Raw genomic sequence first — 102626 nt, 5'->3', positions numbered from 1 at the left:
TCTGTGGGTCCATTAAGCATCTCTTTGCCGATGGCTTCATGATCTACCTCTTCGCAGACACCTCCACCCAGCTTCAGATACACACCTGTAACACCTGCCGGCTTAGCCCCAGGAGCTGTCCTACAGGCACTAGAACTCAGTACATCCAAACTATCACTCACCTGTTTCCTTTATTCTATCAAAAAAAAAAAATTAATAAAAACTATCAGAACACTTAAAAACAACAAGTTTATTAAATTGCTGGACAAGGAGTACATCAGTGAAAAAAATCACTGAGAAGTTTGCAGATGGGGAAAAGTTAGAACATTTCTAACTGGTTATATGTTAATTAAGGGTTAACTAAGCCCATATGTCTGTTCCATTCTCACTGTCAGGAAAGGTCTTCCAATAGGTGTTAGGGTCTGTCTTCCCAGGATCTCTTAAGTTGGAATGAAATATGCTATTCAGTGTGATCATCCCTGGGGCATGTGTAAGATATTTGATTCTTATATTAATTTACATTTTCCTATGAGTGAGACTGAGCTTCTTTTTGTAGGTTTATTGGTAATTTGCATTTCTTCCTATGTCAATTGCATGTTCACATCTTTCCCCATTTTTTATTAGTCTGTTTTTTAAATAAATTTGTGGGCTCTCTTTATATAGTAGATATACTACTCTGTCACATGTGTTAAAAGTATTTTGTCGACTATATTGGTTTTGTTTTGATTTAATTTTTTTATGATAATTTTTATCATACATGTTTAAAAAATAGTAGTCCAATGCAGCAGGTCCTCTAATAACATTGGTTTGTTCAATGTCGTTTGGTTGTAATGTTGATGAGATGCTGTAGGAACTTAATTCTTGTTTATATCAATTGTCCTGCGGTAAAATTGGCTTTGTTCTATATCATTTCACTTAGAGTCACAGAGCTTAATGAAGATGTTAAGTGAGGACTTAGAGTACAGTAATCTTTCCCTTCATGGTTCCTGGAGTTTGAGCCTTCTTAAGAACTTCTCACCCCCAAAGTTTCAAGTAGCCTTTAATATCTACGTAAAATACACTCATCCTATGTGATTTTCATCTTTTTTTGTGATACTCTTTTTCTCTCCCTTGGTAGGGTGCCCAGAGAAATGGGTTATTTCCCTCCTGCAGCCCAGCAGCCCTTTCAGTTCTCAGAGACTCTGCAGTTGACTGGAGCCCTCTGCTTGGCTGGAGCAGTGGTTTGGTGACATCATATGCCAAACAGGAGCCACTGCTATGATGCCCAGGCTCTGGTGATTGGAGATATGGGTGGACAAGCAGAGCAGGGAGGCAGGAAGGTGTGGCTGAAGCCAGCTAGCTTGGAATTTAACACCCTAGAGTGGAACTGGAGTCTGAATAAAGTGGATGCTGAGGGCCCACTTTTAAAGAGACCTCAGATGCCCACTTTATGGTGGGTCAGAGTGGCCATTGCCTCTGTTTCTCGGAATGATAAACCTCACGGAGGGTAAGGAAGGGTTGAAGATTTCCACCGCCAGAGCTGGAAGACAATGAACCTTTCCTTGTCGGTGCCTACAGTGTGGGTTCTGAGTCTTTTCTTACACTTGTAAGCACATGTGATACAAGAGCTGAATTTCCCCTGGTCCTGCTCCCTCCTGGATACCAGCAACACCTGCTCTTTTCCCAGATGTGGGGCTTGGCCCTGCACTCTGCCCCTGTCCACGGTGCTGGAGGTCCTTGCCCCTCAATGAAAACCTTGTTAGACACTGAGCCATTAGGTGGCCTGTGGATCAAACCATGGTTGAGCAGGCCAAACTCTGCTTGTCCTAGACTGGCCATGTGTGAGATGGGCACTGCCGATGAGCAGCTTGATTGGAGGACCCACAGGTACCCATATGAAGGTAAGCACGGGAGAGGAACCCACAGGCTGCTGTGTGTGGCTGGTCACCTACTCCTGGTGCTTCCCCTTGATCCTTGCCTTTACAGCCTGGAGATCCACCACCCTCTCTATCTAAAAGATTCCAATCTTCCACTGTGCTAGGGGGAATATAATTCTGCCACAGAGTATTTGGCTCTATCTTTTTGTCTCATTCCTAAAATCCCGCCCAAGAGTCTTGTGTGGGATGTTCCCAAAACAGACCTCAGGAGAGCCGGCTTTGCTCACTTCACACAAGACGGCCTTGCCCTCCCTTCCTGCGTTGTCTTTGTTGCTCGCCTCGTTTAGGACACGCTTCGCTTCCTGGGCCTGAGAAGCCCCCTGGAACGTGTGCTCTTCTAGTCCTCCTTCAGCGGCATTTGCCTGCCGAAGCTTGGGCAAGGGTTGCTCATGCAGCCTGATCGTTAGAATAAACTCACCATGCCTGCTTCCTGCCTGGTTCAGGGAAGGCGAGGGACAGTTTTGGCAGAAGACAAAGGAAGTGTAAGAAGAGGCAGTGGGGAAAACCAGGAGACAGTGGTGGCATCGAAGTCAAGGGCAGAAAGGAGGTCAGGAGGAGGAAGTTCCCTGGGCTTGGGAAAAGGAGCTCCCTGGCAGAGATGATGGGAGAGTGGACCCCTCATGGTGCCTGCCTGGTTTGGGTTCCTAAAGGGAGCAGTGTTTACCAAGGTGGGGCAGGGTGGGGCGGACAAGGGTAACAGTGGAGCATGCCCAGTGGGGAGGAGTGTTTTTTTATTGTTGACACTATTACGTATGTCCCCCCCTTTCCCCACTTCCACCCAGCTGCTGCCCCCCCCTTCCCTCTGGCCATCGCCAGGCTGTTGTCTGTGTCTGTGAGCTGTGTCTCTATTCTTTGGCTTCTCAATTCACCTTCTTTTATCCAGTTCCCCCTTCCCCTCCCCTCAGGAGGAGTATTTTATTACTGACATCATTTAGAGTTGCTGGTGCATGGTGATACTAGAAACCAGACCAACTTTTAGTTGGTTTTATTATTGCTTTTAAATTCGTTACCAACAAGGCCCTCCCTGATTGCTTGTGCCCACTCCCACCCTCCATCATTCCCGTAGTCACCCCTGAAATGGAAGAACCTATTATGAACATTGCATTTTTCCAATATGGATGGGTTTGGGACAGGCAGAGGGAGCCCCAGAGCTAAAAGAAGGGGAACTGTAAAATTATCTGCATAATAAAACAAGTTATTGATTCTGAAGGCATGCCTGAAGAGAGTCATGTCTGACCTAAAAAAATGAAAATGAGGTAGTATTTAGGAAGAGAACACCTAGAAATATGGCAATGTAAACTTTCCCCATCACCCCAAACCTTTGGAAGACTGGGTTGGCTTGAGGTTGGGGTAGATGGCAAATCATGGAAATGGAGCAGAGAAAAAAAAACAAAACAGTCCATTATGGGAGATAAACATAGTGATATCAAGAATCCTTGGAGATTTGGGGCTCAGAGCCAGAGACCATGAGGAATCTGCAGGAATCTTGCAGAGGGCATCTGACTTCACAACAGCATCACATGAGGGGCAGAGCCTTGTAGGTATCAGTGAAAAGAGGTAGAGACCCATATGTTCCCTCTTGGCTTCAGGGTAGTAAGAGGGGAGGCAGTGGACCCAGTATGGGCCTAAGGAAAGGAAGCGTGGAGCAGGCCTAAGGATCATGGTATTGGGGTCGTTGAGGCTGGAAATAGTAGACCAGACAAAGGGATCCAAGTTGGAAGACTAATAGTGATACAGTGTGGGTTTGGCTTGTGGGCCCCATCAGATGAATTTCTTAAGAACTAACTCTGGCAGATAGAGCAGTAAAAACCAATTTGAGATTTTGATTTCAAACATTACTCACAGTATGCCTTTAATAAAAGTTAATTGCATGAATTAAAAAGAAAAGGACCCTGAGAAGTGGTGAAAAGAAAAGAAAAAAAGGAACATAGAAGCTCAAATTTACATAATCTAGCAGTGGATCAGGTTGGGCCCAAGTAGGCCCTGGGGTTGGGAACTCATACCCAACACTCAGTGGGCACCTACTGGTGTCAAACATGCTGGGAACTGGAAATGAAGGACTGAGTAAGACCAGTCCTCGGCCTCGTGGGGGTTCTGCTATAGAGCATGCATTTCTGAAATGGAATGAATCTACCTTTCTCTTCTCTACCAACAATTTCCTGACCATCCTTCAAGACTCGGTTCAAATCTTACTTGTTCTATGAAACCCTATCCAACAAGTCCGTGAAAAAAAATTAGCCCTGGCAGGGTAGCTCAGTTGTTTGGAGCATAGTGTTTACACACCAAGGTTTTGGGTTCCATTCCAGGTCAGGGCACATACAAGAATCAACAAATGAATGTATAAATAAGTAGAACAACAAACCGATGTCTGTCTCTCTCTCTCTCTCCCTCTCTTTCTCTTTCCCTTTCTGTCTCTGTAAAAAAATAATAATAAACAGATAAAAATTCAGCTCTTTTTCCTGTTTCCCCCTGAGTATTGTTTTCTATCTGTATTCTGTTGTTTGTGTTTTACTGCTGCTATCTATTTCTGTTTGTTTTCATCAGTAGACTGTGCAGAAGAGAAACATTTTGTGTTGTTTGGACTTAAATCTTTGGATGATGATGTCTATTAAAATGGGCACATTGAGTCATGAGTGGGTAGTGTAAACAGTAGATTATAAGCAGCATATTCTAAAAATGGAGAAGAGGAAACCACTAAAGTGATCCACACATTATAAGGATGAGTAATGTTTCATTACATTTGTTTCCCTTATCAATGTGAGTGTTCTGAGTCACAGTGTAAAAAGTTCCTAACAGAGGATATTTTTTTAAAAAATCAGACACTGGACACTCAGTGATGGGTAGACCCCAGGAAGAAAGGCAAATCCAGTGATTCTGAAGCTTTCAGGCCACAGCAGATCCAAACCCTACACAGAGAACAGTAGGTGAATTTACACACATTTATAGCTTAAATGAGCAAATAAAAGAACCACTATGTTATATAGGTTACAGCAGAGGTCAAAAACTATAGGGATATTTTGGGTTTGGTTCCAGACCACCGTAATAAAGTGAGTATTGCAATAAAGCAAGTCATAATCTTTTTGCTGGTGGAGGGTCTTGTCTTCAATTTGTAAAGCACAACATCTGTGAAGTGCGATAAGACGAGGAATTGGCTAACCCTGGGTGGGGTCATCAAGGCCCCAGATGCCAAAGCATCAGAATACAGGAAAAAAAGGCACAGTTGATACACATGGGCATATAAAAACGGGGGCAGGCCTAATTTGGCCCTTGGGCTGGATTGCTAACCAATGGGCTAAGAAAATAAAGGCAATGTCAAATATCAAAGATGTAACTTGTGGAAAATAAGGACTTTGTAGTGAACGTAGTTCATCATGAAGCTTCTCTGTCCTTGCGAGTAAACACAGAGGAAAGAAATAGTAATTTATGATAATAAGAAGCAACCTATATCCATTTAAATCTGAGAAAGACCTTTCCCTACTGTATTCTGTTCATTCAGTTCCTGTAATGCCCAGAACATAAAGGTTCCCTCACCAGCTCGTTCTCATCTTTACTTAGAAGGGTGATAGCCAGAGCAGAACTTGGAATTCTAAAGTAGTTATCAGCTTGATTATAGCCTCACAAGCCCTCAAGTAAAATATTAGTGTGATCTTTTCATCTCATCATTTTAACCAAGGCTAAATTAAAGTTGTGAAGCTCATAATCTAATCATAGCCTTGAGGGCAAGGGTGGAGTTTTCCTTCTCATTCTACTTCCTTGCTCATGTCCTTTCACTGGCTGCTCTTTGCAGTGGGAGAAAACCCCAAGTCCTGTCTGAGGCCCTACCCCGTCCCCAAGCTGGCGCCTGCCCCTGCCTGTTATTCTAGATGCATCTCTTGACAAGTTTCCCTTCTCAGTAGCCGCAACAATGGTCTCTAGATCCACACATGTGTCAGGCTCTTTTATTTGATGTTTCTCTGCCTGCAGTAATTTCCATCTTTTCCTCATCTCATTCCTCATTAAAAATAAAATAAAATAAAATCTTTACTGATTTCAGAGAGAGGAAGGGAAAGGGAAAGAGAGCAAATAGAAACATCAATGATGAGAGTGAGTCATTGATCCACTGCCTCCTGCACGGCCCCCACAGGGGACTGAGCCTACAACCTGGGCATGTGCCCTGACTGGGAATCGAACCTCGGTCTCCTGGATCCTAAGTCCATGCTCAACCGCTGAGCCCCCCCTGACCAGGCACATTCCTCATTCCTGAGGTCTTAGCCATCTCATCTAAATCTTACCCATCTCCCCTGCAAGTCTTTCCCGTAGCTGCCTCTTCTCTCCCTGCACACCTTGCTTCTGTACAATCGTCATTGTAATACCCTTTCAATGTTTCCCTCTGCCTTTCGGCCTCGGGTCCCTGAGGCCTAAGCGTCTGATACATGGCAGTTGCTCAATAAACATTCACTGAGTGAATGAGCGAGTGCGTGAATGAATGAGTGCCGAGCAAAAGCAAATGCACAGCAGCTGAGGACCACTGAGAAGTCTTGAGCGCAGGGTAGGAGTGATCACCGTGCCCTGACTATGCCTGGTGGCTCTGTAAACCCTCATTCACGTTTGAGAGAGATTATGAAGCAGCAGTGGCTCAGGAGAAAAGTGCATCATGTGGACTCCAGGGGAGAATTCTTGGGGAGAGAGGGAATTAGAGAGAACTCCAGAGCTCTTAAAGGATGACTGTGAGTGTATGTGTGGGGGCAGGCCCTCCCTGATGCTGTGATTGTATGAGGGTGGGCCCTCCCTGATGCTGTGATTGCATGGGGGTGGGCCCTCCCTGAGGCTATGATTGCATGGGGGTGGGCCCTCCCTGAGGCTGTGATTGTATGGGGGTGGGCCCTCCCTGAGGCTGTGATTGTATGGGGGTGGGCTCTCCCTGATGCTGTGATTGTATGGGGTGGACCCTCCCTGAGGCTGTGATTGCATGAGGGTGGGCCCTCCCTGAGGCTGTGATTGTATGAGGCACACAATCCTTATTCGGTGTAGTCTGGCTTCAATTGTAATACACCCTTTAGACGCTTTCCTCGGCAGTGACCTCTCGTCACATTGCTTCGCTGTCACCCAACATCAGTGATGGCTTTACTATTATGCATCTTAGCTCCTTTATTCTCCTGGATATTATGAGCACACAGGAGTGTTCACACTGGTTGGTAGATGTAGGATCCTTCCTTTTTTCATTTTATTTTCAGCATGTTCTATAATATGTGTGTGTTCACTGGATAGTGGAGTAAGAAGTGAATGCATATTTCATACCCAGCTCTTCTTTCACCACATACTCTTCTTTGTGTAGCGTTGCCATTGCCCGGACAGCTGCAGGGTGGTGTCCAGCACGTGGGCTCCAGAGCAATAGCACTAAGGTTTATATGTTGTGCTTTGTGACCTTGGGCACCTCACCTAACTTCTCTGGGCCTCAGTGTCCTCATATAAAAATGGAGCTAATAAGAGCACCTATCTCCTATAATTGTTATGAAGAATTAATAAGCAAATATATGTACAATATTCAGAATGGTGTCTACAACATGGTAACAAAAGTAAATGCTAGTCTAGCTATCATTGCTATTTGTATCTGAAGTTAAGACAGAGAAAGAAAACGAAGTGAGCCTAATTTGACACAAAATGGTTATAAAACTGCTTGCAGTATTGTGGTTATTTATAATACAGTTTAGAAGGATTTCTGTTCAAAATAATAAGAATAGCCCTGGCCGGGTGGCTCAGGTGGTTGGAGCATCGTCCTGTACACCAGAAGGTTGCGAGTTCGATTCCCAGTCAGAGCACATACCTAGACCGCGGGTTCAATCCCTGGTCTCGGTGGGTATGGGAGGCAGCCGATCGATGTTTCTCTCTCTCGTCCTTCCTCTCTCTCTAAAAATAAGTAGAAACATATCTACTGATGAGAAAAAAATAAAACAGTTGTGTTGCTCAAAAATGTAGCCTATGCAGAGAACCCAGTTCTCCCAACCATGTCCACTGGGCTTTGGGAGACCGAGGTTTGGATCTGTTTAGACGGCCCCCTGGTGAGGACCTCATAGCACAGCTGGTGGCCGGAGGACCTCCACATTCTCACTTAACCCAACAAAACCAAACTACATGCTGTACACACAGCTCCTCTTTACTGCTTGGGCAGAGTGATCTTTGAATGAAACTTCCTGTCTCATTAGCGAACAGCCAGAGAATGGGCTGGAGGAAGAAGTGCTGTGGCGCGGCCCCTGGGTTCTGGTTGTGAGATGTGCCTCGTGGCGTGGACCGCTGATCTCCATCACGCTCTACGGTGCACGGAGCATTCGTTTAACCCTTAGAGCCACTCTCGATGGGCACATTGAGCCCCGTCTTAATGATGAGGACACTGGAGGGCACGGACATGCTCAGCTCCAGTGGGCTGGGGGAATGCTCAGAAATGGCATTTTATACAGATTTGGCAAAAAAAAAAAAAAAAAAAAAAAGTCCCCAGAAGTAGGGCAATTGAGCTACGTCTTTTTTTTTTTTTTTTTTTTTTTTAATTTTAGAGAGGACGGGAGGGATGCAGGGAGAGAAAGAAAGAGAGAGAAACATCGATTGGTTGCTTCCCACACCTGCCCTGACAAGGGGGATCGAACCCAAAACCTGGTTATGTGCCCTGACCGGGAATTGAACCCACCACCTTTTGGAGTACAGGATGATGCCCCACCCAACTGAGCCACCCCAGCCAAGATGAGCTAAATCTTGAAATAGGCATGGCACATTGCCAGGTGACAAAAGCTGGAGAATCTAGGTCTCCTGACCGTGTAAAATCTTGTCTTATATTATAATACCTTGTAATATATGTGTGACCTGAAAAAAATGAGACATCTGTACTACTTTCAACAATAAAGATAAATTTTAAAAAATATGTGTGACCCAAGAAAAACGAACTATATTACTATATATTTAATCTTTTTGTTTTGATCAAGTTTAACTTTTTAAAATTTCTTTTTTGCAATTTGAGTGCATTATTAAAAATATTGAAAATTACAGAAAAAAGAAAAAGATCAAATATTTTCGTTTACATATTTCAGATCCTTTTTTCTGCATAGAGAACCATGTGCGTTTCAACCTAGATGTCAGGAGCATTCTCCCATATCAATAAGCATGGACCTTTGGCATAATTTTTACTGTTTGCAGACTGTTAAATTCCGTGCTTACACCACAATGCACTGGGCTGATACCCTGTTGATGGACATTAGGGCCACTTGCTGAACAGCTCTGAAGCTATGCCAAGCAGAGCTGGAAAATGTGGCCGAGACAGAGGGAGCTGGGCACAAATCAGGTAATAATAATTCAGTGACTGCCCTTGCCTTTCTTATAAGTTATTTGCCTTAGGTTTAGCTGCAATTTTGAAAGCTAATCTGGGTGTTTTGCAAGAAAAACAAATAAGCAGCAGTGCCCTCTGGAGCCTTAGAAGTAGACAAGGTTTGTGCGCAGTGAAATCTCAGAGCCTGGTGGAGGCAGGTGAACAGGGGAGAACCCCAGGCTCTTCATCTCTCTGAGGATGAGTTCATTGTGAGGGTAGATTCTGAAATGCAATACAATCTTGAACAGAACAAAACAAAACAAACAAACAAAAACCACATAGGACATTTCCCATGTCACCAAATCTTGCTTTGAAAATGAAGTTTATATCCACAAAAACATGATGTGTTTATATGCTAATGAAACCTTTAAATATTCCCTGATTTCCAATGTAGACGAGTACTGTGAAGAGTCCCAGTGATGTGACCTTGAAATCAACATACTCTGCCCAGAAATTGGCTGCTTCCTCCTTTCCTTCCTCTTTTTCCACCTTCTCACAATTTTTTTTCTGAGTGCCAACTTTGTGCCAGGTGCTTTGCAGGCACTGGGGATACATGATGGAAACAGACAGACCTAACTACGGAGGACCTTGTTCACAGTTCCTCAACGCAGTGGGCCACAGAAACAAATCCAGGAGTGTGTGTGTGTGTGTGTGTGTGTGTGTGTGTGTGTGTGTGTGTGAATGCACCGCACGTAGATCTGAAGGGAGCATAACTTTGACTAGGGAAGTCAGAGACGTTCACAGAGCAGCTGATGCTCGAGCTGAATCTCACCAGGAAACAAGGGGGAAAGGCTTGTACAAAGGCACTGAGGGTGAAATCATGAGCCATATATGTGCAGAGAGGAGTAGAAGGCACCTGAAGTGTTGGGGAACCTGCTGGAACTGCGGCTGAGGCTGGGGAGTGAGCTTTGTATCTTGTGGAGAGGGAGCCATCTAAGGATTCTTCATGGGGAAATTACATGAGTGGTCATGACCTTGTTTGGTTCCTTGCCTTTAAGCCATACTCTGCCCTGAAATTGCCTTCCCTACCCCACCTTCCTTTTCACCTGCTTAACTTGCATTCATCCTTCAAGTTTCAGCTCAAATGTCACCTCCTCCAAGAATCTTTACAACCCCCCCCAACCCCGCTCAGCAGGCTAACGGGATGCCAACCGCATGCCGTCCCCAGCACTCTGCGAAACCGCATCTCCCCTGATCACTCACCACACTCGCTGTAAATACTTGTACAGCTACGGAGGACTGGTGGGCTGTGATTGTCCGATTTGATTTTTACACCTCAGTTCCTAGCACATAGCCTGTGCTGAAAATAGGCATGTTTGCTCTTGGATCCCTGCAGCGCCCTGCTCTGCATCACACTCTCCAAGTCTTGCACACGGCATGTCCCAGGATCACTCGTCAATGGGCTTCCTGCTAGGTTTGGCCAATGGGAGGCACAGGTGGGAGAGGAACAGCCAGCGTGTTTCTCTGCCTCCCTCTGCTTGGAGCAGCACCACTGGCAATGGCTATATCTCCTCCCAGCCTCCAGCTCCTGCAGGACAACCTGCCAAGGGGCCCCTTCTTCAGGGCTCTGATGACACATCTCTTTCTTTGGTACCTCCAACTTTGGGGACCTCCTGCTGCTGTTGCTAATTCTGAGTGGCTTTCAGCTCATCCTATACCACTGTGACCGGCTCTCTGTACTAAGTCCCTCTGTAAGCTCCCTGGCATGGACCTTGCATTCCGACCGGATGCTGATGCACATAGTGCCTGCCAGGGGTGCTCGATCAACGCGCACAGCACAATGCTCAGGGAGAACACTCTCCTGTGAGCAGGGAGCCAGGCTGCTGGGAGGGGACTGGGCTGATGCAACGAGGTCATTTGGAGGCCGTTGCAATTGTCTAAGCTGGAAGGCTGAGCTGAAGGAGACGCAGCAGGAATAAGGGGGAAGGGAGAGAGCCCCGAGACACTGATGAGAGTTTACAGATGCTCTTCTGTTCTCTAGGATTGATGTGGAAGGAAAAGGGGATGGAGGCAGCAGCTACAATGGCTCCCAAGTTTCTCGTTGGGACCCCATGTCACTGGGACATGGAACAGGGAACAGGGAAGCCTCTGTGGGCCTGGGACTCCTGGGAAAGACACTTCATTATCTCCTTCTCTGTGGCCTCATCTCTAAAATGGGGTAATGCTGCACACCGCAGGCCCCCTGTCCACTGGGCTGAGACCCTTCAGAGTGCTGTGGGCTGGAGTGGAAGGAATGCCAACAGCTGAGAAGTACAATAGTTGATGGAGAAAGTTAGGCCTGGAGATTTAAAGAATGAAACGTTCTCCATCTCTTTAAGGTGGTACAGCGTTTCCTGTACCCGCAATGGAGGGAACACAAAGCAAGATCTCCTACTGCAACCGTGGAAGGCCCCTCATCACTCTGGAGGGCAGCAGGCCGCCCCTCCACACCCCACAAAGGTGAATGGGGACTTGGCAACAAGCATCTCCCCAAGAAATCTTTTCCCTACGCCTCCCCCTTCTATCTTCTCTAGATCCTTTAGAGCCTTCTACATTCTCAAGTCGGGGTTGTGCGCAAGGATCGTACAAACAGATTAGGATATTATCCTTTTGAATTCTGCACATGGTGTGCTGGCTCACACTCAAGCCTGCTCAGTGGCAGGTGAGCTCCAGGCAGGATAAGTTCCACCTAGAAGACCTGTTTCAGGGTGAGTGGAAACCCTAGTGGGCTGGGTCAAGTCAGAGATTCTCCATTTACTCTGGCTCCCCTGTCACTCCATTGCATCTGTCCTTCATCAGGAAGCTGGACATTCTTCAGGGGCTGACAACCCTCACATTTAAGCAGTCCTTACTCCATTCAATTTGGATGGTCTTTAAGTTATCAATGAATTCTTAGGTAAGGCTACTGGCTGGGACTCCATTCAGCCACAAGTATGGAAGGGGTGAAGATTACTCCGCAAACTTGGTGTGCAATGTACGCAGGTTTTCTAGTTTCATGGCACATAATTTCCACGTACGTAGCAGAAAGTCAGCTTCTTGAGGTTGCTCCTGACACCTATCCTGTAAGACCCAAGGTCAGGTGTGTGCGGGAGAGCCGGCTAGAATCGCTGTGTCCGCCAATGCCACACGGTGGAGCCATTGAACAGTCCCTCCGCTTTCCACAAAGCGGCTTTTGTCCATGTCCCTGAGCAGCCTCTCAGGTTCTCCGTGGGAGGATGACCCCATTCCCTCCGCCGTAACCTCAGCCAGGGGTGACCCCTCTAGAGCTCACGAGGTTGCAGCTCAGCTGAGTTCTGCCGCCAGTTTTCTTTCACAGCCGCCGTCCGGGTGCCAGCTGGTCCCAGGAGCCCCAGGGCAGACCAGGCTCCCAGAATCCCAGAAAGCCTTTGTTTTTGACTCAAAACACAGGGCGTCCTCTTATCACCTCCCCTTCCTGGATAACAGGGCTAATGCCATCTATCTAGACCTCTGAGAAGTGTACCCTCAGTGACTCCCTGGGGACTCCAGGTGCCCTACCTCTTCCCTTCCTGCCCCTTGCCTCAGGGTAACAGCCCAGGGAGGCCTGTTGGTTTTCTGTTGGAGTTGACAGACTAAAGAAGTTGGCACATTTCTCACTAAAGAAAGGGACTGCAAACGCAATCTTTTAATCTCTCACAGGCACCCTTCTTGTAAGTCATCATGTCTCAGAGTAAAAGTGTGTCTAACAAGCTTTCAGATCTAGAACAATCTGTGGCCCTGACCTTCACGGCAGACCTCTGGGAGCAGACATGAAAACCGTACAGCAGTCTGACCCCTCTGACTTAACGAAGCAACCTCAGATTCCTAGGGCTTGTTCATGCATGGCAATTCCTTTTTAAAAGCTTCCAAGAGCATGCCTGGCTGGAGTGGCTCAGTGGTTGAGTGTGGACCCAGGAACCAAGAGGTTACGGTTTGATTCCCCATCAGGGCACATGGCCAGGTTTCGGGCTTGATCCCCAGTAGGGGGTATGCAGGAGGCAGCCGATGGATAATGCCTCTCTCTCATAGAAGTTTCTATCTCTCTATTCCTCTCCCTCCTCTCTCTCTAAAATCAATAATATAAAAAGAAACATTAACACTTACAAGAGCGAAGGATAGGCTCCATAGAGGTGCAGAGTGGGAACTCAGTTTTTGTTTCATTGACGGCAGTCACGGAGTGCTGGATGTCATGTCTGTGACTAAGCCGCCTCTCACCTTCACTGAGTTCCTACTGAGGAGCCAGGCACTGAGGGGAGCAGAGGGCTCCCAGGGTATTGTCTCAACAATACATCCCACATTTTGGGATAATAACAGCTGCCATCTTTGAACATGGGCTATATGCAAAGCATTTGGGGAGCACTTTGCATGTGTTATTTCTAATCCTCAAGACCTCAATTTGTAGATATTTATTATCCTCATTTTACAGATGAGGAAGTGTGGCTCAGAGAAGTTAAAAAGTAACCAGTCCAGTGTCACACAGCTAGTTATTAGTGAAGTTGGGATTTAAACCCATTCACTCCCCTTAATCCTACGTTATCTCTAGAGAGATGGTGTCCAGCCTGGTTAATCTAGTGTCTTCTTTTACATCTCTGCGCCTTTGCCCTGCTGCTCCCTTGCCTGGAGTTGCCATCACCTCCATCCTGCTCTATTTGGGGAAAGTCTGCCTGTCACCTCTGCAGGAGAAGGCTTTCTTTCCCTGACGCTCCCCCAGCACCCAGTGGAGTTGGGTGCTCCCTCCTCTGTGTTCCATTGTTCTTGCCCAGACGCCGAGCATTATTGGAGGCATAGTCATTGTTTGTTTAGGCCTGGGGCTGCCTGGGTGAGAGGCGAGTTCTCTTTTATCCAAGACAAAGTGCATGCCAGGAATGATCAGAGCTCAAATCATTGAAGAACAGAGATATGAAGGGAGTCTGCAGAACCCCCAAACCAAAGGGGGCCAGAGAGGTGAAGCCGGGGCCGGGAGCCAGGAGCCTGGAGAGGCTAATGGGAACAAGAGCTAGCAGGCCAGGCCCGAAGGCGCAGCATCCGGCAGGGCCGCACACAGATGGTAGGTTCTCCATAAGCGGGTGATGAATGGGGGAGGAATGGATGAGATATGATAAACAGCTTTTATTAAGCCAAACCTGAGGCTGATTTTGTCACAGGCAGTTACCGCAGTCTGGGTCGAAGTCATAATTCCCCCAAGAATTCGTCATGCTTCTGGAACTCCCCATGTGTTTCCCAACTGGCTTCCCCACCAGTTTGACCGCAGACCTGGACCCTGTGAATTGGTAACCACATCGACCCCTCTGGCCAAGCGCACTCTGAGCAGAGCCTTCCCTTCCAGGCACTGCATGCAGAGCTGGAAATAGCTGAGCCCTGCATGGTGGGACAGAATGACTCAACCCCCTCATTTGGGGGCCAGCCCCTACTCCAGGCCAGGAATCTAATTGTGCCCAACACCCCCTTGTTTTTCTAACTGGGTGTTGGGAATTTCCTTGGTTAAGCCTCCAGGTCTTCCCTCTTTCCGGATTTAATGAGCTCATTTATTTTTCTTTTTCACTTAACAGGTTTTAGGGCTGGTTAATGAGTGGTGGGTTCTCTTTAAGAGCCAAGTTGGGCCGAGCTCAGGGCACTTTTCTTGCCATTTCCAGCTCTGGAGCCCCCAGTGTCTCTTGGAGTCCTTCCCATCTGTGGAAGTTTCTGGAATACAATAACACGTAGGCCTCAGGGTTTTGTTTTGCTTCACGCATCTTCCCTGGCACAGCTGTTCCAAGTTGCTTGTGCTTTCTAGAGAATAGAAGCTGTTGAGGCATCGGAGAAGAAATCATTCATTTTTTAAAAAAATTTGTGGCTTGATTGATTTTAGAGAGAGAAGAAAGGAGACAGAGAGACATCAATTTGTTGTTCCATTTACTTATGCATTCACTGGCTGATTCTTGTATCGCCCTGACCTGGGATCAAACCCACAACCTTGGTGTATTGGGACGATGCTCTAACCAACTGAGCTACCCAGCCAGGGCAAGAGATCATCCATTTTTAAATACAGAGTTTTCTCTTAGAGTTTTGTCTGAAGCTTTGGTGGGTTTTGGGGCAGGGGTGCTGGTTGTGAATTCCAGGGAGACTTGCCAGGAGCTATTTAAACCTCCTTTGTGTGAGGCTGTTGTAAAGAGCTGCCAGGAGGGAGCACTAATGGAAGGGAACTTGGAAGCCTTGCTGTGGTGACTGGCACTTGGGAAACTTTCAACCCAGAGAGAAAGAGGAAGAATGCAGGGTCCTCATGACCAGAGCAGGAATCTACAGGGACTGAGATGGACTCCGTTCCTAGGAGCTCCTCGAGGTAATGACTTCACAGCTGCTTTATTGAATCATGTATCACAGAAAGTTTATCCCAGAGTGTCCTTTTGTGTTTATCCATCTATTCATCCATCTGTCCATGTGTCCATCCATCCATCCATCCAATATACAGAGACTGAGCACTTACATAAGGCAGGCCCTGGACTAGGTACTGGTGCCTAGTACCTAGCTTAGTGCCCTGAGCTCAGCCCTAACAAATGCTCACAGGTCATCTCTGTATGATTCCTCGAGTGAGGATTCCTGTGTGGTGGAGGCCAACAGACAGTTGGCAGGCCCTAGATAGGATACCTCAGCGTGCCATGCTTAGGTAGTTTGCAGAGCGATTATTAACTCCTTGTTTCATGTTGAACCCCTGAAGTTTGGGCACAACGCTCCCCCTTCTGAGCTACACTCCCCCCTGTGAAGCCACAGCCCTCAGCCTGCTTCTGCCCTGGTTCAGCCTGCTTCTTCAGGCTGCGGGTGGCAATTGGGAGCCTGAGGTTTTTCCATCCCAGGTGAGAGCCACAGCTCTTGGGGCCAGTGCCTTTGCGGCCAAAAACACTGGTGTGGTCTGATGCCTTACCCAACCCCAGCAAAGATCAGAGTGAGGGGCTCAGGCGGGGAGGCAGCCTGCCTTCAGCTGTCTTGGGTGGCCGGAGGTATTAGTTTGCTTGGGCTGCTGTAACAAAGTACCATAGACTGAGTGACTTAAACAGAAATTTACTGTCTCACAGTTCTGGAAGCTAGAAATCCAAGATCAAGGCGACCGTAGAGTTGGTTCCTTCTGAGGGCTGTGAGAAAGGATCTATCCCAGGCCTGTCCCCTAGCTTCCGGTGGTTTTCGGGTAACATTTGGTGTTTCTTGGCTCGTAGGAGCACCACCCCAATCTCTGCCTTCATCTTCGCGTGGCACTCTCCCTGTGTGTGTCCCTATGTCTAAATTTTCCCTTTTTATAAGGACACCAGTCATATTGGATGAGCTCCCACTCCAGTGACTTAACTAATTACATCTGCAACAACTCTATTTCCAAATAAGGCCACGCTCTGCTGGTTGGACTTCCATGTGTGGGTTCTAGGGGGCGAGGGCGCAGCCCACGAACCACCACGTTTCTGACTGTACCTCCTCCTGCTGGCAGCAGCAGCGCCCGTGGGGGGAGGCCAGAGTGAATCCACCCCTGGGAGGGTCAGGAGTGCTCCCTCGGGGGAGCAGCAGTCAGCTGGTACAGGGCTCTGGTCCTCTTGGCCTTTGTGCTCAGAGCTGGCAGGAGCCTGAAGGGGAGGAAAGGCCCACGTGGCTGCCCTCCAGCCTGGGACAGAGTTGCCTGAGGAGAACAGAGGGCAGGGGACCTCTAGGATCTGGGTGAGGGAACCCTGGCACTTTGAGGGAATGAGGAGAACAGGGGTCAGATTCCAGAGCTCTAGGGGACTTTCGGATAGTGTGCTGAGCAGGGAACCAGAGCGTGAGACTGCGTGTGGGGGCGCCTGGGGGACTTGGCTTTCATTCCTGCAGCCATCCAGGATTCTCTAAGACTCTCTTAACCACATCCTCTTTGAAAGACATGTGAATATAATTAAAAAGCATAATTATAGTGGGGCATGGTAGTGGAGCACTTGTAGACTTGGACAGATAATTCTGAAAAAAGAAAATAAGGAACGTTTGCCTTACCAAATATTAAAGTTTAAAGTGCATATTCAAAAGAATATGTTTGAGCACATGAATAAATAGCTCAATGGGATAGTCCAGATTTCAGGAATGGACACAGTATGTTTGCATACTTGAAATTTGATAAAAATGACATTTCAATACAGTGGGAAAATTATGATCGACTCAAGAAATGGTGCTGACCTAATTGGCTCTCCATCTGGGGGGAAAAAGTGAGATAGACACCATTTCATACCATATTCAACAAGGAACCCCAGATGGTTTGGGTTTAAGATCTACTTGTAAGTAAACAAATAAATATATACATAAAGCATTTAACGAAAATTTAGCGAAAAAGTCATTTTCCCAATTTGTATAACTGTGGAGTCTAAGGGGTATTTCTAATAAGGGTGGAAATCCCATGAAGGGAAAACGAAACAACACATGTTCAGACAAATTCTTTTTTCAAACTTGAAGGAAAAACCCACCAAACTATAGACTTGGATAAACATTTGCAGCACATATGAAAGATTTTATCCTTAATTTGCCCAAAGCTCATATAAATTGATAATAAAATGGCAAAAGGCAATGAGAATATAGGGGAAAATATGAACAGGCAATTCACAGAAGAGGAAATGAAGATTTAATGGAGTAAAGAAGGATTAGTCAGAGAAAGTCAAATTTAATTATTTATTCATTAGATTGGCAACAATTAAAAAGGCCAGGAACATCCTGTGCTGGAGAGAAGGCAGGGGAACAAGCACTTTTATACGCTGAAGTAGGAGTGTGAACCGCTGAAGCCTCCCGGGAAAAACACTGGCAATGTTGATTCAAGTTCAAACTGTGCGCGGTGGCCACAGCAGCCCCGTTCTGGGCTGTCATTCCAGCTGACACAAAAGCACCAGTTCGGGCCGTGGCCAGTGTCGCTCTGTGGCTGGAGCGCCGGCCCACACACCGAAGGGTCGTGGGTTCCATCAGGGTCAAGGGCATGTACCTGGGTTGCAGGTTGGCTCCCTGCCCCCGCGGCTGGGGCACATGCAGGAAGAGAACAGTGGATGCGTCTCTCTCACATCGATGCTTCTCTCCCCCCCCCTTCCACTCTCTCTGAAAAAGCAATGGAAAAGAGATCCTCTGTTGAGGATTAAAAAAAAAACACCAGCGCCTAAGAATATGCAGACAAGGAAAAGGGTGTTTACAGAAGTGCTGTTTGCTGCGGCCTGACATTGGGCACCTTGCGATCGTCCATCAATAACAACAGGGCAGAACGAACAGAGCGCCTCCTAGGCCGTGCGGTGTAAAATAGCTGCCACAAAGCAGAAAAAATAGGTTAGATCTATCAACACGGTCACGTGCAGAGGTGCTAATATATTAAGCGCAAAAGCGAGTTGTAGAAAAATGCGTTTACTGCTATCCCATTTTTGTAAAAAAGTCGAGTAAGCAAATAAACCCCAAAGCATATGTCTGTCTACGTTTGCGTGCATTTATCCGGCCTGCTCAACAGCACAGGTTACCTCAGGGCTCAGGAATGAGAGGGGGTGATTTTTAACTTCTTGTTGCTATATCTTTGGCTCTTTTGGTTATTATAAGAATCATGGTTTTGCTTTTTTTAATTAAAAGCAATTGGATAAAGATAATTTTAAAAGGGAATCAAAATGATAAAGTGCCTGAAACATGTCTGTGACTCATTGGGCCCCCAGGATAAAGTCCACTCTCTTTAATGGACTTATAAGGTCCCTGGGGTCTGGGGGTTCAAATACAGCAACAGACTCTCTTCCCTTTGTTCTACCCTTTCCCCTTTGTTCCCCAGCTGTGACCAGGACCATTCTTGATAACTCTCTGCCTTCACCACATACCTGGACCTTTCTTCCCATGGGAATCCCCGAGACTGCGCAAAATACCTGCCCACCAATTCCTATAGCATCTTGTGCCTGTGCCCCCGGTGGCATTGCTGGCCTTCCCTGTAACTGCCTGTTTACTTAGTTTTATTCCCCTCTGGACAGTAAATACTACCAGAGCAGGAGCTGTGTTCCTCATGGGGGCCCCACTGCCTTGCCCAGCTCATTGTAGATGCTAAACACAAGACGTGCTTGTTGAAAGAACAGAGAAAAGAGGGCTGGGATGAATGGATGCCAAGCGTTGGAGATACAGAGCAGAAAACAGCCCATGCCCTCAACATTGTGTGGTGGACAGACAGGCCTGTAAACAGTCCAGTTATAACCCAAGAAGATAAGTACCCTTGTAGGACAGAGGAAACATAAGCTGCCCGAAATTGCCTGGGGAAACACTGGAAGTTTTCACAACTGAGAAAACATTGAATCAGAGATTTGAAGAATGAATCGCCGTTTACCAGGAAAACAAGAGGATGGATGTTTCTGGCACAGGGCCCAGCCCCTGCCAGGGCGCTGAGGCATGAAAGAGCATGGCATTATTCTGGAAACCTCAACAAACCTTGCGAGAGCAAGGGTAGGGAAAGGAGCAAAGGAAGGATGGTAAACGGAGGCTGTTTAACAGAGCCAAATCACTCGTGAAGTTCCCTGCGGGCTATGCTCATGTGTTTAGAGTTTACAGGTGGTTTTAAGTGGGGGTGTGACATGAGGGGTTTTAGCTCACGGGGGCAGAATGTGAAGGCTGGGGGTAGGCTGGAGGTAGGAGATGATATCAGATGGAGAGAGATTGGCCAAGGTGGTTACTACAGTCTCCTACTGAAAAAGTTATCTGGGCTGAAAGGTAGAAAATGACAAACTCGATTTGGGCCACGTTGAGTGTCTTTATTTCCTGGGGCTGCTAAATTCCACAAAATGAACGGCTCGAACAACAGAAATGTATTCTCTCACAGTTCTCGAGGCTGGAAGTCCAAAATCAAGGCGTCAGGAGGGCCCTGCTCCCTCTGACACCTGTAGGGGAGAGTCTCTCTTTCCTTGCGTTTTCCTACCTTCAGCGGTGGCTGTCAGTCCTTCGTCTTCCTTGGCTTAAAGCTGTATCACTCTAATCATTCCCTCTGTCATCACATGACCTTCTCCCTGGGTGTCTCTGTCTTCAGATGGCATTTTTCTCTTTTAGTAAGAACACAGACAACAGTGTGCTGAAGGCCTAGGGTGGGGAAAGTGGGGAGAAAAAAAGGGTGGGTGCAGGGTAGAAGGGGTCATTGGGAAAAAGAGGACCCCTGTAATACTTTCAACAATAAAGATAATTAAAAAAATAATAATAATAACACCAGTCATAATGGATTAGGACTCATCCCAAAGACCTCATCTTAACTTGATTATATCTGCAAATTTCCAAATAAGGTCACATTCACAGGTACTGGGGATAGGACTTCAACACATCTTTTGAGGAGGGCACAATTTAACCCATTACATCGAGTTTGAAGAGCCATGAGACCTTGAGTGGAGATGTCCAGAAGCCTCTGGATAGATGTGATGAGGGCTCAAGGGTAAGGCCTCAGTTGCATCTTTAACTAGAATCTGCCAGCAATATCTAGAATCTCCAACAGCATGGAGTGATCACAGCAAGCAGGTGAGCAGACTAAGAAGAGGAACCTTGGGGAAGGTCCTGGTTAAGATGCTGCAAAGGGTAGAGGACCCCATGCAGGAGGTGGCTGAGAAGGAAAGGCCAGGGGGTGTGTGTCTGGGAGGGACTACAAGGGCAAGGCCATGACCGAGCTGGCCAGCATCCATCCTTTGCTAAGAGCCGACTGGTGCCCGCAGGAGCGCCAGACCGTGTTTCCTGTTGCCTGGCTCTTTCATGTCTGAATGTCTCCCCCATATGCTACATGGCTTTTCTTCCCTGCTCAGGAAGCACTGGAGCCCTGCAGCCATGTCCTGAAGGAGTCAGCAGGGATATTACAAGATGTTGTTGGGGCAGCCGCCTCCCTAAACCCAGCAGCACAGTACAGCATTGACGCGGCGAACAAGGCCAGCTTGTTTGTGTTTTGCATCTCTTCAGAAATGAGCTGGCAGTTCTGCAATAACATTGAGGAATTACACTTTACTGCTTCACCAAAATATTCCCGCATGGTCATAAAAGTGTTGTCCAGACTGTGTACAGTCTTTCCCCTTCAGTCAGCCCCCTACCCTCACCCCTAACAGAGGCTGCCAGGCAAGCTTTCAGGCATCAGAAAAAGTTGCAGATTCTAGAATGTGGGACTGAAGGTCAGGGCAGACCAGAATGGCTCAGCCATGGGACTCTGCAAGCAGTGCCTTTCAGATATGGTAGAACCAGAGAAAGTGCTCTCCACGAGGGCAGGGGCCTGGGCTGCTTTGTTCATTGCTGTGGCCCCAGCATCTGGCAGGTTCATGGGGGACACTCGACAAAGGCTCTGGGTGGCTGAGGAGGTGAGACCTTTGTCCACACTGGGATCAATCAATGACTGGCCAGTGATGCTCGGCTAATGCGGGACTCCCACTCTGGTGCTGGCTGAGTAGGCGTGAGATGCTTGCAGCAGCCACGTTTCCTCCGCCCCTGTGGGGAGGCCAGTGGTCAGTGACCACGCCTACTGTAGTATGTCCTGGGTCTCACACTGCTTACTCCAGCAAGATCCATCTTCACCGGGTCTGGAATATACACAACAAACAATGCCTAGAGTGACTATTGCATTATGACAATAAAAACACTGGCTAAGATTTATCAAGTGCCTGCTGTGGATCAAGTTCTGTGCGAAGTGCTTTATACGCTGTATCATAACTGACTCTTGCAACAACTCAATGAGGTAGGTGCTATTTATATCACCATTTAAAAACAGAAAAATGAAATTTAAAATGATGAAGTCATTTTACCCAAGTTCTCACAGCTAGAATGTAGTGTTGAGAGTGTTTCAACCCGGACTGTCTGGAAATAGAGCCCATTCACTGAAGCCCTTCATTGTACTCCTGAGCTTTGCCAATCTTGTGTTGAAATTTCTTGTCCATTCATTGCATGTATTGTTTATGAATTATTGCCCAAGAGATCGGGTAAGAATGATGTGGACGGTTAGGACAGCTGCTGTCAGGTTCTGGGAATTGGGATATGACTTTGGCTTTGGAGAGAAAAATAGTGAGTTTAGTGGGAAATGCAGAGGAGCCTGGGTGCCCAGGGTCATCCCTAGCCCATGAGCTATGCATGTCTGTCGGGTTGAGTTTAGCTGTCACCACATGCAGGCCTACAAAGAGCAAGGACTCACAGACTGGGCTTCTTTGTCAATCAGCAAATTATGCATCAGAGCCTGTGATTCATTCATAGCCTGAGGGGACTGGCAGGGCCTTCAGAGATAATCCAATTTCACTCTTTGATTTCACAGGTGAGAAGCCCGAGGCCCAAAGGGCAGAGCAAGGACTATGGCTGATTAAAAATGGCTGCAAATTCTTTGATACACCTCCCATTGAGAGTGAGAGCTCTCTTTTCTTGAATATGGGCAGGCTCTATAGCTACCTAGCTAATAGAGAGCTGCCTGAGTGGCACTGTGCCCATTTCTGGACTCATGTCTTAAGAGACTGGCAGCTTCCACTTTCTGCTCTGTGAACATGGACTCTTGGAACCCAGACGCCATGCCATGAGGAAGCCCAAGTAGCCCCATAAAGACACACAGGAGAGGAATTGGGGTTCCTGGTCAATGCCCCTGCTGACAGTATTTTGTGGCCATCCTGGATATGGTACCTCCAGGTCCAGTCAAGTGTCCCTTGCTGGAGACACTTGGGACAAGAATAGCCATCTACAGGCCCTGCCCCAAATGTAAATTTATGAGTGAATGAAATGCTTGTTGTTATTTTAAGCCACTAACTTTTGGCATGGTTTGCTATGCAGCAACAGATAATCAGAACAAGGCCCAAGTAGCAGGTGTTACGGCCCTCAGCCACTGTTTCTTTCTCTCTAGTGCCCTGGTGCTCAGTGGCCCCCATTGTCACCCAGGTCATTCACCAGTCTCAATGTCTGTGAAATTGGAAAGGCTGGTGCATTGCCTTGCACGAAGACTGCTGAACTGAATGTCTTGGGTAAAAGTCACCAATCCTAATAATTATGAGAATCCCTGGAGCCCCAGGGTGAAGTATATAGATTCTTGAAGCTCATTTCAGCCTTATATTGAATTAGATTCCTTAGGACCGAGACCCAGACATTTCTAGTTTTTAAAGCTTCCCAGATGGTCTTAATAATCAGCCAGCTTGGAAACCATTCCCATAAATTGTTTGTGAGCAATTGGGAGAAATATCCCAGCATCACCTACATAAATAAATTAACTATCCTAATCTGGACATTACTAAAAATTTTTCTATTTATGTTAAGATTCCTAGGCAGGATGAATTATTTCTACTCCCTGATTAAGCCAACCTGAAGCTCCAAGTTCTTAGCATACTTGCCCTTCATTTAACTTGCTGTTGGCCTGAGATCCTCAGTGTAGATGTCTTTGATACCCCCGCACCAGCTAATGTGATAGTCATTATTTTTGTTTGCTAAATATTTATGTTTCTCTTCTTGGCACATAATTGAATTATATTTCCTGGCCCCTGTGATTGAGTGTGACCATATAAATAACTCTGATCAATGAGAAGAAGTGATGTGTGTCACATCTGGGCCAGAGCATTTTAGTACAAATGCAAGACTCTCCTAACCTTATCGTCTCTCTTTCCATCTGCCTTGCGAGTAGAGATGTTCCAGATGGTGGCTGTTCTATGAGCATGGGCTCTTGAATGACAATGATGTATAGGTCCTCCTTGCTGACCTACAACAGACATGCGATATTAACAAGAAGGAAATTTTTATTGTTTGAAGCCACTGAAATTTGGGGGAATGTTTGTTATTGTATCATAATCTAGCCGAATCTAACTGATATAGCCAGCGAGGGCAAGCTTATCACTATGAAGCCTCTCCTCTCTCTTCTGTGTCTACTGGGAAGGAGTAAACCTCCCAACTAATTTGAATTTTTATGTTTTTCCACTTTGAAGGCTTATTAATCACAAAGTTCTATTCCTGTTCTTGCATGAAAGAACACTTTGCTCCCCGTTAGACTGGTCAGGGACCTATCAGTATTCTCAGAACAGCCAGTAAGTGTTGAGAATGTGGTATTATCGGTTGAAAGGCAATGGCTTTTGTTTGCCTATCCCATAGGACTCTGATAATTATGAATAGTGGGGCATAAAGTAAGTTGAAGAAAATTCAACTGAAATGTACAAAACACTTTGTGAAATATTATCTTTCTAAAGGCTGTCTCACAAGGCATGTTTCTGGTTTTTCTGAAAAGCCAGTGGTGAAGTGAGTGTGCGTTGTCTGCACTCAGCAAAGGTGAACTCTATGCGAAAACGTTGTTTTCAGAGGCCGTTTCCCCTTCATTTTGCAGTAGAGAGGTTAAGAGTCCTGGTATTCAAAGACAGGCAGTGCCGTGTTGTCTCCTGAGCCGGCATGTGATGCTCTGTCTCTGCAGCTGTGCCTTATCATTGGTTATTATTCTTTTTCTTAAGACGAGAACATAAATTGAGTGGTTGCTTTCTTTTATCTTGTTTGCAAAAATAGTCACCAATGCTTTTTGGAATCCTGGGTGGTGGGTTTTCTTTATCATCTAACAAATCATTAAGTGTCTCTCTCTACTTGATCTATATTTGAATTTGGTTTCTGAATTTAGAAGCTTTAACCTTTTATTCAAGTAACATGTGTATATATTCTGTTAATAATAATTGAAATATTGCAAATAATGTTGAAATCGCTCCTTGCCACCTCCCATTTCCCATTCTCCTCCCCAGGGGAAAGTATTGTTATCAATCATATGTGTATCCCTTCAAATTTTTATGCACATATTTACATGTATATATGTACCTGTAAAATCATACAATATTTTTGTTTTAACTTTTTTACATACATGGAATTTATTGTATGTACTGCCCACAAATCGCTTTCCTCACTTGATAACATATCTTATGGAGTTTTCCATATAAGTGTAAATACAGAAATTTCACTGTTTTCTATAATATGGATGTGTCATAGCATGTTTAATCATTTCCCTATTTGAAAACAGTAAGGTTATTTCCAAGATTTATTATTACAAACAGTACAGCCACAAATATTGTTATATATGTAACTTTGTGCACATGTCAATGTTTCTCTTGAGCTGACACAGAAAAATGGAATGGCTTTGTCAGAAGAAGATCTGGAACTTTCATTTAATAGATATACCTCAATCTCCTTCCAAGTGGCTGGATCATGACATAAGAGCAGCCACTTCCCCTTATTTTTGCCATCATTTTATATTAAGAAATTTTTACCTCAAAGGTGAAATCAATGTTTCATTTTTATTTGCATTTCTCCAATTAATAGTGAGATTAGACAGTTTTTATATTTTTATTTGTACAGATTACTTCTTTAGGCTCTTTTCTCATTTCCTATTGGATTGTTTCTTTTTTCTTACTGATTTATTTGATCTCTTTATATATTCTGCAACTCATCCTTTATCTGTCATAGTCATTGCAGTTACTTTCTAAGCATGTCTCTTTTAACTTGCTTTGTGGTTGTTTTTTCTGATTGCCTCATTACCTCTGTTTTCCATTGGTCAAGTTCTTCTATTCCCTGAGTTTGGTGCCTCTTTTTAATAGTGCTAACTTTCCTCAAATCTTTAATGATTTGTGATTGTAATTTCTTGTATTTGTTTTCCCACGTTAGCTGCTCTGCATGCATTACCTGCCTGCTGGCCTGTGTAGCGTAGGGTGAGAGATGGGAGAGGGCCATTGCATGCTGCTGTGTGCTGGTGTGCTGGTGTGCACAATGAGCCTCGGGAGGAGCAGATTGCCACTAGGTGTGTCACTGTGATAATCAGGCTCTCAGGCAGGGGAGCCCCCTCATACTTGCAGGGGGCGATAGGTTGCCCAAGGCGAGTGTGCTTCTCTCTCCAAGCACACATGCTCATGGCTCATCTCTAAGCACAGCTTTGTTGTTTGCTGCCAGATCCAAGTGGATCAATCCAGGTAAAAGATGAGAAGGTGGGGGACAGGAAGGGTTCCACGCACCTGGTGGTTCTCACTGCGGAACCTCAGGTAATAACCCTGTTAGCGAGTCCAGGGCCCCTCTTTCTCTACCCCCCCTGTGGGCTGTACCCTGTCTTTGTTTCACCTTTTGTAGCTGCTCTCTCCTGTGTGCATCTGGTTGTGGTTTCCTTCTTTACTCCATTCCTATCTGTGTTCCATGTTTTAGTGATTTCCCATCCCCACCCCCAATTTCGGGTCCACTGAGGGTACATCTTCTTGTTTTCCAGAGAAGATTCTCTTTTCTAAGAATTCGGAGTGAAGGAGAGGTTGTTGTGAGATCTATCAGCCGTCTTGAGCCCAAAGATCGGAAGTCATCCCTCCTGGTCTCTGTGACACTACTCAGCTGGTGCTTCTGGAGAATTAAATGCTTCTCTTGAGCAATAGAGAAGGAAGGAAAGTTAGAGGGTTTGTTTCACTAATGTAAATATGCTCATCTAGCCATGGTTGTGCTAACTATTTATACATGCTAAGGAGGGTAAATAGGAGGAAGGAACCCAGACAGCATAAAAAAATCTATCTTCAAATTGATCTCTGCCAGTTTTGTCTGTGGGAATCTCCCCAAAGGCCCTATCCTGACTTCTGAGCTGCAGGTCTCAGTTGTGTTTGAATATAATTTACATATTCATATCCCAGTCAAATTTCAAGTTGCAACACATCTATAGCCCTTACTCGCTAATAGGTCCCCTGGGAACAAAAGTGTCCCCTAACAAACCTGGCTGCATGAGGTGAAAACAAACTGGCTGTAAATCTCACAGAACAGCCTTGGCTTGTGGCTTGTGGCTTGTGGTTCAGGGGCAATATTTTTGTGAGTTGCTCATGCCCATGACAAATGTGTGCCCTTGAAACTTGTCCTTGAATAGGCCTTGCCGCAGGTGGGTAGGGAAAAGCCTGCTGGTGGACCTTGGCAAGCAGTCCTAAATTTCTCTCTATGACTGCCCCCCCTCCCCCCACCTACGAGAATGAGAAAGGATAGAGAAGACAGACTCTGAATCTCAGTGAATTTCTGTTTTATTTGATCCTGGGGTGACTCCTCCTGGGTTTGGCCCCTCCCCACTAATACACACAATACCTTGGATAAATTTAGTTCACATGTCACAGATGGGCCCCTAGAGTTAAAAGCGGAACTGGCATCTACATTTATGTCAACAGAGAAGGTGAGTGACCCCAGCCAGCTTCTTTTAATCTTCTATCAGGAAATTTTCTCTATGAAGATTTTCTTACCTGATGAGAAAGAGTGAGGTTGAATTTTCTTCAGGACTATCCCTTGAGAGATACTTGAATTAGTTGAAGCAGAGATTAAAATTTATTTTATTTAACGTCATCAGAAGAGCTTCACTGAATTTTGTTCTCAGATCAAGACTTTTGGGATATAAATATATCCCGAGAGATCCATTTATCAGGCCTTCAGTGGCTCAGAGAATTTTACATCCTTGGTGAAATGACAGGAAGTTTGAACACATTAACTTTGAAACTGCAGGAGGAAAAAGTCTGAACCTCCAATTTATGGAAGGAAGTGAAGTTATTCAGATGAAAACTGGACATATTTTCCTTTATCAAACTGCCCTGAGTTCAGAGGGAATACAAATTTGTGGAAATTGTAAATATTCATGGAAATGAATTCAAAATATTATAAAAGAGTACCAGGTTTTTTAGTGCATTAGAATCATTCCTTAAGTTTCTGTAGCTGCTCTAGGAATGGAAAGTTTAGGATATTCAGAACTACAAAATATCAGCTCTTACAGTGTGACTTTTGGGGTTAAAAGTGTTCTGTATCCACCGGGAAGAAGTCATAATTCTGAAGTTTTGGAGACAGGGATATGCCTAGTAGACTAAACTATGACTATATCCCATAAGTTTGATAACAACTAAGCCTGTTGATAACGGTTCTACAATTAACAGGGAAAAGAATTGAACTGAGACCAGTAACAGGCATAGAAATGTTTTAGAGAAGCAACATTTATTAAAATGTGTTTTTAAAATTTTATTTGTTATTAGAGCTAAAAAGCCCATATTTCTGACTTGCAAACAGACTATCAGTAGAACTTACACAGAGTCCACACACACACACACACACACACACACACACACACACGGTTCAGCACAGGAAAAATGAAATGCCTCGCTGGATGGGGTGCCTTTGGAGGGTTACTGACTCCTGGCTGGTGTCCGCCACAGTGAGTCTTCCTAAATACCTGAGGATGACCAAGATGGGCACAGGCGCTGGCATCGTTTGTCAGACTACTTTTCCTCATGTCGATGAGACGATGCTCTTTTTCATCTTTGCGCGGGAGATTCTGTTTTCATCAGTGTCCTGTAGGGGACCCTCATGGAAAGATGACTGGCTCATCCAGCCACGTCTCTCTGTGATACATGCAACCCCTGTATACTTTGTGTTTGGTGTTTTGCCTGCGGAATCTCAGCTCCCTGAGCTGGATTTTCTCTGCTCTGTCTGTGACGGTTGCATGAAGCATTTCTGGTAATGAGACTGAAACCTTTGTTCTGGATAAATGCCATCCTTAAGTATACGTTTTGCAGCTTGGATTATTGCCACACTTATTTTATGAACATTTGTCTGCACTAAGATGTAATTTGGGTTTTTTGTCCAAGGTCTGTGACAGATTCTAATCCCTCCCCCTCTGGCTTTGTTTTTTGTCTTTATGTATGGGACACTCCCCAGCAGTTGAAATATCTTTGGCACACTCTTCAATCTTGATGCCTTTCTTGCCTCTAAGCCCTTCGCGACTGCTTAGAAGCATGGAGACAGTTTTTTCCCTGCCAGCTCTAATGGATTAAGCCATAGTTCATGTTCTTTGAAAAAAAATCCTTATGAGTTACTTTATGCTGTGCAATCTTCAGACTTTTATTCTCAGCCCTTTAACATTCTATAGTCAGGCAAAGCCTGGGGGAGAGAAGAGAGAGATAGACCTCTAAAATGTTTACATAATGAAACTAGCTCACATCTTTTTATGGGTTTCTTTGATTATGAAAGTAATATACACATACCCACCAGATAAAGCAAGAAAATAGAGACAAAGACAAAGAACCCAACAGCCAGAGAAAACATGTATTAGTCTTGAGTGTCTTTTTTTTCCTTAATCTTTTTTTCTATTTGCTTAAATTGCATAATCGCTTAATAGCAGCTAGGGTTACAACTCAGATTTGTATCCAGCTTTTAAATTTCATATTCCATCATAAACACTTCCTCATGTTAATATCAACTTCATAAACATTTGTAATTGCTTCAAGACATTAAATCATAGAGCTGTGGCATAATTTAACAACTCTTATATTGTGGAACACTTTGTTTCTAAAATTTCATGAGTGTGCCCAATGATGTAATGATTTTCTTTGTGCATATGGCCTTTAAAAATTATTTTCCTAGGCTGCTAGTTTACTGCCTAGAATGACCCAAAACTTCAGACGAAGTCTTACCAACACAAACGCCAAGGAGTTAAACAAGGAAAGGAGAAAAACAAGGAAATCTGAATAAACATTTACATAGCCCTGGTATATTTAACAAAACAAAGATAATGGATGCAGGTGCCCTGACTGACTCAAGTAGAGACTTTTTCCCCAGGGCCCCCAGGGTTTTCTGATGCTTCCCTTCTGTTCCAGGATGCAATGAGGGATGCTCTATTGCCTTTGAGGGTAGACTTTTAGAACACGGTGACAGTCGTGTGCTCAGAAAGGAAGCTGAGCGGTGTGTTTTCTGGGTGGTTGCATAGCGAAGGGCGCCTTCCCCTTCCCCTGACTCATACCTGACAGCCTGGCTCTGTGGGTGGGACTCTTGAGTCACAGCTTCCCTCCTGTTTTCCTCCTTGACATGTTTGACTCTAAGGATCATGTTCCTTAGACATTTCTTTTCTTCGGCCTAATCGTTCTGAGTGCCCTGGGTTCTCCTTCTACGATCCTGCTCCTTGTGTGATCCGACCTCTCGCACGATGACACCTGGCCAGGCTGCCCGGGAGCGTCGCTGGCGGTCGGCCGCCTGGACCTGGGTCACCGCTCGGGAGTCTCGCCGCCCCCAAGGGCGCTGGGATTTCCACGGCCACCTCCGGCACGTGGCCCTCCCGCACTGCCCGCCGCTGCCCTGCCTCCTTCAGGGCTGCGTCTCTTCGTTGGCGCCCGCTGCATGCCTGTTCAAGTAACACGTGAACGCCAAATGAAAGTCGATAGTAACACGAGGAGCTGCTTAGGGTGGACTGTGACTCTGAATATTCTTTATTCAAAGAAGCAAAGTGTGTGGGTTGTTTATCCCATCTGAACCCATGCATTCTCAAGGGGGTGGTTAGTGAAAAAAATCTCTACCTTACAATGGTCCGTGGCTCTGCAAAGCTTGGCCTTACTGAACAAAATCTTATTTCTTAGTCTTTAACTTCTCTCAAGGAGAAATTAAATCGGATTAAAGTGTTTCCCTAAGGGGAGGTGATAATAAAAGATACACAGTTATCATCAACAAAACACAGGTTGTCCAAATCTTAAAAAGATAATTTTAATTCTTTGGAAGCTTAAATGTGTAAATATTTTACTATGAATTGATCCAAACCATCGGTAAACAATAAATATATTAAACAAGGCAGCACCTCGGTTATAAACACCTTGGCTGTCCTCAAGATTGACGGACTTAGTGGCTTAGAACAATTATTCACAGATCAAAGATTCTTCTTCATACATGATATTGTTTTGAGTTTAAAAACATGATATAATGAAAGACTCTGCTAAATGTTTTAATAAAATAAAGACAGATTAGCGTTAATAGTATTTCCTTGGTTAATCAATTTAATAACCAAAATGAAGTGAAATCAATCTGAAACAACAGTTAACAAATCTTGCCCAGTCCCTAATTCTCATTGCATTATCTCTAAAGCTTATAAACCGTCATCATTATCATCACCATCATCATCATCACTTTTTTTTTTTATTCTCACCTGAGGATAGGTTTATTGATTTAGAGAGAGAGAAAAGGAGAGAGAGAAATATGGATGTGAGAGAGGAACATCTCTTGGTTGCCTCCCCCAATATCTGACCCTGGATATAACCCGCAGCCTAGGTCTGCGCCCTGACCGGGAACTGAATCTGCAACCTTTTGGTGTACAGGACCATGCTCCAACCAACTGAGCCACATGTCCTGGGCCATCGTCACAACTTTTTATTGAGTAACTGGTATGTACAGTTTCATTGTAAATACCTTACATTCATCACCACTTTTAATCGTCACAAAAAATCTTGTGAGGTAGGTATTAATATCCTCATTTTACAGACTAGAAAAATGGGGCTCAGGAATGTTAAGTAAATTTTCAAGGTCGTATTTCTCTTAAAAGGTGGAGCTGGCCTTCAAGACTTGCCTTATTCCAAAAGTCGTGTGAACATTGCCTCTCATTCATACTTTTTCTTTTTTTTTTAAGTCACTAATATGCTCTAGACTCTATATGATTGGTATAATCCCTAGGATCCACTTTATTCCCTGTTTGAAAATGTGTATATTGTTTTATTAGCCTCTACTCTGATTTCTTGAGAACTAGTGACTACTTCCTTGGTCATACTCTGCACGTTCCTTCAGCAAACTGGCAGGGTATGGATTTGGGCCTGGACAATTAACTTCACTTAACTGGAGCCAGCTTACCACTGACAGTACAATTAGGGTTAGAATTTAGTAGAGAGTTTGGAACCATGCATACTAGGTAATGAATTCCCTTTGGGGCTCAGCATTTACTGAACTGAACAAATGAACTTACAAACAAACAAACAAACAGAAAACCTCCCTCCTCTCCTTATTGATCTCGACTCTGAGAGAATTCTGCCAGGTGAACGCGTGCTCTAGTTTCAGAGTTAGTATTGCTACAAATTTGGCTCTCTCCTACAAGCAACCCTGGTCAGGTTTTCCTAAGTTTTGCCCATGGGTTCACCTGGCCGTTATCAGCATGTGAGGTAGGTAGGCTCTGGGAACAAGAAGACTCCTTTAAGGCAGCTCAAACTGACAGCTTGGTGGCATTCAGCATGGCTTTTCAGGATATGGCCCCCCCGCTGAGCAATCTGGGCCACCAACTCCATCTTGGCTGTTTTCTCTTAGAACTGGGGTTTCTAGGTGAGCCCAGCCTCAGTGTTTACTTTCTATTCTGTTTTACTCTCAGTGAATCTTAAAACAGAAAATCATTAAAACATTTTTCTGGATTCATATGCTCTGATAGAAAGGTCAGCCTCTCTTTGATTTTTTTTTTAATTGGTGAAAAAATACAAGAGAAGTATAGAAAAGAAACACCAATGTACCCAACTTTAAAAATAAATAAATGCCAACATTTTTTCATATTTGCTTTAGTTCCTTTTAAAAAAAAAATAAAACATCACAAAAAGTTTAACTCTACTTTGCTCACTTCTCCAATTCCATTTACACTCCTTACCTTCTCAGAAGCAAGAACTATCACGAATCTGTCATGTAAAAGCATAAATACATATATATTCACAAAGAATACATAGTTGATACTGTAGAATCTACATAAATGGTATCATATGGTACATAATGTTATGGGACTTTTTCCACTCAATATTATGTTGTTAAAATTTATTTGTGTTGATATATAAAATATACAGTTCCGTCATTTATATTGTGCTATAGTATATCATATGTATATGCCAATACTAGTTTTCCTTATAGTGGACATTTGGGATATTTCCAATATTTTGTGATTACAGACAGAGCTTCCTTCTAGAGCACAGGTTCAGAATTTCATCTGAGGTATGAACCTAGAGTTGGAATTGCTTTCCCCCCCCCAATTGTTATGAAACAGGTCTCCAAAGTAGTTGAACTAAATTATGCTTGTATTTGCAGTGTTTGACAGTTCCTATTTTCCTTTATCCTAGTCAACAGGAATATGTCAGAGTTTCAGCTTTTGTCCTATTGAGAAATGTTAAATGGAAGTCCAGTGTTGCTTTGTTTTATTTTCCTGTTACTAGCATTTTCATATACTAATTATCCATTTATGTTCTTCTTCTGTGAATATAAAAAAGGAACACTTGTCCTCTCAATAAAATGCCTTTATTGTACTGAAGCTTTACTTTAAATTTAGTCATATTAATCAAGCCTTTATGATTTCTGCTCTTTGTATCTTGTTTAGGAGTTCCTTTTCCCTTTCCAAGGTCATATAGATACTGTTTTTTTCCCCCAATCAATTTGGAATTTATTTTTTGAGTGGTGTGAGATGGAGATCCAATGACATTTATGGTATTTTTCAGCTATGGACATTTCCATATGGAAATTACATTGCCTCAGTTCTACTTATTGAATAGTCTGTCTTTCCCCCAGTGATTTACAATGTTTCATCTACTTTGTACCAAGGACTCATATTTGGGTCTATTTCTGGGCTTTTTACCCTATACCATTGATCTATTTATCCATATCTGGGCTGTTATTATCTTACTATCTTACTTATTATATTACTTTATATTGTCTATTTTCCTCTCTTGTAAGAACATTAATCCCATTATGGGGACTTCACCCTCACGGTCTCATCTAAATCTTGTTACCTCCTAATGGTTCTACCTCCTAATAATATCATATAGGGATTAGGGATCCGACACATGAATTTTGTGGGGACACAAGCATTCAGTCCATAACGTCCCTAAAGAAGCAGAATTCTAACCCTGTCTGCCCATTTCTTGATCTATATGTTCATGGCTTCAGCCCCTGTTCATTACTATCTCATCACAGAAATGTTTATCTTGTTTGTGAGCATGTTTTACCTTACTTAAAAACTTTTTAGCCCTAGTCAGTGTGGCTCAGTTGGTTGAGCATTGTACCATGCACCTAGGGGTTGCTGGTTCGATTCCCAGTCAAGGCACCTGCCCAGGGTTAGGGGCTTGATCCCTGGGGGGGGGGGGGGGTGAACAGGAGGCAGCTGATAGATGTTCCACTCTCACATTGATGTTTCTCTCTCTCCCTCTCCCCTCCTCTCTCTCCAAAAATCAATTTAAAAAATCTTAAAAAAAATTTTTTAAGCTGTTTATTACAATCTTTGGAGCATAAGAGTGAATTGCTAGCCAAAATACATAGTATTATGCGTGTTTCATTGACTGAAAACTCCCCAAAGCCTGGGAGGGATTATCTATTGTCAGCTCAGTGTTACCACCACAGACTCCCTACAGCATTAAAAAGAGAAGCCAAGAGTAACATTTCCCAGAATCCCCCTCTCTATGATCCAAGGGTAGTGTCAGTCAGTAAGAGGTATTTGCATCAGATTAGAAGGCAGATGTATAGGAGGAACCACACTCTCTGTAAACAGATTTGAGGTCCTCAGCAGCTCCAGGGTACCCTAGTGAATGACCCTCTTTGGTACCGTAGGCAGCTGAGGTAGCTAGGGGCAGCCTTTAGAGAATCTCTCACTTCAGCATTGCTAGCTGAGATGGATGGTTGAAATTTCTCAAAGTTTTCTGATATTTGAAGCAGCTTTCAAGTAAGCTCTTCAGAACCCCTTATGATGGCTGTATAAGCTGAGATCATCCCAAATGGCCTTCTTGACCTTTGCTCCTAGTCCTGCAAACAGATGCGAATGCCTCAAATATCCTTTTTTTAAAGCCTTTAAAACTTGGAGTTGATTGAGGAATGAGGTAGCCAGCCCTCACTATGCCCCCTGCCCTGCCCTGCCATGCCCTGCCCCCACCAATGAGTACTTTCTCCTGGTATTCATGACTTTTTGGGGTCCCTTCCCAGACTTAGTCAGGATGGCCCTGTGTAATCCATAGAATAAGGTGGAAGGGTGCTGTGTGACTCCCTAAGCTAGCTCATAAAAGGCATTGTGGCTTCTGCCTTGACCTTTTGAAAGAAATGCTCTGTCTTGATCTTTTGAAAGAAATGCTCTGGGGGAATCCAGTTTTCAAGACATGAGGACATTTAAACAGCCCTCTGGAGAGGCCTACCTAATGAGGAACTGAGGCCTCCCACCAACAACTAGCACCAACTTGCCAGTGGCATGGGTGAACTGCCTTAGAGATGACCCTCCAGTTCCAGGAAATTCTTCAGATGACTTAAACTCTAGTCAACCCCCTGAGATACTCTAAGCTAGAATTTCCCAGTTGAGCCACTTCTAAATTCCTGGCCATAGAAACCATAACAGATAATAAATGATTATTGCTATACACTACTACATTTTTTTGAAGGGGCGGGTTATTATGCAGAAATAGATAATACAATAGCTTCTATTCTCCCACCAAACCCCCATTAAAAACTTTTTGGTCTTGCCTTAGCTGGTGTGGCACAGTGGTTGGAGCATTGGCCCACTCACTGAAGGGTCTTGGGTTTGATTCCGGTCCAGGGCATGTACCTTGGTTTCAGGTTGGTTCCCCGCTCCCAGTTGAGGTGCGTGCAGGGAAGTGACCAGTCGATGTGCCTCTCTCACATCGATGTTTCTCTCTCTCTCTTTCTCTCTCTTCTTTTTTTTAATTTTTTTTTTTTATATCTTTATTGATTTCAGAGAGAGGAAAGGAGAGGGAGAGACAGAAACATCAATGATGAGAGAGTCATTGATTGACCCCACAACCCAGGCATGTGCCCTGACTGGGAATCGAACCCCGATAGCCTGGATCCTAGGTAGAGGCTCAACGGTTGAGCCACGCCTGGCCGGGCTCTCTCTCTCTTTCTCTCTCTTTCCCCCTCCCTCCTTCCCTTCTCTGAAAAGTAATGGAAAAAATATCTTCAGGTGAGGATTAACAAAAGAAACAAAACAAAACAAAACAAAAACCATTTTCATTCTTAGACTTTTCAAATTGTGTTATGTACCTACTACACAGTCACTGAACAAAGGGAGTTAGACCCATTGCCATTTTCTTGCCTGGAATTATTTGACAAGCCCAGGCAGCTTGTGTTTTTCAAACTGGTTGCCAATTTCCAGCTGGAAGAGTTGCTTCTATCTCCCAAGATTATCAGCATGCTTATTCTGATAATAAGCATTGCTTATCCTCTTTGAAGAAAGAAGATGACAAGTTTGAGAGTGGCCAGAAAGTAATAAGTTGAATCCCATCTCTACTATTTTCTGGCTGTATTATCTTGAGCAAATTTCTAAAACTTTCTAAATTTTAGTTTTCTTGACTATTAAATATGAATAATAAATAGTACCTACCACACAGGTTTATAAGCAAGTTAAATTTTTAAAATATATATATATCTTTATTGATTTCAGAGAGAGGAAAGGAGGAGAGAGAGAGAGAGGAAAAGAGGAGAGAGAGAGAGAGAAACATCAATGATGAGAGCCATTGATTAGCTGCCTTCTGCATGCCCCCTACTAGGGATCAAGCTCCCCAAAATGGGCATGTGCCCTGACCGGGAATCGAACCGAGATCTCCGGGATCCTAGGTCAAAGCTTAACCGCTGAGCCACATTCATCCTGGCAGGCAGATTAAAATTTTAAAATATGTTAAAAACTTATAATGCAGCCCTGGCCAGTGTTGCTGAAAGGTCACAGGTTCAATTCCTGGCTAGGGCACATACCTGGGTTGTGGGTTTGGTGACAGGTTGGGGTGCATATGAGTGAGACATAGATGTCTCTCTCTCTCTTTCTCTCTCTCTCTAATCAATAAACATACCCTCGGGTTAGGATTAAAAACAACAACTTACAACACAGCGTTTAGCATACAGTTATCACTTATTAATGGTTTCTGTCACGGTGATAATGATGATGATGACAATCATGATGATGGCAATGATGGCAAAATGTAGACTTTGGTGTTTGGCATTCAAGGCGGCCCACAAGTTCCTTTCTGCCTCAATTATCTATTGTTGTATAACTTATCACTCCCAAAATTTGTATCTAAGAGCAGGACCACTTAATTATCTCTTATGATTCTGTGGGTTGACTGGGATCAGTGGGTTGAACTTCTGCTCCATATGGTATCAACTGCAGTTATCTGGGGGCTTGACTGGGTTGGACTATGCAAGATGACTCGTTCACATGGCTGCTCTTAATACTGCCTGTTGGCTGGAGCTCAGCTGGGGCTTGATCAAAGGGCCTACACATGGCTTCTACATATGGCTTGGGCTTCTCACAGCATGGTAGCTGGATTCAAAGAGGCAAAGTCTCAAGAGCAAAATTTCCAAGAAGCAAGAAGTGAAAGTTACTGATTCTCTTAAAAGCTAGGTCTAAAACTGGCACAGTATTATTTTTGCTATGTTCTATTTGTTAATGAGTCATGGAACCAGCCCAGATTCAAGGATGGGGGAAGTAAAGTCTGCCTCTTGATAGGGATAGTGACAAAGAATTTGCCATTGTCTTTAAATCTACCACATTCCCCAATTTCCTTTCCAAATATTTCCCAAATGATCACTAAGGGGATCCTATGAAACAAAGTGAGTCTATTAGCTTTTTTAAAACATGTCTGGTTGTCCCAACTCCCTCCATAAAGCTTTCCCTTCCAACCCCTGGGACTGACTGTCAACACTGGCCATTGATCAGTGCCTCCTGTGCAGTTTTATTTATGACAACACATGTACCTGATACTTGACACTTTCCAGACTTGATTCCTTATTTTGTATGTAGTTTCCCACTGAGTGGGTTTTATATGTCTTGGCTTTCCCCATAAGCCTGGTACAGGCCTTACCGTTAATCAGTGCTTAGTGTTTTCTGCCTTGAATAACATACTGTGGGAGGCAGTGGTGGAAGGGAACTGGCATTAACTGAACGCAGAGTCAGGCAAAATGCTGTTTACATGCATCATTTCATATTTTCATGACCATCCTATAAGTGTTCTCATTCCCACCTGGTAGATAAGGAAACCGAGTACTTAACTTGCCTGACTTCACAACTACTAAGTGGAGGAACCAAACCTATATGCAGGTCTGTTTGGTGCCAAGGCCCTTAGCTTTCATTGGTATTGCCCCCCTGAAACTCCTGTGAAACAAAGCTGTCTGGGAAAGGAAGGGAAACCTGTCTCACTGTGGACTGTGGTTTCTGGAGCATTTGAACCATAAACTCCCCATGGAGAGGGCATGCTCACCTCAACCTCGCTGCCTGCAGGCATTTACCACGCCTGCGACCAGAGCTAAACATTAACCCACTCGAGTTCTGCTTTGCCTTAACTTTCCAACTCCCAAGGCTCCCAGTGGCTTTGGTCACAGACCCTCTCCATTATTATTCCATTTTAAACAGCTTCTGGGCATCACGATGACATGTTTGGAAACAGTGTGGCATATTTGTGGTGATTAAACTTTACTAAAACAGGCGTGGTGGCTCCAGCACTGCCCGGGAGCCCTGCTTATGCCTCCATTCGAGGAATCTCAAGAGAGTACTTGCGGCTCCTTCTTCCCAGCCTCCGAGGGGAGCAAAACTGCTGGCCAGGCATTTCCAGGGGGTTTCAAGGGGATCAAAGAGAGAAAAGCAAACACTGAGGAAAAATGTGCTATTTATTCTTGGAACAAAGTTACATTGGCAGCTTTCTCCTCTGCAGTAATACTTGTTTTCCTGAAAGGATTACACACGCGTTTGCTTCCTCCCATAGGATTTACCCGCCGCTCAACTCATGACCTGCAACTTCTATCCCCTGCCCCCTGCCAACCAGGCTTTCAGTTTTCTCACAGGCTGGGCAAAAATTAAAGAGATTAAAATCATTCATGAGAGAAAGTGGGTTAGTGCAGCTGCTGCAAATGCCCACGTCAGCAACCCAAGTCAGCAGCTCAAATAAACCGGGCCACGTGAGTGCTGTTCTTCGGCCACAGACAGGAGGATCCCTGAGCTTTTAGGCCTCTCTCCTCCGGGAAGGAGCGAGAAGGCCAAGGCTGAGTGGAGTGCTGCCAGGAGGAGGTGTCTCTCTTTGGGAGAGCAATTTCATTCATATTTTTTTCACGGACATTTCAGCTTTTATTAAATCATGGAACAAATTCATTGAAGGTTATGGGGCAGAATAGTTTCCTGAGATTTTCTTTTGTGTCCTGCTCTCTTTGCTGTCTTCTCCCTTCTGCCTCAAGAAGGTAGTAAGACGCTGGTGTGCCCTTGTCTTTGGTTTTTCGTTGTTGTTGCAGGGCTGAAAGCACACTTTCTAGTGGGAGAAGACCTCCTCACTCCTGTTTTTGGTTTAGCTGCCTATATTCATTGAGGGGAACGGTGCTGTACTGTGCTGGGGCGGGGAGGGGGCTTTGGGTCTCTGAGGGTGTGCAGCCTGGCTGAAGACTGAGTCCCTGAAAAGGAAAGAAAGAGCAGGAACGTGGGGGTGTTCACGAGGTATGAACATCTGGACCTGCAACACCCACAACTGAGGCAGGAATGTGTGTGGCAGGGGGAGTAGAAATGAAGAACATTAAGAGCTGTGTCCTTGAAAACCCTGTGAAAAAAATATCCCAAGGCTCATGCGTCAGAAGAACCTGCCTCCTAGTTCCATGCCGGCTTGGACAATAAGCCTGGAGGAGGTGCCAGTGTAGACAGTCCGGAGGGCCCTCTCTGCATGCTCTGTATGGTACAAGTACCCAGGGACCTCCCCGTGACCCGGGGGAGGAGGCATGTCCCGATAATGACTCAGATTAAATTTCCAGGGAGAGAGTAGAGAACTCAGGGCAAATGAAATTCAATTTAGAGAAATAAATGTGAGGTTTCCTGCACCCTAATCAGATAGCAGCAACTACTAGGTGCTAGGCACAGTACCAAACTCGAAACAGAAGAACAAGCACCTATTACCCTCACAGGACTCAGGTCCAGGTGGTGACACAGTGCAGAACTTAAGACTTCCCAGAGCTGCTCACCTGCGCTCGGAGCCTTAAAGGGTGACCTGGGATTCTTCAGGGGAGAATGGGGGTGGAGTCGAGAACATTCTGTACAGAGGAACAGAAGTGCAAAATAGCAGGGCAAAGTTTTGGGAGACTGAAAGGAGATGGATACCGGAGGCGTAAGACAGGTAGTTGCTGGGCGGGTGGAGAGGCAGGCAGGGCTGACGGGAAGGGCCGAGCGGCCCATGCAAGGGAGTCTAGACTTTATCCTGTGAGAGAGTGGCTGACCCCTGAAAAATGTTAGTGATGTGAGCAGATGCCTTTGTTATGAAGCAAAGCCAGTTAAGGGAGGTCACAGAGGAGGAGTGATCACATGGGTGGGAGGGGATCTAGGAAATGGGGAAGTGCACAGAGAAGAGAGGAGAGCCTGGGAAGAGGGAAGAGGCCAGCAATGAAAAACATTGCCAAAGGTCACCAACACAGGCCAACAACGAAAAACACTGCCAGAGGTCACGATCACCAGCTCAGGGGCAGCGCTGGATGTCAGAATTTAGAAGCTATTTGTGGCTTTAACAAGGGCAGTTTCCCTGCAGTGCTGGGAACAGAAACCAGACTAGAGTAAGTTGAGGACTGAACGGACATTAAGAAAGTGATGATCATGGATACACTTGTTTGTTTGAGGTTTGGTTATGAAGAGAAAGAGAGATGGAGAAAATATCTATAAATGGGTGCAGAATGTGGAAGATCTATTTAGTAGTAATTTATTAATGTGTTTTAAATGATGGGACAGGTTTTGGCATGTTCAAGGTTGGGAAAGAGGCAGTGGAAAGATCAAAGACAAGGTACTAGGAAGTTAATGGAGGTAGAAAGGTCCAGCAAGCAAGGGCCTGAGGCACAGAGAAGGCCCCCTGACCTGACTGAACTTCCCATGTGCCCCGGGGCTGGGAAGTTTGAAGTCATACATCTGTATGGAAGCCCTGTCACCCTGTACATCTCGTATAGTCGTCCCCCCTTATCTCTGGGGGATACGCTCCAAGACCCCCAGTGGATATCTGAAACACTATATATGTTGTGTGTGTTTTTTCCTATACATGCATACCTATGATAAAGTTTAATTTATAAATTAGGCACAGTACAAGATTAACAACAATAACTAATAGTAACATGGAACAATTACAGCAATATGCTGTAAAATAGTTATGTGAATGTGGCCTCTCTCTCTCAAAAGATCTTCCTGCACTGTACTCACCTTTTCACTTAAAGGAAGCCCTCTACGGATTCTCTTTGGCATATCTGAATTGCCAGCATCACTACTCTTGCACTTTGGGGCTATTATTAAGTAAAATAAGGATTACTTAAACACAAGCACTGTGATGTTGAGACAATCTGGAAATTTAGATGGCTGCTAAGTGTTAATGGTCAGGAGAGCACATATAGCCTGGATACGCTGGGCAGGTCACATCCTGGCTGGGAAGCGGTGAGACTGGGTGAGATTTCATCATGCTATTCAGTACAGCAGACAATTTACAGCTTATAAATTGTTTATTTCTGGAAATTTCTCTTTTTTTTTAATTTTTTTTTTAAATATATCTTTATTGACTTCAGACAGAGGAGAAGAGAGGGAGAGAGAGAGAGAAACATCAATGATGAGTCATTGATCGGCTGCCTCCTGCACACCCCGGATTGGAGATCCACCCAGCAACCCGGGCATGTGCCCTGACCGGGAATCGAACCCCGATTGCCTGGATCCTAGGTTGACGCTCAACCGCTGAGCCACGCCTTGCCGGGCTATTTCTGGAATTTTCTGTTTAATATATTGGACCATGGTTGGCCACAGGTAACTGAAACTGTTATGTGAAATTACAGATAAGGGAAGACTGCTGTACAAGTAAACCCTATACTTCTGAGAAGTATAGTAAACCATCAAAAACAAATTGTAAGAATCATATTATACATACATTAATCATACTAGCCAATTTAAAGGGTTCCTAGTGTGGATCTTCTGGTGAAACAAACCAATCAGACTTTCATTTATGACCTCTTCTCCAGTTAGGACCATAATCTTAGACTTTTTGTTCACATCCAAAGCAGATCTCCAGCCTCTCTCCCCCGAAAAAAGTAGTCTGGCCTGGTGGCTGTGTTGGTTGGAGTGTCATCCCTTAAACCAAAAGTTTGTGGGTTTGATTCCTGGTCAGGGCACATATTTAGGTTGTGGGTTCAATCCTCGGTCAGGTGCGTGTGGGAGGCAACTGATCGACAGAGGTTTCCCTCTCACATCAATGTTTCTCCCTCTTCTCTCCCTTCCTTTCTCTCTAAAAATCAATAAAAACATATCCTCAGGTGAGGATTCAAACAAACAAACAAAACAAAAAAAACAAAATAGATCCCAAACTCTATCAGCTGTGTCCAGGCCAGACAGACACAGGAGGCTGACTGGTTGCTGGTAGCAGATACCAGTTCAGGAATGGAAATCACTCCAATTTGGGCACTGGGGTAGCGAGCGGATTGCCATTCATTTGGTGCGCATACATCTAACACACCGGAGCATAAGGACACCGTGCTCCAGAACTTGCTGCCATGAAATTTATGAATCAGAGAAGTGAATGCTCTGGGGTTTTCAGAAGTGTCACCCCCTGCCACAGCCACCTGTTCTGATGAGTGCACACCCGTCAAGGAAATGAATAGTTGGGTATGTTTTGTCTTGTTCTGTGTTTGCCCATTTATCTTTCAGAACAAATCATTCTATTAATTTCTCAAGCTCATGCCTTTCAAAGTTATAGGAAATAACTCTCTGAGGAATTTGGAAGGGTTGCAGGCAGCCTTGAAACAGGGCTCAGTTATGCTGTTAGGTGGAGCTGCCTTAATTCAAAGTTTATACTTTATGGTGAACTCTAGTGTTTCTTATTCCTCTAAAAAATGTGACTTTTAATAGTTTGCTACATATGAAATATGATTTTTTAACAGGTCATGAGCGTCTCAATTTTATGAGAATCAGTGGTATTTTCAATATAAAAATAGACACATTTATCTAACAGACAGCTAGACGTACGTCATATATGTTGGGGTAGGGATCTAACTTACATTTTCTTAAAGATCAACTATTAGCAATTTCAGTGGGCATGTTTTATAGTTCCATTGCGTCACTTTTTTATGATTGAAACCTCTCGGTTTTTACAGTGGCTTCTGTTGGATATAACAGAGTATTTTGTGTGGATAATTTATTAAAGTGCTGTCCATGCTTATTTAACCTTGCTGGTCAAGATGAAAAAGTAGGAGAGGTGTCAGCCTGGGCATGAAAATCTCCCTATGGAAAATGAAGGGGGAAAAAGGAACAAAATTTACACTCAGCTATGTTTATAGTTTAACTGGGGAATATGTTTTGATTTAAAACTTGTCATTAATCAGAGGTAACGTTGTATTGGGCAGCAGCAACTGGCTAGAGAAATATTTTGGTTTCTACTCTATTACCCCGAGCAAGATAAAGTGTTTTAGCTAAGAGCAGTATTTAGATCTTCAGTCTACAGACTGGGGCTGCAAGGAAATAATTCAATGAAAGATAAACCTCCACTTCAATAGATTGAAGACATGCTTAATTGGTGCTTCTTCTTCATTATCTCATCCCTTCTGGGCACAAAACATTTTCAGAAAGGTGGGGGAGGTGATTAGAACACGGGGGAGACTCAGCTGTGCACTTATAGTCCCTGGGCTTTTTACATCTATTAAAATTTCATTGGAACAACTGAACAGTGCTCCCAGCATCCCCTCATACTCCTCCATACAGGTAAAGCGTCACTCTCTGAAAAGGAACAGAAGGCCTAGTGAACATGGCTTTTATAACTTAGTTGTCTACATCTGGAAACTAGAACTTCAGAGGGGGCATAACCGTCAACATTGATTTATTTGGTGATTAAAGGCATCCATTAGACCTTGTTAAAAGTTGGTGAAAGGTTGGACTGTACATGTATTCTTCGACCTTTGGTGTCTAGGAGGTGTTGGTAGCTAATACTATGCAGTGACTGGTTGCATTTCAGCAGGCTGTTATGGAATGAACGAATTTAAATGCCACCCGGTTAATGGCTATCCCTCGGCCTTAGCAGAAATCCCATTACTTGGCCAGGGAATGTAATGGCAAAAGTGAGACAGCGGGTTAAAGAAAAAAAAAAAAGAAGAAAAAATAAGAAAGAAAAGAAATTGTCCTGCTTCCCCAAACTAATATTTTAAACAAGTACCCATTTTCTTTTCAAGCTTAACTTGTGCTAAGGTGAACGAATAGGAAATGACCGTAGGGCAAATCAGTTTTTAAAAGTCTCAGCCTCCTGATTTTCCTAAAGTGACAACGTTAATGGTGACACATGGTGTCTCTGTCTGCACATCCTGATATCAGCCTCTCGTTGGGCCGTGAGGCAGTTCCCTTTGTGTTTTATTATTCGATTTACAGGACAGCCTTGCTCCGCAGTTCCCTGAGATCCTGTACTGCTTCTGGAATTCATAAGCGCTGGATGTTTGAAGGCTTCTTGTAAATAGCAGTGCCACAGGAGAAAGGGCAAGGATTCTGGTTTCAATCATTTGTACTTTCTGGAGATGGAACAAGATTTCCTACCCTTGACCATGTGGGGATGACCTCACTCACTCAAGGTTGAGATAAGTCCAAGAATTTTTGTCAGCCTGGCATTGTCTTAACATGCTTTGGCGGAGGGAGCGATTTCGATAGTTTTCTGTCGCTGTTATCTTTTGGAGATCACTACTAGACTGAGCTCCTCACTGTTTTATAAACTTAGGACCTAGGATTTGTCTCTGCATTTCCTATAGAAGCGGTTCTCATTCCTCACTGAGTGTTTTAATTACCTGCTGAAGTTAAAAAAAATTTTTTTAAAAGCCCCACCCTTAGAGATTCTGATCCAATGGGTCTGGTCTGGGGCCCAACCTATTTCAAAACACTCCCCAGGAGAGGGTTAAGTGTAACATGCAGGTTGCCTATGGTGTCTAGGACACTTATGAAACTTGGGTTGCAGGCACAAACAGATCTTCACTTCATGATGTCTCAGTTTATTTATAAAATAAGAAAACAAGAGTGCTTAATCTGTCAGGATGCTGTGAGGATTAAAAGAAATATAGGGCGTCCCAAAAAATGTATACACACACTTTGAATAATTATAAAGGCAGTGTTTATTAAAATACATTTCATTCTCAAAATTGAGCTATCAGCTGTTAAAGTATTGTACACATTTTGGGGGGACACCCTGTATATCTGTAAAAGACTGGGGTTTGGCACCTAAGAGGCTCTGGTTAAAAGGCAGTATGTGCACACACACATACATCCATGAAGCAGGTAGCTTTGAGGAATTCCTTTCCAAGGCTTAGCCATAGCGCATGGGTTCCCCAAGATAGCTTCTGGGAGCATCTTTTTCTGTAGGACCTTGGGACAGTCACTCCACAACCCATCCTTCAAGCTTGATCTCTATGCAAGGATGCATGCTCTAGAGAATAACCTGTAAGACCCCCAAATGGGCCTCTTGGGCCACCTGTGTCCAGCTGCACAAGAGGCAGAGGCTGCTCTAGATGGCAGCTCATGTCCCTCCATATCTGTGATTCCTCAAACCAGCTGGAGTGCAGGGGTTCAACAATATCTTCATCATTATAATGAAATGAGGCGATGCTAAGCACAGCATTTACCACAATGCCAGGTGTGTACTAAGCATTCAACACATGTTAGCAGTTCTTAATAGCAGTAGTTTTAAATCCAAAGCTAGGTTCATGGATCAGAGTGCTTCCAAATGTCCTTCTTCTGGCTTAGGAGGCAAATGCATAGGTTCTGGATAAGGGTCAGGTCACAGAAAGTCAATGCCACTTACTGGTATCTGAGCCCTATTTATTTATTCATTCACTTATACACATTTAGTGAGCACCAATTATGTGTGTAGCCCTGTGCTCGGCACACAATCCTTTGATCTCTGGTGTTCATGCATGGCTGTGTACATGGCTGGCACACACAATACTGCACCAGGAAACCCTCTCTTAGCACCACCTCTTCCTCTGCCTGCTGGGGAGTTAGGGAAGCTCTGATAGTGGCACCTTGCATCCCAGGGGGTAGAGTGTAAAGTTAGTCAGCATATTTTACAGATAAGGAAATTGAGGCCTGGCAGGGGAAATACTGGTCCAGCTTCAGACAGTAATTTAGTGGCCATCTGAGGCTAGAATCTGGTTAACAGAGGCCCTTTCCAGCTGCCAGTTGCCTCTGTTTTAGGGCTACAACTTGTCATTACAGTTTCATCCACACTCAGGTGTCTTTTCCTTTCTGAAGAGCTGCCTTTCAAGGTGAAACGAAGTAGCTTTTGAATAAGTCTAGAACAGTGGTTCTCCACTCTCACTATATTAGGTCATCTGGAAAGCATTTAAAAAATACAGATGTTGCAGCCCCGCCTCAGACCAATTAAATAAGCATTTGTGGGGGTGGAGTAGAGCCCTCATATTGGTTATTAAAACTCTCCAGGTGTTTCTAATATACAGTCTAATATACAGTCACTCTAATATACAGTCACTCTAATATAGTCAGTGGTATAAAGAACAGTGCTTCCAAAATGCTAATGAACATTTGAATCATCTGGGGATTTGTTAAAATGCAGATTTTGACTCAGTAAAACAAGTGGAGATGGACTGTCCCCGTATCTAACAAGCTCCCAGTTGGTGTGGTCCAGCCCCAGGACCACACCTGGAGTAGCAGCTCCAGAGATGCTCTGGGATTCTGGTCATACACTGTCACTATGAGCCTCTGGGCTCTTGATCACAAGGTCTTATCAATTCTATGCCACTGCTCCCTGCTGCTGCTATCCTGTCTTGATAGATGGTTCATTTTCTTCCCTTTGCCCACCATCGCTTCCCACCCTGGCTGTGTTCTCTGCTAGGCTGCCTTCTGATGGGGCTTTCGCATTCCCTCTCGCCTCCGCCTAAGCTGCTTTTACTCTGCAGAAAGTTTTTCCAGTTCTCAACCTGTCTCGTAAGAGACCACAGCATCCCTGGACCTTCCTCTCTGCCTGCACTACTCCCCTATGGCGATTTTAGGGAACAATATTTCTTTCTGGTTCATTTCTGCCCAGCTCAGCGCCTATTAGGCTTTCAATAGTCATTGAATTAAAAAACAAAACCCCAACTCTGAATGAGCAGGGCCAAACAAAGACCTCAGCCGCTCTCCTTCCAATCAAAAGGTACACTCCTCCGAGATTATGCATCAGGCTTTAAACTCCCCACTGGGGGGGGGGGGGGGGGGGAGTTGATCAAATTAAACAAAGTTAAGTATTTATTTCCTGTCCGGGTTGAGTGGCTCAGAGCAGGCAGCGGGACAGGACCGAGAGGATGGATGCTGGCAGGAGCCTGGAGGTCTGCGTTTAAATCTGAGCTCGCCCCAGCACGGGAAAGACCAGAGCACCGGGACAGGGCGCACCGCCGGTGGGGACCCTTCCGGGGCCCCGGGGACTGCGGGAGGCGCGGGGAGGCGGGCGGGAGGTGGGAGCGCGGACTCGCTCGGCGCGGAGGGAGGCGCCGCGCGCCGGGGCCGTTCAGGTTTCGCGTCTTCCCAGCGCCCACACGGGCCGCGGGCTCGGGGAAGGGGGCGGGGGAGAGGGAGGGCAGGTCCGGAGCCGAGGGGGCGGAGGAGTGGGGAGACCGAAGGAAATGAGACAACCTTTTCCTCCCACAGACTCGGGCTCCTCCAGCGTCTGCGGGACGCGGCGCGATCGCCCCTGAGCGCCGAGGCCGGGACCCCGCTCCCCGCGCGCAGCCCCCGCGGCGCGTCCAGCCGGGATTCCTTCCGGAGGCGCCCGCGCCCGCCCACGTCCCACGCACCGATTCGTCGCGCCCTACCGTCGGGGACCCGCTCCGGGTCCCCCGGCTCGGCCCCGCGCCCCCCGCGCGCAGCCCCCGGAAGTGCGTGCGGGCGGCCCCGGCAAAGGTAAGCGGCGCCCGAGAGCGCGCGCGGGGCGCGGGGGCGCCCGGCATCCCCAGCCCGCCCGGCTCCCCGGAGCGCGCCCCCTGCGGAAACACCCGGAGCGCCTCTGACCTGAAGCCGCAGCTTTGTTCCCGACCCCTGCCCAGGTGCTGCAGGCTGGGTCCCCCAGAGAACTCCGCTTCCCAGCGCGGTCTTTTTGCCCCCCCCCCTTCTCTTCCTCGTACTTTCCTGTTGCTTCCCCCGCCCTCCGCTACTTTTATTTATTTATTTATTTATTTATTTATTTATTTATTTATTTATTTATTTATTTATTTATTTATTTAATTTTCCTTTCTGATCCAGCGACTCTCAGCTCCCGCCTTCGCAGGCTGGCCTTGGGGGCGGGTGCTTCCCCGATCTGGGCGCCTCTCTGCCCTCGGTCTCCGCGAGCCGCTGAGCTGGGCGGCCGGGGCCGCGACTGGCTTTGACCCCCGGCCTGCCCCGTGGGGACCTGCCTGAAATTTCCGTGGCTCACGTTGAACTCCTTTACCTGGGTCCTTTCGGAGGCGCCCAGCTCGCCGCGCGCTTTTGGCGACTTCCCGAACCCCCGAAATCAGAGCGGATTTGGGAGTGAATGGGCTGCTGGCGCCGCCTAAAGCCCCAGGGGCGCGCTCTGCTGGTGCGGGGAGGTGCGGTTGGCTCCCTGCCGCTCCCAGGTTCCCTATGACTGGGTGGGGGCGGCCAGGGGGGCGGGGGGCTGAGGGGGGCGGGGTGGGGTGCAGAGGAGTCCTGGGTAGGAGAAGCACGCGGGACGTGGGGGTAATAAGGATGGTTCCTAAGGCAGGGCAGCCAACCACATCGTGCCAGTTTGCCAGTTTGCTTTTAGCTTCCTGAGTTCTCACGTCAAGTCTATGAGTAGGAACTTTTATTCCTATTTTGCAAACGGGCAAAGGGAGGTGCAGAGACATTAGCTAAGGAGCCCAGGGCCACACAGCTGGGAAGGGGCCCAGCCAGGAACTGGGTACCAGCTGGTTTGTAGGACATAGTCCATGCCCCGACCTACAGAGGAGAGGGTTTTTCTGTCCAGTCTGGGCTGGAACCCACCACCTCCCCATGGCTTATACCACTGGGGGGCCAAGTTTTTCCTTTTTGAGCCAATACATCTTGATTCTATTCAAATCCAAAAAACCTATTTAGTACCTACTCTTCTCCCAGTCCAGTGGCAAACGCTGAGATTTCACCTTTGACCCTCACGCTTCCATACTCTTCCTGTCATCCAGCCTGTCACCAAATCTATAATTCTGCTTCAGAAGGCTGAACGGAAAGGGAGTCAAACTAGACGGCTGAGAGTGGGGGCCCTGGAGCCAGACCACCGGCGTTTGAACCCAGGCTGAGGCCTTTATGTGGCTGAATTTCCTCATCTGTAATTTAGGAATGGGGGGATTTAAAGCAGTGGTTCTCCACTAGGGTTTTGATTTTTGCATCCCAAGTGACATCTGGCACTGTCTGGAGACATTTTTGGCTGTCTACATGTAAGTGGGAGAGGACACTATTCATCTGGTGGGCAGAGGCCAGGGATGCTGCTAAATTTCCTGTGATGCACAAGACAGCCTCTCCTCCCTCCAACAAAGAATTACCAGTTCCAAATGTTAGCAGTGCTGAGGTTGAGAAACCCTGATATCACGTATCAGTTCATGAAGAGTGCTATTATCCCCAGCCCTCATCCTCTTATCTGCTCCACTTTGGACAATTATACTAGCTTCTGTCCCCAAATCTCCCTTCATTCCAGTGCCAGAATTCTGTTGTTAAACCCAGCAGGCCGTGCTACCCAAGTCCCTTAAGACCCTTGTTGGCCCCCAGAGCTAACAGCAGGAATGGGAATCTACACCTGTTTACAAGCACCGAAGGTAGATCCAGTGCATATTAAAGTTTGAGAATCACTGTCTTACAGAATAAAATCTCACCTCTGATGTTGGCACAAATGGCTGTCCATGACTAGCCTCAACTTACCCTCCCAGCCTAACCTTATGCTGTGTGGCCTTCTGTACCACACCAACCGACTTACTGTTCTTTTGGTATTCTAGGTCCTCACTTTTTGGAATGCCCTTCCTCCTTGGCTGGCAAATTCTTCATCGTTCTTGGGGGCTAGAACTCAAGTCCCCTTCTGGGTGGATTTATCAGGTCCTGCAGACTGTTGCTCCCTGCTACCGCAGCCCCAGCCCTCCTCCCCTGCCCTTTTCTTTAATATATCTCTCTTATAGTGTGTACTGCACTGTATAGGGATCCCTAGTTCATCTCCCACGGCTCTTGATGTATCTAGAACCTAGTACAGTGCCATGCTTATGACGGTGCTTAAGCTTGTGGGCTTTGGAGTCAGGCTGACTGAGTTTAGATCCCAGCTCTGCCACTTATTAACTCTGTGACCTTGAGCAAGTTGACTCAGTGTCTCAGAGCCTTATTGGTAAAATAGGAAGAAATAGTCTGCCTTCTCTGCAGAGTAATGTGACTAACTAAAGGGATAAAAATTGTTCATTTTAGTGCTGGGTACCTACTCTATGGCAGGACATGATTCAGGTTTAGCATTTTAAGCTTTTAGTCATTTAATCCTCATAACAACGCTTTAAAGTTAGTACTGTTATTGCCCTATTTTTCAGACAAAGAAACAGAGGCATAGAGAGGCTAAGCAGTTTGGCCAAAGTCACACAGTTAATGAGGTAGGGCCAGGATTCACCCAGATGTCTGGACTGCAGAACACACACTCTTCACACTATGCCAGTAAAGGGCGTAGCCTAATGCTCTGCATATAGTAAGTGCACAGTAAACATGAGCTGCAGTTAGTTATGTATATTAATAAAAGCTGAAATCCACTGGGTTTTCCACCTACACCATACTTTTGATCTAACACCATGCTATTATTTTTACAATCCCTGTTCCTTTCCTCCTTACGCTGCCCTCAGCCACAGAGGGACAGGATATTGGGGTCAGTCCCCTGTCACAGTTCCAGGTCAGCACCAATGAACTGGATGCTAAATGGAGCCTTAGGTTTGTCTGGTCAGGGTCAGAACAGCATTAACCCTTTGGGGCTGGGGTATAGAGTCAACACAGCTGCCTAGAGGAGAGAGGTGCAAACTTGGGGTCAGGAACTACCTGACTCCAGCTTTGTCCTTACCAAGCACATGCCCCCTGCAGTGTGCACTTAGCACATAAATACTGGTTAAATCAATCAGTGAATGTGGGGTGGATGGATGAATGCCACCAGCCAGTTCTTCTACCTTACACTCAATCAGGTGCAGAGCACGCCTTCTCTCCAAGTGTTATGTGGAACATTTATATATAAAAGGTAAACCTTGTTAAGAGAATTTAATGACCCGTATGGGGTTTTGGAGAACCAGCTTTGAACCAGTCACTGACCCCCTGTGTGAGTTGTATGTGACACTGGATACTAGGTTATGGCTGATCACTTCACCAATTTGGAATTTTTTTATTTTCCTGAATGCAGCCCTGGGCTTTGAAAGCTGAGCCCCCTCCTTGTTGGTCCCTCAGCCACTTGCTCGGTAGGCCAGATGGCCTTGCACAAGTACCTGCACCTTTGTGTACTCTGGCTTCCTCCACAGCTGCTCTGCACAGCTGTGATCCCCTGAATTTGCTTATTTTGGCAGATTGTCCCCCAAACTTCAGTGGGATGAGGTTACCTGGTACATGCAAGGCCTTGGAGTTTTGTTCGGGGCTGCAGAAATACTCTACAGAAACACTCTAGTAAGACTGCTTTTGAGGGTGAACAGGATGAGACTCCCCTGACCATCAGCACATCGGAGACCCTTCAGACCCCCTCATTACCTTTTCCCCTCAGACTCGGACTCTTACTGCGCTGGCACTATCCTGGTCTCCTGAGTTACCCGCTGCCTGGTTTGAGAAACAGATTGTCTGGGTGCTAATGCCTGCAGCAAAAGTCAGACCCAAGATCTTTGGGCATCACTTGCATTTTCACTGAGGCTTGTGTAGCCTGATCCCGAAGATAAACTAGCCCAGTGGGACATGTCAGGCCTGATGCCGGGTTCCAGACATTTTGTTGGCTGCCATCTTGGGAAGCACCTCTTTTTTTTATTTTTTATTTTTAAAAAATATATCTTTATTGATTTCAGAGAGAGGAAAGGGGAAGGGGAGAGAGACAGATAGAAGCATCAATGATGAGAGAGTCATTGGGGATCGAGCCCGCAACCCGGGCATGTGCCCTGACCGGGAATCGAACCCCGATCGCCTGGATCCTAGGTCGATGCTCAACCGCTGAGCCATGTCTGGCCGGGCAGGAAGCACCTAACTGACCAGATTCTTAATGAAGCTGGTTTCTGCCTGTGTGTCTGGTTCTAGGAGAGACGCCTCACCTTGTTAGGTCTTGGGCTGTGTTCCCTGTGACATGTACCTTCTTGGTTTGACTCTATGTGAAATCCTGTTCCTTGCTGTTAGGGGTGTTTGGTCTAGACCAGACTAGACCAGAGTGGTGACGGGATCTTGGGGTGTCAGGGTGTGCTAGGAATACCTATGGGATGAGTAGCTCTGTGCTGGATGCCAGAGACACAAACATGAAGAAGACACGGTCCTTATCACTAGGGTCACAGTCCATGGCATGTGATGGACACGCGAACAGGTGATCAGAGTGTGTTAAGTGGAATAGGAGAGAACTGGGAGCTCAAAAGAGCCAGCCACAGTCACTGCTAGAGGAGTCAGGAAAGGGTCCAGAGAGAAAAGGATGTTTGAGCTGGGTCCTAATGTAGGAGCTTGCTGGGTTTGGGGGGACTGACTGGTGATCATGGCTGTTACAGATAGGACACTGCATGTACACGGCACAGAGCCAAGCAGGGGCCAGGCAGACATGGATTTGACGGTGGGTGGGATATGGGTGTTGGAGATGGGCCTGGGGAAGTGGCTTTGACTTTCTAGCAGTCCAGGAGTGGGTTCCTGCTGTTGGGAGGCAATGAGGTGGCGTTTAAAGCTCAGGTGTGCTGGGCTCTTTAATGGTGGCCCATTTCCTCCTGGGGCAGTGGAAGCAGAGCCCAGGGACCAAGGGAGGGACACTGTCTCCAGTAAGCAAAGAAACCAGAGTCACAAACAAAGCTGTGCTCCATGGTTGGGGACTGTTGTTTTGTTATCTTCCCAAAGCCCTAGCTGATGAACTGTGATGGCCCCTTCCAAGTTTGGAGTTTTGAACATTACCTTTAGAGCATCCAAAAGTCTGGATGAATTGCTAAGTAATTTATAAGTTTTTCAGGATTTAGAGGGAAGGAAGAAGAGAGGGAGTAATGGAAGGAGGAAAGGAAGAGAGAAAAAGAGACAGATGAGATAGAGAGAGAGAGGCAGAGACAGAGACGTACACACTAGCAGAGACAGACAGATACTGACCAGATCTGTCTGAAATAAACTCAGCACGTGACCCAGCAGATCAACTCTCAGGTTGGACACATTTCCTGGAAATCGAGTTCACCTTTGCAGGTCTTCTCTTTGAACCCAAAGCCTTTGCATAGGTTTTACCACAGGTGATGGGTACATATGCTTGTCGACTGGGTGAGCTATGTAGGTGTCTCTACAGGTTGTCCCCAGATTTCATTCATTTATTCACCACGTAACGACCTTTTGTTACATAGGAGGCACTTAGTGAGTGACAGACGAGTGAATGAATGTTCTAGCATGAAAGTCACATTCCGACCCTCAAGGTGCTCATGGGCCAGACGGGGAGATAGACAAGAAAATAGACCAACGCAGCACTGGCCAGGGCCATGCCAGAGAAGCTGCGGGTACAGAGGAAGACCCAGTCCAGCCAGGAGTCAAGAACAGACGCAGAGGGGCGGGAAGGGTGGCCTCTTCTGAACACCCTCCTCCCTCCGGGAATGTGGTCCCATGGGTGGTTCCTAGTGGTCCATTACAGTTGTGACACCTGGGGTGGGTGCCAGGCCCCTTGTTTTGAGGGCTTTATAAACCTGTTTTGCATCGATCCCCACAGCCACCCTCCGAGGTCGGTATTAGAGGAGGGAAAAGGGTCCCACCCGTAGGCAAAAGGTGGACCTGCGATCAGATTCAGGTCACTGGACTCCGAGCCCTTCACCATTGCCCCAGACAGTTTCTGGATGGTCATGTTATCATCCAAGATGCTTTTAGAAAATCTAGTTTTCACAGAGGGACGTCCAGGTGTGTGGGCAGCTGTGGCCAGGGAGGAAATAGCCATTTCCTCCCAGTCCCCCCCCCCCTCGACCCTGCCTGATGACTGAGGCCTCTCGCTGGGCAGTTAGAAGCTGTCTGCTCTGGGGCTCAGCACCTCTCCCTTCCTCCTCTCGCCCCTCTTTGATCACCTGGGCAGCTTGTACTTTGTCCTGTCCCATGAGAGGAGGCGGGAAGAAATGCTGCTCAGCAGAGAAGCCACCGTAAACCTGGGAGGAAAGAAGGCTTTCACAGAACACCTGCTGTAATTCAAGCCTCTCCGCTTTGCCCTGTGCCCTCCTGCCTGTGTCACTCAGACGGCAGCCGCTAGCAGGGAACGGATTTCAGGGGATCTTGTTTCTGCACAGGGACCCCGATCAAAAGGGCTGCCTGAAGCAGTCTTGCCCCGGGCGCGGACACAAACACGGCTGGCTTGTCCTTTCACTCGCTCATCTTGTTAGGACAAGACAGGCCACAGCTGCCTGTGGGAGGGGCGGGAAGGGCGCTCACTGGAAGACACATGCATTACCCCCCTGAAGGTGCCTTGCTGTGTGCTGCGTGGCTGAGCAACCTCCGGCAGCAGCTCCCTCCTTTGCTGCAGGAGGGCGGGTAGGATGAGCGCGGGAAGGAGTGTCAGCAATGCCACTTCCCTGCTGTGAGGACTTGGCGCCTTCCTCTCTCAGCAGGTCAGTTACAGGGGCAGGGATGGTTGGCCTGGAAATTCTCTGCAGGGTGCACTGTGAGGACCTCGTGAAAATGCAGAAAACGATGACTTGGACATTTAGAGTCCGGAAAAGACACCCATGAAAGTGGAGTGTCCCTGTGGGTAGGCTTGTGTGCTCACAGACATAGCTTGGTGGCCTTGTGTGTCTGTTCAGCTCAAGCTGCCAGTGTTTGCTGACACCCTTGTGTGCCCAGCACCGTACTAGGCCCTGGGGACACACAGATGGATAAGATGCTCTTCCTACCCAAGAACCTTAGCGATCCAGCATGGAGACGGAATCAGAGAGAGTACCATAGCATTTTGCTGTCCATCATTCTCATTAAAGCGAGTTCTCTGAAAGCAGGACATACGTCTTGTTGATTCCCAAATCACTGGAGACTACTGGCACATAGTAGGTGCTTGATCAGTGAGCGTTGCACCACTCTATATTGCTGTCCTCCAGGCCGTCACAGAGCGCTGTGGGCATGCGGACGAGGGACACATAAATGAACTCAGCTTGGACAGCAGGTGGGTCTAAGAGGACATGCATCCAGGAGACTGCGATGGGGGTATCCAGGCTGATGAGAGAAGGGCATCCCAGGCAGAGGGACCGGCAAGAGGTATAGCATGGCTGGGTGAGAAGGCGTGGTGTACTCCAACGAAGGGAGGGAGGGAGGCATGGTTGAAGAGAAGGGAGGCAGATCTGTAAATGGACAAAGTGACCACATCAGGAAGAACCTTGCTAAAGAACCTGTATTATTCTGCAGGCACTGGGGAGCTAGTGCAGGATTTCACACAGAAGAGAGACCGGGTCAGAGTTTCATTGTAAAAATAGACCTCCCTGGCAATAGAGTAGACATTGAAGAAGAATAAGACTGGTGGCAGGAAGACCAGTTAGGACCCCATTGCAGTTTATAGAGTGGGGAAATCTGAGTTGAAGTCAGACTTCAGTCTACATCCCAGCCCCACAATGCCTTTGCATAACGTAGGCTGTTCATTAAATGTCTCTGGGCCTCTGTGTTCTCATCTGAAAACAGGGACTCTAATTCCTTCTGCATGGGTCGTATGAATGGTGGTCAGGATCATGTATGATGAAGTATGTGAAGTGTCTACTACACTGATTGATTCACAGTTGGCATGTGGTAATAGTGGCCAATATTGTTTTTAATATCATGGTTGCTTATTACCATCCAGGTGGGAAATAATGAGGCTCTATCTAAGGCACTGGTAATAGGGGTGGAGAATTGGGAACAGACTCAAGAAATAGTTTAACAATAAAGTCAACACGATTTGGTGGCTCATGGAGCGGGGGAGTAAGGGAGGAGCAGGAGTCTAGGATGACTCTGGGATTCTGGCCTGGGCAACCAAGAGGCAGGATAGCAGCGCTGTTCTTAGGAAAGGTAACGGAGGAGGAGGCGGAGGAAGGAGCAGCATTGGCAGGAAAAGGTGATGAGCTCAGTTTCAGACATACTGGACTTCAGGCATCTCAGGGATGGCCAGGGAGACATGTCTACTGGACACATGGTTCTGTAGGTTTGGCATTCAAGACACAGGTCCTAAAGAAGATTCATGTGCAAACTTCTAGCAAGAATAATGAAGTCATGGTGTGGCTCAGTTGCTGCAGGAGAGTGTAGAGCATGGGAAGAGGAATTATAACGGCTAATGCTAATTGAACGGGTGCTGTGTGCTCTAAATGCCTTATGTGTATTAATCCCCTCAATAACCATTACCAAGGAAGACTATAATTATACCTATTTTCAAATGAATAAAGTGAGGCACAGGGATAGTAAATAACTGCCTAAGTAATACAGATGGATACAAGTAATGGACCTGGGATTTTAGCCCAGGCAGTTAGAATCCAGGGCCTGTGTTATCAATGCCTGTGCCAGATTGCGTCTGAGAGTGGGGGTCTTGGTCACAATGCTGACCTTGAGGGAGGGCAAGGAGGGGACCAGGTAGAGGCAATGGGGGAGGGGCTGGGCTCAGAGGTAGGAGAAAGTGGGAGACTAGGATGTGGGAAAAGTTTCCAGAAAGGGGAATCAATAGCCTCAAGTGATGTGGAAATTACCTAGGAAAGAAATAAAATATCCTTGGATTTGGGAATTAGGAAGCTATTGATAACAGTGAGTTTGAAAGACGAGGTGGGTTGAGGAGCACATGTAGGGTGAGCAAGTGGAGACACCAAGCATGGGCAATTCTTTCTAGAAGCTTGGTTATGAAAGTATCAGGGAGAGAAGATGGTTACTACAGGTGTTAGGCAGAGGGAATATTTTAGAGATGGAAAAGCTCTGTTAATATATAAATGGGGAGGGACAGAGCCAGAGGAAACCCCACAAAGTGGAGACGAGATACTGGGAGGATGTCTCTATGTTGACTTTCTTCTTCCACACAGATCTGAAATATTTCTCCCCATGTTCTGGACAGCTTCCATATAGATAGTTAGAAATCACTAAGAAGTCCCTGATAAGTGTTTTGGACTGTCAGCTTTTATTAGGTGGAGTAGAGAAAATTTATTTCACAATACCCCATTGTGAATCATCACGTGCTGTTAATCCAGACCCTGTCAAAGTCCTGTGTGGTACATTCTCCTCTGAATTATCTTTCAAGTGTGCTGAGGCTCCACTTCGTACCTGGGGAATTGGTATCTGCTCTGTAGATGTCAAGGTGGTTAGGGTCATGGGTGGCACAAAACCTTGAGAGGAGAGAAAGGGACACAGCACAGTGGGGAGTGGGTTTAGGGGGGTGGGAGGGAGAGGACTTTGAACTGGACATGAGACACCTGATCCTTTGAGCAGGGGGATAGGTGATTGGGCAGAAGGCAAGTCTGTAGAAGGAGACAGTTGCTTGGATGTTACAGGAAATGGGAGACACATTATAAGGAGGTTTGCTGGATGACAACCCTATGCTTAGAATGACCCTAGATGATTTGGTTGCAGCCATTTAGGTTCTTCATAATGGAAAATACTGACATTTCCTTATGAATGCTTTGTTACCAGACTTAAAGTACACAGGTCCAACAGGCTCTGAGAAGATGTATTTATCTAGAGCCAAAGACAATCTCGGTTTAAATACATAAGATTCTTTTGTTCAGACCAGAGGTAGGTACCACAGAGGGTTAATGCTTGACTTAAACAAGAAACTCAGGTTTGCCTTGGTTCATGGTGCTGACATCTCTGAGGCTTAGGGCTAGAATTAGGTTTTGGTTGCCAATTTCATAAATTTGCCTTGGTTGAAAAGGCATCTTTTCTCTTCTTGGAAACATCTCATGAAATGCACACACCTCCACAGAGGGCCCTTATGGATGTGTTGCTCCCAAGGAGACATTGTCCAGAATCACAAAGGCCACACAGGAAATGGCCTTGGAATATATATACAGGGTGTCCAAAAATGTATACACACTTTGAGTAATTATAAAGGCAGTGTTTATTAAAACACATTTCATTTTCAAAATGTAATAGAATTTACAGACATTGTGTGTATACATTTTTTGAGGACACCCTGTATATATATTTTCCATATAAACAGCAACTTAGCTGAATTATTTGTTTGATTTTGAGCTTTGGGTATCAGGAAAAGTGAATAGTACATCTCTCAAGGGTCACATTTCAAGCTTGAAGTTTCCCTCGGTACTAGACACTGTGCAAGGCAAGGGAGGCTCATTCCTGCTTAACCCTCTCCCCACCCCATCCTGCCAAGGTCTCTCACCTGGATTTGAGCATGGAGTGAAGCTCCTTTGGCTGGGTGTGGGCATGATGGACAGACAGGATACACTCTTTGGGAAGGGAGGAATGAAGCTGCAGGAAACTTGCCCACCTTTCCTCAGTAGACTAGGAGTGGAGGATGCCCTGCTCCAGGAGGGCATGGCTGGGATATCGCATAGTTCAGTGCAAACAAGGATTCAATGATATAATCCTACATGTGGCTTTATCCCAGTTCCATGGGGTCTGAATCTGCTGTCATGGGGAAGGGCTATGCAAATATTCCACACTGATTTCAAGAATGAGTGACTAGGGCTGTAGACACACTCCAGAGTTATCTGCGGTGCTTATGCCCACCCAGCCTTCTGCACCACGGGGCTGCAAGAGGGCTTGAGAGGCAGAATTCAGCATGCTCAGAGAATAACAGCTTTGATACCTTAGCTTCTTTCATTTGTACTTAATTCATTCATAAAATCTATTTTCTTCATGCATACAATCGTGTTTATTGAACAAACTGAGCAACTACTATGTGGCTGGCTCCAGACAGCCCATGGTAATGTGGTGACGAATCTAACAGTCTTAGTTCCTGCCTTCCTGGAGTTCACAGTTGTTAGGGAAGGACATTAAAGAAATAAATACACAAAGAAATACATGATTACAAACTATGGTAGGTACCGTGCTGGAAAAGAACAGGGTGCTTGGGGAGGGAACGGGAGAGAACAGGTTTAGAGTAAGGGCGTCTAGTGAGGAAGACAGATATGTAGACCCGTATCTACTGTATAGGACCTGCCATTTATTGGTGGGTATCGCTCTAAGGAGGGAGTGCCTGACTCTTGGATAGGGCTGAGGGTGCAATTCTGGAAGGCTTCATAAAGGAAGGGATGTTTAAGAAGAATCTTGAAGAATAGGTAGAAGTCTTCTGTGTGGAAAGGGGGTGGTGGTGTTCTAGGTGAAGGGAACTTGGTGTGTTTGGAGGCGCTCATTCAGCGAGGGTGGAGTTTAGGCTGCATGTGGGGGAGGGTGAGGCGTGAGCCAGGAAAGCTAGGCAAGGGCTCGTGAACACAGCTGACACTTCATCTCAGAGGCAAGTCACTGCAGGGAGTGATGTGCCAGCGAGGCGAGTGTTCTAGAGCAGGCTACCAAGGGTCCAGCAAGCCTTTTCTGTCAAGGCCCAGATGGTAAACATTTTAAGCTTTGCTGCCTGTGTCTCAGCTGTTCAGTTCTGCCACTGTAGTGCAAAAGCAGCCATGGACAGTATGCAAATGAATGAGCATGGCTCTGTTCTAATAAAACTTTATACAAACAAAAATACGCGATATGAGCTGTAGTTTACTAAGCCCTTCTCAGAATAATCATCCTGGTGGCTCAGTGAAAGCTGGGTTGAGAATGGAGGTAGGGACGCCAGTTAGATGTTGCCTTAATTCAGGGTGCTGAGGGAGAGACCGTGGGGAGGAATGGTTTGTGACATGCTTCAACATTAAAACGACAGGACTGTGCCCCGGCCAGTGTGGCTCAGTTAGTTGAGCATCGTGCTGTGCACCAAAAGGTCGGCGGTTCGATTCCTGGTCAGGGCACGTGTGCAGGTTGCGAGTTCGGTCCCTGGTTGGGGCACAGTAGCCAACTGATCGATGCGTTTCTCTTGCATCGATGTTTCTCTCTTTCTCCCTCTCTCTAAAATAAATTAAAACATATATTTTTTAAAATGACAGGACTACATGACCAATTTGATGCGGACATGTCTAGCTGTTTCTTTAATGCTTAGTGACTGATTCCTGCAGTGAAAAAAAAATCATGGTCATTCTGGATGCAACTCAGAACCTCCCGAACATCCTGGGAGGTCACCTGCTGATCACAAGACATGATGCTCTGTCGATTACCTCATTGTTAAGCAGAATTCTTAAGGCTATTAAGTTGTATTTGCTATTTTCCAAACTGAAGTTTAGAAATGGTAAGTCGTTTGCCCAAAGTCACATAGCTGGTGAATGGTGGAGCTGAAATGGAACCCGGGTCTGGTGTCAAAGCCTGTGCCATCCCTAAAAGGTAGTTTTCTCCCCTCCTCACCTGTGCAGCTCCCTCCTCTCCCTTCTCTGTCCCTGTTCAGACCCATCTAGCCTTTTAGGGTTCCCAGTAAGTCTCTGGCATAGCAAGAACTGGACCTGTGTTTTAGCTGCAAAAACTGTTAGGTGTGAATTATTCTGTGTTTGATGAAGGACATGCAAGAAAACCTAGACCTGGACTTTTAGCTCTAACCTGATGATTTTGTTCATGTTACAATATGGAGAAGACAGTGTGGTATTAGGCTATGGATTAGGGAATCCCTGAATTTACGTGCCTAGATTAGAGCATTGTCTTATTTACTGACTAATACAGAAGCACAAGAGGTCTTTGTCAAATTGAGGTAATAGTATGAGATACAAGAAAGTTTGTAGGTTTAAACCCTGGAGGTCATGGTTAGCATCTGAAAGGACAAATCTAACAAGTGTCAAGGAAATCAGTTCAGTTACTATTCTCCATCAGGTTGTCTAGTAACTCCACTGATGATTACTTTAGTGTCTGTCCAGGTCCAAATAGAGACTGCCTCTGTGCTGAATATTTTCAGCAGGACTTTAGAGACATAGAAATATTCAAGAACAACTGAATTATATCATGGATACGGAGACCCTTTTAGTGAGACCTGTTGGCCAGGATTGGGCCACAGGTAAATGGAATGGCAGAGAGACCCCCATGAGTGATGTGAATCAATGGCATGACCCACGCCTCGGGCCGGGCAGGATGGACACACAACAGAAGTGGAGCTCATCCAGCACTGAGGAGGGGGTTGCCTGTTGAGGAGATGGATGTCAGTGTCTGCCACAGTGGTTCGTCTGTTTTGACTACCAGCCTGTATTAGTTTCCTAGGCCTGCCATAACAAAACACTTCTAACTGGATGGCTTAGGATACCAAATGTATTGTTGCACAGTTCTGGAGGCCAGAAAAGGTATCAGCGGGGCTGTGCGCCCTCTGAAGACACGAGGGAAGGATCTGTTCCGTGTTTCTCTCTGGCTTCTAGTAGCCTTAGGCATCTTGTCTTCCCCAGGTGGCTCTTCCCATCGCCTTCCCTCTGTGTGTGTCCATGCCCATATTTCCCCTTTTAATTAGGACCCCAGTCATGTTGAATGAGGGCCCACTCTGATGACCTCATCTTAACTGCATTAAATCTGAAAAGACCCTGTTTCCAAATAAGGTCACATTCGGAGGTCCTGGGGGTTAGGATTTCAGCATATCTTTTTTGATGGACATAATTCAACCCACAACTCAGTACTTTCCCATGAAGAATTCAGACTGCTTCCTCCGACTGGGGTGACTCAGTGGAACTCAGTCCAGGCCCTACTTCAGAGTATTTTCATCTGTGGTCATTTTTCTGTCCACTTCCTCCATATGATGCTTGGAACATGGGGGTTCTGTCTCTATTTAGTCATAGTTTAGCATATTTCAGATAGTTTCCCATCCGAACTGCTCAGCCTTGACACTTGCCAGCACTTTCTGGGCCACACTCGCTGCATTTGTGCCCCCAGCCTCTCCTTTCTCTACTTTGCACTTCGCTCATTCACTTATTAGTTTATATGACAGTAAGTGTTGAGTTACTGTTGCATTCCAGGCGTACACTAAGCTCTGAGGATATAAAGATGAAAAAGGTGAAAAAGGCAGTTCCTGCTCTCCGAGGGTTCTCGTGGGAGGCCACGCGAGCAAACAGTGTGAAACGACTGAAAAGGGGAGTGTGCGTGCAGATTTCTATGTGCTGTTCTCAGCATAGGCCTCCCTTGGCTCCCTAGTGCTGACAGGAGAGAGTTCAAGCCAGCAGAGCGCACCAGGCCCCTGCAGCAGCTTCGTCTCTTGCCAGTCCTTCCCTTTCACTTTGCACGGTACCTTTTTTGATCCACTTGCTATTTCCTAACAATACAGTTTTCCGTCTTAAATCTTGTCTTTCTACATGAACCTCTGTCTTGGAATGCGTTCCCCTTCGCTATCCTCAGCTCTTATCTACATGATTAACTCCTGTTTCTTCTTAGAGACTCATCCCTGGGGCTGCCTCTTCCAGGAAGCTGACTATAACCCCAGCCCCATCCTCTCGTAGCCCCCCCATGCTCCCCTCCCCCCAAAGAGACGCTGGCCAAGGCTTGTTTATCTTCATAACTCTAGTATCCGGGGTCATGCCAGTATTAATGGTGCTTTATCAATGAACAAGTAAATGAATGATTCCTAGTCTGTGCTTTGCTTCTGCAAATCCGGGGGCCTCACTGCTCATGACATTCTTTCTGTTAATGCCGACACCTCAGCCATGCTGGCTCTAAAGACCAGTGGCCACGTGTGGTTTCCCACCGGCCGTCATCGCTGTGATCTGCCCCACTTCACACAAAGAAAGGCCTGGTATTTACTTGTGGGAAGACAGTTCCCATAGGAAAAGCAGAGCTTCCCCTGTGGCCTTCCCTGTTTCCCCATTTCCAAGGTTTCCCCCTTCCCGATTCCAAGAGTGAGAGACACACTATTTCCACTCCACTGATTAATTCAACAAGCTTTTTTTTCTTTTGAGCCCCAAGTTTACACCTGGGGCTATGTGGGAAGCACCCTAACTCACATCTGGTTTCTTCCTTTCTAACAAAAAAACCTGTTTCTTTTATTCTTTCTTGCTGAATATATTGGGTTTCTCCTGTGCATTGAAAAACAGGGATTTTTCAATTTTTTAGCATTAAAACTCTTCAAGTGAAATTTTATATGGAATATCAATGAGTAAAACAGAAGAAACAAAATATTTTTGTATAATTATCATTTTGTTTGATAATTCTAATTTATAACACAGTTAATTAGTGAAAACAATGAGATTGTTATGATGAACATGAATATTCGAAACTGACGGTTTGGGGTGACAGTTGCAGCCTCATAGCTGCCTCATTCTTTTTTTTTTCTTTTTTAAATGTATCTTTATTGATTTCAGAGAGAGGAAAGGAGGGGGAGAGAGAGAGATAGAAACATCAATGATGAGAGAGTCATTGATCAGCTGCCTAGCCCCCAACCCCGGCATGTGCCCCGACCGGGAATTGAACCCCGATCTCCTGGATCCTAGGTCGATACTCAACTGCTGAGCCACGCCCGCCCTGGCTGCCTCACTCTTAATGCAGCCCTGTGTCTTGTAAATTGGCTAGAAAACATTGAGAGAATTGTGAAAGCCAGACATTGGAAATGATAGCACTTTTAAACAGGAAACCTTGCAGATTCAAGTTATTGTGACTAAAATGATCCAGAAACTTGAAAGAGGGATATAGCAAATTTTTTTTGTATTTTTTTTAAGAATCAAGAAAGGATGAAAGATTGTTTATTAATTTTTTTTTTAATTTATTGATTTGGGAGAGAGGAAGGGAGAGAGAGACTGAGGGAGAAAAAGAGAGAGAAACATCAATTTTTGTTCCACTGCTTTATGCATTCATTGGTTGATTTTTGTGTGTGCCCTGACTGGGGATCGAACCTGCAACCTTGGTTTGAGGGCTACACTCTAAACAACTGAGCTACCCATCCAGGGCACAAAGTTTGGTTCTGAAGTTGACTCACTAATGCTCTGTAACTGTTTGTGTTAGTTAATTATAAAGCATCTAATTGAAAGGAATAGATAAACAGGTTTTTCAACCGACATATCTTTGTTTGACAGAAAATGTATTTGCATTATGAGCTGTTAATTATGTTATTAAAATTTGGTGCCTGTTTCTCTCTAGTAATCACTTAAAACCTTTAACACAGTAAAAAGAACAACTTAATTGGACATGTTGAGCTGAAACTCGTCATGACACCTTATGGGCTGCAGGAGGGGTGGTCACAGCATGGCCCTGCATTCCTGAGTCAGTCTTGTTTGGATTTTAAAAAGCCTGCCAAGCACTCTAAGGATAAAACAAGCATGAACGCCACCAATAATACTTACCATTGCTCCACATGTTATGTGGTCACTTATTACTGTGCAGTTTATTACTATATCTTTATGTGAGCGTGGGTAATCCCTGACTTGCCTGGCATTCAGTGGAGCGTGGCACAGGTGAGCCGGGGTGGTGGGAGCTCACTTGATCGTATAGTTTCATGGCATGAGAACACTTGTATGGGTCTGAGTTGTTAAAAGACATTTTTGGAACTACAGCTTTGCTAATTAATGTCATACCTACATGTGTTCAAACATATTCACAGTGTTGGCAAGACAACCTTTATTTTGAGTGGGTATGGGTATATTAACCTGCAGTTCGTGGGGTGTGTGATTGTTCACATTTGGCATATCACACACTGAAGTGTGTCTGTTTGCAGTTTTAAAAATATTTTTTTAAATGTTATTTAAATCACATGTTTGTAGAACCCTTGAAACAAACAGGTTGAAGTCCATTGTGTTGGAGTGAGGTGTAAGACCTTTGTGGTTTCAGGGGAGCCTGCTTGACGGGGCCTCCCTGTTAGAATCAGAAAGATATGTGCCCAGCTCAGGGCTTTCACATCCCAGGTGCTCAGCAGCTTGTCTGAATTGAATTAAATAGAAATGGCCCAGAGCAGGTCCTGTGTGGCTGTGGGACTAGCTCCTCCTGCTGAGGAGCCATCAGGAAGGTCTCAGGTGGAAGCTTCCTGCCTCCCTGAGGATCCACACAGTTCCCACCAAGGAAGGCTGGTACCTGCTACCTAGGATTTCTCTTTCATCCAGCTCCACGAGGAACTGCCCTGGGCTTCTAGACTCCCTATAGTCAGGGTTTTTGATCTACCTTTTGACTTCCTCAGGCTCCTGTACTTATGCTGTGGTTTTTATAATTGTAATAGACTTAGGAGTCCTCTTGGGTCTTGTAGGCCCAAACAGAAAAGCATCGGGTGACCCGGAATGCCTCTTGTTCCCCTCTGCATGTTCCTGGTCAGGCATTATTTCTGCGAGTCCACATTTGCAGATGCCTCAGATATGCTGGACTTGGGAGGCCTTACTGGTGGTAGACTGAAGCCTTTGCTTAAACACAGGTTAGGAAAAAATGGCAAGTGAATCGCCTTTTTAATGGCCTCGGGTAAGGATCCACAAGTCTGCCAGCATGTCCTGCCCTACTTGCAATTCTAGAGAGAAAGCCACACAGGATTAGTCAGAATTATTCAAGCACATTTGGTGCGGCTGACCAATGGGGCTGAAATTCTTTTCATGCCCAGTGTGGTGCAAAGGCTGTGATTCTGTCTGACCACTTCCTGCCAGTCCCATGACACTTTCTTCTTTCTCCAGCCTCCAGCCCTGGCCTTTTCCTGTATAGTTGGTGTTCTTTGTCAGGGTTACCTCATCTATTTTCATGCTCCAGAAGATGACTCTGAACTGCCTTTCATGAGCACTCCAGGATCTCAATATGACATCAGTCTCCCTTTCCAAAGATTCCCCCCCCCAAACTTCTTTACATTTCTTACAAGCTGGCCAAATTCAGTGTTCTTGGGTCTGCTTGTGCCTCCCCCACGAAGGAGAATCCGATGTAAGGCTCCTGTTCTCAAAGAGCTTATAGTCTAATGCAAATACATAAAAAGCATGTGCTTTTACTGTCTGCAAAAGATTGGCACACAGGATTAAGAGAGTCCAAAGGAGGGAGCACTTATACATGCAGGGAGGATCAGAGAATGCTCTTGTAGGAGGGGACGTGACCAGGCCATCGGTCCTGATGGGCCAACCCAAGGCTCTAAGACTACTCATGAGAACCTGGCTGCCCATCTCCAACCACGTGCTTTGCCTCACATTCATGTCCCCTTTCTGATGTTCTCACTCACAGTGACCTTCCTGAGACAGAAACCCCTGTCTCCAGGCTGGTGCCAGGGCTCTGACACCCATGGACAGAACCCAGAGGCTGAAAGTTAGTCTATAACTCCCTGGGTTTCCTGTCTGTTCCACCAACCTAGGGGACACCGTATGGCTTCTACTCATTGATCACTTTTAAAACCTATAAGGTTGGCTCAACTCTTGTTCTCAAGGCCCAGTCTCCAGTGCCTGTATCATCCTCGGGATGGGCTCTGGCCTTTTCCTTACTCCCAGGTGCTACTTCAAGTCCAACACCAACACCTCACCAGAAACTCCCAGGAAATGTGAGGTGTCCCTCAGGTGCCCAGCAAACTGCACCTTGCACTCTCCTGTGAGCTCTGATGAAACCATCTTGCATCCTGCCTTCCAGGTTTTGAACATTCCTTCGGATTCTCACCCTTCCTTCTGTCCCTACCTTGGTTGTTTTCCCACATTGGACACCTGACCTTCACACTACACTGGAGGTCTGTAGACGGCTGGTGCTGATGTTTCCCGTCTTGGTGGTTTTTCTGTTGGTTGCGCCGTGGCTCTGACAGTGCCATCAGCCAGCTCTGTGGGAGCTTCCTTTAAATGTTTGTGGTTTGGGGACTGCAGAAATAAACTGAAACTGGGAGGAAAGCTGGGAGCATCCAGAGCCTTTGTGATTGAGTCAAACATCTTCAACACTTCCTTCTCATTCTGAAGACTTCACATAATTAAAGCCATTCCTGGCCAACACTAAATAAATTTTGCACATGCTGCTTGAATTACTGTGCAGTCTTACCCCAGTGTGGCTTTCTCAGAGATTAATATTTCACTGAAACGATTCCTCTGGGTAGACTGAAGCCAACAGCTGTGGAAACTCAACATTTGCTTTATACAATGAAACTTTAGGACAGGGCTGCTTTTCACATTTCTCAGATATGCTGCTCATTTGGAAAAAAATAAGCATTCTTGGCAGAGTCCCTGTGGCATGAGCCAAATATCCCAGCTTGTGTTTCTATATATTCAGATATAAAGTAATGAGAAAATGTGGTTCAAAATGCTCACCCTATAACTATGGCCCATAAAAGTTAGAATGACTATTTATTGAGCACCTACTATGTGCTAGGTGTCTTACATATTCTGCATCCTCACAAACCCCCGGTGAGTGTGCCAGCCCTGGGTCTGTTTGCCACTGACCCCTGCTCTGTCCTGGAGGTTAGCCCCCCTCGGGCTCAGGGGTGCTCTGGCTTCCTGCTAGGTTTGGCCAGTGGGGGCACCAATGGCTGGTTGAGGGTAGAGGAAAAGAGGAAGCCAGAGCACATCCTCTCTATTTCTCTTTAACAAGCATCTCTTCCAGTAGTGACTTCATCTCCATGGCTCCAGCTCCCACTGTTTGAGCCCTGCCTGGCTCCTGGGTAACACCGCCTCCCTCCTTTGTCCTGGTGACCTTGGCTCTCTGGTAGCACCACCTCCTCCTGTTGTTCCTTTAACTGCCTGCTGCTGGTTGTTGCTCATCTGTGGATTACCTCATAGTCCCACCCCGTACGACCTCACTCCAAATAATTTCGTCTTTTTAAAGTCCTACCAATTTGAGATCTTTAAACTCTTGATTTTGTCAGCATCGCAGCAATCTGCAACTCTCAGCTCCTCTGTCACCTTTAGCATGTACTTCTAGCTTTATCACTGCAATCAACTCCCTGCATTACATTCCTCCTGTTGCAAATACTTGAAGCGGTTTCAATTTCTATGCTTAGCTGCTGATTGATGGACTGAGATAGAAATCATAAGCCTTGTCTTAATGACCAGGAAACAGAGGGTCAGAGTGTTAACTGACTTGCCCAGTCTTAAAATAGGACATAGGGGCACTTGGGTTCTAGCTCAGGCCTGATCAGTCCTGAAGCTTGTACCCTTTCCCCTGCACCAGCCTGTCTGTTTCCTGGTGCCACACAAACCAAGTATAATTCCTCCTGTTTAATGCCTTCATATTATGGAAAAAGAAAGCTCTCATAATCTCCTTCTCCAAGATTTCCCAAGATGAAATGTTCTCTTCCCTTCAGTTGTTCCTTGTAAAAAAGAATTTTGAGTTTCTCCTAATATCCTGGTTGAGTTTTCTAGGTGAATGCTTCTTAAACTTGAATGTGATTCAGGATGACCTGGAGATTATGCATAATTGTTTTCAATTAGACTCTTTTGAGGGAGATAATTTCAGATTTACATGCATTTACAAGAAATAATACAGAGATCCTATGTTCCATTTAACCAGTTTCTCTAACGGTAACATCTTGCAAAACTATAACACAGTATCACAACCGGAATTTGACCTTGATGGAGTCAAGATACAGAGCACTTCTGTCATCACAGGGATCCTTCTGTTCCCTTTTTATAGCCACACTTCCTTCCCTTCTGACCCCACTCTTTCCTTAACCCCTAATTTGTTACCAAATTAGAAACAACTAATTTGTTCCCATTTCTATGATTTTGACATTTCAAGAATATTATTTAAATGAAATCATCCCATATGCAACCTTCTGGGATTGAGTTTTTTCACTCAGCATAATTTTCTAGAGACTCACTCATGTTGTTGCATGTGTTAAATGCATGTTCCTTTTTTACTTGCCGAGTAATGCACCATGGTATGGATGTACCACAGTTTGTTTGAACATTCACCCATTGAAGGAAATTTGGGTTTTTCCAGTTTGGGGCTATTACAAATAAAGCTGCTATAAATATCTGTGTGGTTTTTTATAAGAACATAAATCTTCATTTCTCTGGGACAAATGCCAGGAGGTGTAATTGCTGGGTTGCATGATAATCACATGTCTAGTTTTTTTGAGAAAATGCCAAACTTTTCCACAGTAGCTGTTTTCTTTTACTTTTCCACCAGCAATATATGGATGATACGGCTTCCCCACATCCTTGTCAACATTTGGTGTTGTTAGGTTTTAGTTTAGCCATTTTGATAGGTGTGTAGTGGTATCTCATTGTGGTTTTAATTTGCATTTTCCTAGTGACTAATGAATATCTTGTCATGTGCTTATTTGCTATCTGTACATCTTCTGTAAACTGTTTTCTCATTATTTTGTTCCTGTTCTAAATGGAGTGCTCACTTTTTTACTATTGAGTTTTGAAGGCTGTTTATATATTCTAGATACTGGTCCCTCTAGTAGGTATAGGATTTGCAAATACAGGAGAAGGCAAAAGTAGGTTTACAGTTGTTCGTATGGAAAAAGACATGAAGGTTTTATAATCATTACAATAGCTTTATTAACTCTGTGTTTCGAGTACTCACAACTGTAAACCTACGTTGCCCATCCCTGTATTTTCCCCCAACTCTATAGCTTGTCTTTTTCATTGTCTTAATACAGATGAAAGGTTTTACATTTTGATGAAGTCCAAATGATCAATTTTTCCTGTTTTGGATTGTGATTTTGGTGTCAAGTCTAAGAATTCTTTGCCTAAACTTAGGTCCCAAAGATTTTCTCCTATTTTTTTTTCTAAAAGTTTCATAATTTTACGTTTTTGTCTGTGGTCCATTCTGAGATAATTTTTTAATCTAATAGGATTTAGTTTCTATATTTTTTAAAAAATATGTTTTTATTGATTTTTTAGAGAGGGAGAAGTAGGAGGGGGAAGGAGAGAGGGAGAGGGAGATACATCGATTGGCTGCCTCCTGCATGCGCCCTGACTGGTGATCAAGCCGACCCAGGCATGTACCCTGACCAGGAATCGAACCTGAGCCCTTTCAGTGCATGGGCTGACCCAACCAACTGAGCCATACCAGCCAGGGCCTGAGTTAATTTCTATATAAGGTGTGAGGCTGAGATCGAGGCTCACTTTTTTGCCTATGGATGCTTCAGCACCATTTGTTGAAAATGGTTTTTCCTGCATTGAATCGCTTTTGCACATTTGTCAAAAATCAGTTGGGCATATTTGTGTGGGTCTATTTCTGGGTTCTCTGTTCTGTTCCATTGACCTACGTGTCTATCTCTGCAATAACACACAGTCTTGATGAATATAGCTGGGTAGTAAGTCCTGAAATTGGATATAGTATTACTTTCTCTTTATTCTTTTTAAAACGTGTTTTAACCATTCTAGTTCCTTTGCCTTTTTATGCAAATTTTAGCATAATCTTATCTGTATGGACAACAAATCTTGCTGGTGTTTTTAACAAAAATTGCATATGCTTATTTATCAATTTGGGGAGAATTAGTATCTTTATTATGTTGAGTGGCCATGGTATGTCCCTCCATTTGTTTAGATCTTTCATTTCTCTCCACAGAGTTGTATAGTTTTCAGTATTCAAGTCCTGTACATGTCTTGTTAGATTTACATCTAAGTATTTCATTTTTTGAGCAATTGTAAATGGTATTATATTTTAAATTTCACTGCCCACATGTTCTTTGCTAGTATATAGAAGTAAACTTGATATTTGTATGTTATGTTTATCTCTTCTGTGACCTTGCTGAGTCCACTTATTAGGGTTGTTTGGTTTGTTACTGTTTTTGTAGATTCCTCAGGATGTTCTGTGTAGACCACCCTGTCATCTGCAGATAGGGGTAGTTTTATTTCTTTTCTCTGATGTCTCTCTGACCTAGACTAAGATGTTATTTTTCTCAGGCTGCTTTCAAGACTTTTTTCTTTGTTTTTGATTTGCAGGAGTTTAATGATTTGTTTGGGGTTTGCTCAGCTTCTTGGATCTGTAGGTTTATGTCTCTTGCCAAACTTGGGTATTTTACAGCCATTATTCCTTTGATCACTTTTTCAGTTCTGCCTCTTTTCTCTTCCTCTTCTGGAGCTCTGATGACATGAATATTAGATCTTTTATTATAGCCTCACAGATCCCTATGGCTCTGTTTAATTATTATTATTTTTTTGGGTCTATTTTCACTCTGTTGCCCCGTTGAGTAAGTTCTATTGTTCTATCTTCCTGTTTACCAATTCTTTTTAATCCTAAAATTTTAATTTTTTTCCTTTATATCTTCTATTTCTTTGCTGGGACTTTTTATTACCTTGCTGAACATTCTGTTGTTTGGTTTTTTGGTTTTTGTTTCTTTTCCCCATTGGTTTCAAGCACATTCATAATTGATCATTGAAGTGTTTTTTCTCATGGCTGCTTTAAAATCTGTCAGATGATGCCAACATTGCCGTCATCTCGGTGTTGACATGTATCGATTGGCCTTTCATTATGCTGGGTGAGAAGGGGAGTACTGGGTCCTGTCTGTTCTCCACTGACATCGTGGTGGTGACAGTGGGGCTTACAACTTCTAGAGGTGATGAAAGTCCTGACTTTGCTGACACTACCCCAGGAGGGAGCGAGGGGGACCTGCATACTGCCGAGTGGGGATGGAAGTCCAGGCTTCCCATGTGGCCTCCAGCGATACTGCCAGGAGGGGTAGCTCGTTACCAGCTGTCTGGGATGAAAATCCCATCTTCCTACTTGGCTTTTGCTGACACCAGGCCAGTGTCTACCCCTTCGCTGCCTTCCCTTTCCTCCAGACGTGCCATATACTTTAACTCACATTCTTCCTTTTCTCTCCAGTGCCTTTGCTTACTCTGGGGATGTTGGATGTCTTGTTATAGTCTCTCAAGGGCAGAAGCCTAGGTTCCCCACTCAGCCTTTGCTCAAGTGGGTGTAGGTGGGGCCACTTTTTTTCAGTGATGTTTGGCTGAAGTAGAGCGGTTATCGTCTATGTGTTTTCTGTCTTTCTAAGCTATTCCTTTCCTGGTCCTAAGCATTTTTTTTCTGTACCTGTTGGGTTGGGGTTAGGTTGCCAGTTTTTTCAGACCCACTAGGGGGCTAACTCAATAGTCCAGGTAAAGAATAAATATTCAAAACCAATATCCAGTTGTCCTGGTACCATTTGCAAAAAGACTACCCTTTCCCCATTGTACTGCGATATTCACTCTGTTCTAAAGCCTGGGTCAGGCCACCTGAGCTCTAGTCGCTTAAGTCCTTAACTCCCATCTTTGTGACAGACTTCATTTTAAAGAATGTATGTGCCAGGCGCTGTGCTAGCCAGCCCGAATGGAGAGGGCATGAGATCCCCAGCAGCCAAGAGCTTGTAACCTCCGAACTCTTGTTGAACTCTTGTTGGAGGCCCGGACCTGATGGTTCCATCACTCCACCTTAGCAACAGATTCTTTGGTAGATGGGCTGGATATGAAGCCAGATATTTGTGGGTCAAGGACTGAAGGATGGTAAAGACATGGAGAGAGGAGATGTAAGTTTCTGTGAAGAGGTTTGTCTACGAAGGGAAGGAGAGCAAGTGACAAGGACCTAGAGTGGAAGCTGAGCAAAGAGAAGGTCATTTAAGGATAAGAGCAATTAAGCCATTTTATTATAGATCAGGAGCATATAAGATCAGGAGACTGAAAGAGAGAGATTTCTAGAGCGCTTGGGAGAGAATGAGAAGACGTTTGAGGGAGAAAGATTGATAGATGTACATATATGTGTATATGTACACATACACGCAAATACACACCTCTGTGTATACATGTACTATCTGATATTTATTTCACATATATCCAGAGAGAGGGAGAGAAGGGGAGACGGAAGGGAAGGACTGAAAGTTTGAGGGGCATTTATATATATAATCTCTTCTCTCTTTTCTTTCTCTCTAAGCATCTTATCTGTCTTATCTATCTATTCGTCTTTTCTTCTGTCTACCTGTCACCTTAGAGAGAGAGATGGAGTTCAGTCAATAAAGGGAAGGAGAAAGAAGGGTGAATCATGGATGGAATGAAATCTTATAGGAAGGAGGAAGTTCTTTCATGAAAAATACAAGTAAAATCTCCCTTCGAGACGGGAGGGGGAAAGGTGAGGACCAGATGGAACAGAGGGAAGTTGCAGGTCATGTAGCTTGGCCTCGACCTTCTCTGGGAGGGTGGAGCACAGCAGAGAGCTGAGGATGGAGAAGGGACTGGAAGAAAGAGGTAGAGGTTTGGTACATTTCCTCTCGAAAATGAGAAAGTGGGATGCCAGGGACACGTAGGATTTTTCTAGCAATATAAGGGCCTCGCCAAGGATGTAAACCAAACATTTGCAATAATGCTAATAAGAATGACCTTTCTTCACAAGCGCTCAGCCTGTGGGCAGGAAGGCAGGCAGGCAGGGCTGGAGTGGCCCTGTGCTTAGGGCCGGGGGTGGTGGGAGGGCAGCAGAAAGGTCGTGGTAAGAGCCGAGTGTGGCGTAGTTACATAGCCAGGCTGTGTAGAGAAAAGTGAGTGTAGGCTGAGACTTGCTCCCTGGGCGAGCCGGAGAGTTTGAGAAGCCAGAGGCCTCTGACAGGTTGGGGAGCATGTTTACTTTGATTCCAGGAGTGAGGGAGGCACCAGGATGGAAGGTTCTGGTTGGAGAGTGAGATTTCTGAGTGTGAGTCATTCATCACCTGTCACTCAGTGTCAGCTCCGCGCACTTACTGCGGGGGACGCTGGGAACAAAGAGCAGAGCAGAAACATCATCTCTGCCCTGAAGGAGTTCCCAGCCCCGATTTCACAGTCAGCACTTGGCGGGTCCGGGATATGGCCCTGGCCAGGTTTGCTGCAGCGGGCTGGAGGGGGAAGTTGGCTGAACCAGGGAAGCCGAGCAGCTGGTGGGCGTGTGTCGGATGTGTCGTCCACAGGTGTTGGTCAGCCCCCTAGAGAAAACGGGTTTCTCTCTGCCCAGTCATTCCCAGGGGCCGCGGGTACCCTCTTTCCCGGCTGTGATGTGGCGCTGTTTTCCACGGAAGCCTTTGCACCCCAGCTCCGCGTGGCCCCGCTGGAGTGCGGAGCCCGGTGTCCATCAGAGTCGGGTGGAGGGCGAGGGCGGCTCAGGGCTGCCCCCACGCTTTGCTGCGTGAGTCTCCAAAGAGCTTCCAGTCCTGTGCTGCAAGCCTCCGTCCTTAATTTCTTCCCCAGTGAAATGGAGCTAGGAAGGTGCCACAAATCCTTGTGAGGCCCCGGCAACTGGGGTAAGCACCTATGAAGACGTAAATTAACCGCAGCCGTCGGATCCTGCAGGCGTCAGCGGGAAGCAGTGACGACAAATGAATGAGTGTGTCTGGGTGGAGCAGGGGCTGCCCAGGGCTCTGTGGGCTGCGTGACTAATTTCATTCTTCCTACACACATCTCATTGAAGCTGGCAACGTAAAGGAGCTGGGTGGGACCCAGGCCTTCCAGAGGCCCGCTGGCCTCCCTCGCTGGGTGAGCAGAGGGCTTGAGACCTCTGGATGAAAGGGCCAGGCTACGGGAATCCACACATCAGCAATTCCAGGTTTTTCTTGCCCGCACAGACTTCACGCGACTTCATTTCATGGCCCATCTGGGCATTGCTTTCTGGGAACTGACTCCCCTCCCTTCCTGTTTGAGGGAGGCAGGCCTGCAAACTTCAGTGATGAGGGGCCATGTGGACACATCCCACTCGAGCTGTTTTGTGGGTTTTGGCTCACAAGAGGGAAGAGGAAACATGTGTCTTTGATCTTCTACCCGTGGCTTCCCTTTCTGTTGTGACCTTGGGAGGTCGGTTTCTCTGGCTGTCTGGTTCAAATTCCAGATTAAACACCGGCAGTGGGCTTTGCCCTCTCGGGATGGTATTCCATCTCTCTAGGGGTCCAGACAAACATCACCAAGGCTGCTCTGCTCAGTGGTTCACGACAATACCAGGCCTAATGCATGATGTGATCTCCTGGGCATGTGATGCTCTCTGATGACCATTTCTCTTTTCTTTCAGAGCCTGAGAAGCCAACCGGAGCCAACCAAGTTTCAGGACCTGAACTGCTTGATACTCACATCACCAAGGATGAGCTGTTCTTACCAGAGATTCCTCAGTTCCTGACAGCACACCTCTCCCCAGGTAGCTAAGGGGGTAATGAGATTTTTACCATCCTCTGAGCACTATGTAATAAGATAGTGCCCTGCATGGGGGCTTACCTAGCAGGGATGCTCACTGCTGATAATGCAATTTAAGATGAAATGTATCATCACCAGGCACATTTCATTTTATACGTTCAATGATTACATTCATTATAAATGGGTTCCAGAGAAGATGAATTCGCAGCACTGGAAGTGAGGTTACCAATAACATGAAAGCCAATGGAAAATAGCATACAATGCATGCGGTTGGTCATTCACTCTAGGAGGTGGCCCTCATAAGACCTGTTGTCATCTTCATCAAGAGCTCAGCAGGTGTCCAGGAAGGCAAAATTCTGAGATGTGAGTCACAGAAAGCAGCTATCTCTTTTCAGTCGTGTTATAGTTTGTCAGCAATTAGGTGAAGGAGCTTTGGGTCATAGATGAAAGAAAGCTGTTTGAGGGGAAGATTTATAAGAATTGGTAGGTTCTGTCCAGAGTGTGTGCTACGATGCTGGTTGACTGGCTTAGAGTGTTCTCTAGACATGATTTTTCCCTAGAATAGTGTGGGATTAATCCAGTGGGTCATCACTGGAAGGAAGCCCCGGCTTTGAAGACCTACAGCTCTGTAGTCCTAATTTTGCCCTCACCAAGGTAATCCGCAGGGTCAACTAGTCTGGAGGTCAAATAGTCTAGACCTGATCCAGATCTTGTGGCAGGTGGCTCTCCAATTATGAATGAATAAACTGTTATTGGCTCATGTTACCTTCTCTTGACGGCTTGGTTAATATGAGCTGTTCTCCCAGAGCCTCTTCACTTCTGGTTACTGGGAATGTTGAGTTGCTGGCCCAGGCCTTGGATTTGTGATGTTCTGACCAAGGCTGCTGGGAACTGCCAAGCAGTCTGTCTCTCTGACACATTTCTGATTACATTGGTGATGTGCATGAGGTTCACAAACACTGAGAGTCACTTAGACTGGTCAATGAAGTAATGATGTTTGTTTTAGAACAGGGTTTCTTAACCTCAAGACATTAATATCTTGGGCCAGATAGTTCTTTATCGGGAGGAGGGCTATTGTGCATTGAAGGATGTTTAGAAGTCTCTTTGCCCCTACCCACTAGATGCCACGTTAACCCCCATTGCAGTTGTGACAGCCAAAAATGTCTTCAGACATCGTAAAATGACCCTTACGGGGCAAACTGCCCAAAGTTGAGAATCACTGTCCACTGTTCTAGGAGCCAGCCAGTGATAAGGAGCTTCCTTGAGTGTCCTTGGATGATACCCACCCACCCTGGGGAGGGCCATCTACTTTTGTGAGTCCATCGATTCACATCTTAATCTCATCTGGAAATACCCTCAGAGGCACACCCAGAAATAATGTTTAATCTAGATGCCCTATGGCCAGTCAAGTTAACTCATAAAATTAACCAACACAGTAGGAGGTATAGTAATGTTTTAATTAGAGGGCAAATCGCCAGTGGAAAATGTGCAGAGCTACCTGGAGCTGTTCCATCACTATTGAGGGAGGGCTCAAGGGAAGGTGGGGTGTAGAGTTTGGGGTTCTTCACCTCTCTGACTTCTGCAGACCTTGTTTCATTGGCAGCTGTCCTGAACAGGATCTCTCCTGCTCTCCTACCCTAGGTCAGATTTATAAAGGAGGCACTAAGCAAAACTCCACCTGGGCCTGTGCTGTTACAGCATCTTAGTGCTCAGGCTGAAGTGGATCACAGATCTACTGGGCAAACTCCACTGGGCATCTTGTAAAATGAGATTTTGATTCCAAAGGTCTCTTGGGTGGTGCCTAAAATTATGCAGATCTAACAAGCTTCCCAGTGATGCCAATGCTGCTGGACCCTGAATTATATTTAAGGAGTAAGAACTAGGCCGGAGGTCTGGAAACTGTGGTCTGTGGGCTAAATTGGGTCCACCACTTATTTTCAAAAATAAAGTTTTATCGGAACACAGCCACACATTCATTTACGTATTGTCTGTGGTGGCTTTTGTACCACACTGGCAAAGTCGAGTAGCTGAGATAGACTCCGAGGCCCTCAAAGTTTGAAATACTTACTCTCTGGTCCTACAGTACAGATGTCCTGACCCCTGCTCTAGGCTGGCTTGTGCCACGTGGGCCATGGAGGGTCTTCCTGGTTGCTCTTCGGGATGGACCATTCAGAGGTGCCTTCCTCACCCTTGGCCTGCCTTCTCTGTCCTCTTCCTCTGGCCTCTGATTCTTGCAGCCCTCTCAGTTACACCTGGGGTATGAGGAGAAGCGGACAGGTTTCTGTGCCCCAGTCAAGCTTCCATCTTGCACGTGGTCTTCTCATAGCCCCGGGAAGTGCTCTGCGTGGCACCCGCTCGGAGCCAGTCAGCCCTGGTGTCCTTTTAGACTTCAGGGTGGCTCACCCTCGGACCTGTTCCAAGATACCCTCTGAGCCTTAAGCAGACAAAGCTCATGCTTAATCGCTATTTTTGTTTCCCAGCCAGCCCGTCAGCCCGAATTTACTTAGAACCTCTTTTCATTAGCACCAAGTGAGGTGCTTGGGTAACAAGGATTTATAAGATGCCTCTTCAGTCTGGGAGACAGACCTGAAAGCTGATCATTCTCATTAGAACACTGTACATGAACTATCAGAAGAATATTTGGATTCTTAGATAGTCAAAGAAAAGAGGAGGATTTGGAGTTTGACTGCAGTAGGCTTTTTTTAAATTAAGAATTTTTATTAAATTTTACACAAACATTTTTGCATTTATTGACGCAATATGTTTTTTCTGTTAATCTATAAATGTGATAGATTATAACTATTTGCTACCCAACTTTTGATATGTGAGATGACATCTTTTACTAAAAATTAAGCCATATTCACAGTGTGATACAAATTAGAATTTTACTGACTTCAGTTGTATTATCACTACAAGATAATTCTGCTACTATTCCTGTTAACACCAAAAGTTGGTTCCAGGATTCTCTGTATGAGGTAACTTTCAAAATTTCCTGCTGTACCTCATCAACACCTTATTTTTGCTATTATTAATTTTTAAAAAGGTGGTAAAATACATGTAACATAAAACTTACCACCTTAACCATTTTTAAGTGTACAGTCCAGCGGCATCGAGCACATTTACATTGTTGCACAACCACCACCCATCTCCAGAATACTTTTCTTCTTGCAAAACTGAAACTTTGTACTCTGTACCTATTAAACAATAACTTCCCATTCCCCTCTGACCCCAGCCACAGGCAACCACCATTCTACTTTCTGTCTCTATGAATCTGATTATTCTAGGTACTACTTCATACAAGAGGAACCACACAGTACATATATATATATTTTTTTAATATATCTTTATTGATTTCAGAGAGAGGAGAGGGAGAGAGATAGACAGAAACATCAATGATGAGAGTCATTGATCGGCTGCCTCCTGCACGCCCCCAGCTGGGGATCGAGCCCGCAACCCGGGCATGTGCCCTGACCAGGAATCGAACCCCGATTGCCTGGATCCTAGGTCGACGCTCAACCGCTGAGCCACGCCCGGCCGGGCCACACAGTACATATTCTTTTGTGACTGGCTTATTTCACTTAGCATAGTGTCCTCAGGGCTCATCCGTGTTGTAGCCTGTGTCAGAATTTCCTTCCCTTTTAAGGCTCTGAGTAATATTCCATTGTGTGTGTATGCCACGTTTTATTCATCCATTCATCATGGACACTGTGACTGATTCTACCTTTAGGCTACTGTGAATAATGCTTCATAATAATTCTGCACAAATATCCGTTTGAGTTCCTGTTTTCAATTCTTTTGGATAAATATCCTGAAGTGGAATTGCTGAATCATATGGTAATTCTATTTTTAATTTTTTGAGAAACTGCCATACTGTTTTCTGTAGTGCCCCCACCAATATAAGGGGTCCCATTTCTTCACATCCTTCTCAACACTTATTGTTTCCTGTTGTTTTTGTTTGTTTGATGATGGGTGTGAGGTGATATCTCTTTTTGGGTTTGATCTGGATTTCCATAGTGAGCAGGGATGTCGAGCATCTTTTCATGTGTTCATTGACCATTTGTATGTCTCCTTTGGAGAAATGTCTATTCAAGTTCTTTGCCCATTTTTTAATCAGGTTGTTTGTGTTTGTTGTTGTTGAGTTGTAGGGGTTCTTTATACAATCTGGATATTAACCCCTTGTCAGATAGATGGTTTGCAAATATTTTCTCTCATTCCATGGGTTGCCTTTTCACTCTGTTGATTGTGTCCTTCGATGTACAGACATTTTAAGTTTTGATGTCGTCCAGTTTATCTATTTTTACGTTGGTTGCCTTGCATATCTAAGAAATGTTTCCTAAATCCAATGTCATGAAGCTTCTCCCCTATGTTTTCTTCTAAGAGTTTTATAGTTTTAGCTCCTTGATCCATTTTTAATTTTTTTAATATGGAGTAAGGTCAGGCTTCAACTTTATTCTTTTACATGTGGATATCCAGTTTTCTCAACATCATTTGTCGAAAAGACTATTCTTTCCTTATTCAGTGGTCTTGCCCAGGGTGGCAGGGGTGGTAGCCAGCCCCTTCTCAGAGCTCCCAACCTGCCGCTCTGGGGCCTCTGGCTGCTCTAAGGACCTGTGGTCATTTCACTCTTACCTACAGGTTGGTCTGTCCTTCCTGGTTTTGGTCTCTCCTGAGCATGTTGGAATCTACCAGAGTGAGAGTTGTCTTTTCTGTTGTGACCCATTCTCTCTACCTGTGGAACTGCAGCTCTCAGGCCCCTTACGTGTGGGTGATCCACCGAGAACCTGTTTCCTCTAAAGGACTGGAGCCTTCAGCTCCTCTGGCTTTCCCATCCTGACATCCTTCTACACCCTGTGACTCAGTCTCCCACCCTCAGCTCAGAGCAGCATTGAATACATGTCATCAAGACTCTTCCCCCTTCCATCCATGGAGCCCTCTGCGAGGGCTTCTCTGAGTGAACTGAACAATGATTATGCCGCAGCTGGGAAATATTGTGTCCCCCAGCCAGAGGCCGAGCCCCTGAACACAGGCCCTAAGTCCCTGCTCTGAACCCTGGTGGGAAGGTTCACCAGTGGGCAGTCTGGGGCAGTGCGTGTGCGTTTGGTTGGCCCATCGCAGTCACAGGTGGAGTCATGAAACTGTGGGCAGGGAGCGGGCTCGAGCTCCCAAGTTCTTGGGGGCATTTGAGAATGGGAAGCACTCTGGCAGGCCTGGAGTAGCCAGCTCAGACCCATTGCCGAGGACACACATTTGGCGACCTGTGGCATGAGGCACGCGGATCAAAGTACACAGGTGCCAACAGCTCAGGAGAAGCAGAGCCAGGCCGAGAGCCAGCTGCGCTTGGGGTTACAGTGCCTCAGGGCAAACAGGGAGAGTGCAATAAAAAGCAGCAGAAAAGGTGAGGGAGGAGTACTGAGATGGGAAGTTGGGAGGATACGGGGAAGAGAACAGAGAAAGGCCAGGAAAAAGGGACACTCAGGAGGTGCTCCCTCCTGGGAAGCCAAGAAGCTCTTTAGAGCAGAGGACAGGCCCCAGGCCCCTGGCTGGGAGGCCGGCTGGCATTTAGGAGACTAGCTCTTTGTTTTGAGCCCAGGCTACCTGGAACACAGCCTCGGGAAAGCGGAATGCCTTCTCATCACTCACTTTGTGTTCCCAAACAGAGGAGGAGAGAGGGAGGAGCCGCATTGATCCAGCCGGAGCATCTCCCGGAGGCGCCTCTGGATGCCCGCGGAGGCTGCCCCTCGCCGCAGCAGGGAGCCTCCGACTGCCCAGCGCGTGGACATGGCTTTGCTCAGCGACATCCTGGCCGCCTATTCCTTTGTCTCAGGTAGTTGTCCTGTCTCGGCTGGGCCGGGGCTGAGGCCTGGGGCTGGGGCCAGGGAGCATTCGGGAAAGAAATGCTGTGCAATTATAGCAGAGGGGCTCTGCTCTGCCGAGTTTTGAGATGCAAGGTCCTCTGGGTTGAGAGTTAAGCGGGACATTCTCTGACTTGGCAGATGGGGAGTGGGGGGTGATAAGATGATAGGAGCTTATCTTGCTGAAAATGTTTGGTTTCCTTTTGGGCTGAAAAGAGTGAATGAAGTAGCCTGGGGCTGTTGTCTGCTTCTGTCATTATGCATTTAACTCCGATGTGAAAGGCCTGGTGGAGTGTCCTCAGCATGGCTCTTTCTGTGCAGTAGTTCTCAACCCCACCCCGTGTGTGTGTGTGTGTGTGTGTGTGTGTGTGTGTGTGTGTGTGTGTGTGTGTGTTTGCATGCGCACGTGTCCTGTGTTTGGGGGCTGTGTGAGGTGTTTGATGACCTTCTGGGAGGCACAGAGACAGAAGGTGTGAGTCTGGGAGAGTCTGCTCTTTGCCCCATCCTTGGGCCAAAGTTGTGCTTTTAGGAAGATGGCTGAGTTTCTCAAGATCATTCCTTGAGAACAGATGCTCTTCATATAATAGAAGCCATTTAAAAATATACGAAATCATACCTGAATCAAACTGAAATTCATGAAAAGTACATGACAGTGCTTACTGTTTTGAATAACCAAACTGATTTTCTACGGTTTGAATGAGTTTTTAATTGTTTCATAGTTTCTTTTTACTTTGTTTGTTTCACCTGATGTCTCTGAATGGTGTATAAAAAGAAAGGGACTGGAGTTCTGATTAGATGTCCTCCGGGCAAGGGCTGGTTTTGCTTTCTAGTTCTCGAGCCAAGGTTGATATGTGGTGACTTCAGGGTTCAGACGCAAAACCTGACATTTCTATTTACAAGGGAAAATGTGAGCCAGGGCTGAGACTAAGGGAAGCTCATGGCTTCTTCTTGCGAGATGATCTTGGATGACGTGTAACCTGATTTTAGAAAGGAGGACTTCTCAGGGCATACTGGGCTGGCTCCTTCTGTTTTGCAAGATGCAACAGGTAGTCTGCCCATGCCTGGGGGTTAGGCTTCTCCCTTCTCGGATTAGCAAAGGCCAGGCCCTCAGTCAGCTCCTCACCTCCTTAAAGAAGCCTGGTACCTGGGGCCTCCTTCCCCTGGCACCCACCATCAGAGGAATCTCAGCTTTGCCCTTTCTTTGAGGTTATTCTTGGGAAAAAGGACACGAGCTGGAAAAGAGATGTCTGAAACTCTGGTATCATGTGTTCACAAGCAAGTGAATGATGGTCCCCCCACTCTATAGTGAGGACACCCCTGAAAGGAAGTGAGTGCCAGAGAGGGTCTGGAGTTTTCAAGGCCTCAAAGGACACTTGCAAATCAGCTGTTGCAAGAAAACACCTCTGGTGAGAGCAAACAGGGTGCTGGACTTTGGAACTCTTCTCGGCACAAGAGGTACCTGGCAGCTTTCTATTCTGGCCGGCACGACCCTGAGTTGTGACCGTCGAGTGTGGTAACTCATTGAATGGCCTGGTGTTTACCGGTGTCTTATGATCTCGTAAAGTCTGAAAGGGTGCGTGGCCCTGTTTTCCTCTCTCTCCGACTTTTCTCCTTCCCACCCCACATGCTGGAGTTAAATCCTGCTCGGGATGCAGGAAGACAATGCTTCTTTTAAGTAAGTACAAGCTAAGCTTAAAAGAAGATGCAAGGAAATGGAAAGTAGAGCGGCTACAGTAAAATTATGTGTTCAATCCAATCAGCAGACTTGCCGGGTGAAAAACCGATTCTGATTTTGATGGGGAACACTGCCTGACCGTAAAGGAAATCAATAAAGAAACTGTAAACTGTGAGGGTAAATATAACAGAGAGAAATAATTGCTGTTTTAAAAGAAGACAATAGAATAAGTGGATCAGAAGCAATAAGAAAAGTTACTTGATAGAAGAAAATTGTAGAAAAATTTCCTAATCTTGTAGCTCTCTCATGTTCTCATCCTGCTGTGTCTGGTTTCCAACTACAGGGAGTTTTCAACTCCCACCCTTCCCAGCACATCAGTTGCCTCTGATCCTGTTCCACGTGACCCATCATTTCAGCAACAAACTTGCTAACACACGTAACTCCCTTATTCCTTTGTCCAAATCAAGCAAATATAAACTCTGAGTGAAGTTTACTTTTTCCCTCTGCGCTCAAATAACCAAATGCTGCTCCAGCTTTGCAAATGGACCTCCTTAGAAATTCATGGTCTCCAACCTCAGCTAAGCCTTTCAAATAGGGCGTCAGCATCTCTCTCTGCTTTTTGGATACATCTTGTTCCTATTTTCACAGTAGCCAGTTCAAACCATGAGCATCCCAACAGTTTTAAATATCTGTTGATCAAAACATACCCTAAAAATAAATGGCAAATGCAAACTAAGAAAAAAAAAATATAGCGTTGATGAAGGGTTGAAGAGCTCTTACAAATCAATAAAAGGTAAGTATACCGAAATGAAAGTGGTCAACGGACAAGAATCAGCAGTTTGCCAGAGGAAAAATACAAATTGCTCATAAAACACAAATGGCTCAAATTCTAGCAGTTAAACAAATGCGAAATAAAAGCATCGATGAGGTTAACATTTAATTTTACAAAATTCTCAAAGATATGAGTGATTAAGTATATAACTTCAGTTTTGGGGAAGCATGGGGAGGTAATTACTTGTACATGGTGCTGAGGGACTGTAAATTGCTGCAACCTCTCTAGAGAATGATTTATGAGTGTCTGTCAAAAACCTCAAAAACACATACTATATAGTGAGCAATTCCTCCACATCTCAGAATTTATCCTGAGGACATAATTAGGGATAGAGGCAAAAATTTTACTATGAGGAAAGTTGATCTCAGAACTGTTTGTAATAGTAAAAAAAAATATATTAAAAAAATGGGTGGATATTAATTGAAGTAGAAAGATGTTTATGATATGCTGTTAGTGAACAAGGCCTGTTATCATTCAGCATTTGCAGTATAATACCATTTACGTGTGTGTATTTCCATGTACATGTAACCACATTTTACTGTAAATTACACCTGGATGCTGGGGCTCTTTAAGTATCTGTCTGTGTATTTGGAATTTTTGTTTGCTTAGCTATACTTAAGTATTCTATACTTCACTGATATTACTTTTGTAATAAGTATTATTATTTTATTGGCATTTAAAATTTTGAATTTTATCATATATACATATTTTAAATTACCAGTTTCTTACTCTTTTCTGACTTTCAAACGGTGTATCTCAGTGCCTTTAATGTTACCCCTTGGATGAGCCAGGAGCATTCCACATTCACCCTGGCCTAGAATCGAACACTGTTCTTCTCTTTAAACATACTCCTTCTTTCGTGTACCATTTAGGGCATCAGATACACCGGAAATATAAGTTTCAGCCTTTGAAACATTTTCACTGCCCGTATCCAATTGCTCAGGGTTGGTCCATTTTGCCTCTGAATGTCCCTCAAATGTGTCCCCTCCGCTTCATTCCCAGCCCCATCATGTTTTTGTCTGCCTCGCCATAATCACATTTTCCACGGCACCTGCCTCCAATCTTGCTTCACAGACTGTATTTTGTAGAAAATGATCTTTCCAAAATGTAGGTGTGATGATCGAATTCTTTTTATTTTTTAGAATCCTTTAGTGGATCCTCACTATCTCTGGGATGAAATTCAGGAAGCTTTGTATGATTTCACAGTTAGAATTGTTTTCATCTGCAAATAATAGAAAATTTCAATTTGGTGGCCTAAACACACAGGAGTTATGTTACCCACAAAACAAGAAGTCCGGAGGTAGGTGCTTGCTAGCATTAGTCTATGGCCTCAAAAATGTAGGCAACATACTTTACCTTAAATGTAGTTAGCAATGTCCATGTGATTCTCACGGCCTTTTTTTAATGCTTGTCATCTCATGGTTGCAAAGTGGCTGCTTTCGTTGCTTCACTCAAGATAAAAAAAAAGCAGTAGAAAGAAGGATTTTCTAGTAGATCTGCTCTCATAAAACTATGTCACCTGGCCATCTCTAGCTGCAAGGAAGGCTGGAAAAAAAAATGAGAATTTTAGCTTTTTAAACCTCCAAACCAGTGGTTCATAACCAGGGGCGATTTTGCCCTATGGGAGGTGGAGGGTATTGCAGCCAATGTCTGGAGACATTGTTGGTTGTCACAACTGGAGCAGGGAGGGTGGCTGCTACTGATATCTAGCAGGTGGAGAAACATTCTGTAATGCTCAGGACAACCCCCCACAACGAAGAATTAACTGGTTCAAGATATCAGTAGTGCTAAAGTTGAAAAAGCATGCTCTAGAGTAGAGGCAAGCAAGGAAAAGGGTCTTGGGGATGGTTTGAGGTGCTCCAGCCTGCAGTTCGTTATGTGCCTTCCAAGAGCTTTTAGGGTCTGACCTTGACATTTCCATGCCCTTATTTAGTCATAGCCCTCCCTGACCAAAGCCACACTCTAGTCTTTTTAAACCTCTTGCCTGACCTTTCCTCACCTCTTTGCTTTTACACAGTCATTTTCTTTTCCAAAGATTCTTCCTTCCAGGCCTGGATTAGCTGACTCCCTCCCAGTCTTTAGACCTGGGACAGTGTCATCCTCTTCCTTTACTCTCCACTTTGGCTGAGGCATCCATTTGTGTTCTCCAAAAACAGCTTTTTGTTTGTTTGTGTGTTTGTTTCCCTCTATCTTAGCACTTGGATTGGAAGCATTAGCATTTCTGGTTTCAACTTTTGCAAGCAACCCCTTGGGATCATAACATCATTTATAATGAGAGTGATAATCTCATTAATAATAATAACCGCCGTAATAACTTCTAATAGGGTTGTTAGAAAGTTTAAATGGAATGATTGCTCTTTTTAATTTCATGTTTTGAATTGATAATACATTCTGCAGGCTCCCTCTTCCATTTCCTGTAGACTTTTCCTAAGTCACCTTCTCAGCGAGGTTAGCCCTGTCGCTCTGTCTGCCTCCTTCCCTCCAGCGTGCATTCAGCGCTTCACGTCCTCCTACCAATTTTTCCTGTTGTTTCCTGATCACCACCTAACATATTACGTATTTTATTTATTTATCTTGTTTATTACCTAACTCTTCTATGAGAGCATAAGTTCCCAGGAGCACAGAACCTTTTCTGTCTTTTGTTGACGGCTATATCCTCAGCATCTAGAACAGTACCTGGCACCTGTTAGATGCTCAACACATCAGTGCATGCACGTGGCTCAATGATCAAGCGATGGAAAAAGACCCAGAGTGAGAAGTCTTACCCCAGAGCTGTCCCCTCCATCCAGTCCCCAAGTTTAACCCATCACTGGGTCTCTCTGCATCTTTCTATAGTTATTTGTACAGATATAAGAAAACATGAACATGCACGCTCAGCCTCCCCCTTTTTATGCACAGATTGCAAAGCCTACATACTGTTTGGTACTTTGCTTTATTCACGGAACAACATACCGTGAAGATGTGTCATATCAGTGTCTAGAGAGCTTCCACATTGTTTTAGACAAATACATATTGTTTCATTGTATATATGAACCACAGTTTAATCAGTTTGTTATAGATAGCCAGAGGGAATAGTTCATATCTTTTCAAACAGGGCAACAGAATCGTTGCAATAAATAACTGTTGCATACACGCATGTTCAAGTACTTTTGAAGAGTAAATTTCCAAAAGTGGAATTTCTGGACCAAAGTGTATATAAATGATTAATTAAGATAAATATTACCCAATTGCCATTTAAAGAGTTTTATCAGTTTACTCTTTATAAGTATAAGAAGGTCCTGCAATAGTATTTTCAAACTCTTGGATTTTTGACAGTCTGAAAGATGAAAAATAACATTCAATTGTCATTTAATTTCTGTTTTTCTAGGTGACGGGTCAGCAAACTTTTTCTTTAAATGGTCGGATAGTGAAGATTTTCAGCTTTGCAGGCTGTATAGTCTCTGTTCTAACTATTCAACTCTGCACTGTAGCTTGGGACAGACACAGAGAAAATGTAAATGAATGTGTATGGCCCTGTGCCAATAATGAAACAGTAGCCGGCCAGGTTTGGCTTGTGAGCCACAGTGTGCCAATCCCTGCTTTAGGTGAGCATCTTTTCATATGTTTAAGGCCCATTTGTATTTATTATTCTGCTAACTATTCAGATCTTTTGTCCATTTTCTTTATTGGTTGTTGGTCTTTTTCTTAATGCTCTCCCTATGTGCTCTTTGTATTACATATTTCAAACATTTTTCCTGTTTGTCTTTTGACTTTGCTTATCGTAACTTTTTTCAATACAGAAATTTTGGAGGATCATTAATTTTTATTTATTTAACCAACATTCTTTGCAAGTGCAGCAGTGTGGACTGTATAGCAGTAGCCAGAAAATGAATCACTTTTTCTATGAGCTCGTCACGAATGAGGTAGTCTCTCGTAAGCAAGGACCCTAACCCAACATCACTCAAATGATATTCACAAATATGGGGATTTTAGAAAGTACTGTAGTTTCTGTTTTATGTTATTCCCCTTTATGCTGGGAATCCTGTGAAGGCTGAGAACCTTTATGTCTCTAGCCCCAAAGGCATTGTAGACTCACAGTAAACTTTTGTGGAATAAATAACAATTTACTGACCTATAAAATTTGAAAAAATTTTTAACAGTTGGAATATCCCCTCCTGGAGAGGGTTTGGTGAAAGTGGTATTTTCATATACAACTCATAGTAAGATAAATTAATGTACCACTTTTGAAAAGCCACTTGGCAATATGTATCAAGAGATATAAAAATATGTATCCTGTTTGACACAGAGATTCCTTTTCTGAGAATCTATTATAAGGAAACAAACAAGCAAGATTAGAAGTAGTGTTAAGCACAAAAATATTTCTTCCATCATTATTTTTAATTTAAAAAAAATGCAACAACCTAAATATCTAAAGATAGAAAACCCTTTTTGGAACTCATGGTGCATTGGCTGGATAGACTACTATGTAGCAATTGTTAGTCCTGGTTGAGGGGAAGATGATGGACTAGTAAAGAAAGATGTTATATACTGTAGGAAATGTTTATCCTTGAGGGGAAGGATGAATAGGTGGAGCACAGAAGATTTTTAGGGCCGTGAAAACACTCTATGTGACATGTAAACATGGCCCTGAACATTTGTCCAAACCCATAGGATGTAAATCTTTACACCAAGAGTAAATCTCAGGGTAAACTATAAACTTTGGGTGGTTATGATGTGTCAGTGGAGGTTCTCAATTGCAGCAAATGTACCACTCGAGCAGGGGGATGTTGATAATGGGAGAGGCTCTGCATGTGTGGGGCTGGGAGTATATGGGAAATCTCTGTACTATAACCACGCAAATATAAACAAATATCTACATGTTTCTATGAGAGAAAATAGGAGAGAAGAAAATTCTCTTTCCTACATATTCAGCTTGTGAGATTATGGTGATTTTATAAATGTTCCCCTCTACTCTTTTAATGTTGTACTGTTATATAGAGAGAAGTTGTGCATTATTCACGATTTAATTCAGTAAATAAAGAGACACGTAACATAAACAAGGCACTGTGCTGGATGCTCTGGAAATTCAAAGTGACTCACGGATTTTGCTTTCTCGCTGTAAATGTGGGAAAAATAATGGTTACATAACTAATTATAATACAACTACGTAAAGTTCTGCCTAGTTTGGAGGGGCTGATTCATCGCACTTTTCCTCCGTTTCCGACTCAGAGGAGCTGGAAAAGCGTCAGAGCACAGGATGAGCTGCTGCAGGGTTAAGCAGATCAGAGTGGGCCAGGGCTTCTGTCTGGCTCCACTGAGTCCTAGGGCTGTAGGACTGACTAGGGCCTGTCCCACTGCAGGGGGAGAAAAGCGAGTGGGCGGGTCAGGATGAGGGCAGGGTCATGGGTAGCCCCTTCTGGGGTGCGTGTTGCTGCTGGGGGGGGGGCGGGGAAGGAGGGATAAGGGAAGAGAGGAGAAGATGAAAGAAGCGAAAGCGCAGGAACATACCCCACAGCCCACCTAGTGGGGACAGTGATTCAACAATGCTCCTTCCTCAGAAAGAGCAAGTCAGGGGTGGAGGGAGGAAGGAGGCTTCTCCAGCATTTCAGGGAGGGCAGGAGAGCTCGTGGTCTTCACTTTTCATGGGGAGGGGCGCAGAACCCCATAAAGAGACATCCTGCAGTGCCTTAAAGTTCAGAGAAGGGATTGTGCTGGATACTCCCTGATGCCACACAAGCCCCAGTGATTATCTTTAAGGCCTATTTGTAACACTTTTTCTTTTCCACTGAAGGGATTGCAAGCTTTGGGGCCAATAAGAAAGTTCAGGCAGGGGAAAGGTTCCACTTGCAGGGTGACCAGGGGACCTGGCCTGGACTGGTGTTGCTCTGTGTCCTGTAGAATCTGCAGGACTTGATCTGACCTCCAGGGGTGCAAACGATATTAGCCCCAGGACCTCCACATAGAGCCTCTTCCTGCCCAGGCAAACAATGATCCTGCAGGAAGCAAGATACAGCAATACATTTATTTTTATTTATTGAGGGAAAACAACGACAATAGCCCTCCCCACTCTGCTTCCTGGGCAATTAACAGCTGTCTGGATCTGCTCAAGACCAGGGTAGGTCACTGGCCAAGAGGAAGTGACCTGGAGCAGAGAAGAGAAAACACAATCCCGATAGAGCTCCAGTTTTTATGTTTGCAGAAGAATAATGAAGAAAAGCAACACAGTTTATATTAGCTCTGAAAGTCAGCCCTGAGTCACCCGCTCAGGATCGGTGAGGCCCAGTAAACTCCCTCGTCCTCTGTGGCTGCTTCTACCCGGCCTCCCCCGGAACCGTGTCTGAGGTTGCTGTAGGCAAAAGAGGATGTTTTCTGATCAGGTGGCAGGACAGGATGGACTAGTTAAGCTAGAGGGAGAACAGTGGTTTGAAGATCCAGTTTGGTAACCACCTTCAAAGTTAACCTTTATAATAGGTGGGGTGAGGAGAGGGTGAGAGAGAGAAGACAGGGACAGACATTCGGGGCGAGAGGGTGGGGTGAGGAAAGGAAGGAAGGTAGAGAGGGAAGGAGGGAGGAACAGGTAGATTAGATAGATGGGCAGACAGAGGGAGGTAGATGATAGATGATAGATGATAGATTGGTAGATTAGATAGATAGATAGATAGATAGATAGATAGATAGATAGATAGATAGATAGATAGATGATAGATAGATAGATAGATAGATAGATAGATAGATGATAGATAGATAGATAGATAGACAGATAGATATAGATAGATAGATAGATAGATAGATAGATAGATAGATAGATAGATAGATAGATAGATAGTAGGTAGATAGATGATAGATGGATAGATGATAGATAGATAGATGATAGATAGATAGATAGATAGATAGATAGATAGATAGATAGATAGATAGATAGATAGATGATAGATAGATAGATAGATAGATAGATAGATAGATAGATAGATAGATAGATAGATGATAGATAAAAAAAGAAAGGAAGGAAAGGAGGTAGGAAAGAAAGAACACAAGTGAGCTATCATTTACTTAATGCCTCTCTTTGCCAGGATCTGGGGCAATCCCTTTTTCCCGGTCACCTGAAATACCTTTAACCTTGAGCACGATTCAGCAGGGTAGGCAGGACTGTTATCTTTGTTTGAAAGGTCGGGCTGAGATGATGCTCCAGATGCAGGTCTGCCTGATGGTTTTCCACTCTAGTGAAAGCATCGGTTTGCAAATCTTCCTAGAAAGCCCTCTCGGATCTCCGTATCCCCACTTCGCTTTTCTACTCACGTTTGTGTTTCCAGAGATCCTTCTCCATGATTCTCTTGTAGCACTTCCCGTGGTACTGGGACCGGCGGGTCAGCTTCCCTGCTGGAATGTTAAGCTCCTCAAGGCAAGAGCTCTCTCAGTTCTCCCTGTGTTTGCTGAAGATCAGCTGGACAGAGTCAGTTTCAGGCTTCTCCACTGCATTCATTCATTCATTCATTTATTTATTTTTATTGAAATATACTTAACATATATTATTGCGTAGATCTGTGGTGACAGCGTGTTGATTTGCTACATTTATGTATTGCAAAATGAATACCATCGTCACATGACCTAACACCTCCATCATGTCACATAATTATTATCACTGTTTTGTGCTAAGAACATTAGAGATCCACTCTCTTAGCAACTTTGCAGTCTGTAACACAATACTGTGGTCTGTAATCACTATGCTGTTGTCTAGAATCACTGTGCCTTGGATCTCCAGGACTTATTGACTAGTTGCAAATTTGTACCTTTAAACAGCACCTCCCCAATTCCCCTGCTCTGCAGTCCCTGGTCATCAGCATTCTACTCTGTTTTTATGAGTTCAACTTTTTTAGGTTCCACATATTAGTGATATGAACAGTATTTTTATTTGTTAATATATCTCAATTTTAGCATAGTGCTCCCAAAATCCATCCATGTTGTACCAAATGGCAGGATTTTTCTTATTTAGGGCTGAATTTTCATATATATATATGTGTGTATATATATATACACACATATATATGTGTGTGTGTGTATGTGTATTCTTCCATCTGCTGATGGACACTTAGGTTGTTTCCATGTGTTGGTCATTGTAAATAATGCTGCTATGAACATGGGAATGCAGGTTTCTCTTTGAGATAGTCATTTCATCTGCTTCTTTGTTCTTGCTCACCTCATTAGATGCATAAAAAGGACTTGATGAACTACAACAACATACTTTGATGATAAAACCCTCAACAAATTGGGTCTAAAAGGAACATACCACAATATAATAAAATCCTAACTGACAAACCCACAGCTAACATCATAACATTGGTGAAAGATTGAAAGCTTTCAATTGCATACAAAAGCTCCACCCTTTTACTTCCCTCTTTATATTCTTGATGTCACAATTTATCTCTTTTTATATTGTGTCTTTATTAACAGATTGTAGTAGTTAACATTATTTTTACTTCTTTAACCTTTAACCTTTATCCTATAATTAAGTGGCTAACACACTATCCTATTACAGAACTAGAGTTTTCTAAGTCTGACTATATATTTAGCTTTACAAGTGTGTTATATACTTTCATATGTTTTCATGTCACTAATTGGCATCTTTTAATTTCAGCTTGAAGGACTCCTTTCAGCATTTCTTGCAAGGCAAATCTAACGGTGATGAGCTCCCTCCGCTTTTGTTTCTCCGGAAAACGTATCCCTCCTTCATATCTGGATAATTTTTCCAGATAAAGTATTCTTGGCTGGCAGTTTTTTTCCCCTCAACACTTTAAATATGTCATTCTACTTTCCTGGCCTGTAGGATTTCTGCTGAGAAATCTGCTGATGGCTTAGTGAGGGTTCCTGTGGAGGTTACAGTATTTCCTCAGCTGCTTTTAGGAATCTTTCTTTCTTTGATTTTTGACAGTTTCATTATAATGTGTTTTGGAGAAGGTCTTTTTGCGTGAGATTAAAGGGTGATCTGTTGACGTTGTGAACTTGGATGCCCATGTCTCTCCCCAGGGTTGGGAAGTTCTCAGCTATTCTTCAAATAAACTTTCGGATCCCTCCCTCCTGTTTTCTCCTCTGGACACCTATTATGCTAATAGTTGTATGTTTGATTGAATCCCATAGATCATCATGTAGGCTTTCTTTACTTTTTTTCATTCTTTTTCCTTTGTTCACCTCTAATTGGGTTATTTCAAGGTTTCTATCATCTAGGTTGCTCATTCTGTCTTCCATTTGATCTGCCCTGCTGCATTTTCCCTGTACTGAAACTGTTTCATTCATTGAATTTTTCAGCTCCAGAATTTCTGTTTGGTTCTTTTTTATAGTTTCTGTCTCTTTGCTAAACTTCTCATTTTGTTCATGTTTGTTTTTTTCCTCCCTGATTTTGTTGTATTGTCTTTTGTGTTTGTCTTTCATTGTTTCCTCAAAAGAGCTATTTTGAATTTTTTTCCCACTAGATTGCAAGATTCTGTGCCTTTGAGCTCAGTTATTTGAAGGGTTATTATATTTTGGTGATGGCTTTATTATTTAATTCTTCATGTTCCTTAGTTTTGTATTGCTGATTTTGCTTTTGTGTAGGGAACAGCTCCTCAAATCTTCACTAGTTGCCTGCACATGAGGTATATTGTTTATTGATCCTGTTGTACCTGACGTACTCTCTGACATTGTATTTATACACCTGCTCCACATTTCTTGCTGCTGCTTCTAGCAGAATTCTTAAGCTTTTATGTCTTTTCTGGTTTTTACAATTCACCTGGTTGGTTGCTGGAAACTTCTCTTTTGTTTCCAGAAGGTGGTGCTATAGATCAAGTTTCTGGTTTCTCTCTTGCCCACAGATCCTGCTCTGTTTTTCTGATATCACTCCATTTACCAAACTCACTTGCTGCCAGTCTTGGAGAGTGTGCAAGGAGCCACCGCAGAGTGGGGCAGATGTGGGTTTAGCACTTGGGGTATTGAGGGTGCCTGCCAGCTGGTGGAGAGATCCTTGGCTGAAGCCTCCCAGAGGCTCCTGGGTGGACTTGCTGCTGAACTCCTGAGTGCAGGCAACAGTAAACCTGTCACTTTAGTGCCCTTTGATATTTTTACCTGCCTTTCCTGATCTCGTCCCTCCTTCCAGTCATGGAGATCCGGCATCAATACTCTGGGTGTTGAAGAGAAATAGTTTTTTTCTGCAGCACCCAGCACAGCTGGGGTAGCTGGGCATTCACACACTGATCTCTTCCCACTGTGGGAAGGTCTCCATGGGATAGTCAGTCCTGTGCTTTGTCACTTTAGGAGAGGGGCAGTGCTGGAAGTTTCTCTTCCCCTTTCTGCTGAATGCCAACTCATTTTGTTTGTTTGCTCCGATGGTGTACTAGAATCTCCCCTGTGGAAGGATGGATTTACACATTCTCTCTGTCTATGTTTGCCCAAGTCAGCACTCTCTAGGTTTTCCCCAACCTCTTTGGGAGGGTTCAGGACAAGCTTGCTAGCTCTGCTGGTTCTGCAGCTGAAACTGAGGTGGTTCAGCCTATGACCAGATGACAGATGGGCAAGATTCTTCCTGGGTCCCTTGGCACATGTTGTTTGAACACACAACTCCCACAGAGAAACTTTTGTTTGTTGATGGATGCCTAATTAGTTGTTAAAAAGGGGGAGGGAGCAAAAAGGAGAGATGGCTTACTTGCTGATGTCACTGCCCTTTCCCTGCATTTGCATCGCTTGTTGACTATCCTTGTATTGACTATTCTTGTTTTCTGTTTTCTTCTCTACTCTTCTCTTTGTACCTATAATTTTTATTTATTTTATTTACATCCCTGTCATTTCGGTGAGGGTTTTAGAGAGAAGGGGGGATCATAAACACGTATGTTCAATATGCTGTGTTTGGACTGATAGAGCATTTTGGGGTACAATTTAGAATGCATAAAAGTTTGAAATGCCTATGCCCTTTGATGCAGCTATTTCTAGATAACTAACCTGTAGAAATAATTCTACTTGTGCATAAAGAGATGTATACAAGAACACTGACTCTAGCATTGATCATAATGGTGAAAAATTAGAAACAATTTATATGCTATCAATAAAGAAATTGTTAGATAAACTTTAATAGGTTTATACTACAGAATACTGTGCAGCAGGCAAAAAGAATGCTGCCCTGGCCGGGTAGCTCAGTTGGTTGGAGCATCTTCCCATACAACAAAAGGTTGTGGGTTCGATCCCTGGTCAGGGTGCGTATGGGAGGCAACCAATCGATGTTTCTCTCTCTTTCTCTCTTCCTTCCTTTCTCTTTAAAATCAATAAATCTGTCCTCAAGTGAGGATAAAAAGAGTTTAAAAAAGAATGCTGTTGGCATGTCTGGAAATCTCTTTAAGAGATATCCTTAGATTTAGAAAGCAAATGTGAATCATATATGACCTCACTTACAGTCTCAAAACCCCCACAAAACAATGTCTATTCTAATTCAAACTTACCAGTGAATATAGATTATGGAAGACCAAACTGCTGGTGTCAATTGTAGGTCCTGTGAGATTGACCATGCTCTGTGACTCAAGGCCAGGCATGTCCCATGTTCTTACACTTACCTAGAACAGGAAAGCTGTTCACCCAAAGGCTCTCATTCTGTTGAGCACGTCATACAGCGATCATCACGGGGCCCACTAAGCATATTACTTATCTATGAGATGATTATTTTCTTCTCTCACCAAGGAAGAGCTCAGATTCCTCCTCTGCAAATTAACCTGACCAGGTCATTCCATAATGCCTACACTGGCTTTCAATACGTGATTGTATAAATTATGACTGCATAGCAACTTGCCTCCAAACTTAAGTGACTTAAAGCAACATACATTTATTATCTCTCAGTGTCTGCGGGTCAGGGATCTGGGCTTGGCTTGGCTGGGTTCTCTCATTCAAGGTCTCACACAAGGCTTCTGCAAGGCCAGGGCTGTGGTCACCACCTCAAGGCTCCACCAGGGGGATTCACTTCCAAGCTCACTCACTTGGCTATTGACATGATTTAAGTTCTTTGCAGGCTGTTAGCCAGAGGCCATGCTTAGTTCCTTGTTACGTGGGCCTCTCTGTGGGGCAGCTTGCAACATGGCAGCTGGTTTCATCAGGCTGAGCAACTGCGAAGAGCCAGAGAAAGAGCATGAACAAGTTGAAAGTTAGTCTTGTGTCACCTAATCTTAGACTCGCCCATCACCTTTGCCCTGTTCTGTTTGTTAGAAGTAAGTCACTGGGTCCAGCCCGCTAGGTCTGGCTCTCAAAGGGAGGGCCTTGCATAGAAGTGTGAATACCAAGAAGTGTGTGGGGAGGGGCGTCTTAGAAGCTGCTTACATTTGCTGACCAGGCCTGTCGTGGTGTATTTAGAATAAAGGAGACCCTTTCACCTTGGCCTTATTTATAAATTTATTATCAAAAGAGGAGGAATTGGAAGACGGCGACGACGAAGAAGCCGCCGCCTACAAATATGATTAATAGGTTATTCAAGGGGTCGCAGGAGGAAAGTCAGAAGCAAAGGTTTTTCTAGTAGAGGCCCCAGTGAGCTTCAGACAGATACATCTCTTAATCAAATGACACCTAAGCACAGTCGCTTCCTTATGGTAGGTGCTAAATATTTTTCTCTTAGCTTTTCATTTTGAAATAATTTCCGATTTAAAGTTGCAAGAAGAGTAAAGGAATCTCAGACACTCGTTACCCAGATTCACCATTGGGGGTGGGGGTGGTAAGTCTGTGTTGAATGCATGGTGCAGTGGGTCACAGGGGAAGGCACTATTTGCAATATAAAAAGCTTCGGAGTCTGGTGAGAGGTGTAAGGGGGTGGGGGGGGGTGGAGCTGTCATCTCTCAAATGCGTGCTTTCTGCTCCCGCAGAGAACCCCGAGCGAGCAGCCCTGTACTTCGTGTCGGGCGTGTGCGTGGGCCTGGTCCTCACGCTGGCCGCGCTGGTGACCAGGCTCTCCTGCCGCACGGACTGCCGGCGGCGGCGGCGGCCCCGAAAGAGGTTCCTGCAGGACCCCGAGAGCAGCAGCGACAGCAGCGACAGCGAGGATGGCAGCTCGGACACGGCGTCTGACCTCTCGGTCCGGAGACACCGGCGCTTCGAGCGGACTTTGAACAAGAACGTGTTCACGTCGGCGGAGGAGCTGGAGCGCGCGCAGCGGCTGGAGGAGCGCGAGCGCATCCTCAGGGAGATCTGGATGAACGGGCAGCCCGAGGTGCCCGGCACCCGCAGCCTCAACCGCTACTACTAGGGCGGGCCGGCCCGCACCGCTGGAAGCTGCCCGCCCGCCCCGGGAAGGAGGAGGGCTGCAGGCAGGGGGCGCTCAAGGAGCAGAACGCGGTTCTTCCGCGGGCACTGCGGGCGCCCGAGAGACGCAGGACGCCCCCCCCCGCCCCCCCAGTTTTCTAGCCACGAGGACTGATTTCCTGCTTTTGACTAAGTGGCCGGAGAAGTAGAAACACCAAGTCGGTTCATCATCAACCTTTCCAGGGCTCGGAATGGTGCTGAAAATCCCTCTCCAACAGCGCGGACGGAGAGGAGAGAAATGGGGTTCCCCTTGATTTCTGGGGACCCCGCTGCTGCGCATTGTTTCTTTACCACGGGAAAGGCGATGGCAGCGTGGGGCTGGGGACAGCCGGGCGGGCGCCACCCGGCCAACGCGGTTTTCTCACTGAGCCGCGCTGGGGGGCGGAGGGGGGCTCTGGTCCACGAAGCGCGAGCCGCGCTCATTATTTAAGGCTGATTTTTTTTTTAATCGCGTGTTGCAAAGGCAACCTCGTCCGTCTTAACTGGCGCCTCAGGGATTAAAATCCTATTTTTTAAGTACAGTTTCCACTTCATGAAAATGAATAGAATTAATGGATTATGGGCGATGTGTCAGTGAACGAGACGATGTCAGTAACCTCAAAGGATGAAGGGTTTTATTTTAAATAGTTTATTAAAAAAATATATTAACATGGATATTTGAAAATGCTGCACAAGAATAAAAGCTGTGTGTGTGTCTTCCCCCCCCCCCCCCCTTTGGAGAGAAGAAAATTTTGTTATGACTCTAGATAATCACGATTTTAAACATTTTGTTAAAAAAACAAAACAAAAACAAGTCTGGATTTCCAAGAAAAGAATTGGCATGGGAGGTGAGGAGTAGCGCCGAGATTGGGATGGGAAGGAAAAAAAATAAATGTTACATAAAACCTTTTTTGGTTGCCTGTCTGTCTCTGTGGTTATCTTAAAGGGCGGCTCTTTGGTACAGGTGGGTTTTGGTCTCTTGCCAGGCCCTTCAAATAACCGGAGAATGGGTAGAAATGGAGAAACTGGGAAATGGAGCAGCGGCCCCCGTGTGACCAGGGGCTTTTCATTTTCTGTATGTTGTGTGTTACGGTTACAGTCCAGCTGAGTAATGGTCAAGCAGATAGAGAACTAGAAGACTTACCTAAAGCTAGAAATAAGACGGTGGCCCCCTATGGAGAGGAGACGTTGGTAGGGAAGGAAGAGGGGCAGAGCTGTGCCACATTAGAGATGGATTACAGGGGGGAAAGTAGCCCCCCCCCCCCAGCCTGATAGAGACAGTGAATTCTGTCTGTCTGTCCGCTCCCTTCTCTTGACAGGTAGTGGGTTCCATAGCCTGTCTGGATGCTTCAGAGCTTTCCTACTGGGAGGCCGTCCTTTGTCTGTTGGCTTCATGGCCATGCTGAGCGGATAGTCCAGAGACATCTTCTACTGGGGAGTCTACTGCTTTAGTTACCTACTCTCTGAGATAGGCACTTGGTAGGGCTGTCTTACGAAGTGAACCATCACATACCTCTATTTGCCAAGGGAGCAATACAGTTTGCTTGAAACCTTCTCAATGGCTGGCCAGATTATGTCATTTTGGGTGGCCTCATTGGCTAGTAACAACTGTCCAAAATCTTGTTAAATCAGCATCTCTGAATCTGGCGTCCCACTTTCGTGGTTTCAAGTTCCTGGACAGCAATGCAGGAACCATCCCTTTCCCCCTTGGCTTTAGATGAACATACCTTGGTCTCTGGCTCTTAGAAAAATGAAACAACGGGAGCTGCCTCCCTCCGCTGCAGACACCCAAAGCTGGCAATGGGGAGGGATATGGCCCTTGTAAGGCAGGGGCTACTGGGGCTGCCGTGGTGGAGGTGTTCGAGGAGGCTCTGGGGCATCTGGCTTTCCCAGTTCTCCAGTATCCAGATGCCTTTCTACCAAGTTCATAAAGTTTCCATTTTTAGGGTGGTGGGGGCTTTGTCTGAGGGAAAATGCACTAGGCAATAGTTCAGCTCACTGCTTTACTTCTATATACCAGCAATTCCAGCTTGTCAGCCAAAGACAGAAAAACCTCCACTGTGTTCTTCCTTTTCTTGACTCAAGCAGTTTCACGGTTTAGATCTGTCACTTACTCCTGGTTCCAGTTTCTGTATTAGGACACTTTAATTTGCAACAGAAAGATACCTAACTTAAGAGCATTTACTGGGAATCGAGCCTGAAACCCAGGGCATGTACCCTGACCGGGAATCGAACCTTGACCTCCTGGTTCATGGGCTGATGCTCAACCATTGAGCAACACCCCCAGGGCAACACTGATGTGGGAGAGACACACACCGGCCGGAGATTGAACCTGCAACCCAGATACAAGCCCTTGATGGGGAATCAAACCTGCGACCCTCAGGCGCACAGGCCAATGCTCTAACCACTGAGCCACGCAGGCCAGAGCTAAAGTTTTGAATTAATAAACTAATAAAGACTAGGAGAATAGGAAATAAGGCCTGTTGCAGCGTGCTGTCCTACAGAGCCTCTAAGTCTTAATTGTTTGTGACAAACATGATTTTAAGTTTATGAAGGTCCGCTTTATCTGCTTTCATTTATTGTTTTCTCTACCGTTAATCATTTCCTTGTCTCTTTCAACTTTAGAGCCTCCCACCCTCTTCTACATCAATTCATATGTGACCATGTGGTACGACTGTCACTCTACTTTTCAAGTTCAATTCAATTCAGCACTGAGAGTCTTACAAAGTTCTTACAGGTTTCTAAGGAATGGATGTTCCTTCTTGAAATTACAGTGGCTGTTCTTAACCTCATTGGTGATCAATTTTCTAGTTCCTCAGGCTTGGAGAAATAAAGAGAAAGTTTTAAAGCTTCACTGGGAGTGTGCCTCTTCTATTCCAAAACAGTCACATCATATGTCTATTATTCCGAAGTTCATGATCATCTTAGTTTCACTTGATCTGAGGCACTTGACCCTCAGATGCATTAACTATCATCCAATCACTGCGAGGGGAACCGCCAGGCAAAAGCCTCCTTTCTTGGCCATCTGTTCCTTTTTGTTTTCTTTCTTTCAGCCATAAGGAGAGATCTGAGACTAACAGTGGCAACAAATAAAATACAAAATGACCTGCACTTCCAACTCCCATTTGAAAAACACAAGGAACTCTGAGGCTCTAAGAAGAAAGATTTCTCTGGGCCCAAAGCCAGGCCCCATATCTGGGAGCCCATTCAGAGTCAGTATTGCACAACCAGCCCCACATAGTCAAAAAGAAGTGGTGATGAATGAAAATATTTCCTTTGTGCTCCTTCCAATTTGCATTGTTTTTGTAGTCTCTGGTCTTTTCACAGAGAGTATCTGACGCCTTGGCATCACCAAGTTATGACACCAAGGCTTAATATGCCTTCGGAATGGAAAAACTGCTACCACTTTGTGCAATATCTGTATATTTGCGAGTGGATTCCTTGAATGGGAAGAATGCATTTCTGAATTGGGAACTTTTGATAGAAAGGAGAGATACATGAACAGAAATATATTTTCCCTTTATGGTGTTACTGTTACTTTGCAGAATTAAAGTTTTGCATATTCAGGACTCGAGACAGTTCCTGCTTTTTTGGATACTTCTCCAAGTGAGTAGTTGATCAATATGCACGACACTCACCAGCATATCTGTAAGTGACAAAGGCAAGTTAAAGTAAAGGAGATCTGAATGGTATGAGCTTTTAATAAAGTATTTGGTAAGAGACTGGAGAGCAGAATTTGGCAAGCTACAGTCTATGGGTTAAATCCATCCTACCACCTGTTTATGTACCACTTACAAGCTAAGAATGGTTTTTCATCTTAAAATAATTACATTTAATATGGTTATATAAATACCTACATAATAGCCTCAATTTTGCTTCAGGGCCCACAAAGCCTAAAATATTTTCTTTCTGGCCCTTTATGGAAAAAGTTTGCTAATACCTGTTGCAGAGTAATGGCCTGGAAATATCAATTGAGAAAAAGATTATTGCAGAATTCTGTCCCTTCCCCAACTGTGGCAGACTGAGTAATGACCCCAAAGATGTCTGTCCACGTCCAAATCCTTGAAACCTGTGAATATTTTACCTTACATGGCAAAAGGGACTTTACAGGTGTGATTAAATTAAGGATCTTGAGATATGAGATTATTTTGGATCATCTGGGAGAACCCAGTGCAATCACAAGGGTCCTTAGAAGAAGGAAGCAGAGGGGTCAGAATCAGGCATCATACGTGATGACAGGAACAGAAGCAACCATGAGGCGAGGAACTCAAGAAGTCTTTAGAAGCTGGAAAAGCAAGGAAACAGAGTGTCCCCTGGAGTCTCCAGAGGGAAGCAGTCCTGTGGACACCTTGATTTTAGCAGTATAAGACTCACTTTGGACTTCTGAACTCCAGAACTATAAGATAATAAATCTATGTTGTTTTAAGCCGCTAAGTTTGTACTAATCTGTTATAACAGCCATAGGAAGCTTATATATTTATCAGTCTTGTGCTCCTTGGGTTGTAGAAGAATCGTAGGCTTCACCATAGAGTCTCACAAAACATAATGAGTTCCTGTAGGTAAGCTAGGGAAGAGGGAGAGGTCAAGATGTGAGAGGCAGTTTAGAGTGCAGGACAGGGAGCTAACTGCAGAACCATGCGTTAGGTAGTGTTTGGAAGAGGCGCCCAAGGAAGAGCTCCATCCCATTAGGGAAGGAAGAACTGCCCACGGGAATGTGGCTGAGATCAAGGGGGGGTGGGTAGGGTAATGAAGATGGACTAGACTCAAGTTTGGAATGGACTCCACCCAGGTATCTACCTGAACTCCAATGATGCCTGCACTGGAGAAGAAGAGAAAGGAAGAAAGCCCTTACAATGATAAGGGTGTGGTTTTGTCAGCCATATAAACCCTGTGAGCTCTCTTCTGATCAGAATATTTATTTCCGCCTGCCTCTTAAACTCAGATGAATTTTCTTCCCACTGACTAAAAATCCATCTGTTCATTGTGTTTTCTGTAATTTGCACACAATGGTATCCTTGGCAACCAGTCATTTGTTGCAGACACAGCCCTTAGAGTTCAAAATCATGTCCTTATTCCAGAAACTATTCACGAAACAGACCAATATCTTTTAAGACAACATTTCTCAAATTATGTCCTGCAGATCTCCCATTACCATTCTTTGGAATCAAGAGTTCGCAGAACACAATTGGGGAAGCACCTCCTTAAATCATTAAAACTGAATGCAAAACATAGATTGAAACTGAAATTTGGAGTGAGCCTCTGCTTGTGTTCCAGACCTTGGAAGAGACACCGGTACACGGAAAGCCTGAGGCTTTTTTAGAAATGTTGGTCTATACCCAAACAGATCCTACAATTCAAATTATTTATGAACAGAATGAAAATACAAAAGCATAAAAATACAAAGCTACTTGTGGAGGTTCTCTCCAAGTATCTGAGTAGTTTTTAAACTTTCTGAACCAACTTGTATATGGGTGCAATGACCCACAATGTCCCTTTTCCCCAGATGCCTGCAGCCCACAATCACCAGTTCTTTCTAGGTGACAGGGATCATAGGCAAGACTTCTCTAGGGACCAGGAAGGCAGGGGTGCTGCTAAAGGCCTCCTTCTCACGCAGAATGCCCAAAGCTGTCCCTTTGCCTAACTCTGAAAGTGTGAAGGATTGCAAGAATGTGTTTTTTTCTGGTTGGATATGAAACAGAGCCCCAAGAATCAACCTTGACATACTGGATATCATTGAGGTGGTGATTTGTACAGTCATGGTCTTAAAAATGACTATAAGAGGATAAGATTCGGATTTCCCTTTTATATATAAAGAATAAACTTTACTTTCTCCGTCATTGGCATTTGTATAAGACTTGAGTAAGACAGTATTATTTTATCAATCTTTGTAACATTTTGTGTATGGCACGCAGTAGGTGTTTGATAAGTGAATTAATAAAACACAGTTGTATGTACAGAATGTTTTACTTGTGAAAATAGATTTTGTTAGGGAAAACATGCTATTTGCAATGTGTTTCAGGTTGAAATCTGAGAATATGCCTCTGGCATAACCACATCCATGATTTAAGGCCGGTAGTTAGGATTAATC

The 102626-nt window shown here is 45.0% G+C and overlaps 1 protein-coding gene across 2 annotated transcripts; it reads left to right on the top strand.

Moving 5' to 3' along the window:
- Positions 1–21741: 21741 nt before the first annotated feature.
- Positions 21742–97448, top strand: EVA1A (eva-1 homolog A, regulator of programmed cell death). Of its 2 annotated transcripts, XM_087823860.1 has the most exons (5): positions 21742–21865; positions 47510–47761; positions 74810–74932; positions 80586–80752; positions 96124–97448. In XM_087823860.1, exons 4-5 carry the CDS (start codon positions 80647–80649, stop codon positions 96501–96503), a joined length of 486 nt encoding a protein of 161 aa, XP_087679986.1. In that variant the 5' UTR covers positions 21742–21865; positions 47510–47761; positions 74810–74932; positions 80586–80646; the 3' UTR covers positions 96504–97448. The 2 variants fall into 2 exon arrangements, with proteins under 2 accessions (XP_087679986.1, XP_016058028.1); XM_016202542.2 differs by lacking the exon at positions 47510–47761.
- The last annotated feature ends 5178 nt before the right edge of the window (positions 97449–102626 follow it).

The sequence above is a fragment of the Miniopterus natalensis genome, chromosome 13 (genome assembly GCF_054644295.1).
Source record: "Miniopterus natalensis isolate mMinNat1 chromosome 13, mMinNat1.hap1, whole genome shotgun sequence".
Lineage (NCBI taxonomy): Eukaryota > Metazoa > Chordata > Mammalia > Chiroptera > Miniopteridae > Miniopterus > Miniopterus natalensis.
The sequence above is the reverse complement of the archived record's forward strand: the minus strand, read 5'-3'. Positions and strand labels throughout refer to the sequence as shown.

Excerpts from the sequence above, each read along its gene's own strand:
- EVA1A (XM_016202542.2), top strand. The coding sequence starts at position 80,647 with ATGCCCGCGGAGGCTGCCCCTCGCCGCAGCAGGGAGCCTCCGACTGCC. Across the intron at positions 80,753-96,123 it reads CGCCTATTCCTTTGTCTCAG|AGAACCCCGAGCGAGCAGCC; the intron begins GTAGTTGTCCTG and ends CTGCTCCCGCAG.